This window comes from Myotis yumanensis, unplaced genomic scaffold (genome assembly GCF_028538775.1).
Source record: "Myotis yumanensis isolate MYYU_CA2020_CCGP unplaced genomic scaffold, mMyoYum1.0.hap1 SCAF_9, whole genome shotgun sequence".
Lineage (NCBI taxonomy): Eukaryota > Metazoa > Chordata > Mammalia > Chiroptera > Vespertilionidae > Myotis > Myotis yumanensis.
The window spans coordinates 38475525-38616738 of record NW_027223760.1 but is presented as its reverse complement, the minus strand read 5'-3'; the positions used below and the strand labels follow the sequence as shown (position 1 = coordinate 38616738).

At 49.5% G+C, this 141214-nt stretch overlaps 3 protein-coding genes, 1 long non-coding RNA gene and 3 other non-coding genes across 21 annotated transcripts; 4 read left to right on the top strand and 3 right to left on the bottom strand.

Annotated features, from left to right (window-relative positions):
* Positions 1–35491: 35491 nt before the first annotated feature.
* ZNF467 (zinc finger protein 467) lies at positions 35492–46204 on the top strand. 6 transcript variants are annotated; one of them, XM_070424136.1, is made up of 6 exons: positions 35492–35997; positions 37736–37810; positions 38067–38141; positions 38636–38758; positions 39566–39679; positions 42337–46202. In XM_070424136.1, the coding sequence occupies exons 3-6, from the start codon at positions 38108–38110 to the stop codon at positions 43821–43823; spliced, it is 1758 nt and encodes a 585-aa protein (XP_070280237.1). In that variant the 5' UTR covers positions 35492–35997; positions 37736–37810; positions 38067–38107; the 3' UTR covers positions 43824–46202. The 6 variants fall into 6 exon arrangements, with proteins under 6 accessions (XP_070280237.1, XP_070280238.1, XP_070280240.1 ...); XM_070424137.1 differs by lacking the exon at positions 37736–37810; XM_070424139.1 differs by lacking the exon at positions 39566–39679 and having other exon boundaries at positions 35496–35997; positions 42337–46171.
* A 2608-nt stretch (positions 46205–48812) lies between these two features.
* Positions 48813–66272, bottom strand: KRBA1 (KRAB-A domain containing 1). 6 transcript variants are annotated; one of them, XM_070424129.1, is made up of 17 exons: positions 64754–66272; positions 64202–64315; positions 63351–63488; positions 62529–62666; positions 61223–61354; positions 60837–61019; positions 59803–59958; positions 58930–59145; positions 58318–58494; positions 57498–57671; positions 56955–57107; positions 56068–56241; positions 55212–55436; positions 55027–55131; positions 53215–53319; positions 52550–52711; positions 48813–51032 (listed from the first exon to the last, which is right to left on the bottom strand). In XM_070424129.1, exons 1-17 carry the CDS (start codon positions 64920–64922, stop codon positions 50110–50112), a joined length of 3444 nt encoding a protein of 1147 aa, XP_070280230.1. In that variant the 5' UTR covers positions 64923–66272; the 3' UTR covers positions 48813–50109. The 6 variants fall into 6 exon arrangements, with proteins under 6 accessions (XP_070280230.1, XP_070280232.1, XP_070280233.1 ...); XM_070424131.1 differs by having other exon boundaries at positions 53215–53316; XM_070424132.1 differs by having other exon boundaries at positions 62529–62663.
* A 4191-nt stretch (positions 66273–70463) lies between these two features.
* LOC139016930 (uncharacterized) lies at positions 70464–101441 on the top strand. 2 transcript variants are annotated; one of them, XR_011472737.1, is made up of 6 exons: positions 70464–70762; positions 84885–84926; positions 85054–85153; positions 91935–92093; positions 99774–99852; positions 101200–101441. It is a non-coding gene; the product is annotated as an uncharacterized lncRNA (long non-coding RNA). The 2 variants fall into 2 exon arrangements; XR_011472738.1 differs by lacking the exon at positions 84885–84926 and having other exon boundaries at positions 70468–70762.
* On the top strand, positions 84768–84839 carry TRNAC-GCA (transfer RNA cysteine (anticodon GCA)). The gene has a single exon. It is a non-coding gene; the product is annotated as a tRNA-Cys (tRNA).
* Positions 101442–103173: 1732 nt separating the features above from the next.
* On the bottom strand, positions 103174–103245 carry TRNAC-GCA (transfer RNA cysteine (anticodon GCA)). Its single transcript has one exon. It is a non-coding gene; the product is annotated as a tRNA-Cys (tRNA).
* Positions 103246–104131: 886 nt separating this feature from the next.
* TRNAC-GCA (transfer RNA cysteine (anticodon GCA)) lies at positions 104132–104203 on the bottom strand. The gene has a single exon. It is a non-coding gene; the product is annotated as a tRNA-Cys (tRNA).
* A 9804-nt stretch (positions 104204–114007) lies between these two features.
* On the top strand, positions 114008–129784 carry ZNF746 (zinc finger protein 746). Of its 4 annotated transcripts, none has more exons than XM_070424128.1 (7): positions 114008–114141; positions 117077–117376; positions 117504–117585; positions 118526–118639; positions 124861–125052; positions 125554–125679; positions 127288–129784. In XM_070424128.1, exons 1-7 carry the CDS (start codon positions 114118–114120, stop codon positions 128340–128342), a joined length of 1893 nt encoding a protein of 630 aa, XP_070280229.1. In that variant the 5' UTR covers positions 114008–114117; the 3' UTR covers positions 128343–129784. The 4 variants fall into 4 exon arrangements, with proteins under 4 accessions (XP_070280229.1, XP_070280228.1, XP_070280227.1 ...); XM_070424127.1 differs by having other exon boundaries at positions 127285–129784; XM_070424126.1 differs by lacking the exon at positions 114008–114141 and adding an exon at positions 114615–114696.
* The last annotated feature ends 11430 nt before the right edge of the window (positions 129785–141214 follow it).

Sequence of the window (141214 nt, the reverse complement as noted above, 5' to 3'; positions counted from 1 at the left end):
AAAGTATTACAAATAGTAGTACATATGTCTCCTTTTTTTTTTCCCCCATTGCCGGGGGGAAGGAGACCCACTGGCTTTTAAAGCTAGATGTTTCGGGAGCGCATCTTTCAGATACAGGTCTTTAAAGTTAAGGTGTCTGATATAGGGTTCAAAGCTTTCATTCCCCAGGGAGAAGAAGCTCCAGGTTTTGAGTCCCCTCTTGAATGTGTGTTGCCATGCTGCAGGTGGGATTTATGGCAAGATTAGGTATCAGCCTCTCCTACCCTCGTCAATGTGCTTTTTGTTTGTTTGCCCAATGTGTAGGAGTTGGAAAGCTAGTTTTTAGTTAGTTTTTGTTTGTTTTGGAGAAAGTTGTTCCATATGTAGTTTTAGATCTAGTGTGTCTGTGGTAGAAGGTGAGTTCAGGGTGCTACCATTTAAAACCAGAACCAGAGCTGAATATCCTATATAATAAAGAGCTAATATGCTAATTAGACCGGACGTTGGAATGACTTTCCAGAATGATCAGTGGGCAGGGGGCAGGACCTCGGGGCCTTGAGGCAGCCGGGGGCTGTGAGGGCCACGCCCCTTGCATGAATTTCATGCATCGGGCCTCCAGTTTCTAAATAACATAGCAAACATAAATAACGCAGCAAGATAACACATTCAGCAAAAAATTATTTGCAGGAAAAAGTTTAGAATCAAGTGATCCAACTGTCCATTTAGTTGGGTACTCTACTCTGATCCCTGTTTCTACTTGCACGTCTATGAAAACTGCTACATGTGAGCTGGTGGCAGGGATGGAGTGGCATGGGAAAGGGGAGCGGGGGAAGGGAAATGACTACAGTAGTAGCCAATAGAGATAGAGTCTTCACAAACTTATAGGACCATTATCTACACTAATAAAAGAGAAACATGGTAATTAGCATACGACCGCTACCCTTCCCATTGGCTAATCAGCATATCCTTATGCAAATTAACTGTCAGCCAAGATGGTGGCCAGCAGCCATGCACTGAAGCGAACAGGGAGGTTTGCTTGCTCCAGTGATGGCGGACTCCAATGTTCCCCGCCTGCCGCTGCCAGCCTCTCAGCTGCAACTCTAAGCAACTATGTTGCCAATATAGAAGCTAAACAAAACCCCAGAAACATTGTATCAAATACAGAAGGAAAAACAAAAGCCAGAAACCAGCTTTCAGCAGCCGAGGCCTCAGAGCTAAAGCTGGCCCAGAATAGAAAAAAAGAAAAGAAAAAAAGGAGCAGTTGGGAGCTTCAGTCACCTGTCAGCCTGAAAAGGGCCCTCAGCCCCTCAGCCAGGCTGGCCAGGCACCCCAGTGGGGACCCCCACCCTGATCCAAGACACCCTTCAGGGCAAACCAGCCAGCCCCCACCCTTGCACCAGGCCTCTATCCTATATAGTAAAAGGGTAATATGCCTCCTGGCACCGGGATCAGCGGAGCAGCAAGGCTCCCGGCACCGGGATCAGGGTGACAGGGGGCAGTGCCCAAACCCCCTGATCGCCCTGCGGCTCTGTGAGTGACAGGGGGCGGGGCCACAACCTCCCTATCCACCCTGCTCTGTTCATGACAGGGGAAGGCGCCCCAACCCCCTGATCAGCCCTGCTCTGTGCTTGATAGGGAGGAGCTCCCCAATCCCCTGATCGCCCTGCGGCTCTGTGTTTGACAGGGTGCGGCGCCCCAACCCCCCTCCCCCACACGGGCCCTGCTCTGTGTGTGACAGGGTAGAGCCATAACCTCCCCATTGGCCCTGCCCTGAGTGTGACAGGGTGCAGCGCCCCAACCCCCTGATCCGCCCTGCTCTGTGTGTGACAGGGGCCGGTGCCCCAACTCCCCTATCGGCCCTACTTTGTGAGTGACAGGGGGGAGCTCCTCAACCCCCTGATGGGCCCTGCTCTGTGAGTGACAGGGGGCAGCGCCCCAATACCCTGATCAGCCCTGCTCTGTGCCTGATAGGGGGGAGCTCCCAAATCCCCTGATCGACCCTGCCTTGAGTGTAACAGGGGGCGGTGCCCCAACCCCCCAATCGGCCCTACCCTGAGCGTGACTGAGTGTGGCATCACAACCTCCCGATCCGCCCTGCTCTGTGCATGATGGGGTGGCGCCCCAACTCCCCAATCAGCCCTGCTCTGAGCCTGACCAGGGCCTGCACCTAGGGATTGGGCATGCCCTCTGCCACCCGGGAGCAGGCCTAAGCCAGCAGGTCGTTATCTCCCAAGGGGTCCCAGACTGCGAGAGGGCACAGGCCGGGCTGGGGGACCCCCCTCCCCCCCCCGAGTGCACAAATTTTTGTGCACCAGGCCTGTCGTTTTTAAATGATTAGTCATAAATCTCCAGGGGATCCTGTTACACTGCAGATTCTGATTCAGTGGGCATGCATGTTTAACAAGGCTACAGGTGACGCTGAGGCTGTTGGCTCAGCTGTAGCACAAGTAAAGAACTATTGTAAAATCTATGTTTTTCCTAGCTTTGTCACAGTTTCCCTTCATAAGTGTGTAGAATAGAGCATTTCTGAAATGTGTAGACATAAGCTTACTAGCACCTGAGAACAGTTGGCAAAGGGAAATAGGAGTAATACGTAAATAGTCCATGAATAGACAATAACAGCTGCTTATAGTAGCAATATTAAACACCATTTCTATAATCAAAAGTTAAAAAGAAAAAGCAAAATTATTTTTCTAATAACAAAAGTATTTACAGGCACGCCTCAGAGATATTGGGAGTTCAGTTCCAGGCCACTGCAATAAAGCGATAAAGCGAGTGCTACAATGAAAGAGAGTTGTAATCTTTTTTCTGGCAGAGGGGTCTTGCCTTCCATTTATTTTTTTTTTAAATGCAACATCTGTGAGGCTCAATAAAACAAGGTATTTCACAAATACTTAAAAATTCAGCTACCTTTGAGCCACAAAAGAAAAAAGCGGTGTTCATGTATGTATTTGATACAAATACAAAACACTCATTTTTAGTTTATTAGCTCAGATCACTCCAAATAACTCAGAAAAACCCATCATCAGTAATTTTGTTGTCATATGCAGAAAAATATAATGAATAATGTTTTTTTAGGTAGAGTTCAAAATCCACTTAACATGGTAGATAAGCCAGAAGAGGTGGGCATAATGAAAGCAGCCACAGTGTTGCAAACATATTAGACTTGAACTACAAAAAACTGAGTTGTCAGCTCAAACACACCAAAAATGAACTCCAGCTAAAAAGATATTGTGGAGCTCTGACCGTTGACAATATGTTAAAAGATTGACAGAATATTGCATCCATATAAATCCAAACACAAATCTCCTGAATGTTCAGAGTAAATTTTCTGAAAAAAAAAACCAACATTTCTTTTCCTGATATGATACTCACTCTACCTCTTTTTTTTTTCCTGAACATTAAAAACTATATAGATTGTTCTCTTTCTTCATGCACTTGTCAGCAACAATAAGCATTAATCCATTTTCACAAGCTATAGATCAGTGGTTCTCAACCTTCTGGCCCTTTAAATACAGTTCCTCATGTTGTGACCCAACCATAAAATTATTTTCGATGCTCCTTCATAACTGTAATGTTGCCTGTTATGAATCGTAATGTAAATATCTGATATGCAGGATGGTCTTAGGCGACCCCTGTGAAAGAGTCGTTCAACTGCCAAAGGGGTCGAGACCCACAGGTTGAGAACCGCTGCTATAGATTTTCAAGCTTAACTTATGAACAGCAATTAAAATTTTTGTGATAGTTAAACATAGTTTGAAATGAAAATGTGCCTCTCTACCAAATGGTAGAGTTTTCTATGGGATAAAACATACAAACTCATCCATGTACAGTTATAAGTATTCAAACATCTACCTTCCCTGAACACCATACTATTTCTTTAGAGCAAAACAAGGGGTGACATATTTAATACATTCCCTAACGTACTCCACTCTGACCTCAGTGCCTGTGCATGCCATTCTTTAAGGAGTTGTTTTTCCTACTGGATATTTTTAATATAATCCACTTATATTAGTGTATGGATTGTCTCTCCTCATATTTTATACAACTTAGAGAAAAGATGGTGAGGAAAGATAAACACTAGAATTTACAGGTATTTAGTTAAGTAATATTAAAGATACATCAGTCAAAATTTTTTCCCTCATACCTATGTACTGAGATGCACTTCTGTATGAACATTATAAAATCTGAGTCACTGACTGGATATACAGACCTTACTTGAAGTGGCTATGTATTTCCTCATCCAATTCTTTTTTTAACATATATTTTTATTGATTTCAGAGAGGAAGGGAGAGGAAGAGAGAGATAGAAACATCAATGATGAGGGAGAATCATCGATCCACTGCCTCCTGCATGCCCCCTACTGGGAATTGAGCCCACAACCCAGGCATGTGACCTGAGTGGGAATGGAACCATGACCTCCTCATAGGTCTATGCTCAACCACTGAGCTACGCCGGCTAGGCTCCTCCTCCAATTCTTTAGCACAGTGCCTACCTTACATAATTTAGATCATCTCTGTTCAAGAATTAAAGAAATTTCCTTTATATTTCTCTTAGGTCAACATGTCCACAAATATCCTAATGCAAAGAGAGTAAAGTTTTCTCTTAATCCTCAGAAGAGGATTTCTAGAATCTCATCTTACACTTCATTATCTCAAGGGGATATATTTTCCCCTTCTGGTTACTGTAAATGGAAAGATACTAAGTCAGTATGTTTTGAGTACCTTCAGATTTTTGAAGGATCCCTCTGAACTGGTGGTGTCTTGGTTGGGGTATTCATTATTTACCCTGGAAGCTCAAATTAAGACCAAGTAATTCTTAATTTTATTATTCAAACAAACCTGTTTCTACGGTCTGGATTGAACAACTGAGAGAGATCATGGGAGATGGCATAGATGTGGTGTGTTTAATTTTATAAACTCATTAAGTCGTGAGTTTATTTTTGAAAACGTTGAGTTTATTTGTCTATGTTTTAAGAGGCAGTTAAGAGTACATATATAATTGGAGATTAGAAGAATGATCTTGCCTAGGGGGAAAAAAAGGAAAGTACTTAAGATTTCTGATAAAGAATAGGTAGAGTAATAAGAGAAGATGATCTATAGAAGTATTTTTAGTATAACTAACATTTATGAAATGATCAGAGGAGTTTGGTGAGAAGAAGCCAGAGAGAAAGAAGAAAAATCAGGGAAATATGGCATTATAGAAGCCAAGAAAAAAGAAACTTTCTAGAAGGAATCGGTAAACAATCATTGGTTCATTTGTTCAGTAATTCACAAATGTTCATTAGTTTCCTACTTGGCATTAAGTGCAACTGTGGAAAGCCCACATATGGGCTCTGCACTAAGGGAGCTTACAATAAAGTAAAAAAATAAATGTAAATCAAACAATAACACATAAACATTTTTTGTAGATTTTAAGTTGGAAAGAGTAGAATTGTTATAGTGAGCTCTAACAGTCGGAAGCAGGTGAACTTCTGTGAATTCTGGGACCTCTGTCTCAAGAACTGACTCAGACTTAAGGTTTGAAGAATAAGGAACTCTTAAGGCATGCATTGCAGAGGGCAGTTCTGGCAATGAAACACCACACCACGGACCTGCTATCGGAGGGACAGGGCCACGTGCCCTGAGCACTAGGAATTATCCTGAAACTTTATTTTAGCAGGAGAATGACCTCAGCTTCCAGAAGTTTTTTAAAAAGTAAAACTAAATAATTACTTTTACTTTTAAGCTGCCAACCATGCCGTGGTCCTAGAGAGAGATGGGTATTTGAATCTGGAATATTTGTTTCAGGCTGAGAATAATTATGAGGACTATGCATTGTTTATTAATTTATGAAATATTTATTAATTCTTTTACATATGTGAGATACAAGGGAGAATGAGTGCCAAATTATTCTTTTTTTAATTGATTTTTATTTTTTTAATATTTTATTGATTTTTTTACAGAGAGGAAGGGAGAGGGATAGAGAGTTAGAAACATCGATGAGAGAGAAACATCGATCAGCTGCCTCCTGCACGCCCCCTACCGGGGATGTGCTTGCAACCCAGGTACATGCCCTTGACTGGAATTGAACCTGGGACCCTTCAGTCCGCAGGCCGACACTCTATCCACTGAGCCAAACCGGTCAGGGGTCAAATTATTCTTTAAAAAATTATCTTTAGCGTTATTATAATGATGATTTAAGAGGTAATTTATACATTCACTTATTTTAAGTATATAATTAAATGTTTGGTAAGTTTACCAAGTTGTCACCAATTTTATTATTCTTTGATAAAATTTTTATACATTAACCAATGAATTATCCCTCCCTTGGATGGCAAGGGATGATCTATGCTCCAGGGTGAACAGTGAATTGTTGTCCTTGCAAAGCCTGTAGGAGGGGCAGTGTTAAATTCTAGATGCTTCTTCCTAGGAACAAATCACACTTGGTAACCCTCAATTTGAAACTGAAAAGAAAAGGAAATCACAATTTTTAAAGTATATATATTTTATTGATTTTTTACAGAGAGGAAGGGAGAAGGATAGAGAGTTAGAAACATCCATGAGAGAGAAATATCCATCAGCTGCCTCTTGCACACCCCCTATTGGGGATGTGCCCACAACCAAGGTACATGCCCTTGACCAGAATCGAACCTGGGACCCTTCAGTCCACAGGCCTACGCTCTAGCCACTGAGCAAAACTGGTCAGGGCAGGAAACCACAATTTTTAAACAATGTCACATATTAATGAAAAATCATTTCCATATATTTTCTCTTCCTGTGTTGTTTTTCTTTTAGTAACTCCTTTAGGGCACACTTAACTCTGGTATCAATTTTCAAAAGAAACTGCTTACTCAGAAACTCAATCTGTATGGGTCTGGGTCTGAGCTTCTGAGTAAGCAGTGATTGTTTAATCCCTATCTAAGAAAAATAGTCACTGGGGGAAAAAATGAATTGTTCAATGTCCCACGGTGGACCTGTTGATGAGACAAACTTATGTTCTCTACAGCAACCAGGTCCCCTGTTCTGGGAACGTAGTTCAGAAAAACATTTTGCCACAGATCCATAGTGAATCACCTGATGAGTAATATGCCGTTGGAATCTGTGAATTTAATGAAGACTTCTCTTCATGGTGGGTTGGAATACAAGTGTCCAGATACTTACACTAATGTCTTATAGCAAAACAGTGTGGCTATTTCTTAGCAGTACTTCTTCTGATATTTACAAAAGAACGGAATTAAAAGAAAGGAATAAGCATGTCTTTGTGGTTTATATGTTTTTATAATAAAATTCTCTACTCTTTGTTTCAAAATCAGAGATGATTATGCTGCCCTGCCACGGGTATTGTTGGGGAGCACACTATATATATGAATAAAAATGTGAAATGATTGTTTCTTGAATATAATAGAAACCGATTAAACATTTGTGGACTCACTATAATGAATAATCTAACTCCAAGGGAAATACAAATGTTTTTTTTTTTGCTGATAAGTTATATATAACTGTGCTATTATAAGTGTACACTTGTATATCAATATTTTGTGTGTTAAAGTAGTCAAATTATCATTGGATAATTGCAACATATATCAGGCTTTTTTCTTTGGCATTTTGCATGGGGTCCTTTTTATTCTAAACTTCCTGATGCTAACTTTAAGCACAGTCATTTTCTCCAGTGTAAGGCTTTTACTATGTTAAAATGGAAACAATATCCATTGGTTTCATATTATAATGGCATTGGACCACTTTTTAATTTGCAGAAAAGAAAACTCGCAGCAATGTACATTGAAAAACAATTTTCAATCACTTTCAGAATGTGCTAAGTTTTGTTTCAATCTGACCAATTTAGAAAATATGAATGTCTTTTAAATAAAATAATCTCTTTGTTCTGCTTCTGTGTCTCATATATTAGTTTTTATCTGAAAGGTGTAGTAATAAGAGGGCCATCACTGTCCCTGTGAAGTAAATTGAGATTTTTTTATTTCCTTTTTTGGTCATGTGACTGTATTTCTTAACTAGTGTGACCAATGTGGTTTAAAATAAAAAAATATGCTATTACTAATGAAAAGTGTGTTGGCAGCTGTGTGCTGGTAATAGCCAAATGTCACAGAGCACTCATTTTCCTCTTGATTTGGTGATTGTGAAAAAGTTTTAATAAAGAAAATAATGGAATGGTTAATGTTACAACAAAGTAAAATTTTACTTTGATTTACTGAAAAGATACACAATAATAAGCAACCAATTCATTATTAGTCACAAAACATAGCAGTTAGGCATCAAATAATTTTTCTTCCACCTTTGGAAGCTAATCGAGATTTCAGGCACAATACAGGTTACTGGAAAAAAACACACCCACATTTTACAAAATTAATGGTAAATTAGATTTAAGCAACAGTTTCAAAATGGAAAAAAGAAAAAGAGTTTGAGAAGAGACTAGATATCATCATAACACTAAACAAACTGGAAGATGTTTCAAGAGCTTTGTTATTCACAAATTTGACTAAAATAGTGCATATTATGATTATCAAGAGATTATCATTTACTACTGAACTAAAAGCACAACATAAACTATGGTTCTTAACAGGATTTTAATTATATGTTTCATTAAAGTTATTGGTAATCCAAGTTTATTACGTCTGCAACATTTGAGTAGAAAAACACATGATGTAAGTGCGCCCCCCTGTGGCTACAGACTAGTTTGTAAGACTGTCAGAAAAGACCTACATGGAAAGAGAGCCTTAACTGGGTCTATTCTCTAGTGAGCACTTACTCCATCCCAGGCAGAGGGCTATCTCTCCTGTTTTTAAAGTTAATCAAAGGTAGAATATTCATAATTTCTCTTACAGTTCCTACAAATATTTTATTTTTAGTAGCCATATATGCTAATCAACATATCCAGCTCTGATCCTGAGGAGGTGTAACATAGTAAAAACACATAAATCAACACAAAGCACTTTTCCTCATATACATATTGTTAGATTAAAAGTCAAGCCTAAGTGATTCTCTGCAAATACCTTAAAATACATTTTGTGATTAAATAGGATAATGGGTCAAGGAAAATATTGTAGTAGGCAGATCCATGACCTGGAAAAGTAGTTTGTCCATTTATGTCATGTATGTAAAAAATTGATATCTACACTAATAAAAGACAAAGAAGCTAATTGACCGTACCTTCGCCATGCCCAAGCCACGCCCACCAGCCAATCAGAGCGACTATATGCAAATTAACCCAACCAAGATGGTGGCCAGCAGCCACGGAGCTGGAGCAAGCAGGAGGCTTGGTTGCCCGGGCGATAGAGGAAGCCAAGCTTCCCACCTGCCCTGAGCTGGCTGTGGCCTCTGCTCATAGCAACAAAGTTTCAATTATAGAAAACAAATAAATCCCAGATACCTGCTTCCAGCCAGCCTCCACTGGGAGCTTGGGTGGCTGGGGGCTGTGGCCAGCCTGCAAACAGCCATCAGCCCCTCACCCAGGATGGCCACACCCTCATGGGGTGAGGGTCCCCTATGGGGGGCTTGGCCAGCCTGCAAACAGCCATGCTTTGAGAATTGACTGTTAGTGCATCACAGCTGCCAGTTCCTTGGAAAACTGCCCTCCAAACAAGATTGAGTGCCATAGGGTACAAACTGCTCCCCCTTTGCTTCAAGTATGGACAAACGGGTTCAATTTATGCTCCCGAGAGTCCCCCTGCAGTTTCAAGGAAGTAACACTCCAGTTGAGATCCCATCCTTGCTCAGCCTTTTCCCTTTGTCCTTTTCTGTTTTTCTCACTCCTGTAGCCCAAAGATCACTTTGCAAATAAATCACATTCACTAAATCCCCATCCCAAGTTCTGTTTCAAAGGAACTTCCACCTAAGATACATAGGTGTCATGAAAACATCAAACTGGCTGTTAAATAAAATTGAAGAGATGGTATGAAGGAAGAGTGGGAAAATAATTGTATTAGTAAGATTTTTAAATGAAGCTACAACATTGGGCATAACCTACAACTTCAATTTGCCATTTATTTTCTATGCATTTGAGAGTCGTTTATTTTTAAAATGGAGACTATAATCTCACAATCCAGTGTACAGTTGCAATGTTTTATTTATATATTGGAAGAGTTGAGGGGAGGGAAGGTTATTTCCTAAACCTGTCTTTAACTCTTGAGTTTTTTTAACATAAATAAATAAGAAAAAGAAAGAAAGAAAAAAAACATGTTCTAAAACAAGTCTACAAACCTGTTGAGTTTTTTCCTTCCTTTTTCTTTTCCTTTTTCCCTCCCAGCACTGAAGTCTAGAACGAATTCATATTTTTAAATGTAAATGAGTCTCAAAAATAATACTCAAAACACTATTTTTGGAGGGCGGGGGCATTCCATGATTGTTTGTATTTAGATTCTCACCAAAGATGTTTATTGATTTTTTAGAGAAAGGAAGGAAGGGAGAGAGAGCGAGAGAAAGAAACATCTGATCTGTTGCCTCCTGCACGAGCTCTGATCGAGTATCAAACCCGCAACCAAGGCGCACGGGACAATGCTCCAACCAATAGAGCCACCTGGCCAGGGCTCTCGGTGCCTTTCTTTTTTTTTTTTTTTTTATTCACTTTATTATTTAAAACTACAGCAGGTCCTCAAATAATGTCATTTTGTTGAACATCATTGATGTTATAACGTTATAATGTCGATGAGATGCTGCAGGAACTTAAGTCTTGCTTATATCAATTAGCCTGTGGTCAAATCCGTTTCATTACAAGCGTTTCACTTAAAGTCACAAGATCTACCAATGACTTAAAGTGAGGAATGACTGTATTGGCACCAACATTTATTGATCACTTTCTATTTTCCATGTGTTTTCACATCTATTATTCTATTTAATCCCACAACCACCCACAGGAGCTACAGTATGTTTCTGTTTTACAGTGCTTATAGTTTCCAAAATTACTGAGGTTCTGCTGGGGTCCAATCCCAGCGGGTCCAGGGATCCCCAAAGGTGTGGACGGAGTTGGCGAAGAATGAATGACATGGAAACTGGTTTCAGTTCATCAGCATAGTGAGGTTCTCCCTCCAGGATCTCCAGCGAAGTTCTGGTTAGGAACTCCAACCAAGTTCTGGTGCCATGTTCTCTTGCTAGGTTCTCCAGCCAGGGTTCTCCAGATTCTCCAGCCAGGTTCAGTCACCAGGTTCTTTAGCCAGGTTCTATCCAGGTTCTTTTGCCATGTTCTGTCTAGGTTCTCCAGCCAAGTTCTGTGGCCAGGTTCTGTCCAGGATCTTTTGCCATGTTCTCTGGCTAGGTTCTGGTTAGGATCTGAGGAGGTTCTGTTGAGGATCTGATGAGGAACTGATGAGGATCTGATGAGGATCTGATGAGGAGCTGATGAGGAGCTGATGAGGTTCTGATGTTTATTGTCTTGTTACATCCGTATTTATACCAGCCGATTTTAATCCTGTCAATTTCTATTACAAAGGTTAAGGCGTTTCTTATCTCCATTCCAGGGAGTAAAGATTATGTAGCTTAACTACCCGCCTGGCACTTAATTAAGGGGTTGTATCTCCTCCCTAACCTCAGGAAAAAATCCCCACCTGGGAAAACAACCTTTCTTGGAGAGGTGACTTTGGTTAAAACACATAGCGCCAAGAAGGGGAGCAAACATATTAAGAACAGTATGCCATATATGCCAGGTCCCTTGAAACAGCGAGGATGGACCGGCTCCCGGCAAATTCCCCCTTTTTTATTTTTTAAATGATAGCGCATGTAAATCAGTGGCCACCTCTCGGATTGGGTTGTTTAAGACTCAGAAGACTGACAAGCAATGATAGCGAGCATAGCTATAAACATAGTGGATGAAGTGCACAAGGAGCCTTGTTCTTGTAGAAGGTTGCTGGCCTCTTCAGTCTAGGGATTTCAGCTGTCCTCAAGTCGGGGGTTTGGTTGTCCTTGTTGATCTGGCTAGCGGGCAGCATCATTGGCGACGGGCTTCCCGAAGCATCAGGGAGTTGAAGGGCTGCATCAAAGGGTCCATCGGGGCGGAGTCAGCTGTGTCCTCTGGGTTGGCCGATATGGATGATACCAGGAGGAGGAGGATGAGGAGGAGACGGAGGGTGGTGTGATATAAGGTCGGATTAGACGGTCTGGAATCCACACAGGTGGGTCTGCATCCTGTGGCAATATACAAGCATATCCTCTCCCCCAGGTTAAAAGTACATCAGGTCCCTTCCAGGCTCCTGTAAGTAAGTCTTTCCATTTGATGAAATAAGTGAGTTTCTGCTAAATGAGTTTCTTTTGCTGATTTACTCAGAGTCCTCGGACTTGGCTGAGAGAGTAGCTTCCACTTCTTGCTTTTCTACCATCTGTTGGGCCTCAGTTGTTAACTTCTTCAGCTGACCCCATGTTGTCGGTGCCTTTCTTTATTGGGATCCTGGCCCGTCTGCCTTGAGGGTCCCAATGAGCAGAGGAGGGTGCTGGGAATTGCATGGGGCCACAGCAGGAGGAGCAGCAGGGGGCTCCCTGGGGGGGGGGGGGAGCGGGGGGAGGTGCCCAGCAGGCTCCGGAGCCCCTCCCTGTCGAGGGTCACCAGGCCAAGCAGCAGGTGTGGGCCAGACTTTGGTGAAGACTCCCCCTGGCTCTGATCAGCTGTCTCCCCATGAGATCGACCATGTCCCTTGTGTCCCCTGGGCTTTGCTGGGTTCTGTGCTTGGGGTGAACATGCTCCATCTCAAGGTACTTGTGAATACTGGTTTAAACGCTTTAAAAGTGATGGTTTCTATGTTGGTCTTCAAACTTTTTCGGTTGACCTGGACATTCTTTGTCTTTCACATAGAAATCGTCACCATAAGCTTCCCAAAGTATACGATAACTTTCAATAGCACTTTTCTTCAAAATAAAGTAATGAATTAAAACTTCCCGCAAATGCTCTTTTTTTGGCATGAAATTTGACATTTTTAAGCGTAAAAATATCTATGATGTTAACACCTTCAGAAAACTTGACATATGAAGTTTTGAAGCTTGTTATCAATACAACAAAATAGCATACATATCAAATCGCATATATATCAACATATGTGTAACTCCATCTATTGAAAAAAATCCTTACTATTAACCGGTACACCCAGTAGGTGTTCGATAAATAACACAAGAGAACAGAGCATTCAATCAGACATGAATCCTAAAGACCTTCTAGGCCTATGACCATTTCACAAATGGAAAAACAGAGGCCCAGGAAGGCATGAACGTGACTGTCCCAAGCCACCTGCCTGTTGCTGGCAGAGCTGGGCCACCACCCCTGAGTTCAGCGCTCTCTCCTCAGTCAGCTGTACTGAAGACCCCTCAGGGTCTCCCTGTCTCTAGCCCCATACCCTTGGCTCTGTCTCTGCCCAGGCCCCGCCTGTCTTCCCAGTCCCCAAGGAGGTCAGGCAGGGAGGACGCTCACCAGCAGGAGCATCCCAGAGAGGCAGGCAGGGGAGGCCAGTAACAGCCAGCCAGGCAGCTCTGGTTAGTCCTTCCAGGGGCATTGAGCTCTGCACAGGAGGCAGGGCCCTGGGCACAGTCCAGCCACTGCTTGTCGCTGGGACACACACCAGGCATTGGGCCTGAGGACACAGAGATTGACAGCCCAGCCCAGACTCACTCATCTCTCCCCTGGGCTCCCAACCTGGGAGAGGTACTAGCTCCCGGTACAGCCGGGAAGGTCACAGGGCTGCACAGGAGCTCAGGGAGAGGGGTCCCTGGGGTGACAGGGAGGGGTTGACAGGGCCCTGGGTCAGGTGGGGATCAGAACTGAGGGCATGGGTGCAATGGAGAGGTGAGTCCCCAGGGCCCTCACCTGCACAGGGCTGCAGGCCACAGGTGGAGAAGTCCACAGGGCTGTTCGGGCCACTGCCTCGGATTCGGTTCCGGAAGCCACCACCACAGGGCACGGAGCACGGAGACCAGGGGCCCCACTCCCCACTGGGACCTGGAGTTGCCCCTGGTCACTGTGGGCCCTGCCCTCTGACACCCAGCCCACCTTCTCCTCCCACCTACACACCTGGGCACTTTCTCCCCTGGATCCCAGACACCCTAGATCCGTGGTCAGCAAACTGCGGCTCTCGAGCCACATGCGGCTCTTTGGCCCCTTGAGTGTGGCTCTTCTTAAGCCTTAGGAGTACCCTAATTAAGTTAATAACAATTTACCTACCTATATAGTTTAAGTTTAAAAAATTTGGCTCTCAAAAGAAATTTCAATCGTTGTACTATTGATATTTGGCTCTGTTGACTAATGAGTTTGCCGACCACTGCTATATCACCCCCTCCCTTCGCTCATCCATCCCTAGGGGACCTCACACCTTCTCTGGAGGCTCTGGGATTTGGCCTGAAGCAAGGCTGGCCTCCAGGGAGGTCCCCTCTCAGGGCTCCCTGGGGACATCTTTGTGGCATCTCTTAGGGAGGGCCCTTGGACCTCTCTTGGGGTGCACAGGGAGTTGGGGGATTTGACTGGAAGTGTTCTCATCTCCTCTCTGGAGGGTTCCTGGACCTCGGTCCCAGCACTTACCTTGACATGGCCACCGGCTACAGAATTCAGCCTCCATATGGGGGCCCTGGCATGCAGCACCCCCAAAGGCTACCAGGGGCACAGTGCCTGCCCGGAAACGCCGCCGGATCCCTACGTTGCAGCTGCAACTGCAGAGACTCCACGGGGTCCAGGGGCTCCAGCCACAGGCCACTGCCAGTGTTGGAGTGGGGGGAGGGGCACAGTAGGTGTGAAAGCAGATCAAGCCATCCCTGGACCCCCAATTCCCTGGGGAATCATTGAGGACCCCCAGAGTTGATCTCTGAATGGGGTCAGCATCCCCTCTGGTCCCTGAGGGCCCTGCAGGTACCTGGGCAGGGCTTGGAGGTGCATGCCATCTCGCCAGAGACACAGGTGCTGCAGAGAGAGGGCCCATCATGGCCACAGTCAGCCCCTGCCCCTGGAGCTCTGGGTACCTGCCCCAGGGGAGGCAGCTGGGCTACCATGTCCACCGCAGAGGACAGAACTGGGGGTCTGGGCAGTAGAGCGAGTTGCCCAAGTCCTACATGAATTTCACATGTGACCCAGGATTGTCACTAGGAGCATCAGCCCACCTTCTGTGAGCTCCCAGACGCCCTGGCACCAGGCAGCCCTTGATCTCGTGTTTTTATCAAGGAGTTACCTTTTCATGCTTTATATTCCATTTGTATTTATTAAACGGTGTTTAGAAATAACTTTGAGTGAATATCCAGGGACAGGTAGGAGCAATTTGGAGAGAGTAGGTCCTAACTTGAATCTCCTGGGGAGGAAAATGGTGTACTTTTCTCCAATAAATGTTTTAAAGCCCACTTGTCAAAGAAAAACAGTCTGAGAGAAAAAATCAAAAGGTAAAGGGGCAGAGGGAGGAATGATGAAGGAGAAAATTGAGAGAGGAGCCGGATGATTAAAAAAATAAATAAAAAGGAAAATGAAGAAAATGAAATGACATTGAAAGAAAGGAAAATGAGAAAAGAGGGAATGGGGTTAGCTTGCCCTCTGGTGGCAGGGCCTGGTATAAGCTTTGAATACTGGGTGTTTCTAGGTTTTGGATTAGAAATCAGTGGAAATTCAGGAAAGAGAAGCAAAAGTAATTCGAGGAATAGAAGCCCCTACCCAGGCTCTAGTCCAGTGAAGGCGAACTTATGACAAGTGTGTCAGAGGTGACACGCGAACTCATTTTTTTGGTTGGTTTTTCTTTGTTAAATGGCATTTAAATATATAAAATAAATATCAAAAATATAAATCTTTGTTTTACTATGGTTGCAAATATCAAAAAATTTCTATATGTGACACGGCACCAGAGTTAAGTTAGGGTTTTTCAAAATGCTCACACGCCGAGCTCAAAAGGTTCGCCATCACTGCTCTAGTCCCATCATAAATCGCTTCACTTATCTGAGCCTCAATCTTCCCATAAGTCAAATGGGCATGACAATTCCTTACAGACTCTCATTCACTCTGGCACCATGGAGGCATGCTGGACACACACTCCCACCCCCATCTCCAGTGCATGTGAACCCACACCTGCTCATCTCTGGAGCCTCCAAGCCCCTGTCCCTCCTCCGCCTCCTTCTGCCCTGACTCTGGTGGCTTACCAGTTGTTACAGGAGTTGATGTGAGCCACTGCTCCCTGTTCGTAGACACGCCCATGCATCTGGCAGTGGCACCGAGTGCAGGGTAGGCAGCTGGCGTTGTGCAGGAAGAGGCCAGGGGGGCAGGTGCAGCCAGGGGCACAGAAGCTGGTACATTCCCCCCCCTGGGCCCTGCGCTGGGCACAGCCGAGAGCACGGGCCCCCTGCTTGGCGACATTGCTCGGCTGAGCGGAACACCATGCCCCCTGGCACTGGGCTGGATGGGAAGACAGAGCTGGTCTCAGCAGGAGTGAAGGCAAGGGCTGGGGAGGGAAGGACGGAGGAGACCCTGCATGCAGGTGACTGGTGACGGCCTGTTGACAGGATGGAGAAGCCGGAGGAGGCCCCTCCCTCGGGCCACAGCTTGTACCTGGTCTCCAGTGGGTAGGAGCTGGAGGAGACACAGGAAATCCAGCAAAGTCTCTCTTAGCTCAAGAGAGGTGTGCGAAGGCGGGGCTAAGGAAAGGTCAAATCCCCAGGGACTCTCGGGAGAACAACTGGGAGGGGACCTGGCACCCGTGCACGGCTGTGTGTTGCAGGCCCTGGTCTGGCTGTGGGGTCCCTGGCACTCGGCGTCCCCGGAAGCCGAGCCAGCTGCCCAGCCAGAGCAGCTGCGCCCACGTGTCTGGATGCCTCCATCGCAGGGGGCTGAGCAGGTGGACCAGGGGGCCACAGACCCCAGGTCTTGGCACTGTCAGGAGGAGGCAAGTCCACATCAGGACAGGACAGAGACATGCAGGGGATGAAGCACAGGAGGGGCTGGAGCTGTGTGGTATGCAGGGTCTTCACCAAAGCTCCAGCCCCACAAACACACACACCTCCAAGGCTGCCCCAAACTCTGTTTCAGGCCAGGCCCATCCTGTTCATCTCACGCGGGGCTTCCTGGGGGGGGGGCTGAGGGGGGGAGGAGCTTTGGGACTGTCCCCTCCCAGGTTTGCTTACACCCTGCCCACAGGGTCATTCTTCTCCTTTGCTCCTCACCCACCCTGACACCCAGGCCACCCCGGGGGCAGGACATACAGGCCTGGGCACACAGGCCTGGGCACACAGGGCCAGAGAGGTGGGGCTGCTGGGGCTCCGGAAGGACCACTGAATGCTGTGGCCCCCGCAGGGCCCCAGGCACTCAGCCCAGGGGGACCAGGGCAACCAGCCACAGTTCACTGAGAAAGGACCAAGAGGCAGGGGCCGGAGCAGGGGTGGGTGCCTGGCTGGTGGGACCCCTCGGTCAGGGCCAAGGGTGAGACCTCACGGGCACAGTCGGGGTTGGGCCGGCAGCTCCGGGGCTGCCCGTCTTGGCAGATGCAGAGCTGGCCGTCAGCCTTGATGTGCTGCCCAGGCCAGTAGCAGGCACCATCCACCAGGCAGGGGCACTGCCAGGGCCACACACACGGCCCCTCACTGCCCAGCACTTGTCCTTTGGGGCACCAGCAGCCTACGAAAGGCCCAGTGTGAGGCACCCCTGCAGAGAGCTCAGCTCTGGGCATGCCCACCACGCCCAGAGCCTGGAGGCCCCTCACCTGGGCTGCTGCAGGGCCGGTCAGCAGGGCACACCGTCTGATCAGAAATGCCATCACAGGTCAGAGGGCAGGGGGCACAGGGCCAGAATACTAGCTCCCCAGAGCAGGTGGCATTGGGGCAGCCATCCTGAGGGCAGGGCCCTGAGAAAAACAAGAACCAGAGGTCAGGGAGGATGAGTGCTGGCAGCCCCTCCACGTTCCCCGCACCATTCCCTCCGCCCTTCCACTCACGGGTCTGGTTCCACTGGCGGGTGCTGTGAGGGCCCCCAGGCAGCATGACGCAGGCCTGGCCCCCATTCTGGGGTGGGTGTCGCTGCCGGGTCATGGTGCCCCTGCATGGCTCAGAGCACAGGGACCAGGGAGACCAAGAGGTCCACTCACCGTCCACTGTGAGGAGGGACCTACAGGCAGGGTACCATGAGGTCTGGGTAGGAGTTTAGTGGCCTTCCTCACCCAGTCCCTCTGGGCCCCACCAACTCCACTGCCCTCCCAGGTGCCCGGCTCTTCACCTGGGCAGGCAGCCGTGAAGCAGGCCTGAGTCTGGTGCTCGGGGCCGGGGCAGAGCTGCAGCACCAGGAGCCTGGGCGGGGAACAGTGGCGGCTTCGGCCCTGCACCCCAGGCCCACACGTGTGGCTGCAGGACCCCCATGGGCTCCAGGGTCCCCAGGCCCCACAACCCTGCTCTTCTGGGGAGAGCTCTGCCTCTCCTGCCATTTCACAATCAGGCTTCCCATCGCACACCTGGGGAAGGAACAGGTCAGGGCCCCTTTCTCGTTGGGTGGCACAATGGCTCTGCCCCCTGCACCACCACTCCCCACCCCTCACCAGCTGGAAACTGATGCAGAGGCCGTCCGGGCAGGAGTATTCCAGGCAGGGAACTCCTGTCCTGTTGGAGCCTCCCGGGACGGGCAGCCCCTCTGAAGGGAAGAGGAGATAAAACACAGTCAGGTAGGGAGAGAGAGCCACCTCCTAGCCCCACCCCCACCAGCCTTGGCCTCCATCAGGGAAACCAAGTTCTATGCCACAGGTCCCATTACAGAGCTGCTCAAGATGCAGGCACAGCTGGGGAGCAGGTCCCTGCATGGGGGCAGCTGGGTGGAGCCTGTGGGCACAGTAAGGGTACTGCTGTGCGCCAACCCCTCCCGTCCTCTCCCTGCAGAGGGGCTGTAGGGGGAGAGGGGTTGGAAAGAGGCAGAGCCAACCTGGGCCCCGCACCTGGCTCAGAGATGCTTCGGGGAGGGGCCCAGGAGGGGCAGCCAGGCCCAGGTGTGAACAGTAGCCTCCCCTACCCAGGGAAGACGCGGGACGTGAAGGGCTGACTTGCAGGGGCACAAAGGGAACCCCTAAGTCTGGTGGGGAGGAGCTGGGGGTAGCCCTCGAACAGGCCCACTCCCCATGCCCAGAAAGCACCCCCCTCCCTTTTATCATTTCTTGCCCAAATGTAGGCAAAGACAAAAGCCCTTTTCTTCTCTCCCGTGGGCCTGGGCGGAAGGGTAAGAATTCTCAAAGAGTTTCATGAAAAAGGCCAAAGGAGACTGATGCCCCAGACCTAAGTCACTCTCTAGCTGGCAGCCACCCCAGCCGCAGGGAGCGAGGGTCCACTGGGCTTGGGGGGGCGGGGGCGGTGGAAGAGATGGCGGGAGGGGCTGCGCAGGAGGACAGGGGCTCACCGCAGGCGTCTGGGCCCTCGTCCGAGCCGTCGGGGGAGAGGGGCACGCCGTCGCACAGCTGCGCGGGGGCCACGCCGCGTGGGCCGCGGGCACAGGCCACGTGGTGGCGCGCACAGGGCCCCCGCAGCCGCTCTCGTCGCTACCGTCCGCTCAGTCCTCCTCGGGGTCGCAGCGCCAGCCCCGCGGGGTGCACTCGCCGCTGCCGCACGGGAATTCCACGGGGCCGCCAGGGGGCGCTGCAGCGGGCACCGCGCTAGGCCCGGCGGATAGACAGCCGGCCTGGCCCTTCCTTCTCCACCACCCGCTCCGCTCCAGCTACAGGCCCGCCGGGTCCCTGACCTGAGCCCGGCCCTCGCCCCACCTCCGAAACCTCCCCGAGTCCATTCGCTTCCCCATTTTGCTGCCCTATTGGTTTTCCAAAAGCTGTCCCCCCTCCTCCAGGAATTTCCATTACCCTCCCCTCGGCCCAGAGGGGCCTTGAACGTCAGGAAATAAGGTTTGGACTCTTTCAGGCCCCTCAAACGCCTTCACTTCTTTCATTCTGGTGTCTTCAGGAGGCTGGGTCGGTGGTCTGTTCCTTCCAGTCCAGCACGTGCCCCAAATCCTCCCTCTGAGATGCCCTCCTGCCCCCCGACCCCCAGGCCTCCACACTCCAGCTTTCTCCCGGAGGAGACTCACCAGGCCTGGTGTTGGCCAGGGGAGCTGGTGCCGTCTCCCAGGAGCCAGCGGAGGGACTGGGCAAGGTGCCAGCAGGGGGCGTGGGCAGAGAGGGGAGGGGGCAGTGCCCAGGCCGCTCATCTGCTCCATCTGGGCAGTCCCAGATTCTGTCACACAGCTGGATGGCCCCCACGCAGGTGTCATCGATGCAGGACACCTCCCCAGGGATGGAGTTCACCTGCCCTGCAGCCAGGGAAAGGAGGAGCTGGCCCCAGGGCACTGCCCCTTGTTGTCACTGTGTGAGCCCACTCCCACACCCACAGGTGCCAACTTCCCAGTGGGACCCTGGATTGGGGAAGGAGGGAAGGCAGGCAGTTTGGGGCCCACAAGATAGGCCTTGTGGGCAGGGTGCCTGGTGGGCTGGAGACTGGGCCAGGACCACTCACCCAGACAGGACTCCTCAGCAGCAGCATCTGGACAGTCAGGGTGTCCATCACAGAGCAGGGCTGGGGGCAGGCAGCGCCCATCAGCACAGGCCAGAGGGTCCTGGGGGCATGGGCAGCCCTGCTCATCTGTCCCGTCTCCACAGTCGTCCTGTCCATCACAGAGCAGGGCCAGGGGCAGGCAGTGGCCGGAGCTGCAAGATATCTGCCCCTCCCTGCAGCCTGCAGTGGCACAGCCTGGTGTGGGGCAGGTAAGCAGGTTCGGGATGCCAACATAGGGTCCCAGAGAAGTCCCTCACCCCAGAAAGACCAGAACACATCTGCCTACAAGTCACCACTGCTGGTAATGGGAGCAGCAGCTTGGGAAGTTGTCCTAGGATACATACGAGGATCAACCTGTCATTCAGCCACTGCCACACACAGGCGAAGACACTTGCCCTCCTCATCTGAGCCATCACCACAGTCGTCCTGGTTGTCACAAAGCCACTCGTGGGATACACAGTGCCCACTCTCCTGGCACAGGGCCTCTCCCTCTGCACAGCCAGGCACAGGCTCCTCTCAGCAGGTACTGCCACCCCCACAAAGCCACCGACTTCCCTGGAACCTACTGAGCACATGATGTCCTGGGATCAGACGCAGCTCTGGGACAGCCCAGGGGTTACGGGGCTCCCCCAAGTCCCCCACTCACCAGTTCCCACAGGCCTTCTGCAACACCGTTCCTGGTGGGAAGAAGCTGCCCCTCCCCTCCCCCACTCACAGGGACAGAAAGCCAGCTCCACGCAGACGCCTCCTCAGGTCACAGAGGGCAGGGCTTGGAGCACAAGGCACAGCAGCCCTCACGCCAGCCCTGTCACCTGTGGCCTTGTGGCCCCTTCCCTGTCCCAGTGCTCCCTCCCCTCTCCCCATTCTGACCCTACCCACCATGCAGCAGAGTCCCCTCAGGGCAGAAGCAGCCCTCCACACAGGTGACAGCCTGGCAATGCCACCAGCTTCAGGACCATGGTCATGGCAGGTGGGGGGACACGTGGGGTCACAGGCCTCATACTCCTGGCCTCTTTCACATTGCAGAGCTGGGTGGAGAGCAGCGAGGCTTGGTCACCAAGGTGCAAGGGCATCAGGATGCAAAAGCAGCAGGCGAGCCGGCCCAAGGTGACGGCCCTGAAGGGCATGGGGCCATGGTGTAGACTCCTGCTGAGACCCTCCCAAGGCTGTTTACAACACACGGGTTTACAGAGCAGCAAACATAGCATGTTCGGCTGGGTCCGGTGGGACTGGGCACCAGGGACTGAGGGCAGGGCACACTCGCGGCAGAGCTCCTGGCTGTGCCAGCGCACGTGGAGCCGGTGTCGGGAGCGTTCGTCTGCGTAGTTGGCAATGGCCGAGCACAGACACTCACAGTCGCCTCCTGAATCACAGCTGTGGGAGGGGTCAGTCAGCCTCAGCAGCCGCTCTCCGCTCTCCACGGCCACACACCCCTCCCACTCGGTCCCCGGACCTGCCGCTCTCACCCGCAGGCATCCAGGCATCATAAACGCACCACCCGTAGTGCTGCTGTGGGGGTACCTCGGGCAAAGAGTGGCTGCAGCAGCACCCCGCAGCGGGAGCCCAGGCGGCCCGGTGCGCATTCACCTGCAGGTACAGCGCTGTGGACCAGATCCCTCCGCAGCGCCCAGCCTCCGTTTCCCCCAGGTTTCTGCAGCTGCACCCACTCCCTTTCCCGTCTCCCGCCCTTGCTCACGGTGCAGGGGTGTGGCAGGTCCCCTGGCTCAGGGCACAGAGGACTGAGGCGCCAGGAGTGGGCGGCCAGCTCAGCAGTGGGCTCCAAGGCTCCCTGGCGGCTCCGCAGGTCGTTGCTAGCATCGCCATCAAAGTCTCCACACAGCCCAGCCACACGGCCGGCCGCGGAACTGCGGGGACAGCAGGACCCGGGTGCCTGAAGAAAGGCAGCAGGGGGCCGACTGTGCAAAGAAATGCCCGCTGGCCTTCGTGGGGGCCCAGCGCAGGGATAAGACCAAGGACGCTATTGTTGGGGCCGCCTGACCACCTGCATGAGTACCGCCACCCAAAAGGAGGCGCTGCTTCACTCTCTTTTTGGTGGGGAGAAGTGGGAGCCTACTCCCCTAACTACACCCAGGTTGGGGGACAGGAAAATTCTCCAAATGGGCAGATCCAGCCAGGCTCCAGGTCAGACTGTGACACCCACCAGCCCCAGGGGACTCCGTGGCTGGAGGCTCAGATGTCAGCCCCGCTGTGCTGACCACCAGACTCCCTCCCACATGCGGGGTTATTTTGGTTTCCAGTTTCTCGGTAACAGTCATTTCTAAAACACCAACCACTTTGTTTGGGTGGTGGGTTGTTAGGAAATTTGGTGTTTTCTAAACGTTCCTTCGGTGAGGAGGTACTGATTTCATAAGTAACAGGAACACAACTCTGACCACTTGTAGGGAGGAGGAGTCTGGGGGGGGTTAGACCCCTGGGTAAGGCAGGGGAGGGTCAGAGGGTGAGGGATGGGGCCTGACCTCCATCCCAGAGCAGGGAGAGGCCCAGGCGGGTGGTGAGCAGCAGGAAGAGGCCAGCCCGGCCAAGGCTCAGCCCGGGGCCTGTGTAGACCTTGGGGGATGTTACACTCACCCCATTCACTGTCACTGCCCGGCCTTTGGATGAAGAGGGAGGCCATCAGCTCGGCCTTGGAGTATGGGGCCTCCCAGATCCCCATGGGGTCCTTTCCAGCCTCCCCTCCAACCTTCCTTTTACTTCTCCAGCTACGTGACCTTGGGCAGGCCATGAGCCCTCTCTGGGCCTTAATTTCTTAGAGCCTTCCAGAATGATGATTCCCAGCCAGCTGCACGGCACAGATACAAGCCGGGGAGACATGGAGAGCCCGGGCCTCAGCCATCCCTGTAGAGCTGTGAGGCCATCCAGCGTGCCCCTCCCTGGCAGTGCCACCCTTCAATGTCACAGTCACCTCTGAGCATGTGGACAACGGTGCTCTGCAGCCGCACGGTCAGTGCCTTGGTGCAGGTGAGGCCGCTGGCCTCGCAGGGCAGGTTCTGGGCCGAGACTGTGAACTGGCCACTGGCCTCTCGCACCAGCAGGTATTCGCAGGCCCCAGGGAAGGTGAGGGCTAGCCCATCGAATGTCATATAATGGGGGGCACCCGATGCCTGGCACCGTCCACCGCACCGCTGGCCCATGCAGTGCCACTGCCTGCCCTGACACACGCTGTGGGCAAGGGGAAGAGGGGAAACAGAGTCACGAGGACAGGGATGGGAACCTGACCAGGGGAGAAAACTGGTCAGGTTCCAAGCAACTCCAGAGAGACCCTCAGCTTGGGGATCCTGGAGGACTCCCATTGCCCAGGCAGTCTGATCCTCCCACCCCACCCATTGCTCCAGCCCCAAGCCAGGGGTCACAAGGTCAAAGGTTACAGGTCACAGGGCTGGGCATACCAATGTTGCAGCCCTCCTGGATGGTGGCATTGGGTGGATACCACCTGCCACCGTGGCGGCAGGGACAGAGCTCAGGAGGCACACAGCGCTTGTCCTGGGCAGAGACCAGGGACAAAGGGGCACCTTAGAGGACAACCCAATGCCCCGCCCACTCTTTCAGACAGCCGGGGGGCAGGGCAGCGCCCTATGCAGCTCCCCCCAAACTTACCAGCAACACGGTGCCTGGGGGACAGGCACAGTGCCCTGTGCTGCCTGGGGGGCAGGAGTGGTTGGCACTGGGGCTGTCACAGGTGAGGAGGCAGGCACCAGGGGCATAGACAAGCTCATGAGGACAGAATGCCCGCTGGGGGGTGCAGCGGCGATCACTGTAGTTCCAGAGGCCCCTGTCCTGGCACACACCTCGGACACAGAGGAAGGTAAGAGGCAGTCCAAGGCTGGCCTCATCTCCAGGGGTCTGGTCTGACCTGGGAGAGGCTCAGGAACCCAGGGGTCCCAAGCCCCTAATGTCTACTCCAGAGATCTGAGTGTCCTCCCCCAATACCCCAGTTGTTACAATCACAGGGATTGGGGCTGTTCCCAGTACCCAGCCATACTTGGGCTAAATATTGTCACCCCAGCTCCAATGGGGGCCATTCTCTGGGCTCTGGGGAGGGGCAGAGATAGTGAACCTCCCACTCCCAGCCCAGGTAGGAGGGGGATTTCACTGAAGCCTCACATTCACCCACCAAGCCCTGGCCCTGGCCCCGCCTCCATAGTTTGTAACTTGCTTTTACTTCTCCCTAACCCTTGGAAGAGCCTCTGGACCACACTCAACTGGAATCCAGAGGTCTGGGTTCTAGACCATCATGAACAAGCTGTGTGACTCTGCAAGCCGTTTAACCTATCTGAGCCTCAGTTTCCTCGCCTGCAAAATGGGAACAATTCTTCTACTTCCTACTTCCCTAGGTTATGTAGGAATTAAGGACAATTGAATAAGACCATGTACATTAAAGTGCTCCACTGGGTAACAGTTATCAGTGCTATGTCATCCCCACGGGCATGCCATGCTGAAACCCACCTGGCTACAAGCCCTTTTCTCTAAGTTCCATCTCCTCACCCCCAAGCCTTCACCCCCGACAAAGGTTGCTGCCCTCACCAGCGGCTGCAGTCCTTCATGTTGGCACTGCCAGGGGCATCACGACGGGCTTCAAGCTGGCAGGGGCACAAGCTGCGGGGCACACACAGGTCCTCAGGGTCCCACAGTAGCCCCAAGGGGCAGGTACAGCCAGCCACACAGCCGCCCAGCTCCCCACAGTCCTCTGGCTCCCCACATTTCTGACCGCACACTGGGGCACAATCCTGGTACTCCTGGCCCCCAGGACACAAGACAGCTGGGCACAGAGACACAAGAAGGTCAGGGGCATAGCCACTGCTGCTCTGCCCAACCCTCTGGACCCCACCACCACCTCCTATGCCTCTGAAAGAAGGTAAGCCAGCAATCTGCAAGGTCAGAGGTCCTCCTGAGACCCCACCCCTAACTCCCCTCAGAGTTCTTGGATCCCTTCTAGCTGGGAGGAGGAGACTGGAAATTGGGTGCTGGCTGAGCTGACTCACGGCAGAGGGTCTGGTTCCTCCAGGGCAGTGGTCGACAAACTGCAGCTCGCGAGCCACATGCGGCTCTTTGGCCCCTTGAGTGTGGCTCTTCCACAAAACACCACGTGCGGGGGCGCGCTTACAGTGCGATTGAAACTTCATGGTCCATGCGCAGAAATCAGTATTTTGTGGAAGAGCCACACTCAAGGGACCAAAGAGCCGCATGTGGCTCGCGAGCCGCAGTTTGCCAACCACTGCTCCAGGGAGATGGGGCATCCTCCTGGGCACAGTGGCGAGCATAGGCAGCAAGCACTGGGCACAGGCAGTCCCTGCCGGGGGCACAGCCACACACGGCTGCCAAGTAGCGCAGGTGAAAAGGCTCCCCATCCACCAGCCTGTGCACTCCTGGGGGGAAGAAGAGGAAATGGATCAGCTTCTCCCCCACAGATTCCCGTTCCCTCTTGTCCCCACTATCACCTCCCTGCGCTCAGAAGCCCTGTCACAGCAGGGCCTTCCCAATAGCCCAGGAGGAGGGCAGGGCGGGTATTGACCCCATCGTACAGGTGTGAACAGGAGGAGAGCCCCAACCAGCTACCTGGAAGACTGGGCCATGCAGGATGGCACAAGCTGCCTCTGCGAAAACGTGGCGCTCAGTGTGGGTGCTGCAGGGGGAAAGAGGGGTGCTGTCCTCTGAGGGACACCTTCCCTTGCCTGCCAGCTGGAACTTTCTAGCAAAGGCAGCAATGCTGGTCTCGTCACCAGCAGGTGTCAGGAAGTCATCCTGCTGGTTCCAGGTGAAGGTGCCGCATAGGCCCTGCACCTAGGTCACCCGAGTAGGCAGAAATGGTCAAACCCGGCCCACTGTGGCCTCGCCCAGCCACTCACCTGCCCCCTGGCACACCTGCTGGGCATGGTGGGGGTCCAGGGTGATGTAGACTGCAGGGTCAGACACTCCCCAGAGGATCTGGACTCCAGCAGCAGGAAGGTGGAGGAGGCTCGGGAGACACTGATGCCCTCAGGGCTGCTCCGGGGCAGGCCCACGTCCTGCCCATTGGCCAGGACAGCTCCTGGAACAAGGGGCCTGTGAGGGGGCTGCCACGCAGGGCTGGGCTGGGCTGATGAGGTTAAGGGGACAACATATGGCAGGATGGGGCTGTAAAAAGGGAAAGGACTGGGCAGGAGGTGGGAGGGCTGCCCACACTGAGTGAGGGGAACCCTGGGCGATCACCCATTCCCCCTGAGCACCCCCACGTGCACTGAGGACCACCCTCAGCACCTACTTTGCCTTTGAAGTCAGTTCATACATAGGAGGAGCAGATGCAGGGAAGGGAGATGGAGGGACTGTGGGCTCAGCATCCGAACTGGGAGGGACCTATCTGGCCTGGTGTCTGACTTCTCAGAACTTGCACTCCCCACCCCCAAGGATGGAGCAGAAGATGCCTTGGAAGTTTCCCAAAGGACTGTGTGTCTGCTTCGGAGATGGGGAGCTTAGGGGAAATGGAAGCAACGAGTTTGGTTTGGGGAATCTGAGGGGAGGTTTGCAATTCAGAAACCACAGGGCAGTGTGGACAGAAAGTGCTGGAATGAGCCAGAGTCTGCAGGGAGAGGAGCAGTAACAGGAGGCTGCTAGGGCCTGAGCCACAGTTCTGAGGGCTGTCAGGAGGGAAGGCCTAGTAGGTAGGTGCCCTGTGAGCCAAGGCTACCTGAGTCCCTGAGTTGGATGTGGGTGTCCCCCAGGGAGACAGAGATGGCGTGGAGGCAGCTCCCAGAGTCGCAGGCACCATGCTCCAGCACGATCAACAGCTACCCCTTGGCCAAGTCCTGGGGCAGACGGTGGGGAATGGGGGGAGGGGCGCACCTGAGAACAGGTGTCCTACAGACCACCTCCAGTTCACACCTGGAGGTAGATCCCACTAATGTGTGCTGACCACTTTCCAGCCAGCCAGACTCACATGTGCACTGGCTCCCTTCTTTACTCCCCCTCGGTATGTATGCTCATGTCTGTGTGTGTCTATGTGTATGCACCTGCTAAATCAATCTATATGCATATGCAGGAGCATATGTCATCTGTGCACACCTGTTTGTGCTTGTGTGTGTAAGAACACGCCTAGGCCTGAACCTGAGATGTCACTCAATTTTACTAGGGGACCAAGAAGGTCCCTTATTGGCCCTGGGACTATTTTGCACGAAGTAGCTTATGACAAACCCACCCTGTCCAATTTGTGAGAAAGGACTGCAAGCATGGATTCTGCTTGGTGCCCGTGGATGTGGTGGTGATGACAGCAGTACTTTCACAGGAACCTAAGGAGAAGTTGAGAACCCAAAGACTTCATAGTGTCTGCTGCAGCCACTCTCCCTCCAGAACCGGTTCTCCCTCAGCTTTTCCCTGGACAACTGTGTGTATTTTGTTCACTTACTTAGTAGTTTCTTGCAAGGGTGGGGAACCTTTTTTCTGCCCAGGGCCATTTGGTATTTACAACATCATTCTGGAGCCATACAAAATTATCAGTTTGAAAATTAGTCTGCTGCCCTAGCCGGTTTGGCTCAGTTGATAGAGCATCGGCCTGCGACTGAAGAGTCCCAGTTCGATTCCGGGCAAGGGCACATGCTCCAATTGCAGACTCCATCCCCAGTAGGAGGCGTACAGGAGGCAGCCGATCAATGATTCTCTCTCATCATTGATGTTTCTATCTCTCTCTCTCCCTCTCCTAGAAATGTTTTTTTTTAATTAACCTGCTATATTTGTTCAAACATTTAATTAACTCACCTCTAATGCCTTGGCAGGGCCAGACCAAATGATTTAGCGGGCCCTACACGGCCACAGCCCCACCCTTGCATGGTCATTTCTCCCTCACAGCAGCCCTGCGAAGGGGCCTGCTCTAGGAAGATTCGCCTCCCCCCGTCCCCCGCCCGCAGATAACACCTGCACCAGGATGGAGGAGAAGCCCTGCCCATCAAAGGTGTGGTAGTGCCCGTCCCTGCCCAGCGTGCACTCTGAAGGGCACAGAGCCCACGCAGAGCCACCGGCTGTCCTGGCACAAGCTGTGAGCACAAGGGGTGAGAGAGCGCCCTCTGGATCAGCCCGGGGGAGGGTTATGCTGAGCTGGAGACGACCTCCGGTCCCCAACACCAGGTGTCTCCCGCCCCTGGCACCCCCTCCTCCCATTAGGCTTAGAGTCAGCTGGTGGAGGTCACCTGCTAGGTCTTTAAGCAGGGCCACCACTTATGCCCTGAGAGGGCGCAGGCCACTTGTGAGAGGTCCCCAGAAGGAAAAGCAGGTTGAGGAGATAGCATATGGGAGGGACCAGAGTGGATGGGGCGGTCTCCAAGCCCAGCGAAAGGGCCAGCAACCCCTCGGACCCAGCACGGGTTGCACAGCTGGTGCACGGTGTCACCAGGGGCCTAGCGCTGGCGTCGGTAACAGCAGGGACACTGGGAGGCAGGCACAGAGGGCGCCGTCCCAGAAAAGGCCGGGCGGGCACTCCAGCCGCTCAAGCATTCTCCGCAAGACCCCTCCCAGCCCTCACCCACCGCGGAGCAGCTGGGTGGGCAGGCCGAGGCACAGTCGGGGTACAGTTGGTCTCGGGGCACAGGCGCTCTGCAGGCACAGGAGTAGGTGTGAGGCCCAGGAGCCCCCCTCCTCCCACCAGACACCGCTGGGCTGAGGAGCCTGGAGGCCATGCTGGGTGCCCAGCGGGTGCCAGAGCACTCAGAAGTAGGGGGCACACGACGGCCCTCCCTCAGTTCCCAATCCTGCAGGGCGGGGAGGCCTGGAGGCACAGGCAGGAACCCTACCACAGAAGCCGGGCTTCCTCCAGAGCACGTGGATGTGACGCTTGGCACAGTCCTGGGCATAGTTGGCCAAGGTGGCACACACAGCCTCCCGGCGGCCCTCTCTCCCACTGCCTGCTAGGGCCCCAGCACAGTAGGCAAAGAGGCAGGCCTCATGGTACTCATCAGAGGGAACTTCCGAGAAAGGACAGTCCCTCAGCCAACCAGCCGCCCCCTCCTCTTGCTGCTATCTCGCCCACCTGGTTTAGAGCCAAACAGATGAGGGCTATAGAGGACCTCACAGCTCATACATATGAGCAATATCATTCCCCAGAGGTAAAACCCAGGACAGAGAGTAGGAGGGCTTGACCAATGGGAGGACCAGATTCCCCATTTGGCACCTCCCTAGCATCCCCTCTTTTCAGACCCTCTGATGCCAGACACTATCTCCACCCCCACCTATACCTGGACATGGCATTCTCTGAATGGACCATCCAGCAGTTGGTGGCATACATCTTGGGTTTCAGCCCGTAACTGGCCAGCCTCCGTGCCCACCTCGGTGCCCCTCAGAGGCTCCTCGCAGCCCTGTGCTGCCTCCACTGCATCCAGACACCCAGCCTGGGGACAATCGGAGTCAGGACAGGGGGCAGGGATGAGGCACATTCAAAGGACACCAGGAAAATAGCCACTGCTTTTACAGCTGCTTCAAAACTCCACCGTCATGACACGCAACCCAGACACCATCCCGGTTATGACGGGGAGGGGCAGCAAAGTGGCAAGCCAGGGGTCGGTGCAGGGGAGCTGGCGTCACTGTCAACCCCAGGCAGGAGGTTTGATGACGAGCTGATTAACCAAAACTGGTTGGTAATCAGGTCAGTGAGTGTGTCCCCTGGGTGTAGGGAGCCAGGGCTGTGGACAGCACCTTACACTGAGCTCCTGTGGGACCCCGAGCCTGCCTTTTCTTCCCTGAGGATCTGGGAGAGGCCCAGGAACTGTCTCTTGCAGGAGACAGAACAGAGGCTTGAAGGTGTCAGAGAAGCTAGGCGTGGGTGGGCAGGTGGGGAGCAAGGGAGCCCAGGCTCCCTGAGGGCTGCATCTCACCTCTGAGTCAGGCAGCTTCCAGGAATTCCCAAAGGTGGCAGCTAATACAGCCAGCCCCCCTCCTGGCTCCAAGAAGTCATCTGGGGGAGGGAGGAAGCAGAGGTGCTGTCTGAGGCCTCAGGTATTCCCTTCCCTCCTACACCAGCCACAACACCACACCCACTTACCTTCACAACAGCCATTGTAGAGCCCACAGAGGCCTTGAGTCTGTCCCCGGAGCACATGGTCCACAGAAACGGAGATCGAACTGGACCTATCCAGCCGCACAACAACCCCCAGACCCCCTGACAGCACCAGCCAGTCCCCTTGCCACTGCAAGCTCAGCCCTGGGCAGGGAAAGTGGGGGTCACACTGCCCACCCCTCCCACCATCGCACTAGGGCTCAGACTGCCCAGGGAAGGGGAAATGAGGGATTCTCACCATTCTGGAGAGTTCTGCACTTAATATTCTTTAAAGAAGCCCCACTGGTTTCCCATCACAGCCCTCCTTGAGAAGTTCATGAATGCTGGCTTTGGTGCTAGTAGATGGGACAGTTTCTTACCAGAATTTTTGTCCTGGTTGTGGTCCATGGAGTGAGATGGGAGTGAGGTTGTGTGTGTGTGTGTGTGTGTGTGTGTGTGTCCCATCTCCTAGCACCAAAGCCTTCCTCACAACACTGGGAGGCAGGTGGGGGAAACTGAGGCTCAGAGAGGTTAAATGGTTAAGTAGAAGGACTCGCCCCAGGTCACCTTGTGAGGGAGCTGGTGGGGGTTGGTGGCAGGTGTGGGGGCGAGGACTAGGTCCATAACACCTGGCTCCTCAGCTGGCTCCCTCATTTCCAAATGCCTCCCAACAGCGGTGGGGGTCAGGGAGGCAGCAGCAAGCTCAGTCCCAGCTGCCCCTTCTGAGCCCCACCCTGGGTGTGGGCAGACTGTCCCTCACCGGAGAGCAGCTGAGACTCCCCATCAGGCACCAGCTGCCCATTCACAGAGACATTTCCACCCTGAATCAGCACTTCCTCTGGTCCCATCATCACCCGGACCTGGGAGGAGACCGGTCATGGGTGAGATGGTCAATGTCTCTCCTCCTCCCACACCCAGCTCCCTCCCTGTCTCCATCCCCATTTCCCTCCCTCGCCTGCTGACAGTGCCCAGGCTGGGGACAATGGCCCCTGGGCCTGATGTGGACAGCCCAAGTGGAGTCAGCAGCACCTGCCAGCAGGTAAGTGCAGTGGCCCAGGAAGTGGTAGTGGCGCTTGTCAAAGGTGCGGTAGTCGAAGCCCGACCAGGTGGCACAGGTGGCAGAGGAATGCTGGCTCCAGCTCCAGAGTTGGGCCACGGCCTCTGCCAGGGGCTGCAGCAGGGCTGGAGACTGGGTGCTGCCTGGGGGAGAGGCACCACCGTGAGCTTCTAAATGTGGGGGCGGAGGATGGAGGAAGCAGGTGGACAGTCACGGTCACTCTGGTGGGCAGGGGATGGAAGGTGACTCATCTGAGAGGACAGGGGAGTGGACTTGGGCCCTGTGGAAAGGCCCAGAGCTCAAGAACTCCACGTGGGAGTGCCTAGGGAGCGGATGACAGCTGGGACTGTGCTGTTGACAGGCTTGGGACCCACCTGGAAGCCGTTGGCTGGAGCAGCTGAGGCAGGCCTGGGAGCGTTCATCCCACCAGCTGGGTCCCCAAGGCTGGGCACAGCATTCCCCCAGGCTTCCTGCAGATGCATGAGCTGAGCCTGCCCAAGGCTGGCACTCCGTGTGGCAAAGCAGTCGCCCTTGGGGCTGGCTTCTGCAAGGGCTGTGGTAGATACAGGGAGAGAACGGGGTGGACCCAGTCAGTCTGGACCCAGCTTCCCTCCCCAAGCAGCCTGCCACCTCCATGACACTACAGATCCGGGCTAATCTCAGGTACTTACCCAGGGTGCGGTGGGTGCCTCCCCAGCCTGGGCAGCAGGCCCTCACTGTCCTGTTCCATGCAACAGGTCGTGTTTCCCAGGGCCTGGCTCCATGGAGCAGGCAGAAGGGAGGAGATGTGAGTGTCCAGCCCATCCCCCTCCCTGGGAATGGCCTGGATGGTCATTTAATCTAGTCACCTACTCTCTGAGTGAACTTATCAAGTGATTTCCCTTCTTGGTCTTCATTTCCCCATGAGATGACCTTGGGGAGGCCGCCTGGAGGGTAGACACAGGCAGGAGGCATCAAGCATCTCCATGGGCTGCTCTTAGTGGTGTCCACTCATCCACTACCCCCATCCCTCCTGCTCTGCCCTTTGAGAGCCCACCCAGACCTACTTCCCAAATGCCTGCTTCTCCAGATCACCACCAGTCCTCCCCCAGTTTCCGGATGTGGCCCCTTTGCTCTCTCCTGCGGGGCAGCCAGCCCAGACTCCGACCCTCACTCACTTGTAGATGGGACAGAGCCCTGCACGTCCACTCCCGGACAGGTCCAGCCGCCAGCCCAGGTGCCGGTGATGATAGAGGCTGGTGCAAGGCACCAGGTCCTCCTGACGTGGGGTCACTTCCTCCTCCACCAGAATGGTCTCCCTGTGCTCACCATCGTCTGCCCAAGGATGGGGAATGAGAGAGCAGCTGCCACTGTCCCTTGTCACCAAGAAGTTCATTACTGAAAGAGCTAACTCCCAGGGAAGTTAGTGAACTGAGGAGGAGGCTGAGGTTGGGAGGAGGTCTGGTTGCTCCAAAGGGTCCCAGTCATGGGGCAGGAGGAAAAGGAACTTAGTGGGAGGGTCCCTGGGGTGGGCGGCTTACCCGTTAGTAAGTGCCCATGCCATCCCAAAGAGGGGGGCAGGGAGCAGCGTGGTGCCTCCACAGGTCAACTTTGGGGGGACTTCAAGGCTTGGGCTTATGGGAGACAGTGTGCAGCAGGTGAGCTGAGGGGCCAGAACTGGCCTCCCCCACCACAGGGCAGTCTACTGCAGCCCAGCCTCAGTGTGTCCAGCCAGCTTCAGCGCACTGTGAGCTGGGAGGCTTTATCTCATCTCCATGCCCCCAGGCACCAGCTGCTTGGAACTGGATTGGACCTGCCTGCACATCTCACAATCCTCTCTCCCTGGAAACCGTCCCCTTCCTGCCCCTGTCTAGTGTGTGTGTGTGTGTGTGTGTGTGTGTGTGTAAGTAATTGGGGGGAGGGGGGATGCCTGTGTCCCAGGCCACAGTAAAACACTCTGAGCCTCTGATATTTCCACACTCTGAGGCCCTACCACAAATTAACATGAACTCTGGGCAAGCCACCCTCCCTCTCTAGGCCTTGATTTCCTTACCAGTAAAAACTCCAGGGGCCTCCCAGGGATGCTCAGGTGGGACTCAGGGGCTGCATGAATGGTATGAAATTGTGTGTAGGCACATTTTTCTGAGGACAGTTCCATACCTTTTATTAGATTCCCGGCGGGGGCGGAGGGGGGGGGGCACCATGGCCCCACAAAATGTTTACAGGACCAAATGATGGGTATGGTTTTCCAGCCCTAACATTCTGACTGCATGATTGTCTCCTGTTCCCTTTCCTGCCTCCTCCAGCCCCTCTCTCACCAGGAACTATGGAAGTGAGGGTCAGTAGGCAGGCAGAACCGGGAGCCGTTTCCAGGGAAGTTGGATGCTGTGGGGGCAGAGGAACGACCTGTGCCCTCCCCTCTGTGGTCCCCCTTCTTACTGGGGGTGATTATGTATGGCTGCTTGGATCCACTCTGGTTTCCTTCTGAGTCTCCTACGGTTCCGGAGGTCCAGAACCAGGAAGCCCTGGCCAGGGAATGAGAGCCTCAGGGAGGAGTGGGAAGTGCGGGGGGGGGGGGGGGGGGGGGGGGGACAGGAGACAGAGGGGCCCTGGGGGCAAGGCAGCTGGATGGAATAATCCCAGCTTCCGTCTGGTTGGGAGGGGCAGCAGCAGGTGTTCCAGGGGAATCCTGGTTGCATCCTGGTTACCAGCTCTGAGGACACCCAGGCTGGAATGTGGCCTCCACTCGCTAAACCTGATGTCCCTCACGCATCCCACATGGTCCCCCCAGCTGGGGAACCAGAGCCTCACTGGGCATTTCTTCTGGGCCCACCGCGGGTCCTGGGACCAACAGAGGGTGCTGTGAGTTCCTCAGGGAGCTCCCCAAAGGGGTCCTCGGAAAGGGCATGGACACTCTCCCAGCCCCAGTCTCACATACACACCCGACACTCTCTCCCGCACACCTCACGCTTCCACTGCAAGTCTCACAAGGAGACACACGGGTGCTGGCGTCCCACCCCAGCGCACGGTGCCACGTTCTGCTCCCAGGGCCTCGAGAAGCCCATCCAGGAGGTAGAAAAGCCTCTCACAGGTGATTCCTAGGAACACCATGCCCCCTCTCCAGGTACCACCTGTTCCATCCAGTGTCTCTCCTCCCGTCCTAAATGTCAGCAGATACGGATGGCACCCCTGCTGTGCGCCCCCTGGGATGAGGTATGCAAGGGCTCCTGGCTCTGCTCTCCAAGGGCCATCCACCTGGCCCCAGCTCTGGATTCAACCACGGCTGATAAGGCAGCACTTGGACTGGGAGAAACTGGAGTCACAGGCGCCCTTTCCCCTAAAGGGGGCAGGAGGGGGGAAGCTGGAACCCAGGGGAGATTGGAGGAAGAAATTAGGGAGAGGGGCCTGGAATAACCAGCCCACATTCCAGCTCAGGACAGGCTGTGGGGAGCTCACAGGTGCCCAGGTGGTAAAGCGGAAGAGAAACATCATAACCCCGGACAGGGACAGGGAGAAGCCGGACTGGAGGGCTGAGAGCCACCAGCCTGGAGAGCTTCCCCGGGCTGTCGGAGGACCCGCCCCTCCCCGGGCCCAGGGAACGCCTCCCCGCAGCCCCTCACCTGGACCCCGCCCTCAGGCTCCGCCCAGCTCCACGCAAGCCCCGCCCCTGGGCACCTCCCCTCCAGCCCTGCCTGCTTTCTAGCGACGGGACTCAAAGCCCCCACCCGATTTCTACTTCGAAGGGCCCATTCTGAGCAGACACAGTGCCAAGGGACCCGCTCCAGAAGCAGGTCTCGGGGCGCCGACCGCGGGCCGCAGGGCGTGGGTCGGGGTCGATCCCGGTGGGATCCAGGTTGAGAGCGGGCGGGGCTGGCGTTTCCAATACCGACCCCACCGACCCGCCGCTAAGGCTGGGTCCCGCCGCGGGAACGTGGGGTAGACACACTCCGGCGGGCACTCGCCATCAGAGACCGCAGCGCCCACCCTGACACTCCTCCCCGTCCCCCCGACTCCTCACCCACCCCGCCCCCGCCCCGAGCTCCACCTTTCCCCGGCTCCTCCCACGGCGCCCGCCCGCACCCTCCCCGGCAGCCCGAGCCCGTCCTCCCGGCCTCCTCTCCCTCCTCCACCTCCCTCCCCCCCTCCCTCCTCTCCCCCCCTCGCCCCTTCCCCGCTCCTCAGCTCCCAGTTCCCAGCACCTACTCCAGCCCTCGTCCCTCCAACCTTCACCTGCCCGCCTGCCCCTGCTGCGCGCCGCCCGCGACCTCCCTCCGGACACCCTGCCCCGGCCTCCCCCCCCCCCCCCCCGGTGGCCCCCCTCCCGTTCCCCTCGGCGGCCTCGCTCCCCTTCCCCTGCCGGGCGCGGTTCCTCCCCCCCCCCCCCCCCGCGTCTTTTCCTCTCCCCTCCCCTCGAAGTTTCAGGGCTGTCAGACTGTCAGTCCGCACCAGAGCTGCGGGCAGCGGACGCCATAGAGAGCAGAGCCGTCCGGGATCCCGGCAGCTGCGGGGAGACCCGGCCGACCGGCCGCCAGGTACGGGCCCTGGAGGCGCCCCACAGCCGGCGGCTCCGCCCGCCCCCCCCCCCCCCCACACACACACGGGCTCGGTCACAGCCCGCTCCCCGCAGGTGACAGCCCCCGGGGTGGGGGGCGCGCGGGGGGAGGGGGAGGGGGAGGGGGAGGGGAAGGAAAGGGCAGGGGAGGGGCGGGGCGGGAGGAGGAGGAGGGCCTGGGGAGGGAGGACCTGTCGGGGGAGTCAGGGTTGTGCAGAGAAGTGACCGGACCCTGGAGGGAAGGGCCGGGGCCGGAGAGGGGCGGGGCGGGGGGGGGGGGGGACTCAGGTGGGAAGGGGTGCAAGGCTCCGAGGGGAGGGAGTGGGGAGGATCCGGAGAGGGAGAGGGAGAGGGAGAGGGAGTGAGGGAGGGGGCGGGGAAGGAAAACCCGGCTCAGGGATCGGGTTGGAGGGGGGCGGGGGGGGGCAGAAGGGTGCTGACAGGTGAGCCGGGAGCGGGGAGAAGCGGGGACCTGGAGGGAGTCAGGGCGCAGAGGCTCGGGGAGCGAAGGGAGCGGGGAGGTGGGACGGGAGGGACCTGGTCGGGAGGCAAACTTGGGAGGGGGTGGAGAAGTCCTGGGGTGCAGAAATGGGGAGGGGAGACGGAGGTGTGTTGGAGGCAGCGGTGGGCAGGGCAGGGCCGAGCAGAAGGTCCGGAGCGAGTGGCCAGGGGGCCGCCGGGGGGGGGGGGGGGGGGGGGGGGGGAGAGACACGGGGTAAGCTTGGGGATTGGACCGGGAGGGGGAGGGGGAGGGGAAGGGGGAGGGGAAGAGCGGGTCTGGGGATGGGGACCGGGAGGGAGGGGAAGCGAGAGCTGCTGGGGAGGCGGAGGGGGAAGGGAGTCGGGGGCCTCGGAAAGGAAGGAGAGCTGCGGGAGGGAGGGAGGGAGGAGGGAGGAGCGGGTGTGGGGAGGGGGAGGGGGCTGGGGCGGCAGGAGGAGGGAGGGAACTGAGGTGAAGAGAGGAAAGGAGAAGGAAGGGAGACCAGAGTGGGGGAGGAGAGGGGGGAGGAGGGGCGAGCGGAGAGGGGGAGAACCGCGGGGAGGAGGGCAGTGCCGGGAGGAAGGAAAGAGGAGGGGTAGAGGAAGGGGGAGGGTGTGCACCGGGGAGGGGGATGGAGTCGGGGAGAGCCGGAGGGAAGGGACAGGCGGCCTGGGGAGGGGGAGGGGGAGGGGGAGGGGAGCGCTGCGGAGCGGAGTCGAGGGTCGCGGGGCGGAGGGCCGGGGAGGGGTTGGCCCGCGGGCTGTGTGCAGGGGGAGGAGCCGGAGGGGCGAGGCAGGGGGCGGAGCTGGGGAGCCAGCCAGATTCAGTGGGGAGAGCGGGCGGAAGGCGGAGGGAGCCAGAGAAGGGAGGGGAGAGGGATGGCTGCCAGAAAGATTTCGGGGGAGGGCAGTCTGCTGGGAGGGGGCAGGGCGCCCGCTGGCGGAGGAGCGAGGCTGGGGGCACTAGGGCGGGGTGGCCCTACTGGGGGCGGGGACCCCGAGGGGGAGGAGCGATGGTTTGAGATAGGGTTTGGGGAGAGGAAGCAAGAGCCATGTCCTGCCTTCAGCGAGGACCCTGTCGAGGGCCTCCCCCACCAGTTGTCCAATAGTGACACTCACCTCGGCCCCTCCGCTGGCTCCTGTTCCACCGGCGCCCGCAGTGACAGCTGGAGGGCGAGGGGGTGTGTCCTTGCTCCCCAGTCTGGTGTCCCACCCTCCACCCTCCACTCTCTCCCCAGAGAATCGACTTGCCCCTGCCACCCCTCCTCCCCCGGACAGGATCACTGAGGGGCTGGCTCTGAGAGACCCACCAGGTGAGGGGGTGCTGCTGACTTCTGTCTGGAGCTGACCGGAGCTTGCAGAAATGGCTTCAGATCTTCTCCTTGGGCCACCTGTAAAGATCTCTTTACCCTCTGAAATCCACCTCCCCTCTTTTCCCTCACCTGTACCTGGCTGGGACATCACTTTTGCAGCTCCTGGGGATAGGTGATGGGAGAGGTTGGGCAGGGCCAGCGCCCAGGTAGAAGCTGCCCTGAGAAGAAGTTGAGCAAGGATGTATTTTCTCCTTAGGGTGTGTGGCCGATCCCCAGAAGGAGCTGCCTGGGGTTGCCATGAGAGAGACCTTGGAGGCCCTCAGCTCCCTGGGTGAGCCAGCAGAACCTGGGAGGAACTTGGGGGGGGGGGGGGGCGGATTCAGAAGCCTGTTGGGCTTGTTGCTTCTCTACAATAAAGAAAGGAGAGCCATCCTCAGAGACCGCACCCCCAAGACTCCTGAGACCCCTGGAACCTTTAGGGCAGTATCCTTTTGGGTTTCTTCAGGGTGTTTGTGAATGCCTGCCCACACTGGAGGTTGTGCTAGCCTGTATGTGCACATGTGCACATGCGTACTCACAGAGCATCAGGATATTGAATTCACTTCCTTCACCTGTGCTTGACTCAACACAAAGGGGCTCAGGTTGACACCTGGCCAGACTGCTGGCAGCCTAGCTGTCCCTTGTCCCTGCTGACAGGGACCCTCCCTACCTGAGCAGGTTGGGAAAAGTCCCTTGGGTGGGCTGGGGGGAAGGGGAAGAGCCCCTGCCTTTGGTCACCTCTCTCTACTGGATGCTTACTTGGACCCATCCTTCTACCTGCAACAGGATTCTCTGTGGGACAGCCAGAGATGGCCCCCCAAAGTGAGCCTGGGGAAGGGTCCCATAATGCCCAGGAGCAGATGTGCCCTCCCAGGGAAGAGAGAGCGCTGGGCTCCTCTTCCTGTTCGGGTAAGTAAGTGGGGACCCTGGATGGAGGCTCAGGGGGGAATCGTCCTTCATCGTCCTTTCTTCATCAAATATGTATTGAGCACCTGCTTAATGCCAAGTGCCATTCTGGATATTTGGCATACCTCAGTGACCAAATAGACAAAGACCTCTACCTTCCAGGAGCTTACTCCTAGTGAGGGCAGGGAGTCCACCCAATGTAAAAACAAGTACACTTATAAACCCTGTTAGAAGAGGATGCGTGCTAGGAGGGGATAAAGCAGAGTGAGGAGAACTGAGACTGCTGTAGGTGGGTGGAGCAGAATAAGCCTAAATAGGGTGGTGAGAATAGGCCTCCTTGGGAAGCTAAAATTTGAGCAAGATTTGAAACAGGGAAGTGGCTAAACGGATACCAAGAGAAGATACCTAAGGAAGGGATGTGCCTGGCTTTTTGACATCACTATCTTCTCCCATGATTTGCCATGGAACAGCGTCCATCTGGTGGCAGGGAGGTCCCCAGGCCTCCTCCGAGGAGCCTCATGTAAGCTGAAGGGCAGGCCCTGTACTTGCACACACACATATTCCAGAAACTCCTCACAGTTGTGGTTTTAGCAACCATGAAGTGCCTAAGCAGCTGCCCTGCCTGAAGGAGCCTGAAGCTGCTCCAGGCCACTGAGAACTCAGCCCCTGAAGGTATGAGATGGGCTGGGTGTAGTCCTTGCCTATAGGGCTGGGACTGGGGTTTCAAACTCCCCTGCTTCCTAGCATCAGTGGGGCTCTCTGTCCATCTGTGATGTCTGCAGTGGCCTGAGGTAGCTTGTTCTCTGCCAGGGCACAAGGCCCCCAGACTGGAGGAAGATGCCCACCCTGAACAGGCTGAGGCTCCCTGCAAAGGAAGCCAGGCACACACACCACAGAAGGCTGAGCCTGTGGGCTCCTGCCCAGGTGAGTCTTCCCTCAGCAGTGGACAAGGTGGAGGGAACAGGGGCTCTGTAAGCTCCAGAGCTGCTATCTGATGTGGCAGCCACTCCAGGCCCTTCCAACACAAGACGAATCAGGCCCTGGCACCTTTCTGCTCGTAGAGCTTCAGCACCCAGAGGGAATTCTGCATCCCTAGACAACAGGAATCAGCGAGGCCGATCCAAGAGAAACACACCATCGTGTCAACGTACTCTAGAAGTCCTGACTTCCCCCATCTCTGCCCCAGTCTAAGTACAGACTTGTAGATGGCCTGAATTATAATTTCCATGAAAACATATGGTGCGTTGATTAACTTTTTCATTGTCTCTGCCCAGACATGCTCCCTCCCCCACATCACTGATCTCAGTGGTACCCAAATCTGTTGTTTGACTCATCTCCCCCATACCCAGGGCGATGGAACAGTTGATTCTCTCTCTACAATCCTGCCCATCACTTCCTTCCACTAGCACCAACCTTATCATCATTTGCCTGAGAGATGTCATTTATTCCACAAGGATTTATTTAATGTCTACTAGGTCTAGGCCTGTGGTCGGCAAACCGCGGCTCGAGAGCCACATGTGGCTCTTTGGCCCCTTGAGTGTGGCTCTTCCACAAAATACCACGTGCGGGCATGCACGTACAGTGCAATTGAAACTTTGTGGCCCATATGCAGAAGTCAGTATTTTGTGGAAGAGCCACACTCAAGGGGCCAAAGAGCTGCATGTGGCTCACGAGCCACGGTTTGCCGAGCCGCAGTTTGCCGACCAGACTCTAATCTAGGCTGTTAGGTGGAGTGGAAAGAGACAGGCTCTAAAGCGATGCAGACCTGTTTGAATCCTTGTTCCACATCCCCTAGCTGAGTAATCTTGGATTGGCTATCTCACCTCCAGGAGCCTGTTTGTTCATCTGTAAACAGGGTAATTTCATGTTTGTTGTGAAGGCTTGTGATAATGTATACACAGTACATCTATAATTGGCATTCAATAAATGGTGGCCATTTTCATTTTTATTAGACACATACACATTTTTATTAGATACATAGGAAATAGGACACAAGAAGTCGGCCCTCCAGAAGCTTAAACCTAGTTGACACTAATATGAGCTAGAATAAAGAATTAACATAACAATAAAGCCTTGTCACAATGAGTATTAACAGTAAGTGCTACAGGCACTGGATTTGTTGAAGATTTTGATTTGTGCTGCATTTTGAGAAAGGTGTAACCTTCAGCTCTCATGAGGGTGGGTGGAGGATGGGAAAACATTCTAGACTAAGAAAAGACTACAAGGCAGGAAAGTTGACACGTGACTGGAGTTAGAGCAGACCAGCCTGGCTAAAGTAAATGGCTTATGCCTGGGATAAAAAGAAAGTTGCACCTCAGGTGCAGCTAGAACTTACTTTATCCTGTTAATAGGGAGCTACTGCTGGTTGTTGAGTAGAAGAGTGGCACAATAAAAAAGAAAGCCAATATCACAACAGGATAACTAGTTGTTTGGAATTGATAGGCCAATAAAAGAGACTGGGAATAAATGCAGTTGTGACAGTCCATGTGTAATGTAACCAAGGCTCAGGCTATTACAGACTTTTAGAGCCAGACAGGAACTCAGATAATCTGGTTCAATGGTTCTCAAACAAGAATCACTTTGGGAGCTTTAAAGAGAACAGATTCATATGTTCTGCTCCCATAGATGCATTCTGTAAAAGTTCCCCCAAGAGATTACGATGTGGCACCAGGTTTAGGAACTATGAACTAGTCCAACCCTTATCCCTAAGCAAGCTAACAAACTTAGCTCAAAGAGGTAAGTTAACCAAGGTTGCATTGCTGGTTAATGGCAGAGGAGAACCCAAGTGGACGCTGAACCTTGGGCCTTCAGCTCCTTCCTGTCAGCTGGGCCATTCTATTTCCACCAGCGGCCAAGCTCCAGGAAAACCCACATCAGATCTGCTTCCCAAGAGGCCCTCCCTGCTTCTCCAGAGGTCAGCACCATTCAGTGGTTCCCTGTACACACACTCCTTTTTCCAAAGTGGGACTTCCCTCCTGGCTGTAGAAGCAAGAAGGAAGGGAGTTGGAGAGACAGCAGGACGGAATACAAAGCCCACTGTGGAAAGTCTGAGAGCAGGGGAAGCTCAAAGGTTCTGAGCCCAGCATCTGGGAGAAGGAAGCTGCAGTTCTCATTAAAGTAAGCGGGTAGGTCTGGAAAGAGGAGCTGTTTGGAGCTACAGCCAATTTTTAGGACTCGGAGGGGAGCTGCTCAACTGAAGTTGAGAGACTGTGGTTCCAGAAAGGAGCCTGCTAGACAGGAAGATCTGGGACGGCTGCCATGGGCATATGAACCCAGAGTGACGCCTGAGGTCTGAACCTTGAACAACATTCATGTTCAGAGGCAGGGAAAGTGCTCTGATCGGCGCTCCTATCCTCCTATCGACATGGGCAAGCCTGGGAGAAAGCCCCCTGTAGGAGGGGGCAGGGCGGTCACCAGGCGTCCTGTCTGCAGAGAAGGGGAGATATTCGGATTTGGTCATTCCCCAGTGGACAGAACAGAAGCCAGAATGCGGGACTCCAGGAAGTGGTGGTCTACTGGCAAATGAACGTTGCATAAATAAACGTGGGGCTTAATAGACTTGTCTTGTTTTGGCTTTTCAGGAGAGGAGTGGATGATTCGAAAAGTGAAGGTGGAGGAAGAGGATCAGGAGGCAGAAGACAGAGTCGAATGGCCCCAGCATCTGTCATTACTGCCCGGCCCCTTTCCCACACCTGACCTGGGGCCTCTGGCCGCCGCCTATAAGCTGGAGCCGGGGATCCCCGGGGCCCTGGGCGGGCTCTCGCTGGCCGGGTGGACTCCTGCCTCAGAGAAGCCCTATGGCTGCGCCGAGTGCGAGCGGCGGTTCAGGGACCAGCTGACCTTGCGGCTGCATCAGAGGCTGCACCGCGGCGAGGGCCCGTCCGCTTGTCCCGACTGCGGCCGCAGCTTCACGCAGCGCGCGCACATGCTGCTGCACCAGCGCAGCCACCGGGGCGAGCGGCCGTTCCCGTGCTCCGAGTGTGACAAGCGCTTCAGCAAGAAGGCCCACCTGACCCGCCACCTGCGCACGCACACGGGCGAGCGGCCCTACCCGTGCACCGAGTGCGGCAAGTGCTTCAGCCAGAAGATACACCTGGGCTCGCACCAGAAGACGCACACGGGCGAGCGGCCCTTCCCCTGCACCGAGTGCGAGAAGCGTTTTCGCAAAAAGACGCACTTGATCCGCCACCAGCGCATCCACACGGGCGAGAGGCCCTACCAGTGCGCGCAGTGCTCACGCAGCTTCACGCACAAGCAGCACTTGGCGCGGCACCAAAGGGTGCACGAGGCGGCCTGCCGCGCCCCGCTGTCTTCCGATGTGCCCGCCCCTCCGGGTTCTCCTGCCCAGACCCTGACCCCTTCCCCTCCGGGACCTAAGCCTTTCGTCTGCTCTGATTGCGGACTGAGCTTCGGCTGGAAGAAGAACCTCGCCACGCACCAGCGTCTGCACGGCAGCGAGGGGCGCCCCTTTGGATGTGACGAGTGCGCACTGGGCGGTGCCACCGAACCCTTGGCCTGCGGGGAACGCTGCACACAGGCGCCCCAGGGCGCTCCCGCCAGCGAGCGGTCCTTTTCCTGCCCAGACTGTGGACGCGGCTTTGCCCACGGGCAGCACCTAGCGCGGCATCGGAGGGTGCACACGGGCGAGCGACCCTTCGCCTGCGCGCAGTGTGGCCGTCGCTTCGGCTCGCGGCCAAATCTGGTCGCCCATTCTAGGGCCCATAGCGGCGCCAGGCCTTTCGCCTGTGCGCAGTGCGGCCGCCGCTTCAGCCGCAAGTCCCACTTGGGCCGCCACCAAGCGGTGCACACGGGCAGTCGGCCCCACGCCTGTACCGTCTGCGCCCGTAGCTTCAGCTCCAAAACCAACCTGGTCCGCCATCAAGCCATCCACACGGGCTCTCGCCCCTTCTCCTGTCCGCAGTGCGGCAAGAGCTTCAGCCGCAAGACTCACCTAGTGCGGCACCAGCGCATCCACGGCGAAGCGGCCCACCTGGCCTCCGACGCTGACCTCCCGGCCCCAGCCTGGCCCACTCCCACGGAGGTGGCAACGCCCCCACTCTTCTTCTGAGCCTCCTTCTTGTCCAGGCCCTTCCTTTGCCTTCTGTTGCTTCCTGGTTGGAGAGACCCAAGTCCAAGCGGGTGAGCACTGTGGCAGGATGGCCTAGGCCCTGATGGCTATTTTTCTTTCCTCTCCATCTTGCTGGGGAGACGTCCGGAAAGGATAGCCAGCTTTAACATTCTGCAACAAAGTGCTGAGTGAACCCTTGCTGGGAATAATTCCTGCCTGAGTCCTTGGAAGGCTCCCACCAAGAGAAGCCCTGGAAAGCTGAAGTTCCCTGGACCACCCCTGGCCAAGTCAGGAACCTCTACAGGGGGAGGGAAAGAATGGTTATCTGAGTGCTTATAGTGTCATTAAAATTTAAATCTGAAGTTTCTGGGGCTTTTAAATGAGCTGGGGGAGGGAACCCCTGACTAATCCACACACAGAGGACCTGGCTTTACCTACCCTGGGTGAGTTCCACTTACCCAGCTGCTGGTAATCGCTCTACCAAATCAACATATAATACAGCTAATTTCCAAACCACTCCCCTGCTCCCTGCCTCTAGCTCAGAAATTTGAAGAGGAAGAAACACTAGTATACAGTTCCCATGCCAGGTGTTGAAGGCTGGAACATGGGGAATACACAGAGAGGGGGCAGGTGCCCTTTGGCTGGGCTGTTCCCATGGAGACACAAGGCAACCCTGGCTTCTGGAGCTCTGGAACTTCTGCTGTCTGCAGCTCTCCCAAGGGGTTCTCAGAAAAGCAGCCCCAGCTTCCACCCTGCCTGGCACCATGAGGAAGGACATTAGTGGTGTATGAAATTTCTTTCCCATCACACGGATGCTTGAGCCAGACGTCTCTGTAGCTGTGCTTCCCCAGCCGAGGCAGCTGGGAGAGCTCGCTGCCTGTCAGTAAAGGGACGGGGAACAAGTTGAACCTGGAATGAGGAGTCCTGGGTTTGACCCCTCCTGTGCCTCTTGTAGACTTGGAGCAGCACATTCATTTTCCTGGGCCTCTGCTTTCTCATTACAATAAGATTATTGATGTTGACGAGGGGCAAGGGAGAAGGAAAGGGGGGTTTGAATGCAGTGAGTTCTAAGTTTCCTGGCCATGAGCAGGTGGTCACAGTAAATGTGACAGTGTGGCTATAAATAGGGGCCATTGCGTTGCCCCAGCAGCATTGTAAATACTTGGATAGTTCACATAAAAATCTGGACTTCCAGCTTCTCTCACGAAGTCAGAAGATCTGGCAGCTCATGACTGGGGCTGAGCAGAAATTGGCCTCATTCAACCAAGGGACACTGACCCCCAACTGGAGAGGGCTTGCACCCCCTCACCCGCCACTCCCTCCCCTGAGATCCCCACCTCCCTTTCTTTAGGGGTCTGTGGTCCCTATCCCTGTTCCACTCCTTACAGTGAACTTCTGATATCTGATGAAGGTGCATGGGCCCACCTGGGGCTCCCGGCACAGCAATGACACTCTGTATATCAATTTGGAATTAAATAAATACATGAGATGCTGCCAGTTATGGGTCGATGTAGAAGCTCTTTTTGGTAAGTAGAGAGAAAGGTTGAAGGGAAAAAGTGGGAAAGGCCCAAACATAAACTTTGTTCTACAGTTTTGCCAATAAGAATGGTTCTCAACACATTAGAATCTCCTGGAAACGTGAAAATATACCAATAGACATGTGCACTTTTCTGTATATTTGTTATATTTCAACAAAGACTTTATATATGTCCAGATTGGTAGATATAAAGATGGATGGATGGATGGATGGATATAGAAAGACAGACAGACAGATGACAGACATCAATGCTCTCTCCACTCGAGACCAATTGAATTAGAATCTGCATAAATGGGGCCCGAACCTGATTTTCAAAACTTTCCCCAAGTGATCCCAATGTGCACCCAGGGATGAGGACCATGGCTCTAGGGCAGGGGTGGGCAAACTTTTTGACTCGAGGGCCACAATGGGTTCTTAAACTGGACCGGAGGGCTGGAACAAAAGCATGGATGGAGTGTTTGTGTGAACTAATATAAATTCAAAGTAAACATCATTATATAAAAGGGTACGCTCTTTTTTTTTTTTTAAGTTTTATTCATTTCAAACGGGCCGTATCCGGCCCGCGGGCCGTAGTTTGCCCACGGCTGGGCTAGGGTCTTGTCCTTCATCACCTTAAAGCCCAGGTTCAGGTTACCACCAAGCCAGAAACATTTAAACATTTAAAATGGAGAGGATGGAGTCCGAGGACATGCTGGGCAGACACGGATGCTCCGGAATAAGAAAGAACACTTTTCTAACTTCCTGTAACGATGTCTGAGCAGCCTATTAGCCCCAGAGAAACAGGCACCGCGCTGAGCCCCAGATGTCAATGTGCACAGTTTCGATGAGAATCCAAGGGCTCTATGAACACTTGGGAAATTTCAGTAAATTTATTCAAACAGCCTCACTCACTCTCTGGTGTCTCAAATCCAAATAAATGCACCATTCATTCAGATATTCAGTTCCTGTTTATTGAACACCCCTCTGTCCCTGACCCAGTGTTTGGTGCACAGACACAATACGTATCTGCCCTCACTCAGAGCTTACAAGTGGTTGCAGGTAAGTAAATTTAAAAATAATCTACTTCTTTTCTGCCTCAGACTGCACACACCTACTTTGAGGGTGCAGCTTTCAGTGTCCTCTTGCTCTGCATGTTTAAGGGCCTCACTTTGCTCTGAAGCCAGTTACCCCAGTTCCAAGTGCAGTTCAACCCCCCTACTGGCTGTGTGACCTGGAGCAAGCTTATTCTCCTCTCTGTGCTTCGCTTTCCTCGTTTGTGAAATAAGAATTATAATAGTAGTATTAACATCTGCCTTAACTGTTATGAGAAGTAAGGAGTGAAGGAAACTATTAAACAGTGCTCAATAGTTTTCTCTATAGAAATATTTTCTGGTTTATTCCTAGATTCTTGAATATTTTTTGCTATAAGTGAAAATTTTTAATTAAAAAATTAATTGTAATAGATTATAGATTGCTTTCAGTTGTCTATGTGTATGGTCATATCACTTGTAATGACTCCTTTCCTCCTTCTTTTGGATTTTCATGCCTTCTCTTCCCTTGCCTTACTGTCCTAGCTAGAACATCCACGCTAATGCTGAATAATAGTGAGAGTGTATTTCCTCTCCTTGTTCCTGATCTGAAGAAACATTCATATGTCACCATTAAGTATCACGTTTACGCTATTTTTTTGGTAATCTCTATCAAATTAAGAAATTTCCTTTCATCCTAGCCGATTTGGCTCAGTAGATAGAGTGTTGGCCTGTGGACTGAAGGGTACTGGGTTTGATTCCGGTCAAGGGCATGTACCTCAGTTGCAGGCTCAGCCCCAGCCCTGGTGTGTTGGGACGCATGCAGGAGGCAACCAATCAATGTGTCTCTCTCACATTGATGTTTCTCTCCGTCTTTCCCCCTCCCTTCCAGTCTAAAAAACAATGGAAAGAATATCCTCATGTGAGGATTAACAAAAAAGAAATTCCCGTTCTAACCCTAGTTTAGAGTATTTATGGATGTTGGCTCTTATCAAGCCATCTTTCTGTGGCTATTGAGATGATCAGATGACTTTTCTCCTTTGTTATGGTGGTAGGTGACTACTAATGATTTTCAAATGTTAAAACCAGCCGTGAATCTCTAAGATAAACCCAACTTGGTCATGCTGTTTTATTTCTCTTTATAAATTCCCAGATTGTTTGAAAATACTTACTTAGCATTTTTGCTTCTTTGCACATTTTTGGAGGTTGGCCTCTGGTTGTCTTCTTGTACTGTCCTCCTCAACTTTTGGTTTCACACTTATATTAGTCTCATAAAATGAGTCAGGGTATTCAATATTTTTCTGTCCTCTGGAATAGTTTGTGTATTACTGAAATGATCTCCTCAAATACAAGGTAGAACTTATCAGTGAAGCTCTCTGGATCTGCAGTTTTCTTTATGGGAAGATATTCCATTCTATGCCATTTTTCTACTTCTTCTTGAATCTGTTTTAAGTTCTATTCTTCTGAGAGTTGTATAGTTCAATCAAATTTTTGGCAACGTTGCTTGATATATCTTTTCATTTTTATATGGTCTGTAGCAGTATCTACAATGATGGCACTTTCTTCATTCCTAAGATTGGTTATTTGTGACTTTTTACATTTGATCTTAGCCAAAAGGTGTGCCTACTTTTTTTTATTGATGAATTATACCATAAGCTGGTCAATTTCATTTTTTGTTAAAGAAACACTTTTTGGCTTTCTTGATTATATCTAATATATAATGCCATTTCACTCATTTTTGTTCTTATCTTTACATGCCCTCAACTTTTATCTGGATTTCCTTTGCTGTCGTGTTTTTACCTCCCTGTAAATCCTCAGCCTTTTCTTTTTCACATACTCATTTATATCCACACATTTCTCAGTACTGATTTAGTTTTATCCTCAAAGTTTGATATATGGTACTTTCTTATAGCTCAGTTCAAAATATTTCTTCATTGACACGTGGGTTACTAGGAACATAATTCTTATTTTTCCAACATATAAGAATTTCTCATTTTTTATTGGCTTCTAGCTTAGTATGGTCAAGAGAACATATTTAGTATAATACTGACAATTTGTTTAATCTTGCTCCAGGGCTTACTATATGGTCAATTTTTGTGGCTGTCCTGCATATACTTGAGAATATATATTCTGTAGCTTGTGGTCCAGTGTTCTATATATTCATCAACAGAGACAACTTTAATTGGCTTGTTCAAATTTTCTGTATCCATCCTAATTTGTTCTATCAACTTCTGGAAAAGGCATGCCAAAATCTTCCAAATATGACTGTAAATTTGGATGTTTTCCTTTTAGTTCTTTAAACACTGAGGCCAGCAGAGGGAAAATGGAATGTATAAAAACAAACGAAACCCACAACGTTGTCAATACAACAGAAGGCAGAAAAAAAGGGGGGAATCTCCAGAACAAGTGGGACAAACCTAAGGAGAAAATAATGGTACATTCAAATTCAAATGTTAGAGATTTTATTACATGTAAATGGATTCAGGGCTCCAATGAAGGAACAAAAGATTTTGTCAAGCTGGATTAAAAAATAAAATCCAACTATAGGAAGCCACAGCTAAAACACAAAGTTGAATCAAGTCTGGTCTGCCAATGAACCAAGCTCCTTCTGAAGGCAGCAATGACACAGTGTCACAGGCAGAAGATGGTGGCACCCCCACCCCCAACCCTTTGCAGCTTCTCTCCCACTGGACCCCTCTGGGCTAGCCTGGAGCCCTTGGGGATCCCACTCCACTCTGACAGGTTGAAGGAGGACCTTCCCTGCCTGCCTTACAGTGGCCTCATGCTGGCAAATGGCTGGTGGAGCAAGGATGGAGGGAAGCTCAAGCCCAGGTCAGCCAGGAGCCATCCTCCAGGCTACGTGCCAGGATGGTGACAGGCCAAGCTAGAGCCTTCTGTGCCCCCCACCTCCAGACCTCTGGAATTCCTGAGTTAAAAAAGGCCCCTCAGTTTCTCCCACCAAAGTGAATTTCCCCATAAAGTAGGTGAAAGTATTGAACACACTCCCAAAATCCTGAACTGCACACAGATTTTTCACCAAAGTAGATTCTAGAAGGCTTTCAGTGAACTGAAAGTTTCTGGTGTGGCAGTGGACCTGTGGGACAAATGTAATTGCAGATGATGAAGCATCTTACCATTCATTTTATTACTTATTTTCCACACTAAAAAAAAAAAAAGATTTGACCTTCCTGTAGGTTCTGATTGGACCTGGACCACCTAGACTGGTCTGGGTGCAAGTATTCTTGTCTGCTAAGCTCACTTGTCCCAGTACTGATACAAACCAGTCAGCCACGCCCTGGTGTGGACCCACCTAGCCCCTTTCTGTAGGCACCAAGGGCCTTTCCCTTAGCAATTAACTTTGTAATTTTAGAATCAAACTTAGACCAAGGAGTGACATTCTCCCCAAATGAAATCTCTGCCTATATTTAGCAGGAAAGTGAGAGCCACTGCTTTCCCAGCGCTGAGAGCAGGAAGGACAGGTATTAGGGAGAAGGGCTCTCCTAGCTTCTCTGCAGCCATTTGGAGCACCCCGGGCACACGTGCTGCGCACAGGTATGTACGCCACCATCTGGCTATGAGTTGTGGCAGTTATGATGGCAAAGACAGGTGGGAGCAACATCTGAATGAACCTGAGCCAAGGAGGACAGAGGCGTGGCTGAGGAATGCATCCCAAGCAGTGCCCCCCCAGAGCAAACACATGCTGGAATCTGGGGCAGTCAGGCCAAGAGAGATGTCTACCTCTTCACAGCCCAGAGATGGGGAAAGTTTGGTTTGAAAGATGTGCAGGGGCGGACTGGCCCCTGGGAGAGGCAGCCAGGGGCAGGGCATCCTCAGGGCGGAGCTGATGAAGGTGGTTAGAGGCCTCCCATCTCGGGTCCCTATGTTCTCTACCATCCCAGAGTTCCTCCTCAAAGCCGCTCTGGACTCCCACCAATAGGCTGTTTGGGTCCTTGGGCCAGTTTCGGGGCCCAGTTGGAGCAGCTGCTGCAGCTGGTGGCTCTGCATCTGCACTGGTGGCTGGAGAGGCCATCTGCGGGGGGAAGGCAGCAGGCACTGAAGGGGCAGGGGGAGTCTGGGGGCCCCCAATGTGTCTAAGCAGGGGATGCACAGTGAGCACAGCACGGCTGCATGCTGAGGGTGGTGGGTGCTGGGAAGGGCTGGAGCTGGTTCCAGAAGGTTCTGCCTGGGGGGCGCCTGGAGGCAGCTGAGGCACCAGGTGGCGTGTCCCCAGGGAGAGGCCTGAGGCCTCGCCAGCCCTGCAGCCTTCCGCCTGGCCATGCAGGATCTTTGGTTTTGGCCTGGTAGGGCCCTTCTGTCTCCAGTAGGGCAGGTGTCTTCGAGCAGGGCCATGAACCCAGTGAGGTCCCCGGGGGAGGGCCCACGGCCAGGAAGCCTGGCCCTTTGGCCCAGGGCCCCTAGGGCACCTCCCTAGCCGATGCACTTGGGTCCTCATGGTGGCCACTTCCTGAGACAGGCCTGCCAGGGCCGAGGCGAGCTGATCCAGCTTCTCTGAGAGGGTGGCGCTGAGGCTGTGGAGCTCCTGCTGCAGAGAACTTCCACAGGGACACGGTGGCCGTGGGGAGGCAGGTGGCAAAGCAGGAGGGACGGTAGCCATGGGGGGCGGTTCAGGCAGGCCTCTGGTAAGTGGCCTCCCTTCGGTCTTGGCTAAAATCAGAGCAGGAATGCAGGGTGAGAGTTCTCAGGCTATCAGGACCTCTCTCTCCCACTAGGTGTCCCCTGGATTAGTGTATTCAGCATCCTACCCCACTATGGCCTGGCTTTAGATGGGAAGGAAGTGACTCAGGCTTGAGAACATCAATGACAATGTTCATGACATTAACAGTGGCCACATCTGCAGGCTGATTCCCAAATCATGAACCGGATAAACCACAGATTGGGTCTCCATGGTAACTAAGATTTCTTAGGACACAGGGCTTTCTAGAAAAAGGATCAGTAGGTTCTTGTGCCATCTTTGGGACCAAATGGCCCCTGAGGGCACCTAACCATGCACTAGGGAGTCAGTGGGCAGGGCCTGGAGAAGCCTCAGCAGACAGCATGAGGCCAAGGCCACAGGCAGCATCTGGAAAAGGGCCCAGGTGCTTCTAGAGGGGTGACCAAGTGCTTCTAGAGGGGTGACCAAGGGTCTGCATCAGTACCCAGTGTGAATAGTCATAAGCAAACCACCAGGGATCCCCCAATCCCAACTTCTGTCTTTCATATTCAGAAGTTTTGGGGGTTTTTTTCACCCTAAGTTCTCTTAGAACTGGTCTCCACCTCAGGCAAACCTCACAAGAAGGCCCTGTTACCTGCTGTTCCCCAGACCCCTGGGCCCTAGCCTGGACCCTTCCTCTTATCAGCACCTCCAGGGCTTCAATCAGAGGAAAGAGTGAAGCTAGAGTGTCTGCAGGACCCCATCACCCCAGCAATGGAACCACCGGGTCACACTTCCAGTCTGGTGTGAGGACCCCCGTGCAAATCCTAGAAATCAGGAAACCCAGCCCATGTCTTAACGTGGTTAAGGAGGCACTTCCTCTGGGCCAGATGTGATGTGGAACCACATCTACTATCTTCAGGATGCCCATGGCCAGGTCACACAATGTGACTAGGCCTGTTTCCTCACCTATTCTCTAAAGTCCACTCAAACTCTGAACTTTGATTCTGGGTGTATCCATTCTGGTACATCTTGATTTCTGTTTTGCCTCCGAAAGGTATCTATGCTTTTATGAAAAAGCCAGCTATTTCTATAAGAAAACACTAAAATGAAATAAGCAACTTGAAGTGAGTTCAAGGTGCGACTCTTCCTACTTGTGACCCAAACAATCCTGGAAGAGTGTTAAAAAAAAACTTTCCCGCCCTGACTGGTTTGGCTCAGTGGATAGAGCGTCGGCCTGCAGACTGAAAGGTCCCAGTCAAGGGGATGTACCTTGGTTGTGGGCACATCCCCAGTAGAAGGGTGTGCAGGAGGCAGCTGATCGATGTTTCTCTCTCTATTCTTCTCCCTTCCTCTCTGTAAAAAATCAAGAAAATACATTTTTTTAAAAACCAAAACTTTCCCCCGTGACCCTGCAGGAAGGAGCTGAGCAGCGGGAAGGGGTTGGGTGGCTGTACAGATGCTGACCCATGCCCACCCCTCTGCCCAGGGCTCCTGACAACTTGAGGGGACGGGGAGGCCACCACTTCACCTGCAACACTTGGTCCTCTGTGTCCAGGCACCGGATCCCTGGATTCTTCACTAACCCTGAGCTTCCAGGACAGGGGCCGAGCGGGTGACCCAGGAGGCTGGCAGGGCCCCGGCCTGGGCCTTTTCTCTGGCTGAGGGGCAGGGCAGATACTCCCAGCTGCCCCTGCAGAAAGAGCACAAAACACTTAGGGTGTGCACATGTATCATTTTGACAGGGCCATTCTAACATGGGAATATTTGGACATGACCTAAAAAAAATATCAAGCTTTCAACTCTCAAATACTGATTAAATAAGATGCAAGACGGGCACACTTGGCCCACCAGGGAACCCAACTCTGGTCTAATGGCTTGCTGGGGCCTGTGTGACTGGGGTTGGGAACCAGACTGTCTGTGGTCCTCTGCTGCTTGGGCATGACACCTCTGGCTCCACCATTGGGTGGGGGCCGGGGAGAGCAGGTGAAGACGACCATAATCTGCAGGTCCCACCACCAGTGAGACTCTACCAGGGACATGCTGGGGACACTCTGTGCTCTTTTCCACCAGCCCCACTGGGCAGTGAGGAATGTGGGGACAGCCTGGGCTGCAGAAAGGCCAAAGATTTCCTGGGGCCATCAGCCTGAATTGGAAGGATTCAGCCCCCTCCCCAACCAATCATTCCACCCGTACCTCCTTGGGTGCTGCCCAGGGGGCTAGGCCGGCCTGGGGTCTCCAAGCACACTTCTGTCCGGGGAGCCTGGGACCTGCCTCCCGTCTTCTCCTCTGCTTTTCCTGCTGGTCAAACACGAGGTCAGGCTTGGACTGAGAAGCGTGGTGGTCTGGGGTAGCAGGCAGTGTTTCCAGCTTTCTTGGCAGGACAACCTCAAAGTTCTCCCAGGTGGAGCCTCACTTTTGACACTTTTATGTTTATTGCCAAATTTTAAAAAGGTTTATTATTTACATGTAATGTAAGACCCTGACATTAAGCTCTGGATTGCTGAGGCGTCCATTTCAGAAGATGTCCGTCTCACATAAACATACTGCAAGGGGTATGACAGCTCCTGGCCAACAACCAGGGAAGCAGCCGGGCTGCCCCACCCCCAGGAAGGTCCCTCTTTCAGAAAGCCTGGGTGACCTAGATAACTGGCCATCTGAGAGACCCTGCTTCTCCCTTCTTGCGTCCTGATTCCCACTCTCATGTTTCAAATTAGCCAATAAAGAGTGAACCTGCCAAACCCTAGATGCCCACCACGACGGTGACCAAAACAGAGCACCAGGCCCTCGTGCTCTTTCCTCTCTCTTGTGACCTGAGTGTATAAATCCTGCTCCTTAAAGTTCTCTGATGGTTTTGCTGAAATGCGTCCTATGATCTTAAGAAGCACAGGGTGGCCCAGCCAGAACACTGGCCCAAGTGGAGGAATTGGTGGGGTTTGTACTGAGAAATAAGGCTGGGGTGAGTGCCTCAGGCATTCCTAGAGAGAGTATCACTATCCACAGGCTGGGCCCACACAACAGCGTGTGTGTGTGTGTGTGTGTGTGTGTGTGTGTGTATATGTGTACACATTAAGTGTATATAATGCATATATAATATATATATATAACACTAGAGGCCCGGTGCACAAATTTGTGCACGGGGGTGGGGAGGAGGGACCACAGGAGGTTGGCAGCAGGCTCCAAGGAGGGAGCCAGCCCTCAGCCCCCCTGGGAAAGGGGCCGCCACCCACCCCCCAGTTCCTCATCCCAGCCCAGGGCCCAAAGGCCCTGGCAGGGTCGGGAGAGGAGGCAATAGTTGCTGGATGCCAACGCCTACCCTGCTCCGCCACCAGACGGTTCCTGGCCTCCTGCCTCCCCTCTCCTCCTTCCCTGGCTGCCACCACTGTGGGTGAATGGCCCCCAGGGAAGGGAGAGGATGGATGGGAGTGAGACAAACCCTTGTGTCGAGGGCTGACTTTCAACAGATCACAGCAACGGAGCTGCTCTGCTACGTACAAAACCCCAACCCAGAAGCAGGTGGTCCGGATGGTTTAGAACCAGGGGCCGATGCTGATGGGGGCCAGCCCGAGGTGGGGGCAGGGTGGGGGGGCATGGGCTACTGGCCTGCCACAGGAGGTTGGCTGTGGGAGTGCACTGACCACCAGGGGGCAGCTCCTGCATTGAGCATCTGGTGGTCAGTGTGCATCATAGCAACTGGTGGACCAGTTGTTCTGGTCATAATGGTTGCTTAGGCTTTTATATATAGAGAGAGATTATAACATATATATTAAGTTCATGGCTAGGTTTTCTAATCAAACATACTCGTTTAACCCTCCTGGAACCCTGAGTGCCTCAATAGCCCCACCTTCTCTCTCAGATACAGCTCATCTTACAGGGAAATCAAGCATGACAAAAGCAGAGAATTTTCTGGCAATAGTCAGACAAAGTGACAGGTGGGACTCAGAGAACCCAGCCTCTGGACTGTGGTCCTCATGGGGACGTGCCCCAGTCAGGAGACCCCAGGCTCACCTGTCCTGAGACCGAAGTGGTCCCTGGGCTCTGTTCTCCTTGGACCTTCACCAGGGCTTGGGGTCGGAGGGCCAGGTCTCTTGCTGCTGGGAAGAGGGTCCCTCTCTGCATCACAAAGCTGGTATCAGGGTGGGGGCCTCAGCCTGGGGCATAGCTTCCTGTCTCCCTCTCCCACACAAGCTTACCCTGCAGGAGTGGCTGCCAGAGCTCAGGCTCCAGCCTTGGGTCTTCCCCTTCTGAGCTGCTGAGGCTGGAGCTGGAGCTGGAGCCAGTGACGGTGCCGGGGCCAGGGCTGGGGCTCGGGCTGGGGCCGGGGAGGGCCAAGCATGTGAAGCGCAGGGGCCTCCCAGGCAAGATTCCCTTCAGAGAGTTCTCCAGGCAGTGAAGTGGGGAGGGCGTGGTGGCTGTCCCTGAGCAAATGACAGAAGAACCTCTGTCCATCAGCTTGACAGGTAGGAGGACCCTCGGCCTGAATGAACAGGCACACAGCCCAGTTACTGGCCCCAGACCAGCTCTGGTGGACCTGAACATCCTCTCTGCCATGACGGTGGAGAGAAGTGAAGCCAGAGCCTGGCTAGGCCCCCAACCCCTGTGGAAATCCAGCTGGGGAACTTTCTGGAAGACTCAAGTCACTGAAAGCCACTAGTAGTCGGTTCCAGCCAGGCCCTGGGTCCTCCTACTCCACTCCCTCAGGACCAGTGTCCAACAGCAGAGACTCAGTTAAGCCCATAGGAGGCCCCCAAAATCAGCTCTTGCCTGGTGGGAGTGTTAGAAATACCATATTTATTCAAACAAGTCAGAGCCTACCGGCACTTCGGCAGGTCAAGGACAGAATTCTGCTGCAAGTTAAACTAAGTGGCCACAGGAGCAGAGGGAGCCCCTGCACTCACTCACGTGCTCAGCTGGCACCTGGGGAATGAACGGGTGTATGACAGGGAGGGAACAGAGGAACAGAGAGGGAAGGGAAATCTGTTCCCTCATCAAAGACTCTGTTTGGAGCAAAAACATCCCAGGAAGTGCTGAGGGCAGATGTCAGCTCACCGTCCTGGAGCCACCTCCATGGTCCTGGCCTGGTGGCCACGTGGTCTTTGAGCCCTCGCTGGCAGCAGGCGGGGACACTGCTAGAGGTGAGTGCCTGCGGGCTGGCTGGCCGCAGGCTCCTGGTGGGCACGTCCCCCCTGAGATGGACTGGTTCACACACCTCTCTCCTCAGTCCTGTTTTAATGAGAGGCCCAAAGGCCTGTCAGCCCCAGGGCTCTGTGTTGGCACCAAGGAAAGAAGTTAGTGGACAGAAAACTCTGTCATCGTTGTATTCTTGGGCACACGTGTTCCAGGTATGGAACACACACCAGCCCTGCAGATGTTCCCAGGGGCGCCTAAATCCTCTGGGATCTCTTCAGACCCAGCTACCTGCACTCCTGGGAGCCCCACAGCCCAGTAACTATGCCAGACCCAAGCACATGGGGCCAGGACAGCCACAATCGAAAGATGCTCCTCCAAGGCCAAGGCCGGGCTCAGGCCTGAACTCAGTAGCAGAGAGCCCTGCCCCGACTGCACCCGCCATGCAGAGGCGGGCAGTGCTCTCTGGCTTTCTGGCCTCATACTAGCCTCTGCCCAGGTCGTTTCCAAAGAGTCTTTTCTTTTTTAAAAAATATTTTTATTGACTTCAGAAAGGAAGGGAGAGGGATAGAGAGATGGAAACATCAATGATGAGACTCATTGATCGGCTGCCTCCTGCATGCCCCCTACTGGGGATCAAGCCTGCAACCCAGGTATGTGCCTTTGACCGAGATCAAACCCAGGACCCTTCAGTCCTCAGGCTGTTGCTTAATTCACTGAGCCAGACTGGCTAGGGCCAGAGTGTCTTTTCATCTCAGGGTGAATGTGGCCCTTTTCCTACTCCTAGACCCCCGGTAACCATGCTTTACCTTCCTTGTCTGCCATCCAGTTCTTGGGCTCCACTCTCTGTGGTTCTCTGTCCCCTGCCGAGGACCAGGACCAGGCAGGCTGTGACCTGGGCACAGATATCTCTCTGAGACAATTCTCCAGGCCCTGGAGTGGGGCACTACGGACTGGAATTCCTATGAAAACCCAACATTTGTCGTGTCAGACAGTCAGAGCTCAGTCTCTGTGAACCCCAGGGACCTTGCCTGCACCGTGTCCAGGACAACTGGGCCCAGGGGAGGAGGCACAGAGCACTGGACCTCTCATGGCAGTGCAAGGTACCTGAACTCGAGACCTGGCCCCAAACATGTGTCAGTCCAGGCTCTGAGTGGCCCTGCTCAAGCTGGACCAACATGACTTGGCCGCCTATTTGGAAGTCAGGTCAGTGGGCTGTGATAAGGGCACCCCAGGTCTGCTGCCAGCATGGGCACGGGGACCTGACGAGGATATGTTGGACACCACAGTGGGCTGGGACGCCTCCCACCCTTTCCCAGGTTTGATCCCGAGCCTTAGGCTGGCCAGCTCACCTTTTTCAGGCCTACGTCCCTGGCTGCCCTCAGATATCTGGAAATCCAGGTCCCCATCAGTACTGCTGGATGAGGAGAAGCTGGTGGGGGTGCTGTGGGGACCTGGGACGAGGGCAGGGCCGTCTCTGACAAAGCCCTGCAGGCCCAGAGCCGGAAGAGGCCCCACAGTCAGTCCTGCAGGAAACAACACAGCTGGCATCATGGGAAAACCACTAAAGAAGAGGTCCCTGGGCCCTGAGCTGTGGGAAGACGCCCAGGAGCCCTGCCCCAAGGACCTTCCACTGGGGTCTCTCTTTGGTTAGGGAGCTCACAGCACTGATTCAAATACCACAGCATGTTAACCCACATGACCCCAGCCATTGGTCTCATGGGGCTAGAGCAGGGGTCCTCAAACTTTTTAAACAGGGGGTCAGTTCACTGTCCCTCAGACCGTTGGAGGGCCGGACTATAGTTTAAAAAAAAACTATGAACAAATTCCTATGCACACTGCACATATCTTATTTTGAAGTAAAAAAACGAAACAGGAACAAATACAATATTTGTATTTGCATGTGGCCCGTGGGCCGTAGTTTGAGGACCCCTGGGCTAGAGTAAGAGCTCTTAGAGAAGGCAGTGGGCAGAACAGTTTAACTGACTTTCACCCAATTCAGGAGCTGTGTGGGGGCAGGCATGAAAGAGACTGGGGGTGGGAGGGAGGGGAGAAGGGCTTGCACTTTATGAGACCTAGAGAGGAGGACCTAACAGTGTCCTCAGCAACCCCCCACCCCACCCTTGTGCTATGCAGGGACAAACGCCATCCCCAGGGCATGGCCAAGTCTACCTTGACTGTGTGATCCTCGGAGGTTCAGCTCAGGCCTCTGAGACCCGGGGTCTCCTGGATGGGAGCTCTGGAACCAAGAGGTGGCCGGCGGTGGCTGGGGAGGTAACGACCCACTCAGGGGAATGCCCTTCAGACAGGCCTCCAGGGCTTCCAGAGGTGAGCTCGAGGCACTGCTGGCTGGGACAGGGGAGATGGCCCTATCACCATCTCTGGCAGGTCCCCTGGCCTGGCCCCAGGCTGGCTGCCCCACCCACCTTCTGCTGGGGTGAGAAGTCCTGCACCAGGTATGGGAGCCTGCCAGGCAGGACACCCTCCTGCGGGGGACTTAGCTCTGCTCTGTTCATATGGGGGATGACACAGACTGTCCCCCAGGCTCTGGGGCAGGTGGTAGACCCACATGTATGAGCAGCCAGCTCCCTGACAGTCGGAAAATCTCTGCAAGTGAAGGTCCTTATAAGGGAGGGCTCCTGGGCAAGGCTGGATTAAGGAGGGAGTGGATTAAAAGAGGGCATTAATTGCTTGAGGACAGTGGGCTCGTCCCCTGTGGACGGGCATAACTTTATTGGGGGCTGAGAACCCCATCAGGACTCAAGCAAATGACCCAGGCCTCACCTTGCGCTGTGGGGCCCCATCTGAGTACTTGGTCCCCACTGGTGTCTCCGTCACCCCCGGGACTGCTGGTGGCAGAGGGTCTGTGGGTCCGCTTGCGGAGCTGACAGGATGCAGGCACTGGGGGGCTCTGGGCCCAGCCATCCTCCATCTTCACAGAGAGCACACGGCCAGCGCCAGCACCAGAGCAGGAAGGAAGAGTCTGGAGGGATCTGGGCCCTGCGGGAAGCCCTCCATGAGGCCCTCATGGGTTAGGACAGGGCTTCCAAGTCTCCCCTCTGAGGTAGTCACACTCAGTCACCAGCAGATGGGCCAACACACTTCCTGTCCTGCCACCAGCCTCCCCTCACCCCCCTGCTGTTCAGAGGGGCACCTCCAGAGTTTCCACAGAGGAGCCAGGTCAGTCCTCCCCAGGAAGCACCTATCAGGGTCTTTCCTCCAAGGCCAGCACACCTGTCTCAATTAGACTTTCTCAACGTCCTGAGAAGCTGCTGAGCACAGGAGAGCTGAGAGTGTGGAAATACTATCCCAGCCTACTAGGACATGATGAGAACCCCCACATCCAAATTATGCCCCAAATGTCTACTGGGCTGAGCTCTGTCTTCTGTTCTCAGTCTCCTTCCCCTACACCATCCCGTCCTTCCTTCTGGAATTCCTGGCTCCTACTCTAAGAGCTGATCTGGACTGATGAAGCACCTCCTGAGTGACCAGCTCCATTTACGGTGACTTGACAATCCCCAACATCTGGCCACTCCAACCAACACACAGAAATGTGGCCTGAGTGTCTCACTGTGGGGGGTCACCCACGGCCCTGCCTAGAGCAGAGGAAGGAATGGATGACGTCCAAGGCCCTCCCAGCACAGCCAGTGCCTTTACCTCCAGAATCCCTTTTCCAGGCCCCCGGATCCTCCTGCAGCCGTGGTTTCCCTGCTCCTGAAGGGCTGGGGTGCGAGTCCTGGGCCACTGGGATCTCCCTCAGACAGTTCAGCAGTCCCTGGAGGGGACAATCCCCAGATGCTGCCTCTGTTTTCACTACAGGAAAAAGCAACACATTTCCACCCTGAGCCCAGTGTCCTCAGTCTTTGTGAAAACAACAGGTAGACAATCCAGATAAGCAGGTAAAAGAGTTCAGGGCCAGAAATCTGGAGGTGTGGGTCATCTGTAACTCATTCGGTCTTGCACAGGCCACTGTCATCTTGGTGGCCAGTTTAAAATCTCTGTCTCCATACCTCCCAGAACTGGGCAGAGAAGAGAAGGGATGATAAAGGCAGAGCACACGGTGTGACTCTGAACACAAATGAAAGAGTGGGCTGATGGGTTGCTGCTTATAGACAGTTCTCTGGGCCCTGAACAGAACTTATATTGAGGAGACCAAGCCTTTTACACACACACACACACACACACACACACGCACGCACACACACACACACGCACACACGCACGCATGCACATGCACATTACTGTACTTAAGCCTCACACAGCCCTCTTAGGTGGAAACAATGACCCTCTTTTACAGATGGCGAAACTGAGGCTCAAGGCTTCAGGAGTCTTGAGTCTGCACAGTTAACAGATGTCAGACTCCAGGACAGGCATTCCTGGCCCCACCATACTGCCCTGATCCCCCAATTCCAAGGTAAGTGTCGAACTCACTCAGCACCTCCTCCTCTGACATCCCACAAACGGGCGGGTAAAGAACACAAAAGGATCCAGGGTCTGCTTTGAGTTTCCTTCTACCAGCTGCCTACATGCTATTCTAAGAAAGCCACCTGGCTCCAGAAATATGACCCTGATGATATGCAGCAGCCAAGTCGAGAATGATCCTTCAGGAAAACACTCGACTTAAAGGAAAATAGCTCTAGAAAGCCAATTCGAGTTTTAACCTTGGCCTGAGACAGGTCCATAGGACTCACCTCCCCAGGGTGGGCTCCCAGGTCCCAGCTCCACCCGGGTTAGCCGTGACATGCCCAGGCCTGGGACAGGAGGCGGTAAGCTCGAGGATGCCTCAGGGTGCTGGGGCCCAGGGACAAGAATTTCCTTCAGGCAGTTGATGAGACCTTGCAAGGGGCTGCTCCCAGGAGAGGTTCCTGTGGGACCTGAAAGATCGGCCAAGGTTAGTGCAGCCCTGATGGTGGCAGCTGTGAGATGACAGGGCATCTGAGATCCCCCACCTGTGAGAATGGGAGGGCCCCTGCTCTGTTGGGTTGCCTGGAGGCTGAGATGGGAGAGAACATGCCTCCATTTCCCTGTCCCACTCAGCTCCAGGATAGACCCACTCTCAGGAAAGCCAGCCTCTCACCTGCTCCTGAAGTCCCTCTCTGCTGTTTTCTGTGGCTCTTCCTTCTGCTGGGGCTACAGGTGAGAGGATTGCACTTCCCATCTGGGGCTCCAGGGCCTTCCTTCTCTGTAGGCTCCTGTGTGTCTGCAGTTTCTGTAACAAGAGAGACAGGAAGGCCATTCCAGCCCTGGCTCCTGACCCCAGGGAATTGCCCAGATCTGGTGCCCACAGAGGAAGAGGCCTCTCCAGCCCCAAATTCCCAGGGGGCAACCTGAACTAGTCGTAGAGCCAGCTCCTGTAAGGCTTGTCCCCGAGGTCTTGCCTGGGGAAGACCTCTGCTTCCTCCTGGTATAATTGTAAATACCAAGACTGTTCACTCCAAGTGCCTGGGACCCTCCCCCAACTCCAGCCTCTGACTTCGGCTCAGCAAGTGACACCAGCAATCTCAACATACAGGCCCTCATTCTGCACTCATGTTTGTCAAATGTGGAGTCTTGGAAACCCCAGAGAAAATCTACCAGGCGACACTTGAAGCCACAGGCCCAATGGGGTATGTTTTCCAGGAGTGCCAATTTTATTCCATATTAATTTAAAATATTTTTAATAAAACAGATATTCAGACAAATGCAAAATTTGCAAAAATTTTTAAAAATAAAGTGAGATCCCCCAGAGAAATTCTGATGACTACCCTTGCCCTCTTCTGCTCTTAGGGTTGCCTTAATGAGAAGGTCTGAGAATCAGATCAGGTGTGCACAGGTATGTTACCTGCTGATAGGCTTGTATGTCAGCAGCGGCCCCACTTATGTGCATGAGCAGCGTGAGCACACAGTACTCCATGAGCAGGGCTGGGTGACGGGCCACCGGGCACTGAGCATCACACCTCCTCTTTGGTTCACAGACAGAGGCTGAGCACTTGTCCTGCTCTGCAGGGAGCTTGTCCCCATTTAGCAACAAGGGAAACCAAGACTTAGATGAAGCTGGACCAACATGTTTTGGCCGCCAAGTCTTAGAGAAATGAATAGGGCAGTGATGGCGAACCTTTTGAGCTCGGCGTGTCAGCATTTTGAAAAACCCTAACTTAACTCTGGCGCCGTGTCACATATAGAAATTTTTTGGTATTTGCAACCATAGTAAAACAAAGACTTATATTTTTGATATTCATCTTATATATTTAAATGCCATTTAACAAAGAAAAGTCAACCAAAAAAATGAGTTCTCGTGTCACCTCTGACACGCGTGTCATAGGTTCGCCATCACTAGAATAGGGCATGGGGTCCGGTTCTCCTGAATCCAGAGTTGGAACCTGCCCCCACTGGGTCACACTCACTGATGGGGAGGGGGCTTCCCTGCCTCCTGGCTCCGGGTGAACTGCTGGACGATGAGCTACCGCTGGGCTGGTGGACGGGCGTGTCTGGAAGGCAGTTGAGCAGGCCTTGGAGAGGGCAAGTTGCCACCGTCACAGCTGCTGTCGGGAGGAGGGAGAGGACTCTGGAAGCTGAGATTGATGCCCAGCAGGTAAAGTGCTCCATTCTGGCCCTTCCTTGCCATATTCCACTAACAGGACATCAGTAAGCTCTGCCTTGTCACTCCTGAGCTCTAAAATCTCTAAAACGTCCACTCACAGTCAGTCTTGTTCTGATTAGATCCCTCCCACCCCCACTTTCTATTTCTGTTACTATCAACAGAGTGGACTCAAAGGAACCCTATAGGCTCGGGCTGATGGGTACAGACCCCCTGAGGAGGTGAGGCCTGAGCTGAGAAGGGCCAGTGAGAAGGAGAGACTGATGAGGTGAGAAGAGCACAGGCTGGGAGGGGGACCTTTGTCCCCACTGGCCATTCAAACAAGGCCCAGCTTAGCCTTCCTCACCTTAGAACAGGGACTGGCTTCACCTGTCACGCAGGGCACAATGTGACATGGCCACAGGATGTGGATGAAGCCACGTGGAAACCACTGTGAGAAAACTCAGAGGCTGCTGTTCCATCAGCTATCCATGTCTGAGGCAGGCACGCTGCCAGGGCGTTCATGAAAGGGAAAGACTCCACCTAGGGTCTGGCAGCAGCTAGGCAGGCACACAGCACACACATGGCACTGCTCACAGCTTAAACTTCACCTTGTGGAGTGCAAAGGCTGCCCTGCTGTCCGACTTACCTTCGGGGTTCGCCTGTTCCCCATCCAGGCCGGCTCTCCCGCTCTCAGGGCCGATTTCCCCAAACAGGAACCCCGGAATCTCCTTCACCAGCTGCACCAGGGCGGTGAGGTGCAGGCTGTGCTGGGGTGCTCCTCCTGCTGGAGAGGCCACAGTGAATCCCCACTCCCTACGTCAGCTCAGCACTCACACTTCTGTATGCGTTTCGTGTGGTCCCGCAACCACATAAGGAGCGGCAAAGGAGAGACCGATGGCTGAGATAAAGAGGACCAGGGCTCAGGCCTGGGGACCTGCCCACGGGCACAGCCAGGACTGGGAGCTGGGACCCCGGGTAACTGGTCTCTTCTATATGCTGTCTTCATTACCTGTTACTCTTCTGAGGGGAACACCAAAGCTTGCATCCCCATCCCCTCTCACCATTGGAGCCCTCTGTCTTTCCTGGCACTGCCCCCCCTAAATCTCCCGGCCTTGCCCAGGCTGGGTCTCTGGTTGCCAGCCCTGTGGCAGCACCTTCGGGAACTTTAGGTGGGCTCTGCATGGGTGGTGGCAGGAAGGGGGCCCACAGAGGTCATGCACTCCAAAGGTGACCCCAAGTTTTCTCTGAGCAGGTCACTCACTGGGCAAGTGTATCAAGCTCCCAGCCCAGAGGGATGAGAGGTGAAAGGTCAAGGTGGGGTTAGGGTCAAGAGCTTGGTGGGGTGGAGAGGACTGATGTCACAGTGTCTCATGGGAAGTGGAGCTGGGAGCTAAGGACCACACGGTGGGAGGGAAAAGAGCGAGTCCACTCGGGTCCAGGCTGCCCAGGGGGACCAGGATACCCAAAGGGGCCTGGCCGTCTACCAAGATTACTCACCTACGGCACCTCCCTTAGGAGGCTCCTGTTCCTCGCCAGCTTTGCTCCTGCTCATGGCTCCTCCAGGCTCCCCAGGAGACAGGAAGGCAGAGAGGGGGAGCAGGTCAGCTGTCCCTGAGAAAGAAGAGGGACAGTTCCCCTGGAATGGAAGCTTGCCTCCGCCCCCTAAGCCCAAGCATGCAGGCGGCCCTGCTGCCCGTACATCCATGCATCTGTTGACCCATGTGTTCATGTGACCACCAAACCCCAGGAACCAAAGAGTGTTAGGACCCACGAAACCACCTTGCTCGGTGTTTTGCCAGCTTTTTAGCACCCCCATCAAAGCAGACCCGAACCCTAGTGGAGTCCACAGAAGCAACAATGGCGTAAAACATCAGTGAGGCCCCCCCAGCTCAGCTGAGGCTCTCAGAACACCACCTCCAGCAGTGTTTCTTTTGTAAAGGAAGATTAAGGTCTCGGCCAGGGGTGCTGGATCTAGCCCCGCTTCCACTTTCAGCTCAGGCTCTTGCTACACCTCCCCAGAAAGGCCCCAGGGCACGGCCAGCTCCTTACCCAGGGAGACCAGTGCCTGGTAGTTCTCCTGCATCACATCCCTGTAGAGCTCCCTCTGCCTCTCCCCGAGGAGCTGCCACTCCTCCTCAGAGAACCGCACAGCCAGGTCCTGGAAGGCGATGGGCACCTGCGGGCACAATCTCGGGGGAGTGGGCTGGTTCCATCCCATCAAGGTCAGGTGCACACAAAGGAGTGGGGAGCAGCAAGCGTGTGGTGGGCCTCTGACACACGGGAGCAGGCAAAGGAGCAACAGCAATCAGATGGGAGTCGACTGTGTCCCCAAAAAGCTATGCTGTGAATGTGGCCTTATTTGGGAAAAGGGTCATTACAGATGTAATTAGTTAAAATAAGGTCATACTGGAGTAAGTTAGGACCTTAACCCAGTATGACTGGCATCCTTATAAGAAGAGAGACACAAGAGAAGGCCATGTGACGACAGAGGCAGAGACTGGACTGATGCGACCACAAGCCAAGGAAAGCCCAGGGCCACCAGAAGCTGGGCAACTGAACCCTAAAAAGCAAAACCACGGATAAGGGGAAACTACTATATATTAAAGCGGACCAGTAGTTTTATTGCTAGCTTTACCCAGTGGCCAAATAAGTTTCTATTGAATGAGTACAAAAAAACATATATAAATGTTAAAGGCACGCTTTAAAATTAAATATCCATTGCAGTTTGAAGTTATTTATTACATGTTCTTAAAAGCTAATATCTTTTTAAAGTATGATACTTTGCAAAACGATGTGTAATATGAAGTGAGAATTCTCCTGATCCGTCCGCAATGTGTTAAGGAACTGGCCTAGTCTGATTTATCTATCTGTCCTCTGTGAGTTTGGTTAGTAAAAGTCAATTCCCTGAGAACCATAACCTAGGGGTGTAATGATCAACATCAGGCTCTGCCCCCACAAAACAAGAGTTCCACCCAGACACACCATCCGGAGGCCAGTAAGAAGAATCAAATCAGGACGGCCTTGGATGCTCATTTCTTCTCCAACTTCTGGTAGCTCTACACAGAGCTGACTCGGCAGGTCCGAGTTAGATCCAGGGAAGAACATGTTGATAGTATGGACATACCGAGTTATGGAGGGTCCACCTTTCTAACAAGGCCACTCCCGGGACCAGGGATATTGGCTGACCCCTGCCTGGACTCCTCTCTAGGTAACTCATGCCATGCTGTGAACAGCGACCAGCCTGGACACCTCCTATCTGATGAACAGAGCTGGGGATTGTGGGGATGTATGACTTCCCCGACAAACCCAATTCCATGTACCAGGTGCCCCAGCCACCCAGCCAGCCTCTCTGTTCCATCGGCCTCTCTCCTCTGCCCTCTCTAACTTTAACACCCACACACTAAAGGCACCTGCTGGCTGCTGAGTAACACATGTCACACAGAGGCTCTGTTCTCAAGGGGCTCACAGATCAGCGGAGGCATGATCCTTACTTGTTTTGGAGCATTTCAGATCTCCTGCTTGATACAAAACAGCCTTATGCTGGTGACACACTTATCCTGTGTGAGGGGCAGAGGTTCCAAAGTGAGGAGGAGTGAAGCAGCATGCAGAGTGGATAGACAGCCTCAGGCCTAGGGCTCAGGCCTTTGGACTGAAATTTTGGTGTCCCTTCCCTGTGCTTGACTGTGACTACATCCTATATAGTAAAAGCGTAGCATGCAAATTGTCCCCTCCGACCAGGAGTTCAACCAGGGAGTGGGGCTAGCCGGGGAAAGGGAGGGAGGCCCCAGGTGCAGTGGCAGGAGGCCCCGGCCAGCAGTGGTGGTAGTGGTGGTGGTGGTGGCTGGCAGCCCCTAGGGCAGTGATGGTGAACCTTTTGAGCTCGGCGTGTCAGCATTTTGAAAAACCCTAACTTAACTCTGGTGCCGTGTCACATATAGAAATTTTTTGATATTTGCAACCATAGTAAAACAAAAACATATTTTTAATATTTATTTTATATATTTAAATGCCATTTAACAAAGAAAAATCAACTCAAAAAATGAGTGCGTGTGTCACCTCTGACACTCGTGTCATAGGTTCACCATCACTGCCCTAGGGACCTTACCAGTGCACGAATTTCATGCACTGGGCCTCTAGTCCAATAATAATAAGATCCGTAAACCTTAAGAAACTAAGCATCCAGCATCCAATTTTTTAAATTACTATTACTCAGTAAAGTCTGTAGGGATAGACATGGGGGTATCTGTATCAGACAGTCCCATTCCCAGTAACCTCGTAATAAAAGCTGAACATTGAAACAGATTTGTTCAAGTTGGTGATGGGGAAAGGGTACAAGTCCTGACCACAACAAATGCTCCTGTGCCACGGCTAAATGGCATGGCCCAGCTGGTGCGGGGAACGGGGCATAAGGAGCCAGCAGAGCCAAACAGTAGTTCTGCCAGAGAGCTAGTTCAAGCCAGCAGACAGCATCTGTTTAGTAAACCAGGTGGAAAATACTCTGTATCCTCAGCTTCTCCCATCAGAAGCTCTTACAACATAACAACTGACAAAACAAAAGGGCTTTGAGGTTCAAAGGATGTGCTTCACAGTTTCCTTTTAATCGGGGCTGATTTCCCAACTCATCCTAGATCTACTAAATCATGATTTAGTGCTTTCAGGGTTCAGAAATCAACATTTTCAGATTCCCTAGGGGATTCTGACATGTAGTCCAGTCACTGGATGGAACCTGCCTGGTCCCCTGAATATGAAACTCTCCTGGTAAATAGGCCCCTCGGCCCCACCCTTCTCCCCAGGCACCAGCTGTCCAAGGTAGCACCTTTGTGAACTAGAAATCACAGACAACTGCTGTGGACCTTTAAGGAGCAGTGAACATTTCATGCCAATTTCCACCCAAAACTGGGTGGCTCATCAATTTCTACTTCAGTGCCTTCAGTAAAGGGTGCCTATCACACTCCCAACACCTGGTCCTACTGCTGGCCTGATCTGGCAGTTAAGAAGTTCTGGATATAAGAAGGGAATGGCAAGAAATATTCAAAGTGCTGAATACCAAGAACCTACAACCAAGATTACTTTATCCAGCAAAGCTATCATTCAGAATTGAAGGTCAGATAAAGAGCTTCACAGATAAGGAAAAGCTAAAGGAGTTCATCACCACTAAACCAGTATTACACGAAATACTGAAAGGTATCCTTTAAGAAGAGGAAGAAGAAAAAGGTAAAGATACAAATTGTGAACAACAAACATGCATCTATCAACAAGTGAATCTAAGAATCAAGTGAATAAATAATCTGATGTACAGAATGAACTGGTGATTATAATGAATCAGGGACATAGAAAGGGAATGGACTGACTATTCTTGGGGGGGAAAGGGGAATGGGAGATTCGGGAAGAGACTGGACAAAAATCGTGAACCTATGGATGAGGACAGTGGGTGGGGAGTGAGGGCAGAGGGTGGGGTGGGAACTGGAAGGAGGGAGTTATGGGGGGGGGGGAGAGGAACAAATGTAATCTGAACAATAAAAATTTAATTAAAAAAAAAAAAAAGAAGTTCTGGATATAGACAGGGTAGAGCATGGGGGTTAGGGCTTGACCTCAGGAACCCGGCTGCTGGCATTCCAATCCCTGCTTTGCTTCATATTAGCTATGCCACCTCGCCAAGTTCATCTATAAGACTGGGATCATAACAACCTACGTTGTAGGGATGCTGTGAAGACTAACTGGATTGATACAGGAAAAGTGCCCAGAACAAATGCTGGAACGTTCAAGTGCTATGAGTAGTGTTACTGCAGCCAAATCCACCTGCATAACACCCACCTGCAGGTCACAACCTGCCATCTCCAGCTACACAGAATGAACGGACTCTTCCACATACTCCAATGCCTGTTTATCTCCCGGCTAATATGCCCAGCTCTTCTAGACACCTGGAAGACATGGGTCCCAGGCCTTTCACCACCCAGCCTCAAAACAAACTCTTCTATGACTAAGTTCTTACAAAATAGGAATGAAACTGACTGTGGCCAGGGTAGGCAGTCCCATCAGTGGCTTCCCCCTGCCCAAAAATGCAGAGGAAGAGTGAGGAGTGTGTGTGTGTGTGTGTGTGTGTGTGTGTGTGTAGGGAGTGAGCAAGAATGAGTGTGAAAATGTGCAGGCCACAAATACTCAACTTCAGGAGAGGGAAACCCACCTCTGGCTTACAATCTGGACCCACCACCCTCCTCGGGTCCTACATCATCCCCTTTGTGGCTCTCAGACCTCCACCCTCCCTCAGCCAATGGGAGAAAAGCTTTTCTGGCTGACCCAGGGTTGCTGTAACTAAGCAGCCTATGGCTCACTGCCGCCATGCTGGTCCTCCTGAAACACTCCCTCCATGGTGTTACTAGCCCAGCATGAAAACTGCAGGGTTAATACCCATCGGACTCATCCATCTCTCACTGTCCTTCTCAGCCTGACCCATTCTCCCAGCATGCCTCAGGCTAGGGCTCCCAGATCCCACCCTGCACCCTGCTGCCCCTCCCCTGTAGGCTGGGCTCACAGGTTGGGGATTGGCACTGGACAGGAAGACAGGAGGCCCACCCTGTTCCTCTCCATCTGATTGTGCCCTGTTCCTCCCCAAGGCCACCCCTGGCCGCCATCTCCATGAAGCTACACGGTGTAAGCACACACACATCCCAGAACATCAGATCTGAAAGAGCAGTGGTCCAACCCCTCATTTTATAGAAGAGGGAAACTCTGGAATGAGGAGGCCCCAGAATGGGGCCAGGGGGCATATCTGAGCAAGAGTGCTACTAACCAGACAGCCAGAACTGGCGAGAGAGGCTGCCCCTGCTCCCACACGTCCAACAGGCCTGGCTGATCCTTCCTACCAAGAGCCAGTGGGGCATCGATGACGCTGAGGTCCTGACACAGTGACTGCTCTGCCTGGACACAGCCTGCTCCAGACCCAATCCCACCCCACGCCAACAATGGAGTCTGCAGTTGCTTGAGACTGGCCCAGGCTCATGAGCCATCCCAATTACAGAACTAGCTCCAAGAGGCCCCTAAGAACGTGTGGCGACTCCCCACCGGGATCACGTTTTCCAAGTTCCTGCACACACTCGTCCGAACTGTACCGGGGCTCTCCTGGAGCGGCGCTCCACACCGTACCCAGAGGATAAACCCTGGGAGTGGTGGGCAGGGACCTAGTTTCAGGTCTCCCCCGCCCCACCCCAGGGCAGATGGGGGGCAGGGAGAGGTGTGTGTCCAACATCTTACCAAGAATAAAAGTATCAGATGTATTCATCCCCCTGAGGCCTTCATGCCTACCGCTCCCAAGATAACGTAATTCATTAAAACTAGCCAGGCGAGGGAGAGCGATGGTTAAAGCAAAGGGCCGACTTTGCAAAGGGGGAGAGAAGCCCTGTACACTGAAGGCGGGCGCGGGTTGGGGTGGCCCGAGGAGGGATACGGCGCACACAACCTGCGCACCGGGCCCGCGCGGCCCGATCCCCAAGTTGGAGGGTCCCGGGCTCTCCCCACGCCCCCGGGGGCCGCGCCCTGCCCCGCCATCCGACCCGCTCAGGCGTGCGTCGGTCCGTCCGTCCGTCCTCCCCGCGGGGTCCCCGCGCGCCTTACCTGGTGCGCCATCCCGGCCGCAGCCTCCGCTCCAGCTTCCGGCCGCGGTGCCCGGCGCCCGCTCCCCCGCCCGCAGGTTGCGGCGCGACTCTCTGCGACACGGGCGGCCGCGGTCCAGGGGTCGGCGCGGGAGAAGGCGGGACGCGAGAGGGCGCGCCCGGCCGGTCCCAAGCCTCGCCTCCCGGGAGGGGTGGTCCCGCTTCCGCCCGGAGACCCCGGCCTCGGCGCTTGCGGGGCGCAGGCGCGAACTACACTTCCCAGAGGGCGCCGCGGCCCGGGCGGCCTGGTTGAACCCCTCACCGCCGCACCCCGGACCCCGCGAAGCTGCCAGGACCCGCCTGGTGGCCAGTTTATGGTGGGCTTGCCCGCGTGTACGCATCCGTCCGTCCGTCCGTCCATCCATCCATTCTTGCATCCAACATTTACTGAGCGCATCCTCTGTGCCAGGTGAGGACGCTCGGATGAAACGTGACCCGCCTCTCCCAGTCTCTTACACCGACCTTGGCCGAGGCCCCCCGGGGCGGCGTGGCGGGGGGTGTGGAGGGGAGAGCGGGTCCAAGAATAAAAGCATCAGATGGAGAGGGGCCGGTGGCGCAGGCTGCGGTCGTAGGTGCGCGGGAGTGGCTGCCAGGCCTTGGCGCATCCTCACCCGTCGCCCCGCTCCCTCGCTCACCACAGCATTGGCCGCGCGTCATTGCATCTCGGGTGACTGTTTTCTGCATCGAATTGAGTGAGGGAGATGGATTGGAGACAGTGGTGTGCTTGAGCTGGCTTGCACCAGAGAGTCACTTGGGAGCATATCTTCCCAACTCCATGTTCAGTGACTTTCTGGTTTGTAGCTTAAACTTGGCCGTGGTGGGATTATTTACACCGTGAAATTGGGAAAGATTAAGTATCAGCAATGCCCGTTCCCCAAGAGCTGGTTGTTAAACATTTACCAGCACACCACTGATTTGGGGAAATGAAAACATGTAGAAATGGCGATAAAATAGCAATTTCACAAGCAGTTTTTAAAACAACAACAACTTCATTTTAACCTTGGGGGGAAAAAATATAGAAAAAGTGAACCTGCCCTAGCCAGTTTGGCTTAGTGGATAGAGCGCAGCCTGCAGACAGAAGAGTCCCGGTTCTGTTCCAGTCAAGGGCATGTACCTCGGTTGCAGGCTCCTCCCCAGCCCCGGCCCTGGTCAGGGCTCCTGCAGGACAACCAATCCACATCGATATTTCTCTCTGTCTTTCCCTCTTTCTTCCACGCTTTCTTAAAAAATCAATGGAAAAATATCCTCGGGTGAGGATTAAAAACAGAAGAAAAAGTGAACCTAAACTAAGTCTATGAAGAACAAGAACTGTGATAAGTGAAATAAAAAGTCAGAGTTGGAGCAGCCCATCATTCTTGGACTGTGGTGTTCAGTGACAGGGTTTTAAGTTACCCCTGACTTTTTTCCAGATTTGAGAGGGCTCAGTATCCTAAGGCTGGACTAGGATAGCAGGTTCCATCAGCTCTAATGAGCAAGAGTGAGAGCTAGGAGGGGGTATCTGAATTTGAACCAGGGACCTCTTGGTCTGCAGTCAAATACTCCACACTTGAGCTACAGACATACACCTAAGTAATACCTTTTGCCTATGTAGTCATGCCCAATACTCCTATAAAATGTTGCCACCACTGTTCATTCAGGTTGGGCCTCCTGAAAGCTACCAAGCCTGCCTCACTGCAATTTATCTTCCTGATGCAAAGCAAGCACCAGGTTCCCTTTGCTATAGCCACCTGCCTGCCCTTTCTGGAAAAGCACTGACAATTATAGCTGGAGGGGCCTGTCTCAGATTTCCTGTACTCAGGAATCATCTTGGGAACTTGTCAAACATGATCTGGCGTTAGGAACAAGCTCTGTATGGAGGGTCAGGAAACCCCACTTGGAGAAACACCTGTCATGGGTCTATATCTGCTTCCTTTTTCGCCACCTGCTGGAAGACTCCAGTACTGAAATACCCAAGTAGGGGATAGGCTGAGAATTCTAGCACCAGTCTCAGGACTAGCCAGAGTTGGTGGGGAGAGCCAGGATTGAAACCAAGGACCGCAGTCAACTGCTCATACTCTGAACTCCGCTGTAGACGAGTGGTCCTTAATTTTATCTGCATCAGAACCCTAACATTCATCTGGAGGGCTTCCTAAAACAAAGATGACAGTCCCACCCTAAAAGTTTCTGATGAACAAGTTTTCAGGTAATGCTGATGTTGCTGGTCCAGGGCCATACTTTAAGAGCCACTGCTCTAGACCGTCACCCACCTGGGACCAGACGCTCTCACACTGCAGCCACACTGAGGGTGCCTGTTCACCAGTGTTTCTTCTGCATGCCCCACATTCCCAAAGGTTTCCATGGCTTTACCCATCCACACTCCAGATCTCCTCCCCCTATCATCCTTTCTTTCTTAAAGAAAAGCCCTTCCATTCTCACTCCCGCCCCACTCAGGGTGGTCATCAGGCCTCCTTCAAGCTCTCTCTGTCTGCAGCCTCTCCCTCTCCATAGAGACCTGCTAAGGCAGATCCATCTACTGGATGATGAATTCTGGGTGAATTTACTGACATGCAGAGTGCAGATCAGCCCTTGGCATATGTGTGCACAGATCTTTATTCTGTTCATCACTGCCAAGTTCTGCCAAGGGAGAAGACACATTCCATTTCATTAACTCGTACTTCGTGAGCCATGTAGATGTGAGAAGGGAATGTCGGGGTTGGCTCAGCCTCCCTCAGCTGTATGCAGCAGGGTGGGCAGTGCCACAGCAGAGCCTGCTCCTGCTGAACGCTAATCCACATGCTGCTTCAGTTGGAGGAGAAATATGTTTCTTAATCACTGTGGAAGGAAATAGCAAAAATTGTCATTGATAAATGGCAGCCACTAAATATACATTGCTTTAGTATCCTGGCCAAAGAAATGGGGAGCAAATACATAATTCTGCATTTCCACACTGACGTGTATTGGCTGTTAGGAGTGTTTGTATGAGTTCTGGAAATGAAAGAGAAGATAAAGCATTTCTTCCATGACACTGGGAGGCAGGGCTCAAGTGAAATATCTCAGGTGTACACGTCTCTCACCATTGAGAGACAACTGTTACCACAGTTAAAATAACATATTTTACTTTTTATCCCAATGGAGACAAGACAATCTAAATGTTGTTTGTGCCTCTTGTGTTAAGAAATCCTTCCCTGAGAGTATAAAGATTCACATTTTTAATTCAAATTGTTTTTAAGTTTTCATATTAAGGTCTTTAATTCACCTGGAATCCACCATTCTGTTTGGCGAGGGTTCAAAAATGTTTTTCAATATGGAAACCAGTTATTTCAGTACCATATGTTGAATAATTTGGTACTTTCCCCACTAGTTTGTGACTCCATTTTCAATATATATAGGGGGACCATATATTTACCATCCAGGAAACTTTTGAGGGTGAAAGGAAATGCTATTTCTATTTATGCTGGGACCACAAGCATAAACTGAGCACTTAATGTCCCCCGGCAGGAGAAAATAGATATGTCCCAGCTCAACAGAGAGCAGATTCACCCTTCCTCAGCCTCGGTTCTTCTGGGCCCCTCAACAGACCAGATGACGCCCACCCACATTGGTGAAGTCCATCTTCTTTTTTTAAAAAATTTATTGATTTTTTACAGAGAGGAAGGGAGAGAGATAGAGAGTTAGAAACATCGATGAGAGAGATACATTGATCAGCTGCCTCCTGCACACTCCCCACCGGGGTTGTGTCAGCAACCAAGGTACATACCCTTGACCGGAATCGAACCTGGGACCCTTCAGTCCACCCGAGCTCTATCCACTGAGCCAAACCGGTCAGGGCAAGTCCATCTTCTTTATGCTAATCTCTTCCCGAAACACCCTCACAGACACACTTGGAAGTTATGTTTTACCAGCTCTCTGGGCATCCCTTCTTCCATTCAAGTCGACACATAAAATTAATCATCACAGTTTCCCTTTTCATATACCAAGTTCCCACATATGCATGAGCCACATGTCCTGTTCCATTCATTTGTCTATCTATTCCTACGCTCACTAGTTTGATTACATTTACTTTGTAAGTCTTGCCACGTGGCAGAACATGTCCGACCTTGTTTTCATACCTTAAATTGTCACCGCTGGTCTTAAACCTCTGTTTTTTCAAGTTCTAGTAGAGTCCTTTTCAATCTTTGCTGAAATTACAGTGAACCACATGGTTGAATTGAAGAGGATTGGCATCTTATAATATTGAGTGCCCCACCCATGACTGGAATCATCTCCATTAATTCAGGTTTCCTTTATAGCCTTCAGCAAAATTATTTTATAATTTTGTCAATGAAGAACTTATGTTACTTTATTTCTAGTTACCTTATGATTTTTGTTTTTGTTATTAAGAGGATTTTTACCCTAATTCATCATCTAGCTGGTTACTGCTGGTTTATGAGGAATGATACTCATTTTTGTATTTTGATTTTGCATTGAGCAATATAGCTGAACTATCTTGGTTCTAATGATTTTTCTCTACTTTTAGTGTTGGCAATCATAGTATCTACTAATAAGGACAGTTTGTCTCTTTTCAATCCTTTCTTTTCATTTTCTTGTTTTCTTATAGAGGCTAGGACCCTCCGTACAATATTGAATAGTAAGGGTGATGATAGGCCTCCATGTTTATGAATCTAACAGGACTGCGTCTCGTGTATTGTATTTGCTGGAGGTTAATGGGGGGTTCTATTCATCAAGTTAAGGAAATTTATTTCTATTCGTAACTTGCTATGAGGTTGTTGTTTTTTTAAATCATGATTCGTTATTGAACTTTATCAACTTTCTCCTTACCTATTGAGTTGATGTGCTTAGTCTCCTGTCATATACAGGGTGGGGGGAAAGTAGGTTTACAGTTGTGAATATTTGAAACAGTTTGTTCTTGTATTATTATTTTTTAATTACTGTATTGTTTTCCATACAAACTATTGCATCCCCTAATAACAAGGTGTTATTTTATAGGCTGGACAAGCAGCCAGTAACATGGTAGCAGGTTGATTATCTTGGAAACATGATGGAGGGAGCAACGATTGGTTCTCACTGGAATAAGTACTTATTTAGAATTTAGATTATAGTTTTAGAGTGAAATATGTTCCCTGCATAACAAAGTAATGAGATAAGTAAACTGCACAGGAATGAGAAAAGGCCTCCCCTTTTGCCTTGATCTTCCATTGTGTAGCTCAGTGCCCTCTGTGGTCTCCCTAATGTGAATATCACTGGTCTTGGATGCCATGTAACATACCCCTGAGATTACTGTCCTTCCTCTAAATCCTTGGTGTCCTTAGGGCCTGGTGCCTTTCAGGAAGGACTGGTGTGTGTCCTCACCATGTGAATGAAGGTCTGCGGAGAGAAATGGGCACGTGGACTCCCCTGCTGCGGGGCGGAGGGAAAGAGGGACCTCTGCCCACAGACCATGGGCTGGTGGTCGGGGGCTGTGGGCCTCACCCTAGTTCCTGGGTTGTTTTCCCAGGATTCAGGGGTCTCTGCTACTCTAGTGCTGTCTCCCCTGGGTTCAGCCAAGACCCTAGGAGATGGCCCCAGCAGGGACTAGGCCAGGGAGAGGAGGCAGGAGTGCAGAGTGAAAGATGTGAAGAAGCCAGAAGGGAGGATAAGGAAGGGGTGAAGCAAGGAGGGGGCGGGGTGGCAGTGAGGCTGGAAGGATGGGGCAGAGCTGAGGGAGGAGGGAAGGAAGGCAGGATCTGGGGACTCAGGTTCTCAAACCTGGTGCTGCCCTACAGGAGCTAGAGTGAAAACATGTCTGTGAGAAAAGGGAAGGGTCTCTGGGGAATGGAAAGGTGAGCTCATGGCCAGAGAGGGATCTCCAGTCAGTCTGTGATGGGTCCTCCAGTTTCATCAGCCAACCAGGAATGAATAGAACTTACTGTACACTATGGAATGTTTGGGTTACACAGGTGAAGTAAGGTAAGGAGGAGTTTTTACTATGCAAGGGGGTGTAGCTCAGGGGTAGAGCATTTGACTGCAGATCAACAGGTCCCCGGTTCAAATCTGGGTGCCCCCTGGTGGCAACTTGCTTTATTGCCAAATACAGATAAATGACCTTGATACCACATTCTACTAAATAGCAATGTCTTTAGTGGGTTTTGTATGCTCTGCACCCCTTTGCTCTGGGCTGGGCCATATGTATCAGTCTGGGGCACTCAGGAGACAGAAACCATATTTAAACGGGGAAAGTTTAATATAAATAATTATTGTGCTATAAAAGGAGAGTAATTACAAAGGTTCAAAGAAAACTCTAAAGGTACCTCTGAAGTGAGGGCCCCAAGCAAGAACAAACTTAGAAGGGTGACCCTTCCCCAAAGCTAGGATTCAGACCTCATCAGGGAAGCTGCTGGTTGTCCCGGCCAGATCTGTTTACAGTTGTCAGGCAAGAGGAAGCAGCCTTCAGGGACACAAGTGAGCCACTTGGAAGTGTGAGGACTGGAGTGTGCAGTGTCCACACCTGGAGGGCATGGGAGGCAGATCTTGGCCGAGGCAAGCCCAGGCTGCCACGTGGGTGCATAGAGGGAGTTGGGGTGGGGAGCATGGAGGTGGTCAGCAGTCCAGTGGAGCTGCCAGGCCACAAAGGGGCTTCCTTCTCTGGGTGTGTGCCTGGGGCAGGACACCACCATGTGTCCTCACACGCCTGCACCACTGACCAAGCACACAGCAGGAGCCAGGGAGGATGGCAAGAACGTGCTACTAGAACTGGGAGAGAAGCCCCCTCTTTTGTGCAACATCTCTCCAGCGTCCTCTACTGACAACTGTGCTCTCTTAAAGGAGAAATACTGAAAGAATCAGTCTATTAGAGCCAAAATGGAAGGGTGAGCTTAGAGAGGAGAGTCAATACATTGATAACTGGCACACCGTGTGACTTTTTTTGGCCAATAGGATGTTAGCAGATGTGATGCAACCAGGGGCTTGAGATCTACTTGCAGAGTTGGGTTTGCTCTGCATACTTCCACCATTACTATGAGATGTGCATACCCTGTATGCTGCTCTCCTTCAGCCGGGGCCTCAGCGTGGAACATGGCTCAACCCTGAGCCCAGCTCCCCAAGAGGAACCAAGGCCAGTTAGACCTGCAGCTTGTAGCTGACCCACCCAGGCAAGCCCAACCTAGATCAGCTGATTCCCATTCAACCTGCAAACCCACGGGCATGAGAATAAATGCTTATTGTTGTGTGTCATCACTTTTGGGGGTGGCTTATTATGCAATGTTATTGTGAATAAGACTAACAAATACTGAAATTGATAGGTAGAAGGGGCTCCTGAAGTGACAAAATATTAAAATACATGTAATGGCTTCATGATGAAGCAGTGGATGGCAAGGAAGCTGTTAGTCTTCAGGGAAAATAGCAAGGACAGGAAAAACAGCCTCAAGATAACCTAGAAAGCAGCAAAGATATTATAGAGTTGGGAATAAGCTATTTCAAGGCAAAATGTTGAATGCACGAGCTATTTGTCACAGGCTGTTTTTGACAAGGTGCTACAAAAAAAATCTGAGTTCAGAAGAGAACTTAGTGGTTTGTAATTAGAATTTAGAAGCAATATACATAGCTCAGAAATGGAGTAGTTGGAAAAATGAGACCATTCTCTTCAAAAACAAAGGTGAGGCCATTGTTGTATCACTTTAGGAAAAAGCCAAAATCCAGAGCCTTCCTGTAAGACATAGTCTAAGACCAAATCAAGCTTTAATGCACTCATAGCTTTAATGCATTTTATTAAGAGCACAAAAAGCATTAAGGTGGTGCCAAGTATATCCTCTCAGTTGGACAAAAGTGTTCCTAGAAAGATTAGGGCTGTGGTCTTACAGAACTGTGATGTGTCCAAGTAATTATGCATGAGCTGGAGGGAGAGCATATGTCAAAAAGAATTGTGATCATGGCCTTTGATACATGGAGTAAAATACATAAGAAACCCACACATTTCTTGAGAAAGCTTTATTGACAAAACATCAACAGCTCGGGGCTAAAAGATACTGAGGCTGGGAAGTAAAAAGAACTCTGGCCAGGTGGGAAACAAGTTGAGAAGACTGCTCAGTCAACAAAAAGGACATGTTTTCCAATAATCTCTTCAGAAATTACAAAGGAAGATGATGGAAAAGTAAGACCCCTGAGAGGATGGAGCCAAGAATCACGTGGAACAATGGACTGGGAGCCAAGGCCTTAGCGAGGAACATTCCCTCCTCCTGGAATGCTTGTTGTGTACCACTGACTGTTGGGGTGTTTTTTTATGTAACGTTCTTGTGAAAGGCTGTTGTTCTTGTTGAAAGGCTGGCATCTAGAAGGAGGCTCGGGCTGTAGCCAAAGGTAAAGAAGGCATGGCAGTTTCATTTGCATACCCAATTTCTATAACTGAATGCGCTTCCCCTTTTCTCCAATGTAAATGTTGATTGCAGTAAGTCTGCTCCTGTACCCTCTTTCCTTGTTTTGAGGTTCCCCAATTGTGTAAGCATTGGCGACGGCTCTGCTGGCAGCCGCAGAAGCCAAAATAGAAGGTTATTTTCTTCCTCTATCCCACTGGCACTTCTGGACAAACAGGTGCCCCCAACTCAGACTACACGCAGAGACGGGGTTGGCAGCACTGTGGGGTTGTGGTGTCCCTAGCCAGTGTACGTTGTCCAAGAGCCTGGTGGGCTGGGTTCCTTTGGATCGATCACCCCTGCTTTGTGACCCCCATCTCCAACCTTTCCTTCCGTGCCATGAGCTCCCTGACCCGCAGACGACTGTCTCATCTTTCTCAGTAGACAGAACCACTTCCTGTGTCTGCGACAATGTACCTGGGCTTCTGCAACTGGAGTGGGTTGCAGGCAAAAGACCTGAAAGGAGAGGGAGTGGGTGTGGGGTTGGTTTTCTGTCCTATTTGGAACGGAAGAAAGTGGAAACCCAGCTGATTCTTCAGGGCTGAGAATCTGGGAACTCAAGGCGCTCAGTCATAAAATGGCTGAGTCATCGATCACATAGATGACACTGCCCATGTGGGTTGGAGGCAGTTTATTCATCTGATAGGCCCTTAATGGATGTTTACGGCTAGCCTCCATTCTGACTGGTGAATGTCTGTGCTATAGCAGTCATTAAATATTTTGAGCATCACTCCTTCTTAGCATAAAGTTCCCACTGAAAGATAACTTTCCAGGGCCAGCTACTGTTACAGAACAGGACGAAAGGCTGAGCCCAGTCTGACAGCATTGGGAAGCTCAAAGACATACAATGGAAAGCTCAAGTGTCTGTCTACACGCTCTTCTGACACAAATGGAAATGGGCAGACTTCCCTATGACTACTGAATGGCGGACTGTCGGAAAACAAAGGCAGAATTGTCAAATTGTGATCCTAGTTGGGTTCACAGTCCCCCATCTCTTATATGGATTGCCACTCCAGTGACAGCCACTCCAGTGAGTTTCAGAGGATGTCAGGACACCTCCTCAAACTCCAGAGACAAGTTGCTACATCTTGCCCTCACCTTAACCTTTATTGGAGGTTTTTCCTGTTACCCAGGTAATGGTGTGAGGGATGATAAAATACTTAGATGCAAAGTGTCTCTCTAAACCCTAGCTGGTTTTGCTCAGTGGATAGAGCATGGGCCTGCAGACTGAAGGGTCCCGCCTTCCGGTCAAGGGCACATGCCTGGGTTGTGGCTTGATCCCCAGTAGGGGGCATGCAGGCACCCAAACAATCATCCTCTTTCATCATTGATGTTTCTATCTCTCTCTCCCTCTCCCTTCCTCTCTGAAATAAATAAAAAAAAATATTTTTAAAAAACACAGGGAATGCTAAAACCGGTTTGGCTCGATGGATAGAGCGTCGGCCTGCGGACTGAAGGGTGCCGGGTTCGGTTCCGGTCAAGGGCATGTACCTGGGTTGCAGGAGGCAGCTAATGGATGTTTCTCTCTCATCAATGTTTCTAACTCCCTATCTCTCTCCCTTGCCCTCTGTAAAAAATTAATAAAATATATTAAAAAAAAAAAAAAAACACAGGGAAAAAATAGTCTCCCTGAGTAGTCAGGTAGAAGATGGGGGTGGTTTCTAGTTGCCAACTTCTACCTATATGTTTATATGTTTTTATATTTGTAGTAATCCCCAAAGCTCTTTTGTAATGTTTAGCTCATTAAACATTACACACTTAGACATCTCTCACTTGAATGTCTGTGATGGCCTACCCTTTCTGCTTTTTATCCAATAACTTGAGATTTGTAATAAGAAAAACATCCTTGATACTGAGTTCAAAGGGATATTGGGCAGATGCAAAGGATGAAGATCAGGAAAACACTGAAATCCTGAAGTCCCCATTCTCTCAGACATCCAGTTGTGACAATAGCTATTTCTATATTGTAAACACAGCAACCATTCCTATACATTTCTTGATGCAAGTGTCTCAGTAATAACCGATGTTGTACATATGGGAGGGTTTGGGGTTTTTTTGGTTTGGCTTCTCAATATCCATATCCCCCTCACAATAACATCCCAGTTTTCTCTGGCTACCATCTGTTAGGACCGGAACCTAAGACCTTTCGTAACTATGAGGTGGGCCCGCCCAGACACTCGTGGCTCATGCAGATGTTCTCTTCTTGGAGTTTAAGCCACGAACAAGAGACAGCACCAGAATGGCTAGTGCTGACCGTGCAGATGCAGGTCCTGACCACGCTGGCCTCCTGGTGACATTGCTGTGGCAGTCTCTGAGGCGGACTTCAGAATCTCTGAGGCTTACTTGGTCCCGTCTTTCCCAAGCCGTGTGCTCTGCTGCCTAGCAATTCTGTGATATGTTTTCAATCAATTCTTTTCTTAAATCAAGCAGAGTATTTTTCAGCACTTTGCAAAAATCCCCACCCACTGATACAGCCGTCTTCACCCTCTTTCTAGTAACTGGACGAACAACATGATGACACACTTGGAATGTCCAGTGGAGTAGGGACAGAAGCTTTGTAAGCAAATCTATCTGGTTCTGTGGAAATGCGAAGACTTCCCAAAACAATAAAACCATTGGAGTCACCAAAATGAGGTCAGAGACCCTGAATCAGCATGTCTCTGCCTATGAGACCACCAGCCTGGATTCAGGGTTCTCCCTGCAAAGCACTGGGAAGAAGGCAGGTGCGATGCCAGCAGTCGAGACCTGTCTCCACTGACCCATTTCAATTCTTGTTGGAATTAGTTTATTTTCAGATAAAAGCACCTCTTGTGTAAGTGGCATAGGCAATTTGAATTGTTTATTTTTTTATTTTAGCAAAACTAAATTGGAGAAAAGCAAATAGGTCATTTCAGGGGTAATATATGTTTACAAAATGCAAATAATTTTCTTACAAAAATGAAAGGATTCTTCCTGTTGTATTATGTCTTTAACATTAAAAAGCCTTGATTACTTTTTTATGCAAGTAAAAATAAACTTTTAGGACACCTTTCCTAGTGGCTACATAGTATTCTCCCAAACAGCTGTTACTACAATTTATTTAGCCAACCCTCCTTTTTTGGACATCTATGCAGTTTTTAATTTCCACCCTTGCAGACAACTTGCAAAGGGTCTTGTTAAAGATGCATCTCTATTTTTCATCTGATTTTGCTTTTAGTATAAGTTCCTGGACATGGAATTTTTACACATACATATTTTAAGCCTTTACTTGCCAAATGTCTCTCCGGAAAAGGTACATGGATGTGCATTCCACCAGCAATGTCTGAAATTTATATTCATATATATATATATATATATATATATAATTTATGTTTATATATATGTATGTATATATATATACACATATATATAATTTAGTACTTTTGAATAAATACTTATAGATACCTACAAATGGATCATCAGCTCAAAAATAGAACACCCCTACCCCCAGGATCCCTTTGTGTCCCCCTTAGTTTAAAAAAGTCTTTTTAGCCAGTTTGGCTTGGTGGATAGAGCGTCAGCCTGTGGACCAAAGGGTCCCAGGTTTGATTCTGGTCAAGGGCACATGCCTGGGTTGTGGGCTTGGTCCAATGTGCAGGAGGCAGCCAATCAATGATTCCCTGTCATCATTGATGTTTCTGTCTCTCTCTTCCTCTCCCTTCCTCTCTGAAGTAAATAAAAATATATATTTAAAAAGAATTTTTTAATCCTCAACCAAGTAGTGAGAATATTTTTTTCCATTGATCCTGGTTTTTATGAAAATAACATATACATATATACAAAATCAATTAGGTCATGTTTGCTGGTTCTGTTATTCAAATTCTCCACATTCTTACTGATATTTTATTTGCCTGTTTTATTAGCTATTGAAAAAGTTGTGTTAAAACCTCCCACTATGGTTGAGAATTTGTCTATTTCTTCTTTTAGCTCTGTTCATTTTTGTTTTATGTATTTGACACTATATTATTGGGTGCATTTAGATTTAGAATTGCAATATATTCCTGATGGATTGACTTCTTTATCATTTTAAAATATTCCTTTTATCTGTAGGAATGCTTACTGACTTAAATCTATTTTTCATATTAATATTGTTAAACCAGCCTTTTTGTTTAGTATTTGCATAATATATCTTTATTTATACTTCCACTCTCCACTTTTCTGTGTCCCCATATTTAAGGTGACAATCACATATGTAGCTAATAGTTTTTTCTCATTCAGTCTGAAAATCTTATATTTTAATTGGAGTTTTTTTGTGTGTCCTTTTTTTTAAATATGTCTTTATTGATTTCAGAGAGGAAGGGAGAGGGAGAGAGAGACATAAACATCAATGATGACAGAGAATCACTGATTGGCTGCTCCCCTGCACGTCTCCCACTGGGGATCGAGCCCACAACCCAGGCATGTGCCCCCGACCAGAATCAAACCTGGGACCCTTCAGTCCACATGCCGATGCTCTATCCACTGAGCCAAACCAGCCAAGGCTTAATTGCAATTTTTAATAAATTTGTATTTAAAGTAATTGCTGCTGTAAACAATTCTAGTTGGGCTATTATTTTCTTTTAGCACTATAAAAATACTTTTCCATTGTGACCTGGATACCATCACTTCTATTGATAAATCAGCTGTCAATTGTAGAATTCAATTTTTTTTTCACATGTTGCTTTTTAGACTCTCTTTCTCTCTCTTTAAAGCAAGATCAGTTAGTCAGTCAGTTCCCATTAGTTTACTAGAAATTAAGAGAAATTACAATACACATTGGATACTTGGGTGGGACAACACAGGTGAAATGGATCTAATCAGGAAAGTAAACAGTTAGGAGATATCTGTGGACAGGGGTGGAGTATTTGACTGCATATCCAGTAGTCCCTGATTCAAGTGTCACCTGTTGGCACTCCCTTTTGTTCTAACCACATGTTGACTCTGTCCTGTGTCTATGCTGCAGTGACCATAAATCTCTCTCATTGTCACTTCGTCACTTTTCCATGCATGGCATACTTCCATCTGGTATATGGAAGGACTTCCTAACAGAATAAGGGGGAAGAAGAGGAGAAATCAAGAGGCTCTCAGTGTGTTTAGCACAAAAAGGCTCTTGAGAATAAACATTGTTGTGACTTTGTCATTAATCAGGTACCTTTTTTTGGGGGGTGATTTTAATTTCTGACTTTTTTTTTCAGATCTATACAAGTAAGGGCACAAATTAAATCAATAGCTCCAAAACTGTACCTGAGTCAGAATCATTGGGAGCTTGTTAGAAGCACACATTGTCCCATGTCCCAAGCGCCCTCACCCACCTGGATGTCCATCATGTTGCTCCTGGGCTCGTATTTGGACTGGAATTTCTCAGGCTGCATCATAACCAACTTCTCTGGGGAGACTTTCAAGAACTTTGCAATTTCGGTGCTGAAAGTGTGATGGATTTTGTAATCTTCTCTCGGGTTGTTAGCTGAGAAATGAGCAGAATGATAAATACACAATTTATTAAATTGCTTAAATGATTTAACTCATGACCCACATCAACCAAAGCAAATGCCCAGAAAATAGTGTAATGACCACCGTGAGTTCTGTGTGGATAGCACCTTGAGCTTAAACGTTGGATTTTTAAACTTGGTACAGGCCCAATACCTTAAAACCTGTATCTCAGAATTTGTATGTTCACAGAAAAACTCAGAGCTATTCTGTCAGGCCCTGCAGCAGACTGCCATCTCCAATGCTGGGAAGCACATTGATTCCAGACAGACAGCCTGTTATGAGGTGACAGTGAGCATCGCTCACTGCTGTGTGCCCATGGTGAGTTTACACACACAGCACTTTCAGGGGGTTCAACCTTCCCTTGAGATGGTGGGAGGCCTGTTAGTAGACTGGAGCCCTAAATGTGGTTCTTTTATTATATAAATCTTGTCAAACTCCCAAGATAAAACCCCAGTTTGCAGAGTATATGATGACATAGTACTAGCAAGAACACATCTCAAGGTGGTGACAGTCAGGGTGTGGCTTTATGGGTTTAGAGTACTTATTAGGCTTAGGCAAGCAGGTGGGGGTATAGCTCAGTGGTAGAGCATTTGACTGCAGATCAAGAGGTCCCCGGTTCAAGTCCGGGTGCCCCCTGACCAGGTTTATTTTTACCCCCTGAACACAATGTTCTCCTTTCAGCTTTTCCTGCCACACTGATTAGGCCTGCAAGGAGAGAAGAAGGTCAGTACTTTATCAGAAAGCCTCCCCTGACAAACCCAGTTTCTCCCTACATAAATTCAGTTTATCCAAGGTTGAGTCTGTTCTGCTAGTTTTGTGATGAACATATTATTCTTTTTTCTTTGCCCAGCATCTGAACCCTCTGAACTCCAATTCAGGAATTTACAATTGTCTCGATCTTGGTGGAAGACAAGAGTCCTGTCTCTGGCTGAAGAAAACTAACATGCCAGGTAATTCCTCCCTTGAATGTTAGGAAAATCAATCTCTCTCTCTCTCTCTCTCTCTCTCTCTCTCTCTGTAATCTGGCTTTATTGGACCCCCCCAAAAATGAAAATGTACGTAGCTTGAAGGATGCTAATCTAGGAGCCCATATCATACAGTAGAAAAACTTGAGTGAATTTTTGCCGAAAGTTCTCTAGGGATCAATTGAGTTCCCATGAAATCCTAGAAGTGGTTACAGAGCTGGATGGCTGAGCCAAGCAGTTTAAAGAAAGCAACTAATTAATAGCTCAAGTGTCACTCTATATGGGCAGGGAACCCAGGACTTTCTCTGACTGGACCGAGATAATCTCTTATCTCCTGTCACAGAACACCTGAAATAGCTGAAATTAAAAGTAAAGGCTGACCCGTGGGTTGCCAAACTAATGTCTGTGGAGCCTACAGCTTTCACCAGTCTCCTTGCTGAAACAGGTCTGTGATTAAGAAAGAGTGGGACTTCACAAATCGTAATGTGGATTTATGAGGGCATTTGGGAAACTCAAATTATCCCTACACCAAAACTCAAAATAACCTGCACCAGCCTCCTCTTCCTGTCTGAAAGCTGAATGGCTCAGACTGAGGGGTTTCCACTGCAAGAGATCAGTTGCCCCACTCCCCATTGTCTCTCCATCTAGAGCAGTGGTTCTCAACCTTCTGGCCCTTTAAATATAGTTCCTCATGTTGTGACCCAACCATAAAATTATTTTTGTTGCTACTTCATAACTGTAATGTTGCTACTGTTATGAATCGTAATGTAAATATCTGATATGCAGGATGGTCTTAGGCGGCCCCTGTGAAAGGGTCGTTCGACCGCCAAAGGGGTCGCGACCCACAGGTTGAGAACTGCTGATCTAGAGCAACAGAAAGATCTCAGCTGATCCTGGGTACCAGTTGCTGAGAGGTGAAGACTCACACACCCAAATAATTTCAAACTGGCTAATTTATATCAAGGAAATCTTGAACACATGTTGATGTGGATTCTTGAAGTATTTTATGAAGTAGGAAGAGTATAATTTTAAGTCTGAATTTATTTTTATGAGTGTACCCAATTAACATTCTAATTAAAATACCACATCTACAGCAACTGGGATAAACCTGTTTGCTCAGTTGTGGACTTGAACCAGGATTCACAGTTGGCCAATTCTAAATGCATTTTACATAACAATACCAAGGAATTGTTAGCACTACTTGGTAGAGAGAATCCATAGCCCTAGCTGGAGAGGATTTATCAAGTGTGACTTACCCATCCACTCAACAATGACTCCCTTCACTAAGGTTTTGAAAAATGCATGAGTGTGTGGAGCTTCTGCATCTTTGAAAAGCATTTTAGTAGCTGTTCTCCATAGACAGGAATGCTAGCCCGAGCCATTATAGCATAAAGGATTCCCTGATTTCAGTGGGGACAGGAAAATCCTAGGATGTCAGAGTTCAAATTGCAAGTCTGGAGATTACTTTATGTGGTCAGGGCCACATAGATCTTCGCTGTGGTTGATTGTCCATGAGGTCCTTGGGACTGAGAATGGCAAGGCCACCCCTGTCATAACTGATTTGCAGATCTGAGCTAACACAATAGACAGCACAATAGAGATTCCTGACCTCTTATCCAGTTCCCAGATCTGAATCAGTTCAGAGGCCCGCATCCCTTGAAAGGGAAGTCTAAGTAAGCTTCAGAAAAGGACCTACCAAAATGTCAACCATGGCTGTGGATCTTCCCCCTCGGTTTCCCCAAAGGGTCTTTCAGCCATTTACCTAGAAACTCTGGGGAAAGGCAAATGCCCACATATTTTAAGGCACATTGGTGATTGACTGCCTCTTTAAACTTTTAGAGGGCCAGTATTTTGGGGAACAACAGAATATCCCAGAAAAAACTACATCTTGCACTTTGCCCTCTTTAGCCACTACCACCGTCAGAGCTGACAGCCTCCCTACTATCAGCCTAACTCCTGGAGAATCCTATCAAAATCAGGGGCCAGGCCATGAGCAGAGGGAGGACGACCAGACAGATGAGAGGGGAAGCCTAGCTCCATCTAGTGGAGCCCAGGAGGAGGCTGTGGGGAAAGACAGGGTCCTGAAGAGGATTAGAGTAGATGCAACTGGGAAGGAGGGAGCTTTCATGCCAGCTACAAGCCATGGTTTAATGAGCCGGTGCCTTTAGCCAGGAATTTGAAGAAGCTGAAGGATAGTAGGGAGAAAGGCTTTGGGGTGCCCCAAGGAGGAGTCTCTGGACAAAGAGAGGTGAGTTCTTGGTCAAAAGAGGGTCATTTAGCAGTGAGATCAGTCAGCCTGATCTCTGGAGATGAGACCAGGCAGTGTTTCTCAAACCTGATTAGGCATTCAGATTATTTAAGAAGTTGTTAAATGTTCAGATTCCCCAGGGATCTTGATATAATGTTTGATAGGCCCAGCCTTCTTTTAATCCTTCATAACTTCCAAAGGTTGTGACAGCCAAAATTTATGGGCACCACAATTCAGAATGATTCTAAAGACACTTCCAGCTCTGTTAAACCATTGCTAGCTTTGAAATAATCTGTGGTGAGAGTATTTACACCATGGAAATTGGCAAACACTATAAATCAATCTACTGATTGTTTACTCTGTCCCCTAGAGATCCAATTTACCATTGCTTCACTCAGTAAGTCAATAGGCATAGATGACTGCCAGGGTGTAGAGGTGGGACCTAGGGAAAAATGGAGCAGGGTAGTAGGAGAGGTAATTTACAGTGGCACCATCTGTCAAGAAGCATACCAAACAAGAAACACTTCTTAGTATTGAAGTTGTGGATTTTGTTCAGGAGGCAAAAAGTGCTCATTAGACTAGATTCATTTTTCTTACTTGGGGAAGCAGGTCACACCATCCCAGGTTCAGATCCACGCTCTGAGTGTTGGGACTCGAGCTTCCTCTCCCATGCTGAGTTCCTTGATAATGAACCTGTGCACAGTTCAGATCTATAGGAAGGCTTCTTTGCTCCCCTACAGCCCTGTTCAAGTAGACTGTGGGGGACATTTGTGTTTTCTTTTTCTTTTTTTGACTGCCTGAACCTTATTTATATGTTTTGGCAATCTGCAATTACATGAACATAATTTATTAAAAGTCATTCCCTCATCTCTTACTACATAAACCAAAATACCAGATAGTTCATCTCCCATTGTTTGGCAGTGAGGGCTTGGACACATGCCCTAAGCTTAGCCACTCCGAGTTTGTACATCAAGAGAGAGAAATCCAGAAGCAGGAGTTAGACTCCCTTCTGGCACTGGCTCCAGTGGAAGACACTTCCTCACAGACTGGGGCTCTGTGTGACCTTGGCTGAACTCTGGCTGCTCAGTTCCCCTTGGATCTGGCCCCATTTCTAAGCTTCTTTCTCCAGCCTTCTCTTCAGTAATAGGTTTGCCTTACCTGTTTCAGGGAGCCAAAGTTAGTTCCTGTTTTAAACCCAAATTTCCTAACTGGAACATAAATTGGGATTAGAAGTGGGTTTCAGGCAACAGGATACGCATGAAAATGGTATTGATGGTATTGATTATCCAGGCTAGTTAAGGCTAGAGTTAGAGGAAATCTCTAACTGGTTCCTTAGGTCTGGGCATCTGGCACAACAGCTAAGTAAATTATTGCTGATTGTCATCTGCAATGCAGTGCCCACAAGGCAGGGCTTCCAGATACCCATTTGCTTGTTGTCATTGCATTGGAAGTGTCATGGAATTGATGCGCATTTCTATATCCTTTCTCAGAAGCAGACAGTAATGCCGACTGGTGCCTAAGGCAGCAGAGAGCCTAGGGACACCGTGCAAAGCTCAATAAGAAGAACTAAAACCTCCAGCAGCCATATGACTTAGCAGACAACCAAGGGCAGTGTTTGATTCTGCAAGACTGTTGAATTAGAGTCAATTTAATTCACAGCTTCCCTGTGTGAAAATTTAGGGTTCTGATGCAGAAAGAGTGAGTCCCCCAAGACTCGTCATGGGCATTCACAAGATTTGTAGAACCCAAACTATACCTAAGCACAAAATCTTTGGAACCTCCTTTTGTCCACTAATAAAGCCCCTCCTCCACTCACCCCACCCCTCTTTTTATTTTGATCTGTAACTTCAGGAAATCCCACCATGCCCTGGGGAGCCAATTACAAAGTCACACCTTGCAAGGAAGGCTCATACACAAAAATAACCTGTAAGACTGCTGATTTACAACAGCACAAATCGGGGGATTGTGTGTGGAAATGAATTCTTGACCAGGGAAAGGAAGATACAGTGTTAAACTTGGCTGAATTCTGGACCCACTGTCTGTTAGGTCTGATCAAATAATTGAATCTATACCCCTCCCCTGGGAACTGGCTTTTCAGGTCATTTCACTATGGACATTCCCTTTGCTGAGACCACATTTCACTTGCGGTGACCACATTCCATTTGTTGTGCCCAGATTACAAGATTCCCAAGAAACCACATCAGGGAGCCAATTCGATGTAAAAGCATAAGAATCTGTATTTCAAGTTAACTTGAGCTCTCCATCCACCAGACTCACCGACACATCGGCTAGCCAAGTGGCCAAGAGAGAGCAAACCCCTCCCCGAGATCGGTTATATAGGGGGGGGGGGGTTGGAGTAAGGGAGGAGAAAGGACTGTGCTTTGCCGATTGGCCAGGCACAAGTCGATGTCCCGTTCCTGGGTGTGGCTAGCAGAGTCTTAGACTTCCGTGAAGAAGCTCCTTGCCCAACACGTGGCCAAGGTAAGATGGAGGACGTAGCCCTTACCCTGGGGGAAGGTGGAGGGCGTAGCCTTCGCCCTTTCACCATTATCTCCCCTCCGGGAATATACAAAGAAGTCTCCGCTCAGAAAAAAGCCCACCAAAAGTCCTTTAAAAGCCGCTGACTCCCATCACTGGGTGCCGGGGCCATCCAGTCTCAGCCACCTGGTGTGCCGATCATCGAATAAATTTGTATTCCCTCACCATTCTGGCCTCACCATTCTGGCCTCGTGCGTTCCTCCTTCAGCGACCTAACACTGTCCTACCTGGAATATCTGGGGATTACTTTGATTGTTTGCTCAAGTTGTTGATTAAAAGTAGAAATCAAACTTGTTCAAAGGTAGATAAAATTGAGATGCCACAAAGTCTTGGAGACTAAATCTAAAGACTGAGAGATTGGAAGGATGGAATTTATTTATTATGTGTGACATGCGTACTGCCCCCCCCCCCCCCACGTTCCCACTCCATATCTTCAACCAACACAATGATTAGAAGACAACCCAATCAATACAACTGTAACTGGACAACCAAGGGGTCTGTGCTGCCTGTCACTACTTGAGCCAATTAAGCAGAGACAGGGTTGAATCTTACATGAGCGTTTATTCCAATAATGTCAGCAGTGTGAGAGAGCAGCAGGTCATCCACAAAAATCTGCTTTGCACCCCTGCATAAGCCAGCTGCTTATATTGGGTAGAGGACAAAGATTACTTGGGGAAGTAGGCAAAAGGAATATGAATGGGTATGCAAAATGAGCAGTTTACAGGTAAATACAGGCTGGAGGTTTGCAAAAGCCAGGGATATACAAAGGGCCTTTGGTTTCTGCAACAAGGTTGTTAAGCTTTCCATGATAACAGGCAGCTCCCGGATGTAGAGGATGGGCCGCATTTCCAGGTGAGCTCCCAGGTCTCACGTACAACTTCCAACCAGGTTAGAATGTGCCTTCTTTAATCAAAACAAAACAATCACAATTAACAGAGCATGTTAATATTTCTTATAATTATAGCTGATCCCCAATATTCTATTTCTGCCCTAGCACAACCTTTAGAAATACATTATTTACTGAAGCTTGAGCATCTTTGAAAACCATTTCAATCCTATCTATGTCTTTGTAGACTGGAAATGTTGAAAGATGCTGTCATGGATATGTGTTTTCTAATTTGAATTGAAGATGGAAGATTCTTAGTGGCAGAGGCTAAAGGTTTCCCTTGATCACCTCATGCTAGGCGGAAGTGACTGCAGATCCAGAGAGTTGATCCCAGGTTCTGTCCCTATGGAGTTCTTAGTGCCTACATAGAATGCACTGCAGAGTATTGTTCCATTTTACACATCACTTTGCAATGACCAACCATGTGCATACATCTTTGCACATCCATAAAAATAAAGCAAATACAGCCCTAGCTGGTTTGGCTCAGTAGATAGAATGTTGGCTCTCAGACTGAAGAGTCCCAGGTTCCATTCTAGTCAAGGGCACATACCTCAGGCTAGATCCCCAGCCGGGCGTGCGTAGGAGGCAACCAATCGATGTCTCTCTCCACATCAATGTTTCTCCCTTCCACTCTCTCTAAAAAAATCAATGAAAAAATATTCTCCAGTGAGGATTAACAACAAGACAAATACACATTTATGTACAGTGGAACCTCGTTTCTCGAACTTAATTCGTTCCAGAAGGCTGTTTGAAAACGGAATCATTTTTCCCATTAGAAATAATATAAATTGAATTAATCTGTTCCAGACCCCCCAAATGATTCCCTGTTTCAACCTTTCTTATATACAGTACATATCTACTGCACTGTTTAATCTATAAACCATCCCCTTTCACGGCCTCCGAAATGCTCTCACAGGCTAACTGCTTTTCCCACAGCCATTCAACAACAGTTTTTCTACTTGTCCAATTGCCTGTGATTGCTGTTTTGTGAGCATTTGAACACCCTTAGCAACATTAGCATTCTTAATGGCCTCTTTATGTTTTAAAATTGTTCTAATCACCATCAACAAAAGCATTCTCTCTTTCGTTTGTAGCCTGCAAGATGCTTTTTGTCATGCAGAGACTGAAGTATCAGCATGAAAGTGTAGTTAGGTCAAAAACTGAAGTTTTGGTCCACAACCAAGAAATTTTCCTTTGTGAACAACTTGATCGAGAACCGAATTGTTCGAGATGGAAGACGTTCGAGAAACAAGGTTTGACTGTATTTTGATTGCCTGGTAGCTGGACACTCATAGCAGCAAGAAGTTAGATCCCAGCCGAGGGCTGTGTATTTTTAAGTTTGGAAAAATAACAACCAAACTGTTAACAGCAGTGATTTACTCGTGAGATTAATTTTTATTTTCTTCCTGGTGCTTATTTTTAAATTTTCCTATATATTTTCAGTCAACAAGTATTTGTTGAAAATCTATAATGCATTCAACAGCAGGCAAGACACTGATGTGAGTTTTTTTAAAGCAATATTTTCTTTCCTCCTCCTTTTTACCTCACTGAATTTATCTGTGTAATAAGAATAATTGAATCCCAATCCTAGCAGGTCTTTGCCCTGGTCCTCCATGCCCACTGAGTGGCTGTGATTGTGAGGTGCGGTGCAGAGAGAGTACTGGGGAGATTTTAGAACAAATGGGAAAGAAGCATTGGGGCTCTCCCAGTGAGGTGTCTTTCACCCTAGTGCAGGGGTGGGGAACCTTTTTTCTGCCAAGGACCATTTGGATATTTATAACATCATTCTTAGGCCATACAAAATTATCAACTTAAAAATTAGCCTGCTATATTTCGTCAAACATTTAATTAACTCACTCCTAATGCCGTGGCAGGGCCAGACCAAATGATTTCTCGGGCCTTATATGGCCCGGGACTGGACGTTTCCCACCCCTGGTGCATCAGCTAGCGATAGAGGAGGGGAATGTGCTGGGCAGGGCAGAGGAGACTGGGCACTCAGATGAGGGGTCAGTGGAGAAGGGGGAGGAAGCTTATGGCCAGGACATGGGGCTGACCCACTGGGTTACTGGGAAATCCCTCCCAGGGGAGGCCACAGTCGTGAAATGGTGTCAATTAGGAAACAGGTGGAAGTGGACTTGTGGCTCAGGGGAAGAACCTCTGACTGCAGGTGGGGAGGCCTGTGTGTCAGACTCCCACACCCAGTGAACTTATCTCATTTAATAGTGATAAACGATTTTTGGACTGGAACACCCGGTGTTCCCTGGGCAGGATGGCTTTTCCCGGACTTTTTGTCCATCGGAGTTGAAGAATGAAACCAGGAATGAGAGATGGTTTGGTAAAGGTAGAAATTTATTGAAGAACAAGTACAGACTCCCACATTGGGAGAGGGAAAGAATCTCACAGCACAGACTCTCATGTGGGGAGGGAGAGAGAGTCCCCTCAAGTCCCTTTTTCCATGGTTCTCCACAGGCTGCAGATCTGTGTGCCTTGATATCCCCTCTGATTGGTCACTATCCCCTTCTAATTTGGTCACTATAGCAACTCCTGAGCTCAAAGGTTTAACCTCACATGGGACATGTGAGGCTCTCCTCCCCTCCTTCCTTATTGTTTCCCTATTCCCTCTGGGCTTTCATCCTCCTTCCCTTTATTCTGTAAATGTGTACCTTTTGCTACTCCCAGCTCCCTTGTCTTATGGAAATATAACTTCTGCCACTCCCTTGTCTTATGGAAATGTACCCTTTTGCAACTCCATAGCCCTGTGTTTTTTCCATGGACCCCTTAATTTTTAAAATTTCCTAAACTTGCCTATTTCACCCCCACCCCGCAATTCCTATTTTACCCATTTAGTAGCACATGTGGAGTGGAAGCCTTTGGGGTCATTTCCTGGGAAGGTCTATCTCCTCTGGCCAAGTGAGGGTGTAGCTGTGGGAACGGGAGGCAGCCTAAGGCAAAGGGCCAGGTCATGCCTGCTGGAGGGTGCGGCAGGAGGGAGGTTAGTGGAAAGAGCCCAAGAGCAGTCCTATGGGTTCTGGCCCCAACCCTGTCCTTAATCAGGTGTGTGTGCTTAGGCATGTCTCTCATTATGGCCTCTTTTCAAGCCTGTAACGTGGGGCACCACACTAATTGGCAGTTCCCAATTCTGACTGTCCATTGCAATCCTCCAAAGAGCTTGTTAACAATAGAGTCCCGTGGCCCCCCTCCCACCTGTCTGATTCAGGAGGTTGACCAGGGCTGACCAGGGCTGTGATGGGCAACCCAGTTGGGTTCATCCGGAGGCCTTCTGTGGATACAGCGTTTACACTGATGTCCTTGGCCGTGGCTGGCTGGCTGCAGAGGATTGTGCAGAAACGGGGTTGGCACGCACCTTCGTCCTGGGTGGAGCCAGCCTCATGCTCTAACCAGACAGAAGGGAGCAGCTGAGTGTCTGAAGCCGGATATAGTTACAGAGTCAGAGTCTTTATGAGAAAACAATGAGAGGAGCTTTTAAGGACAGATACTCCTTACCTGTCCTTGAGGACCAGGACCTACAAGGGGCAACATAGAGGAAAACGAGCAGGAAGAGGGAGAAGACACTCTCTGGAGGGAGATTGAAGGGATAGGGCATCTTCTGGGGAACGCTGGGCAACGGGCGTAAAAGGGGAGTTAAGAGGAAAGGTGAAGGAGAAAGGGACAGTCCCTCCGTGAAGGGGGTTGCAGGACCTGAAGTAACACAAGAGGTCATTTTGGCTGTAGCCGGTTGCTCAGTGGTTACTGCGTTGGCTCTCAGACTGAAGGGTCTGGGGTTTGATTCCCGTCAAGGGCATGTACCTTGGTTGCTGGCTCAATCCCCAGCCCCAGTTGGGGTGTCTTGTTGGAGGCAACCAATCGATGTGTCTCTCTTACATCGATGTTTCTCTCTCTGTCTCTCTCCCTGTCCCTTCTACTGTCTCTAAAAATCAATGGAAAAAATATCCTCAGGTGAGAATTAACAACAACAAAAAAGGTCATTTTCAATATCAGAAGGTGTCAATTGGGGAAGGGGAGACAGGGATAGGAAAGGGGCAAGCCACCAGGTTCTAATCCAGTGATGGCGAACCTATGACACGCGTGTCAGAGATGACACGGGAACTCATTTTTTTGGTTTATTTTTCTTTGTTAAATGGCATTTAAATATATAAAATAAATATCAAAAATATAAATCTTTGTTTTACTATGGTTGCAAAGATCAAAAAATTTCTATATGTAACACGGCACCAGAGTTAAGTTAGGGTTTTTCAAAATGCTGACATGCCGAGCTCAAAAGGTTTGCCATCACTGTATCTAATCCAAAGTTCCAAGTGTTCATGAAATTGGAATTACAAAAGCAACCTCTTTAGAGGAAAAAAGTACAGCCCAAGTGCCCATCAGTAGATGAGTAGATAGAAAAGCTGGGATACATTTACACAATGGAATGCTATGCAGCTGTAAAAAAGAAGCATCTCTTACCCTTTGAGACAGCATGGAGGGACCTGAGAGTATTATGCTAAGCAAAGTAAGCCAGTCAGAGAAAGACAAGTATCACATGATCTCACATGTATGTGGAATCTAATGAACAAAATAAACTGATGAATAAAATAGATTCACAGACATGGAAACATAGAACAGACTGACGAATCCCAGAGGAAAGAGGGGAGGGGTGGGTGGGAAAAAATTAACCAAAGAACTTATATGCATATATGCATAACCCAGGGACACAGATAATAGTGTGAGGGGAGGTAGGTGAGGAGTAGATGGTGTTAAAGTGTGTGGGGGGGGGGGGGGGGGCGGGGGGGAGACATCTATAATGTTTTTTTCAGGCACTTATGCCATATGCTGATAAAAGAACTTAGAGGATACAGAATATTTACAACCCAGGGGTTATACAAATATTTATTTGCAGATTTGTTGGGCATGTACCTTCAGGAAGGCTACACTTGCCTGTGCTCTGACTTCAACAGCTATTTCTCTGCTGTGCTTTCCTGACATTCAATATAAAAAAATGTAAGACTTTCTTGCTGTCAAATAGTTTTATTGTAAGAACCTGTTTTTAGCCTATATATATATATACACTAGAGGCCCAGTGCACAAAAATTGGTGCACTTGGGGGGGGGGGGTCCCTCAGCCCGGCCTATGCCCTCTCATAGTCTGGGACCCCTCAGAGGATGTCCACCTGCTGGCTTAGGCCCGCTCCCTGGGGGATCAGGCCCAAGCTGGCAGTCAGACATCCCTCTGGCAGCCCAGCAGCCCTTGGGGGATGTCCACTTACCAGCAGGGAGCAGACCTAAGCTGCAGTCAGAGATCCTTAGTGCTGCTGAGGAGGCGGGAGAGGCTCCCGCCACCACTGCTGTGCTGGCAGCCATCAGCCTGGCTTGTGGCTGAGCAGAGCACACTGACCACCAGGGGACAGCTCCTGCATTGAGCATCTGCCCCATGGTGGTCAGTGTGTGTCATAGTGACCAGTCATTCCCAGTCGTTCTGCTGTTAGGGTCAATTTGCATATTACCCTTTTATTATATAGGATAGAGGCCTGTTGCATGGGTGGGGGCCAGCTGGTTTGCCCTGAAGGGTGTCCCGGATCAGGGTGGGGGTCCCGCTGGGGTGCCTGGCCAGCCTGGATGAGGGGATGATGGCTGTTTGCAGGTGGTCACACCCCCTTCAGGGTGGGGGTCCCCACTGGGGTGCCTGGCCAGCCTGGGTGAGGGGCTGAGGGCCGTTTTCAGGCTGGCCAAGCCCCCCGGCGACAGAAGCTCCCAGCCTCTCCTTTTTTTTCTCTTTTTCTTTTATTCTGGGATTTATTTACCTTCTATAATTGAAACTTTGTAGCCTCGAGTAGAGCTCAGAGCTGGCCACGGCAGGCGGGAAGCTTGGCTTCCTCCATCACAGGGGCAACCCAAACCTCCTGCTTGCTCCAGCTCCGTGGCTGCTGGCTGCAATCTTGGTTGGGTTAATTTGCATATAGTTGCTCTGATTGGCTGGTGGGTGTGGCTTAAGGCACAGCAAAGGTACGGTCAATTTGCATACTTGTCTTTTATTAGTGTATATATATATATTCATATATATGAAAGCCTAATATGCAAATTGTCACCTGGGGAGTTTGACCAGGAGTTCAATTGCTTGCTATGATGTGTGCTGACCACCAGGGGCGACACGTAATGAAGGAAGGCCCCAGATGGCAGCTGGAAGGCCCCAATCAGCCCTGATCGCCGGCCAGGCCTAGAGACCCTACCCGTGCACAAATTTCATGCACCAGGCCTCTAGTCTAAAATATAAACCTATGTGTTTTTTTCTATAAACCTGAAGGATCATGCAATGTACTTTAGGTAGTTGTAAGAGAGGTCATAAAAGATTACTATAAGGGATGCTATGAACTGTACTTCTGAATTACATGCTCTCTCTCTGAACCCACAGCTGATTCTGAGGTTATCTACCAGCTGTTTGTTCCCCACACCATAGAAAGCCGACACTTTCTTCAGTTTTGAGATGGTTGATAAAAGTCACTGGTTCCTTCTGCAGAAGTTTGCTTTTAAAGCTCGAATAAGACATAACGTTGTCTTTAATAGTTACATAGCCTAAAGTTACACAGGTTGATATTTCATCTGCAAACTCTCTCAGCCCCACAAGGGCTTTCTCCCTGAGCCACAGATCCTGGCGGTTTGGCAGGGAAATGGACCAATTCCTGCCTATCCCAGGGAGAATGCCTGGACTGAGAAGGGGAAAATTAAGAAAACTTAGACATGTTGAAATGGCAACTGTTTGTGGAAGATGCTGTTAAGGTCAAGTTACAAATGATGTGCACATAGGATGAATGAGAAGAGATCCAGAACACAAGATGCTGGGCAGACAGAGTGCGAAGAGGTAACATGGGTCTGAGAAGGCTTCCAGGAAGCTCTAACACTGGTTCTCAACTTAGCTATAGACCAGGAGCCCTGGGAGCATTTACCATCCCTGGGCTCCACCCCAGACATTCGGAATTAATTGGTCTGGGGTGGGGTCTGGGAAATGGCGCTTTTATGAACTCTCTGGTGATTCTAATTTATATTTGGAGTTCAGAAACACTATCACATTAAATTTCATCATTTGCTGGTTCCAGAAAAAAAAAATCTTTACACTGATGTCTTGTAAGGAAGATGAAATTGAAATACAGCACTATTTCAAAGATCAAAATTAGGAATAAATAGGGGGCACCCAGATTTGAACTGGGGACCTCTTGATCTGCAGTCAAATGCTCTACCCCTGAGCTATACCCCCTTCTGCTATAGTATGTCTTAATTAATACTTTTATTCTCTATAGCCACGCCCAGATTACCTCTAAATTTATGAGTTGCCACTGTAGGATGAACCTCTCTTGGGAGCTTTCAGACCCGCTTCAGTGAAAACTCATCAACCTGCTGTACAAGATTCAGGCTCTCTCCTCAAAGGCCCACAGCCTGTGTCCTGGGCTACAGTCCCTGGGTGTGAGCAGCAACCTGGGGAAGCACTGACATTGGCTGTTAGAATAGCCTTCAAGTCAAACGCCTGTTTGCTTGGTGGGTACCTGAAAAACAGAAACTCCACCTGATTGAGGTGTCTGTCCAAAACCATTTAATGAGGCTGACATTCCATTCCGGTTACTTTCTACTGAACTACACTTCCACTTCTTCAGTTAATATAGAGAATGATCCACTCCAAGAAATACAAAGTATGTAGCTGAATAGATTTAGGAATCCCTAAAAGTGTTAACAGTCCTATATTAAGATAGTTATTTGATTTACTCATACTTTTGTTTATGGTTTAAAAATCTATGTTAAGCTGAGACCGGTTTGGCTCAGTGGATAGAGCGTCGGCCTGCGGACTGGGGGGTCCCAGGTTCGATTCCGGTCAAGGGCATGTACCTGGGTTGCGGGCACATCCCCAGTGGCAGCTGGTCGATGTTTCTCTCTCATCGATGTTTCTAGCTCTCTATCTCTCTCCCTTCCTCTCTGTAAAAAAATCAATAAAATATATTTTTAAAAATAAATAAATAAATAAATAAAAAATAAAAATCTATGTTAAGCCCAGCTGGTGTGGCTCAGTGGTTGAGGGTTGACCTATGAACGAGGAGACCACAATTTGATTCCAGGTCAGGGCACATGCCCAGGTTGCAAGCTCCATCCCCAGTAGGGGGCATGCAGGAAGGAGCTGATAAATGATTCTCTCTCATCATTGATGTTTCTATCTCTCTCTCTCCCTCTCCCTTCCTCTCTGAAATCAATATAAAAAATACTTTTTAAAAAAATTTATGTTAATAAGTGAGATTGGACTATTGTTTTCTCTTCTTTTACTGTCTTTGGTATTTTTCATATCAAATTTAATTAATCTCATGAGTTGGGAAAGGTACCACTTGTTTTTTATTCTCCAGAAGTGTTCACATAAGATATAAAAATAATAATTTACATTATTTCTTAAGTGTTTGGTATAACATATGTTGAAACGATCTGTGCCTGGAATAGTGTTTCTTTTTAATGGTAAAATTTTTCATTATGAATTCATTTTCTTCAGTTGTTAAAGGATAATTCATGATTTTGATTTCTTCTTGTATCAATTTTGGTAAATCTAAGCCAGAGGATGGGGACATCTCTACTAGTGTAAGTGTAAAGTCAGATTTATTAGAGAGAAATTATAAGCAACACATTAGGATGTCTATAATTACCCAAATTTTCTCTATCCCAAGAAAACATGTTCTTGGGCTGGAGACAATTGGATACACCCTCCTGAGTATTCCAGAAGACATTCTTCCTCTAGCACAGCATATATTTATGGGGAAGTTTGGAGGAACTACATAACAGTGGAAGCTTTTTGGTAAAGGAAATGACTTCACTGGAAGACAGGAGAGTGTGGAGCTTTGCCATTAATTGCATAGGAAATTGGCATACTAGGACCAGTATCAACTATAATCTTGTATTTTTCCCTTGAACCAGTTTAGTCCTGCTAAAGCAACTAGAGGAGGAAGAGAGAACCAGGAACCATCTAGCAGACAAAGAATTCCTCTCTATTCAGGTAAGTTACATTTTTCTAGGAAATTTTCAATGCCATCTCAGTATTATATTAAATTGGCACAAAGTCACTCATAACATTATCTTATGATCTTTTTAACAGCTTTGGAAATTGTAATACTATGTCCTTTTCAATTCCTTATATTGGTTATTAGTGTTTTTTCTCTTCACTTTGTCAGTCTTGTCTGGGTTATTTTCATTATTTGTTTCAAAGAACAATTTTTGCTTTATTGACCCTATCTAATATATTTGTTTTTGATTTCATCAATTTATGCTTTCATTAATTAATCTTTATTATTTGCTTCCTTATTTCTTTGGGTTTATTTTACTGTCCAGTTCATGCCTTTTGGGGATAGATGCTTAGTTAGTTAATTTTTGCCTTTTCTCTTCATAATATTGTAGATACAGTAAGGCTATAAATTGCCCTCTGAGTACTGCTGTAGTTGCAACTGAACAGTTTCAATATCTAGTGTTTTCATCATGATTTAAATAAAAAAAATATTTTATAATTCCTATTTTAATTGCAATTACTGCTTTGCTCCATCCATTATTTAGAAGTATAATTTTTAATTTCCACACATATGGGAGCTTTCTAGTTATTTGTTGGATTTTGTAATTTTTTCAATGTTATTGATTCCTAGCTTAATTTTATTTTAGTCAGAAAGCATAGTCTTTGTGATTTAAACACTTTGGAATTTGTTAAGACTTGCTTTATGTTCAGTATGCAGTCAATTCTGTCAGTGTACCATGTGTACTTAGGAAAAAAAGGCAAGTCCTGCAATTGCTGAGTGTAAGGGTCTTTACACATTAATTAGGTCAAATTTGTTAATATATTCTATATCCTTCTGATATTATGTATGCTTGTTCTATCAATTCACAGGAGAGGGATTTTGAAATATCTCACATGATTGTGGGTATACCCCCTTCTCTTTTTTAATCCTGTTCATTTATATTTAATATGTTTTGAGTGTATCAAATTTAGAATTGCTATACCTTCATGTGAATTGAACTTTTTATCACTATAAAATGACTTTCTTAAAATCCCTTTTCACCTCAAAACTATTTTGTCTGGTACTAATATAGCACACTATGTATTATTGTCATTAGTGTATTTTTTCTGTCCTTTTATTTTTAATATCTCTATCCTTATGTTTTATATGTGTCTCCTGTGAACAACATATAGTTGAGTTAATGTTTTTTAATCCATGACATTCTTTGTCTTTTTACTGTGGCATTTTTTATACATTTATACTTAATATTAATACTGATAGTATTTTGGTTTAAACTTCCTACCTTCTTTGTCCTGCAAGTTCTAGTTTCTTTTTCTTTCCTTTATTGTCTCCTTTTGAAGACTCTAGGAAAAGACCCTCAGAACTGAGGCCTGAGCTCCCTGCACCCTGGCTACAACTGGTAAAACCCACAAGTATATATTGAGCTAATGGATTCCTCTGCAGAGGGGATTACCCAAAAGATGGTTAGTGTGTGGCTGACAGAAAGTGGAACCAGGACGTACACAAGGGAACCAGTAACCTTGTCTACTCCTGAGAGTAACCTGGACTCTTTGGGTTGGGCTTTGCATAGAATAAAAAAATAAGGAGCTAAAAACATGAGCACATTTCCTGTGTTGACCTGGGTGGGGACAAGTGCATCTGGGGGAGAGCAATGCTCTCAGTGCCCACCAGAGGTGGACTTCAGAGAGGTGCAGAACCAGACCACAGCTCCAGTCAAACTACACTCCTCTCCATCACAGACCATCCGATCCCTTTGTCTGGATTGCAGCCTCATCAATGACTTCCTCACCCACTTCTGCCCCCTCACAAGACATTACCTCTGCTTAACAGAGAATGGAAGCAGCTAGACCTCAGCTCCTTGACACCTGTCTTCAGCTGTCCTTACTCTTTTTGCTTCCATCTCAGAGAAAAAACATTCCCCTCCCACTTCCAAAGGGAAGCACTCAGTCTATACTCCTGACCCATAACTGAATTCAGTTATTTCTCAATCCTGTTCCTTCCCCAGCCAAAAGCACACTAAAGTCTCATCCTAAATTATAATAGGTTTTCCACTTTCCCCTTAGCCAATGCTGTATTTAACTTTGGACAAAAGTAATCATTATCTAACTCTACTTTCTCACAGTATTCCTCATCTGATCCATCTTTATCAGCTACCAAGTCTTATCATTTTATCCTAAAATTTTCTCTGGAATTCCTTTTCTCCTCTGCATTGGGTTCCTTACTCTGTGTGCATCATTGGGCAAATTCTTTAACTCTATAAGCTCTCGTTTCTTTATTTTAAGTAGGGACAAGTTTCTTTTGACAAATATGACAGCTTAAGATAAATTGCCCAGCACAGTACTAGCACATAGTAAGTGCTCAAAAATATAATGCTAGTTCCTTATCCTTGTCTTTTTGGCAAATTCCATTCCCTGTAATGTCTCCTGAGTGATGTTCCCAAATAAAGGAACTGACCTTGTTGCTTCTTTGCAGTGTGCAGGGCTCCTGTTGACCACAGAACAAAGTCGGAATTCTAGCATATTCCTCACAGACTCTCTCTGATCTAATCATGTGCCTCCAACATTACGTCACAGGCATGCTCCTGCTATGGGTGGGAGACAGGCTCTTCCATGGGAATTCGAGAAAAGCATTTCAAGGATCCACACACGGGAGATGGTGATATGGCAATGTGGTTTATTGGTGATGGCTGCCCCTGAGCTTCCAACGTCCCATTTCCCTCTGTCCCGCCCTGGGAAAAGTCTAACCATGTCTTCAGCATGGCTGAAATAAAAATCAGCGAACAGAATTTCTGCTTTATAGCCCTCAGAAGCCTATGTGGTCTGTGGGCCCTGGTGGTGCGGGTCCTGAGAAAGAGAGAGATTCATCTAAAATTATGTAGTCTCAGGCTTGGGATAAACCAGAAGTGTTTAAAAATAGCCAATCAGCTTCCCAATCTTTTGCAGGCTTCTGATGGTGTTCACACCCTGATGAATGATCCCTTTCCCAGGTTATGCAGAAACTGAGGCACAATGAGATTGAGCAATTTATCCAAGGTGACACACTCTAACACCCCAGTGGGCATCGGGGCACCTCTAACACTTAGAATCAAAACCTGGTGTTCCTGGGAACTCTGCAGTGCTCCAATTGCTGCTAGGGGTATGCAGGGAACAACTTTTCTTAACATCTAGTGAGTCCATCAGTATGACTGGGCTGTAGCTCTCCTGAAGTCCCCGGCCTCCTTCAAGACTTCACCTCCAAGTTGTGCCTGTCTAGGAACGAAGGATGGAAGGTGAGCTGCGAAGGAAGCTGGAAAGACTATTTAAAAATTACACATAAGGGGGCACCTGGATTTGAACCAGGGACCTCTTGATCTGCAGTCAAATGCTCTACCCCTGAGCTATACCCCCTCAGATATTAATGTAGCCTAATTGATGCCTTTCATCTGAGTGGTAACACTGGGCTCTGCAAAATTAAGTACTGCTCCCTTCCAGGACTGACTTTATGAAGCTGCCAGACCAGCTCATAATAAGACACCTTCCCTCAGTTCTGCAGCTTCTAAGCCTCAGTTCCTGGGTGGGGTCATCAGAGAGGAAAAAATGAGAGAAGCTGCCTGTAGAAACCCCAAAGCATTTCCCATTGCTTTTTTTTGTTTTAGCCCAAGAGCAGCCCAACCATCTCCAAAACTACCCACCTATCTGGACTCCCAGTCCTTCACCTGTCTTCCACCAGGGAAGACAGAAATGGACTCTAATTCAGACAGTGTCACGGAGCTCTAATACTTGGCTGTGGAGGAGCAACACTGCAGAATCTAGGTTTCCCTTGTTGGAGTTGCTAAGCCGGCCTTTTGGCCATTGAGGCTGAAGCAAGTGTATGGGTGAGTTCTGGTGTGGAGAAACCAGCTCCCCAGAGGGCAATGTCAACCCTACGAGAAGAACCTGGATGCTATGATTTGTCTCTATAGGTCTGACCACCACTCCACTGTGCCAAGCTGTTTCAGTGGGAAGGTGAGATAACAATTTAGGTTGCCCATTTACTGTTTGTTCCTACAAAAGCTGCTGTATCTGCAGCTCTCTTCTGCTGCCCTGGAAAAGCCCAGCAAAATTCTGCAGGAGAGTCCCTGCCTTCTCTTTGAGGACCCAAAAGAGTTGGACAAATGAGATATATAAAGAGGGGGAAACACCGGATATCAGAAAGCAGTTGTGCAAGGGCTAATTTCAGAAAGGATCATAATTGGCATGGCTGAAAGGAAACGGGAATATGAGCAACAGCTATGAATAGGAAAACCAAAGGAGTAGGGGGCACCCGGATTTGAACCGGGGACCTCTTGATCTGCAGTCAAATGCTCTACCCCTGAGCTATACCCCCTTACCTATTATGCATCTGTAATTAAATACCTTTTCACCTGTGTTGCAACACCCACATCTATGCACTGACATTTCTATTAATTCTTGGAAAGTTCTGGAGATGTGAAAATTTTGCCTTACAGCAAAATTAGCCAGTATCTTTTAGCCCCCAGAAAACTTCTCTGCTTACAATCTTTCAATCTCATCTTTCTTAGTACCACTTTAAAGGCACCTGTTTGGAAATTCGTTGCTAAGAGATGAACCATCCTTCCTTCCGCTCTTGGTAAACTCGGTCTACTTTAAACTTGCCTGCAGCACGCTCTCCCTGCCCCTCTCTCCTCCCCTACACCACAGGTGGGATTGGGAGTTTTGTGGCCCATCTCCTTCTTTGCTCTTTTTTCTTCTCACTACATCTACTTCTTGGCTTTTGACAGTGTCTTCAATGAATCCAGGAAGCCCCAGCAAATTATTATTATTTTTATTATTATTTGATCCTTACCCAAGGATATGTTTTATTAATTTTAGAGGGAGAGAAATATCAATGTGAGAAAGAAACATCAATCAGTTGCCTCCTGCACATGGCCCAACCAGGACTGAACCCGCAACCTAGGTATGTGCCCTGACAGGGAACTGACCCCGCAACCTTTTTGGTGAATGGGGACGACACTCCAACCAACTGAGCCATCCGGTCAGGGCCCAGACAAATTATTTGAGTAATTTGGCCTAAGAGGCCACAACCCCCATCCTGGAGCCCAGGAAGCTACCCAGCTGTCCCAAGAGACCTCATACCAGAAGGTCAGCACTGCTGAAGCAGCAGGGGCTGTGGAGGATCCAAGACCAGAGATGTCTCTGCTAGACGAACGCTGGTCTGAGGCGCAGCAGTGCAGACCTAGAAAGTGAACAAGCCCTTGCCAACTGGCAGGAACATGGGAGGCATCAGTGAAATGAAAAGGCCACATAGACCCCAAAGGGTAGAGAAAAGATACCCGCCCAAAGGGGCACAGGAGGCCTACGTCCTACCAACCCTGTCCCTCAGTGGTTCCAGTGCAGCCACCAGGTACTTGGCTGAGGACCTACGGAAGTGGTAGCTAAGCAGAGTGGTAGTTTTCTATCAGCTTTTCCACCAGCCCCTTCATGGTCCCACACCAGTGCTGAGATGGAGATTCCCAGATTCCCCTGTGTCTCTGACTTCAGCACCTTGCCATGCTTGGGGAAGACTCCTCAGTGACTGTTCTCTGGACTCTTACTTCTCCCAGCTCATCCCACAATTGTGCAAGGTCTTATTTCTGTTGATAATTCCCTTTATTCAATAACACTTGGTGAGAGGCTGCTCTGACTGACACATCTCACTGGGTCCATTTAATTTTTCATTCGTGTATGAAATATACAAAAATTTACAATCTTAAGTGTTCAGCCTTGTGAATACTAGAAAATAAAACACCTGTGTAACCCCACATTCAGATCAAGAAATGGAACATTACTCAGAGGTGGATGGGAAATGAGATAAGCGATGGAGTTGAGAATGTCTCTTCTTTGTGCGTACACATTTCTATAGCCTCAACCTTTGAATCATTGTAATGTTTTACATTTCCAAAAATAAAGCAACAAGTAGGAGGAGGTAAACATAAAAATAAATACAAACAAAAACCCTAACATTGATAATATGACCACAAAGAAGAAAACACAGTGATGTACATTCTAAGGGGAAAAAGAGAGATTGTGTTACAATGAGAGATGGAACTTGAGTTAATAAGTTGTTTTGGTATAACTTACAAAAACTATTTTTGTGCAAATGAGTACATATATTGATATTTTGGGGAACCAGGATTCTGACTGAGTCCGGAAATGTCAATAAGGGATGGAGAAAGGCAAGGGAAAACTGGAGTTAGACTGGAATTGTAAGTAGCTGTATGAATACACACACACACACACACACACACAGTTCCTAATTCTGTCCTCTGAAAGGGGCTAGAAGTAACAACTCAGTTGCAGTGAGCACTCCTAATGTCTGTATTGTGGTTACTAAATGCCATTAAAAGGAACCAAGAACTCTTAGAGAAATGGCTGATTCCAGGGCTGGGCAAGAAACCTAAAAGATTAACAATGAAACATCCTGCGCCAGAAAGTTAAAAAGTGCTCAAGATCTGGTGGGGACATGCCAACTGAACACTGAGCCAGCCTGGAGACGCTCACCACTCGCTAACTTTGGGACAATTTGAGCATCAAAACAAATAAAGGTAAGACTGTGTTATGTAACTCATTAAATTAAAGAATTCATGAATCCATATTAAGTATTATTTTTTAGGTGGAGGAAGGGAAGCTCTTCTTTACAAGTAAACTAACAAATGTAAAAGGAATGATAAAAGTATAAAATCATCATTTTATGACCATTGTAAAAATTTATTTAGGGAAGAATCATTCATGGATGCTAAATTTGTTCAGTGAAAATTGGTGGGGAACAAGATATAGAAAAATCTGTCAAACACTTTATTATTTTTTTAAACACACTTTAATTGAATAATCAAATCCAACTTCAATAGTAGAACAAATTGACATCATTGCCTTTTGATGGAATGCACTGAGAAGGACATAATATCACCTATGTAGTCATTTTGCTAGAATATTGAATTTTAACAAGGAAACAGGCAAACTGTTTTCTCCAAAAGTAACCACTGTCGGAACTTTTAACACATTTGTTGACCTATTTTGGATTCTCCCAATGTTATGTTTGTGAGATCCAGTCATAGCCATGCTGTCCTATGTATGTTGACTGCACGCACATTCTGCAAAACAACTAGCTCTGACCTTTCAAGAATGTCAATTTCATGAAAGAAACCAGAGGACTAGAGAACTATTCTAGACTAAAGTGATCTAAAAACACATGACTACCACATACAATACATGAGCCTTGATTGGGTCTTGTATTGGAAATAAAAGACAATTATCAATGATTTTGGGACAATGAAGACATACAGGATGGGGGAAAAGTAGGTTTACAGTTGTATGTGAAACAATTCATTCTTTTATTATTTGTGAATTGTATTATTTTCCATACAAACAGCTGTAAACTTACTTTTCCCCACTTTATATAGAATATAAGTTGCATAATAGATTGGCGATTTTCAACTAGTCTACCACAAGAATTTTTGAAACATTCACTACCTCGCCCTAACTGGTTTGGCTCAGTGGATAGAGCGTCGGCCTGCGGACTGAAGGGTCCCAAGTTCAATTCCAGTCAAGGGCATGTACCTTGGTTGCGGGCACATCCCCAGTAGGGGGTGTGCAGGAGGCAGCTGATCGATGTTTCTCTCTCATCAATGTTTCTAACTCTCTATCCTTCTCCCTTCCTCTCTGTAAAAGAATCGATAAAATATATTTTTAAAAAAAAACATTCAATACCTGACTGATTTAGAACTAACCTCTTGTTCCTTAGATCAGCAGTTCTCAATCTGTGGGTTGAGACCCCTTTGGGGGTCGAACGACCCTTTCACAGGGGTTGCCTAAGACCATCAGAAAACACATATTTAATTACATATTGTTTTTGTGATTAATCACTATGCTTTATTTTTTTTTAAATATATTTTATTGATTTTTTACAGAGAGGAAGGGAGAGAGATAGATAGTTAGAAACATCGATGAGAGAGAAACATCGATCAGCTGTCTCCTGCACATCTCCTACTGGGGATGTGCCCGCAACCCAGGTACATGCCCTTGATCGGAATCAAACCCGGGACCTTTCAGTCTGCAGGCCGACGCTCTATCCACCGAGCCAAACCGGTTTCGGCACTATGCTTTAATTATGCTCAATTTGTAACAATGAAAATACATCCTGCATGTCAGATATTTACATTACGATTCATAACAGTAGCAAAATTACAATTATGAAGTAGCAACGAAAATAATTTTATGGTTGGGGGTCACCACAATATGAGGAACTGTATTAAAGGGTCATGGCATTAGGAAGGTTGAGAACCACTGCCTTAGATCATCAAATAAAAAAAAATGACAACAGCCAACACAGCAATAACAGTCCCATAAATACATAGGTCATATAATAGAGTTGTATCTTATTGGTGTTGCCACATAATAAAGTTGCATCTGGTTCGTTAATCCTTGATACTGGACATCCTTATATACAAGTATAGGCACCTGATTTTTTTAAAAAAGTCACTTTGGCCCAGCCAGTGTTTCTCAATGGCTGAGCATCGACCCTTGAACCAGGAGCTCACAGTTCGATTCCTAGTCAGGACACCTGCTCAGGGTTTCAGGCTCGATTCCCAGTGTGGGGTATACAGGAGGCAGCCAATCAATGATTCTCTCTCAGCATAGATGTTTCTATCTCTTCCTCTCCCTCTCTCGGAAATCAATAAAAAAAATTGCAAAAATATTTTAATAGGTATCATTTTGATTGATTTACAATAATAATAATAATAAAAATAGTAATTGCCTACCCTTTTTGCTCCAAAGTGAGCCACACTAGCCAGGCAAAACAACTATTAACCTATTTTTTAATCAGATCATTAAAAAATATATTTTGTGTGTGCTGCAGAATTTTAGTAGTTTATGTGTGTCATGAAATGAAAAAACTTGAAAATTGCTGTAATAGATGATCGAATTGCATCCCTGGTAAACTTCCTGAGTGTGTTGTGATTATGCAGGGGAACATATTTGTTATTAGAAAATACTTGTTGAAATATTTAGGGGTTCCAGGATATCTTCAACTAACTTTCTAATGGATAAGAAAGTTCCTGGCCTTTTGAATGCCCATAACAATTTTAGAATCAGTGTGTAATTATCTACATAAAAATTATGTGGTTGAGGTTACTCTGAAATCTATAGATAAAGGTGGAATGGGAACTGCTAATGTTACTATATTTAGTGTCTCATTCTATTAACTTAGTATATCCCACCATTTTTGAAGTCTTTAATTTTTCTCCGTGATTTTTACAGTTTTCTGTGGAGAGATATTGTACATATTTGGTTATTATTTTTATTCTTTAGTAGTTGATGTCTTATTTCTTAATTTTAATTTTTAAAAATTTATTGATTTTAGAGAGAGAAGAAGGTAAAGAGAGTAAAGAAACATCAGTTTGTTGTTCCACCCATTTATGCATTCATTGGTTGATTCTTTTTTTTTTTATTCTTTTTTAAAAAAAATATTATAATAAGTATTACAAAGGGTATTACATATGTTCATTGGTTGATTCTTGCATGTCCCCTAACCTGGGATTGAACTTGCAACCTTGGTGCATCAGACGACACTCCAACCAACTGAATAAATGACTTTACATGCTTGTTTTCCTAGGTCAGTTGTAATTTCAGATATTCTCTTTTATTCAGATGAATCTACAAATTGTCCCAGATTTTTCTCTATTTGAGGTCCAAATTACATCTCTCAGATTATCTCTTAGCATCAACAGGCCACATAAAACCTTTATTATTCAAAAACCCTGGGTTGTTTTTTTTGTATTTAGAAAATATGATCACCTTGATTATACACTCTTCATGACTATCACCAGGCTGAGGATTTGGAAGGTTGGCAGAATGGACTTGTTGACCAATTTCTACTGAGTTTTGTCCGTAGCCAAGCTAGAAGGAACTTGGTGTCCCTATAAAATATGCAATTTCATCTAACTAGCCTTTGATGTGACTGGCTTCCCTCCTTCCCCTCAAAAGCCATAGGCATTATTGTATTCATCACAAGTTCATCAAAAGTTGATGACTCAAGAGTCAGCCTTATAAAACAAAAGCGCTTGTAAATATGAGTCAGAGTCTGAGTAATAACCTTGCTTCTATTATCTATATATATAAAAGCCTAAGCAACCGAATGATCGGTCACTATGACACACACTGCTGGAGTGCCGCTCATCTGACTAACCTGTCCTGGCGGCCTGATGGCAGACACTCACTCCCTCAGTAATCCTGCAGGTCCGATCTCCAGAAAACAGGCCAGACACTGATGGACCAGTGCCACCGACACGATCCTGACAGCGCTGCCAGCCTCCTGGAAGTCGGCCTCAGGCACCAAAACTGCTTCCCTTCCCTAGATGCTCCGCAAGGAATAAACAATATAAAAGCGGCCGCCAGGTGGCTCCCAACAACCAGTGCGAAGGATGGATCCAGATTCCGGGCTGGCAAGGGTGTCCCACCACCCACCTGGAAGGCTGATCACGTCCAGGCACCCCCCCACCCCCTCACCACCCCCCCCCCCCCCCCCCCGCTCAGGACCCCACCTGTGCACGAATTCGTGCACCGGGCCTCTAGTAATTAATAATGTCATTGCTGGGTGAGCCATGTCCTGCACATTAAGTGTTCCTGAATGTACATGATGAGAAACATAATTTTTGTAACTAAGATACTATTTTCAAAAGCTCCTGAAAACTTAGTTATGGGCAAATTCAATAACTTTTGTTATTGAATTTAAAAAAACAAATCTAAACACAAATTCTGATGTTTGTTTCATATGTCTGGATTTTCCCACATTTGGAGTTTGCTGGAAATAAGACCCACCTATGAATCTGTACTCCTCATCTGTACTTAACAAGGTGACCTCACTTAGAGCCCTGGAGAGCCCAGGCCCAGAGTGGAACATGGGGTTCATGCTCACCAGCTTGTTCCCCAGGCTCCTCTGGGTGAGCTGCAGCCCTCCATGACCACACACCTTAGATTTTTCTAGGAGGGTGAAGGAGGTGGTGGTGGCAGTAGTAACAAACCAAAGGGGAGTGATGAATTCTTGGGACCACAGTTGATCATACCACATATCACAATTAATTAAGATTTGTACTAAGTAATTTATGCTCTGTAATCCTACCCTGTATCCGGCACCATAAGGAGAGAAGAGAAATAAGATATAACCTCTGTTCTCAAGAAACTTTTAATCTACTAGAGACCCGGTGCATGAAATTCGTGCATGGGTGGGGTCCCTAAGCCTAGCCGGTGATCAGGGCCGATCAGGTTCCCTGCCTCCCCCTCTCCTCCTTCTCTTGCCACCCATGTCTGTCGCCACCTACCCCTGGTTCCCGGTCCCAGCCCTGGGCCTGGCCCCAATTGGGCAATTGGGACCTGCTGGCCAGGGGAGGGCCAGGGGGAGGAACCCTGGAGGTTGGCTGCCGGCCCTGAGGCGGGAGCCGGCCCTCGGCTCCCCCTGGGAAAGGGGCCTCGTCTGCCACCACCACCCCCGGTTCCCCATTCCAGCCTGGGGGCCCGGCCCCTATCGGGCAATTGAGGCCTGCAGGCCAGAAGGAGGGGCCAGGAGGTTGGCCCGCAGGCCCCATCGGTGATCAGGGCATGCAAGCTTGGTGCAGCTCCTGCATTGAGCGTGTGCCCCCTAGTGGTCAGTGCACATCATAGCGACCGGTTGTTCCAGTCGTTCTGGTCATTTTGTTGTTCTGCTGTAATGATCACTTAGGCTTTTATATATATAGATGAGATGAGTTAGGACGCTATTTCATGTGTTAACATTTTTCTCTAAATGCCAACTGAATGGTACCAATATTGAAAGTTATGAGCTTGGCCAAGGCAGAGTTGGCTGCAAGCTTGATTGGAGTGGAAAGGCTCGGTGGGAGTTAGGGGATGAGCTGGTCTGGGAAAGACAGCCAAGTGGGGGGTGGACTCCAGGTTTATAAGAGGAGGGGAAAGGTTATGAGGAAAGGCATGGGAGTGGAAATTCTCATGCCTGCTTATGACACAGACTGGGCAAAAAATTGGAAAGGGTGGGAAGACCATGGAGGTCTTAAATATCAGTCCAAAGGGGTGGGGTTTGTCTTTGTTCTTTTTGTGAACAGAGGCTGGGAGGCCATCTACCAGGGGTGCTTTGCAATGGATCCTTGCCTTAGGGGGAAGGTTGGGGGAGTCATTCTTTCCCAAACCTGGCTGTGTACCAGAGCCTCACCCCCACCCTAATCCCTATTAGAAGCTTGTTAAAAATACCTTTTTTTAAGCAAGTTTTCCCCACAGTACTCAGGACCCCTCCCTATTTTGATTCAATCGAGCTGGGATGGGATCCAGAAATCCATGTCCTTCATGAGCTCACCCCAGAGACTCTGATGGAGCTAACCTGAGAATCTGCTAGGACAAGTCATTTCTACCCCAAAATGGCCCTGGCATAAAGCAAAAGTTGAATTTTAAAAAAATCATATCCCTGAAAACTAGCTCTTCTTTCTGATCACTTCATTTCTATCACAAGTGCACACTCCCAGCCCTTCAGACTCAGTACTTTAGTATTATCCTGGAATATTTTTCACGTAAACAACACAGGCAGCTGATTACCACGTCTCATTTCATATTCTTGACAGCGCCCTCAGATCTGCCCGTTCCTTTCTGTTCCCACTCGGGCTACATTTAGTCTAGACCTTTTCTCACCTCAAGCTTAGACTGCTGGAGTAGTCTCCTGATTAATCTCTTATCCCTCCGGCACGTCGCCTTCCCTGTCTCTGTCAGCACCATGAGTGGCAATCCCTGGGAGCTGAGGGCAAAGGAAAACAGAACAGCCAGGCCAATATCAGTGAGGAACACACACACACACACACACACACACACACACACACACACAACAGACCTCCCAAAATAGTTTGAATTAAGAGTCTCCCCCACCATCACTCCTGAAGAGGCTGCACTTTTATACACAACGAACGCATCCAGGGTGACCCCTTTGCCTTGGTCTGCCCAGGCGGACGAGAGAAAACAAGGGCATGCTGAGACCTCGCTGCTGCCCCCAGCCCCACAGAAGTCTGGAGCACGTGGTGCAGGTTCCTCTGCAGGAAGGAGCCACCCGAAAGGGAAGCGGAAAGGAAATGCATCCTGTGGCCACAGGGGGGCCCCCTTCAAAGGCTCCTTCCGTCCCCCACTCAGGTTCACTTTAGGTTTTTTTCCAATTTATTTTTCTCTCACCTTCTTGTTTAAAAATACTATTATTACCACAAACTTCTATAAAATATTATTATTACAAAATTTTTAAATTTGAAAAAGTTAGAAAATGTGTAAAAATGGCCTGAGGTCTCACTGTTATAAAGAAGACTCCTTAGAGACTACATGCTTCCAAACTGGTCATTTTATACACATACACTCATTTAAAAAAAATAAAAATAGGACCATTCTGGACCGGCATCTCTTATTTTATTTCTTCTTGGACCGGCGTCTCTTAAAATATCAGGAACATCTTCCCATACCAAGTTCTTTACCAACATAATTTTAAATGGTGATACTGTGTCCCACTGGTCATTCCATTAAAAATGTGTTTATGGGTAATAAACACGGTAGGGTGGCTGCCTACCGGGGTTTACCGAACCACGTTCCTATTGTTGGGGGAATTTTTTCCGTAAATAAGCAACGACGCCGTAAGAAGCCCAACGCGCCCGGCAGGACCCCAAGCGGCAGGTGCGACGTCGCGGCTCCCCCGGGGGCGCAGGGGGCCGGGGGCAGCCGCGCGGGTCCCCGGAGGGGGGCGATCCTCTCGGTCACCGGGTCCCTGGGGACTCGGGGTCCGAAGCCCGACGCGCCCCCGAGACGCGGCCGGCGGCAGGTGGGGCGCGGGGTCCCGCGGTGACTCAGCGCGCGCGCGCGCGGCCGTTTCCGGGGGGGCGGGTGTCGGGGGTCCGCGGGGCGGGGCGGGGTGCGGCGCGGCGGGGCGGGGCGGGGCGGGCGCCTGCCGTTCGGCGCTCGGGCTGCAGGTGGGGCTGTGCGGCCGCGCTGCCTCCAGGAAGCCTCACGGGCCTGCGCCGGCTCCCAGGATGCAGTGTGGACCGGCCGGGCGCTGACGGCGGCGGCGCGTCTGCGGACGGAGCGGCGCGGGCCGGCCAGCGAGGAGCGCGCGCCGCGGACGGGGACGGCGGGCCGGGCGGGCGGGCAGGCGGCGCCTGCGGAGAGGCCGGAGCCGGCCTGCGTCGGGCCGCGCGGCGGCGGCGACTTCCTCCGGGCCGGGCCGGACAGCGCAGGGCCATGGCCGAGGCGGCCGCGGCTCCGGTAAGGGCGGCCCGCGCGCGCGGACTCGGGGCCGGGCCCAGCACACGGCGCCGCAGGCCCCGGGGAGGGGCTCCGGGGGCCGGGCCGGGCCGCCGGGCCTGGGGCTGCGGCGAGCGGGGCGCGGGGTCCGCCGGGGCCTACGGCGCCCGCCGGCTGAGCCCCCCATTCCGAGATGAGCCCGAGCGGGGTGGAACCGGCCGTCCCCGCCCCGGAGGCCGTCCCTGCCCCGGAGGCCGCCCCGCGCCGGTTCCGGAGCCCTCCGCGGCTTCCTGCCCCGGCCCCACCCGCGGGCCCCTGTATCTGGGTGCCCCCCCCCCCTCCCCGCATCTCCTTTCTCTGCCCACCGCCCTGCCCGGCGTGCCCTGCCCCCGTAGCTCCCCCCAGCGGCCCGGTGGCACCTGGGAGGTGTCCGAAGCGGCTTGGATTCCGCATTCACCCCGTGCCGAGTGCCCGGCTCGCTGGGGTCCGGGCGGAAGACAGCTGCCCCCGTGCGTAGAAACAGGCGCCGCACCAGCCCGGTTAGGCATGCTTCTGTCCGCACAGCAAGCCTGCAGGGTAGGTGCTCGCTCGCTCTGTCGTACGAAAGGAAAACCTGAGGCCTAGAGAAGTTAACTTGCCCAGGATCGCACCGCTAGGGAGGGCGTGCAAAGACAAGGTCGCTCTGTGTTCAGGAGCACGCTGCATGGGGCGCAGCAGGCAGGGGCACGGGCAGGAATAGTGCAGAACAGGTGAGTGTTCCCTGCACTGAGGTAGACATGCTTGCGAGGCGGGGGAAGCAGAGGGCACGGGCTGCCCTTGCAGTCCGCACCCCTCCCGGCCTGAGCCTCTGTGATTTGAGCTGGGCTCGCAGGGAAGGCTAGGATTTCAGGCGGGGAGGACGGCTCCCGGCGCGGGGAGAGGCGGCAGTGCTAGCCGGTTCAAGGAACGGAGAGGTGTCCTTGCACCTGAAAAAGAGGGCTTTGGTCGGGAGGCTGCAGGAGAGAGGAGGCTGAGGGAGCGTTGGAAGGGGTTCCAACGCCTGGACTTCCACCACATGGGTGAGGAGCTGTTGAAGAATCTGGGGCTCTCTTACCATCAGCTCCTCAAGCACAGAGGTTTCGGCTTCCCTGGCAGGAGTCGGGACAGCCCCGTATTGTCCAGCCACCGTTTAATAAGGAGCTGGGCTTGAGCAGAAAGAGTCGCCACCTCCCACCAGGTAGTGTGAAAGCCTTACACAGGGCCTGGTTAAAGTGGTAAGAAAAACGGGACGGGGGAGGCCTTATTGTTTACAAAGTAGGCGTTTACTCAGGCCCTTTCTGCAATGCAAAGATGGTCATGATGGCCGACAGGTGTGCTTGGAGGCTGGGGTGAGTAGGACCTCAGTGGATGGGGAGCTTCTGGAGCAAACTCTTGGAGGCTGGGATCATGATGGGGACAGGCGGGGGGTGGGGGGGGGGGTGGCGGAGGTGCTAGCCCAGTGCAGGCCCTGCAGCCCCTGGAAGGCAGGAGTGCCACACACATCCAGCTTTCTGCCTGTCCAGTTCCTCCTCTGAGGCCCAGCCAGAGCTCTTTCTTCTTCAGGTCAGAGGTCATCTGGTCCAGCCTCCCTGCAAACAGCCAGATCCTCTGGCCCCTGCTCAAACTCTCCTGTCACTGTTTTCTGAGGAGTCCACCCATGTTCTAGTGCTCAGTGACTTTCCCTACGTGCATCCACACTGGTTCCTAATAGTCACTTCTTTATTTTGCAAATAGTCACTTACCATTTCTTTAGGAGTCATTTCCAGAATGTTGTAAGGTACTGTGGGTCCTCAGGCAACAGGCACGCCAGGAAAAGGCATGAATAGTGAGGACCGCCCCCCTCCACACACACACACTCTGACATGTGGGTGAGTCAGGTGGTCCAGCCCCCACCCAAAGCAAAATCTGCCCTTTCCTCATCGTCCCCAACTGCCAGTCATTCAAGCCACTGTGGGAACTTTCCAGAGACAGGAAAGTCAGCTGCATGGAGAGGCTCCACGTCTGTGGGATGTTGCTGCACATGCCAAAGTGAAACCTAATGGCGTTGTCTTACCTTCCCCTCCAATCTGTAAGGTGTGTCACAGCCTGGAGCAGCTACAAGAATGTCTGAGACACACACAGAAAAGAATGTCTAAGACCATAATTCTCCTCTTGGGAGGAGCAGTAGGAATAGTGACAGAAAAAGTCAGACTCTCGAGGGGCCCCCGGGACTCTTGTTATAGCAAAAAGCCTAACTTGGCTGGTGGAGATTTGCAATAATGGTGATTTTTAATTTGGGGAGGGGGGGAGGTGGTAACTGGGTAGGGAACCAAATCAGATTGTCCTGTGGGGAGAGGAATTAACCACTAGGTTTTTATGTTTATTAAAAAGAGACACAAGCTGCTTTTTAAAAAGCAGTTGAGCAGCACTCTTGTTTGTGCCGTTTCAGTGAAGCAGCTGGGTTGTTTTTTTGCTAGGTCATCATCAGTAGAGGTTCTTGTGTGATTATGATGGGAAGTGCTGGCTGGCCTCTAGTAAACCTGCAGTTTACCATTTCTCCACTAAAACACCCAGTAGTGCTCAGTCATCATTTGTTTAGCAGAATTGCACTGGGCGCCTGCCGCAGGCCATGCGCCATGCTGTTAAAAGGGCCTATGCAGCCTTCAGAGGTCATACAGGAGGGTGCAGGAGATAACGATAGGGCAGTGAATGCCACCATAGGGGTCTGCATGGCGTGCTGCAGAGGCCTGGAGGCACGGCAGCCCCCAGACTTGGGTGATGTGTAAGACACCCAGAGGAGGTGATCGTTAGACTGAAACCTGGCATGTGGCCCAGGGCATCCCCACTTTTCACATGTGGGTTCCCACCCCTATTCCAGCTCCCCCACACCTAAGACAGCTGGGCTCACAGAACATGACTGGTGGAATGGTCAATGCTGGTCTCTCTTTGTTTCTGGAAGATTTCTCCCTGGACAATGGCAGCTACCATTCAGGCAATGGAGAGGAAGATCGAATCGCAGGCTGCCCGCTTGCTCTCCCTAGAAGGTCGAACAGGGATGGCTGAGAAGAAGCTGGCCGACTGTGAGAAGACGACCTTGGAGTTCGGGAACCAACTGGAGGGCAAGTGGGCCGTGCTGGGGACCCTGCTGCAGGAGTACGGGCTGCTGCAGAGGCGGCTGGAGAACATGGAGAACCTGCTGAGGAACAGGAACTTCTGGGTCCTGCGGCTGCCCCCAGGCAGCAAGGGAGAGGCCCCCAAGGTAAGCTGGGCACCTGGGGTGGGACAGCCCAAGGGGCTGTGCCTGTAAACGTGGATGGCATGCGTGACACCTGAGGTTCCACATGCCCATGACTTTTGATGACATGGCTGTCTATTTCTCCGAGCAGGAGTGGGGCAAGCTGGACGAATGGCAAAAGGAGCTGTACAAGCACGTGAGGAGGGGCAACTATGAGACACTGGTCTCCCTGGGTAAGGCCTGATAGTCATTTCTCTGTTCAGTGTTATTAGGGGAGTCCTCAGATCTCTCTTTTCATGCTGGTGGGTTTTATCACAAGGATATATAAATTACTGAAAACTTTGACCATGCAAAGAGTTATCTCTTCATCCTAAAGATGAGTGCTGGGTGACTGAGTTGTAAGGTCCCTTCCACCTGGCGAAATTCACAAGATACCAGACCGAGGTGGGTTGGCCCCTCACCTAACCAGGGGTGGAGCAAGGCTGTTTCCATTCCCCTGCTGAGGCTTAGAGAAGGCGCCTACCACTGACTCCAGGAGCTAATCCACCCACATTTGAGAAAGGCCTTCTCTTTTAGCTTTCTCTTACTGAGAGATGTGGCCTTGACTGTGACGCTCCTCTGGGTCAGTGGAGAATGTGAGCAGACCATGCTTCTTGCAGCCGGTGCTGTCTTCATGCTCGAGACTTTGCTCCCCCAGACCCGAGGCTCTTGCCACTCTCCTCATGTGATACCCCAGAAGGGCTGGGCTCTTTCTTCCTGGGCTTCCTTCCTCTCGGGTGTTTCTGTGACCCCAGACCTGGAGGCAGTGAGCATCCTTAGTGAGGATGGAGCAGGTGAAGGTGTGATGTTCTATTTCAGTTTGCAGAAATGTATCGCTTCTTAATGTGGAGACTATACCAGAGTTTCTTCACCTTGGCACTGTGGCATTTGGGGCCAGATGATTCTGTGTGGTGGGGTAACAGCATCCTGACCTCACAAGGTGTACCTCTCCTCCAGCCCTCAGGCCTGACAACCAAAAATGTCTCCCTGGGGATAGAATTGCTTGTGGTTGAGAACACTGCTCTGTGTCAATCAGGAAATTTAGTGTCTTGGCCATTCTGGGTTTCCCAGGCTGCTATCCCCAGCTCTGAATGGAACCACATGGCAAAAGCTAACCTTTATGTCTTTCCTCAGACTACGCCATCTCCAAGCCCGAGGTCCTCTCCCAGACTGAGCCAGGAAAGGAGCCGTGTGGCTGGCGCCGCACAGCCCCCAAGGTTCCAGATGTTCCTGTGGACCCGAGTCCAGGTGAGGAGCTGGGCGGGGGCCAGGGAGACACTGGGCAATCTGATGGAAACAGGAGTAAAGGGCCAGAGAGGGCATGGCCTTCTAAGTTTTGTTTTGTAGTTGAGCTGTGACCTATACCCTATTCAGCTAACTCGGGAATACGTCCGAGCATGGAAACAGATGGCAAACCCAGACTTTTAGGAAAGAAACAGAACCAGTAGCACTGAATTAGTGAAAGTGAAGGAAGGACATTGATAGGGAAGGTAGGCGTCTATTAAAGACAACATTGAGTTCATGAAGAGTCAGCCTCTCCTCCATCCAAGAACCACATCTCATTGAAATTCATTAGTTGTCTCAGACCATTAACCCATTAGCCACATATTAACCACACTTTTGCTATGATTTAGAACCAGGTTGATTTAAGGAGAATCTGAATACCAGGTATCGCTGTCTCAGATTTTCCTGGAGCCAGTCAGCACCTTTGAAAGTTAAGGAAAGGACGGGTGGATGTGTGAGTCAAGCCACATGACTGAAGAAAGCCTGGCGGGGCTGTGGGGTAAATGACAGTCTGTCCCTTGACCAGGGAGACCCGCCTCCTCCTCGTCTGTCCCCCCATGCCTGGGCTTCCCTTTCTTCCCTTCACCTGTGTTACTAAAGCGTCTTACTGTGTGTAATTTGTGGTGACTGAAATGTGTCTGCTGTGTTTGCCGTTTCATCGCGACTACACTTTCACTTTTCCAAGGGCTGATGGTGTACAGAACCAGCCACACCGTCAGACCCGAGGTCAGACACTGTTTAGGTGCCTAGGACAGCCTGAAAGCTAAAGGACAGCATGACAAAGAGGGTTATGACACAGGATCTTGCAGTTTCTTAGTCTGGGTGGGAGGTTCACAGTGGGATTGTTTTATTACATTTATAACATGAATGGTTTCTATACCATTATTAATAAGAGTGAAAGGGGACCTGGAAATAGGGCGGCTGCTGGTAAGACCCCCACATGCCCTGCCTGCACATCGAGAATTGTGTATGGCCTTAAACCCCACCCGCCCCTGTCCAAGACCGGACCCCACTCACTCATCCCCTCTGGGCTTGGTGCAGCCCCTGTCAGACCTCCTCTCCAACTTTTCTCCAGCTCTAACTGCCGTGCTTTGTGGAACTCAGGTCTCAGCAGGACCTCCAACCCTCAGGCTCTCCTGGGCGTCCCTGCCCCACCATCCTTGCTCAGATGAGACCTGGGTCCCTGGGGGCCCGGTGTCCTCTGCAGCTTCCCCTTTCCCACATCCCCCCCCGGCCTGGCAGGGGCTGCTCTGTGCCAGGCTCCCCCTCCCTCGAATTACATGCTTTCTGTCTCTCCACCGCCTTCTGCAGACCTCCCTCACTTATCTCTGCTCCTGCCATCGCTCTTGGCGATGGCAGTCCCACGAGGGTGGTCCTTTGAGCACCTTGGCCTCTCTGTTCCTTAGCTCCCCACTCCCTCTCTGCCACCCACTCCGTGGTCATTCCCCTGACTGTTGGCGACAGCAGTGTACCTCTCCCATCGCCTCGATCTCAGCACGCCCTCCCTGTCCTCCAGCTCCCGAGAGCCTTTGGGCCTGCTGCCTTTGCCCACCCGGCCACATTTCCCTCCTCACCAGCCTGGGTTCCGGGACCATCATCATTGTTCCCTTGCACACACCCTCAGCTCCCTCGCCCCTTTTATTCCTTGTTGTCCTCTAGCAAAACCATAATCCTGGTTTAACCTGTCTGCCATTCTGCACCAGCTCCCCAGCAGCTGCATGTGGCTGGAGAAAGCCCCACGTGCTCGCCATTTCTCACCTGGGATTCAGAGCGCAGTCAGCGTGTCTCCTCAGTCCATTCATTCAGTAGTCCAGAGGTTGACCAGCTGTGACCCACAAGCCAAATCGCCACCTTCTGTTTAGAATAGTTTTTATATGAAAATACATTATTTAATTGAAAAACAAAGCAAAACACACTTACAGTCCTTACTATCCCATCTGCCAGCATCTGTGCCCAGTTCTCTATGACAGACTGACAACCCTGTGGTCAGAGACCCTCCTCCACTGGGCACTCATTCCCATCCAGGCCACCTTCTCAAGGACTGTGGCTCAGCACTTCTTACCTGTCTCCCTCATCCCCGCCAGCATCTACCCCTGCTCATTCCCCGAAGCCTCTGCCCCACACTCCCTGCTGCCTCCACCCTGTCTTCCCACTATCCAGCCCCTTCGCCTACTCCTGTCAAGGCCACCGGGACCTCCATGGTGCTAACAGTCCATCACCCTACCTGCCCTGTTGGTGACATTTGCCATTATTGATCCCTCACTTCCTAGATGCACTTTGCCTGACAGAACATCCTGCCCCCCCTGGTGATTCCCCCCAACTCACTCACCACTTTTCCTTTGCTGTGTCCTGTTGCTCTTTCTGACCTAACCGTCTTTCTTGCTGTTCCCCCAGCGCTCTAGGTACTGATCTCCGAGACTTTGCACCTGCTGTGTCCTCTGCCGGGACGGCTCTTCATATGTTTTCCTGCTCAATTCATTCCCTCCTCCTGGTCTCTGCTTAAATGTGACTTTCCCTAATCACCCTACTTACAGGTGCAGCCCACTCCCCGCCTGGGAGTTCCAGCCTCCCTTTCCTGCTTTGTTCCATGACAGATACCATCATCTATTGTTACATTTTATATCTATAGATTATTAAGTGTATTTCATATTTATTTATGGATTTATGTAGTGTCTCTCCCCCCCCCCCCCCCCCATTAGAATATAAACTTCAAGAAGATAAGAACTTTGATCTGTTTTGCTCATATAATCATCTGGGCATCTAGAATACTGCCTGGCACAGAGTAGGAATTCAGTAAATACATGTTGACTGTATGCTATGTTTCATAATTTAAAGTGTGTGTGTAAAAAAACATTTCTGATACAATTTAAATTCCTTTTTAGATCTCAGTCTTATTTGTCCCTGGGTAAATATCATATCTTTTCCACCCACATTTTAAAACGTCTATTATGTACATATGTAGGCGTAAATAATCTATAATATATGTTTTTCTGTGTTTTGGAAAATTAAGTAAATATCATATATTTATCACTCAATATTCTGTATTTCAGATTTATCCCTCTTGATGCATATAGATGTTCAGCATTTTTACAGAAGCTTCATATTCCAAAAGCAACTGTATTACAGTTTATCCTCTGTCCCTCCATTGAGCTCTCTCTGATTTCTCTCTTATATGCGGTGTTGCAGTGAACATTCTAGATCTAGAACATGCCTTTTTATGTCCACAAGCTGATGTCTCCATAGGGACTAGACCGAGGGGTGGAACCCTGCATCACAGGGCGTGCTGGTCTGCACCTCTGCTGGGCTCCTGGGCTCCCGCGGGCACACGAGCTTGCACTACTGCCCAGCACTTAGGAAGGACCTGTTTTCTTAAATCTGTGCCCACTTTTCAGAGTTAGATTTTTGTCAGTTGGATGCGGTTGAAATCATACCTTGTTTTAATTTGCATTTGAAATTGAGCATCCTTTTCATAGGTTTATTTGGTTTCTTCTCCAGGGAAATGTCTTTCTGTTTTTCTACTGTTGTTTTCTTTTTCTTACTGATTCAGAACTTCTTTATATATATATATATATATATATATACACATACACACACACCCACACATATATATATATATATATACACATATATATATATATATATATATATTTTTTTTTTTTTTATTGATTTTTTACAGAGAGGAAGGGAGAGAGATAGTTAGAAACATCGATGAGAAAGAAACATCGATCAGCCGCCTCCTGCACATCTCCCGCTGGGGACATGCCCGCAACCCAGGTACATGCCCTTGACCGGAATCGAACCTGGGACCCTTCAGTCCGCAGGCCGACGCTCTATCCACTGAGCCAAACCAGTTTCGGCAGAACTTCTTTCTGTAGGTTCTCCACATGAACCCTTTCTTTGCCTTGCAGATACTTTCTCCCAGTCTGTGGCAGGTCTTTTCACTGTATAGTTCGCACGTAGAAGTTTTCATTTGGGGTAGAGTCAGCATATCAGTCTTTTCCTTTATGATCCCTGCTTTTCTGTTTTAAGAGACCCTTCCCTGCCCTAGCCAGTTTGGCTCAGTGGATAGAGCGTTGGCCTGCGGACTGAAGGGTTCTGGGTTTAATTCCAGTCAAGGGCACACGCCCAGGTTGTGGGCTCGATCCCCAGTGTGGGGTGTGCCGGAGGTAGCCTATCAATGATTCTCTCATCATTGATGTTTCTATCACTCTCCCCCTCTCCCTTCCTCTCTGAAATGAGTAAAAATATATATTTTTTAAAAGATACCCTTCCCTGCCTCTCCCCAGCTCAGAAAGACAGCCTTCATTATTTCTTATTAAACTTTTAAAGTTTTGTTTTTTCACATTTAAGTCTTTAATCCATCTAGAATTAATATTTGTGTAGATTGCAAGGGAACATTTTAAAAATTTCCCCCACAAGGACATCTGATTTTCCCACAAAGTTTGCTGAACATTGTCTTTTCTGTGATGATTTGTGATACCAGTTCCATGGGGAGCCAGGTTTCCATGTGGGCAGATGCAGTTTCTGGGCTCTGTCTGATGTTTCTTGGTCTCTGCCATCTCTGCTCCCACACGGACTGTTGGAGCTTCCTAGGAAGCCAGATTCTAGGAGACCAAGCCTTTCCTACTCCTTTTCATGGCTATTCTTGGACCTTTGTTCTATATGAGTTTCAGAAGCTTTATGGCAAGTTCTCAGAAAATCCTATTGAAATTTTTATAGGAATTGCACTTTATAATTTTGTTTCTGGAGAATTACCCTCATTCCAATGCTGAGTCTCTCTATCCATAGAAAGACTTATCTCCTGAAGGCTTCTATGTGCTTGAACAAGTTTTTACAGTTTTCTTCTGAGAGTTATTATTTGTATTCTGAATGGGATTTTTATTTATTTTTTATTTTTTTAAATTTATTTTATTGATTTTTTGCAGAGAGGAAGGGAGAGGGATAGAGAGTTAGAAACATCGATCAGCTGCCTCCTGCACACCCCCTACTGGGGATGTGCCCGCAACCAAGGTACATGCCCTTGACCGGAATCGAACCTGGGGCCCTTGCGTCCGCAGGCCGATGCTCTAGTCTATCCACTGAGCCAAACCAGTCAGGGCAGGGGATTTTTACTTTTTAACCCTCACCCAAGGATATGTTCTATTGATTTTAGAGAGGGAGGAAGGAAGGGAGAGAGAGAAACATGGATCATTTGCCTCTTGTACGTGCCCCAACCAGGGACTGAACCTGCAACCCAGGCATGTGCCCTGATCAGGAATTGAATTCACAACCTGTCAGTGCACAGGACAATGCTCCAAACAGCTGAGTCACACTGATCAAGCTATGTTCTGAATGGGATTTTTAAGTCAATAATATGTTTTAAGTAGTTATTACAGGTGAACAGCCATGCTCTGTGTTTAATAAAGGAGAGATTTTGCTCAACTCTCTTTTTAGATATAATGATCTGTCTATTTAGAATCTCTTAGGTTATATTGGATCAGCTGTGTTTTTTTTAAATATATTCACTGTGTATTTTATATAACAAACAAAATCACATACTGAACAAATTCAGATAAAGATTAGAGCAAGACAGTAAAACCCCATAATACCCTGCATAAGAAATAGATCACCACCAGACCCTGCCAAGAACCCATTGTCCCTCTCTGGTTCCAGGCCCCTCCCTTCCTCTTACAGACACACACACACACACACACACACACACACACACACAATTCAGAACAAACATGATAGGTCTCTTGCTTTTCTTTACATTTTTATTTCTTATGTGTATATTTCTGAATAACACTTAATTTTGCCTGATTTTGAACTATATAGGAATACGGTCATATATATTCTTTAACTTGCTTTTCTCCTTTGACATGTTTTTGAGAGTCATCCGTGTTTATGTGGTACAGCTGTAGTTCATTCACTGTCACAACTTTTACCACATTATCCCTTTCTATTTTGTGGATGTAACTCAATGCATTTATTCCTTCTGCTGTTGATGGTTGTTTGTATTGTTTCTAACTCTTTTGCTTTTAAGAAAAATGCTGTTGTGAAAATTCTTATGCATATGTAAAAGTTTCTCTAGGTATAGACCTAGGAGTGGAAGTGACCCTTGAGAGGTCCATTTCCTTGCCTGGCTGTGTGTCCACCTCAGGGCCAGGGAGCCCTGAGGCTGTGCTTACACACTCTCCCTTTCTTAGGCTCGGGAGCCCCAGTTCCTGCCCCTGACCTCTTAATGCAGATCAAGCAGGAGGGCGAGCTCCAGCTCCAGGAACAGCAGGCTCTGGGGGTAGAAGCGTGGGCAGCTGGACAGCCAGATATCGGGGAGGAGCCATGGGGCCTCAGCCAGCTGGATTCCGGAGCAGGAGATGTCTCTACAGATGCTGCTTCTGGTGAGTGGCTCAAACTGGGAGCAGATACCAGGAACGAGAGGCAGAGCCCAGGGTAGGCCTTGGGGTAAGGAGTTCCTGGGAGCCACATTATGGGAACTATGGGCTTTCAAACATCTGGCCTGACTAGCTTAGAAGTTTCTTCACTTTAAGACAGGACCTGCACTAAAGGACACCTTGGGCACCTCTGGGTTTGGTGAAGCTCTTGCCCTGGTATTTCTCTGCCTCATTCCATCAGCTGCACTTTTCTTGTCCCCAGCATTGGGCATTTAAGGCACCGTTGCCTGATATTAGGGAGGGGCGATATGAAATAAGTCAGTGACCCCTGAGCCTCCTGGTGCCTCCAAGAGGGGAGCAAAGGAAACCTGGTTCAGGAGCAGTGGGGGGTTCTGCTCATGCAGCATGCCCGGGGTGGGTCTCAGCGTCTCTTCTTTCTATCCTGTGGGGTTTTTTTTCCTGCTGCTTCTGTTCTCTAACCCACAGGCTCTGATCTCTTCATTGCAGGCGTCCACTCCAACTTCTCAACCACTATCCCACCTACTTCCTGGCAGGCAGACCTCCCTCCCCACCACCCCTCCTCCGCATGTTCAGACGGGACCCTGAAGCTCAACACGGCGGCCTCCACAGAAGGTACAGGTGGCAGAGAGAGGGTAGGAAAGACTCACAGCTGCCCTGCAGGCTGCCTAGGCCCCGGCTGCCTCCTCATTGATGAGCTGCCCTGCCCTGTCAGCCAGCAGGTATTAGGTATCTGGGATGTTAGAACTCAAAGGTCTGTCTTTCATCTCTGTCCAGATTCTTAGGCTTGGACAGCCTTCCTTGAGCATGTCCATATTTCCAGCCGTTCTTTCTCATGTTAACCAGTCAGTGCTCATAAGCCAGTCCCTTGAGAGAATGCACCTCCTGCCCAGGCTCAGAACCTGCCTCCTCTTCCTCTCTGGCAAAGAAAAAACCAACCAAGCCAGAAGCGCTTCTTAGGTATCAGCACTACCAAAGACAAGTGTCCAACGGCCAGAATTGGGAAAAAAACTTCCAAATTTATGTATTATTTTTGTATTTATTTCTATTTTGTAGGCCTGTTATCTGTTACTTTATATTTTAGCACTCCAAAAATGTGCTAAAAGCCTAGATCCTTGATACAAAATTTCAGGAAATGAAATTCAAATACATTTACATAATCACATTTTTACTGTTTACTAATATTTTTATTATTAGCTAGCTGGCCATATTTATTGGATGCTTGCTGCATGCCAAATCGCATGCAAGGTGTCTTCAGACATGTTATCTGGTAACCCTCATACAGCCCTATGACCAGGGTTCACAGATGTGCTGTTGGTTAAGAAATTACCCTGCAGCCCTGGCCAGGTGGCACAGTTGGTTGGAGCATCATCTGATACACCACCAATATTTTTAAAAAAGGTTGTGGGTTCGATTTCCAATACGGGTACATACCTAGGTTGTGGGTTCGATCCTTAGTCGGGGCAGGTACGGAGGGCAACGGGTCAATGTTTCTTTCTCACCTTGATGTTTCTCTCTCTCTGTAAATCAATACAAACATATCCTTAGGTGAAGATTTTTAAAAATCATCCTGCAGCCCACAGCTGGTCTGTGGGAAGCCGCAGAGCCACCTCACATGATCCCCAACCCGGTGCCTTTTCCCCTCCGGTATATTGCCACCAGCGGTCAGAGTTCCTTCCTCAAGATAAATTCTTTTTTTTTTTTTTTTTTAAATATATTTTATTGATTTTTTACAGAGAGGAAGGGAGAGGGATAGAGAGTTAGAAACATCGATGAGAGAGAAACATTGATCAGCTGCCTCCTGCACACTCCCCGCTGGGGATGTGCCCGCAACCAAGGTACATGCCCTTGACCGGAATCGAACCTGGGACCCTTGAGTCCGCAGGCCGACCCTCTATCCACTGAGCCAAACCGGTTAGGGCAAGATAAATTCTTGATTTGCCTTAACAGCCAAAGTAGAAATGGAATCCCGTAAGCAGGTGCGATGGTGGTTTTACTTGCAATGAAGGTACTAGTACAGGGATGTCCTCACCTGGGGTTTGAAGCAGCCTCATGACCATCTGGGGGCACTCTGCTGAGCTGGATCCTGTGGCTTGGAAACCAGGGCTCCGTGTGCTGGTAGGGGCAGAGGAGCTACTGAATCTCCAGATGAAAGTATCAGAGGATTGCTCTAAGCCCAGGAGGGGACAGAATGATATCTGGTCTTTCTGTCTTTCTCAGCAGATGTAAAAATTGTGATAAAAACTGAAGTCCAGGAAGAGGAGGTGGTGGCCACACCAGTGCACCCTACTGACCTAGAGGCCCACGGGACCCTATTTGGACCAGGCCAAGCCACAAGGTTTTTCCCTAGTCCTGTCCAGGAAGGCGCCTGGGAGAGCCAGGGCAGCTCCTTCCCCAGCCAGGACCCTGTGCTCGGGCTCAGAGAGCCCGCCCGGCCTGAACGGGACCTGGGAGACCCCAGCCCTGCCGTGGCCCAGGACGAGACCCCACCAGGGGACTGGCTCCTTGGGGGAGTCCGGTGGGGCTGGAATTTCAGGTGTAAACCCCCTGTGGGTCTGAACCCGAGGACTGGGCCTGAGGGGCTGCCCTACTCCTCCCCTGACAACGGAGAGGCTGTGCTGGACCCAGGCCAGGCCCCGAGATCCTTCAGTGACCCCTGTAAATACCCTGGCCGGACCAAAGGCTTTGGCCACAAGCCTGGCCTGAAGAAGCACCCTGCCGCGTCTCCCGGGGGACGGCCCTTCACCTGCGCCACGTGTGGGAAGAGCTTCCAGCTACAGGTGAGCCTGAGCGCCCACCAGCGCAGCTGCGGCCAGCTGCCCGATGGGGCGGCTGGGGCGGCAGGGGCTGCACGCGATGGAAGCGCCCTGCGGTGCGGGGAGTGCGGGCGCTGCTTCACGCGGCCAGCCCACCTGATCCGGCACCGCATGCTGCACACGGGAGAGCGGCCCTTCCCCTGCACGGAGTGCGAGAAGCGCTTCACTGAGCGCTCCAAGCTCATCGACCACTACCGAACCCACACGGGTGTGCGGCCCTTCACCTGCACCGTCTGCGGCAAGAGCTTCATCCGCAAGGACCACCTCCGTAAGCACCAGCGCAACCACACGGCGGGGGCCAAGGGCCCGGCCCGGGGCCAGCCGCTGCCTCCCCTCCCAGCCGCTCCCCCGGACCCCTTCAAGAGCCCTGCCTCCAAAGGACCCTTAGCCTCCACAGACCTTGTGACTGACTGGACTTGTGGCCTGAGTGTCCTGGGACCCACCGAGGGCGGGGACCTGTGAGGCACCCCAGGATGGCCAGAGTTGTCTCAGCCTTCTGACCCTTGAGGGCCATGAGTGTAAAAAGTCCCGTTTCCAGATGTCCTCGGGGTGGCGGCCAGCGCAGAGGCAGGAGTGGAGACTGGGAGACCAAACCCCCAAGTTGCTGAACTGATCACTGGAAGAAGAGAAACTGTCAAACAAATACAGCTTCCACCTCTGAACAAAGTAGAACTCTCTGTGAAACAGCACCATAGAATTTTAAGTAACTTAATTACAAAACTCTTTTGTAATTCTTGAAGAAGCTGAAAAATAGTCGTACCAGTTTAAACTTTCTAGCATATTTTTGGTTTCCGGAGCGTGTTTATGTGGGCTATGTCCTTACCAAGTCTGACGTGAAGGTCAGCGGGGCTGGGGACACAGTGAGGAGGGACACGGACCAGACCTCCCCTGGCCCCAGTTACTCCTAGGGAAGAGATGGTCTTAGCAAAAGGTCCTGGGGAATTGAGACCCTGCTCTGCCCAGGCCTGGGCTGGGCTCCAAGCCTCCTGGGACCTGAGACCAGCTGGGTGCTGTGGAACTGCAGCCTCATCTCAGCAGGGAGAAGGACTCATCCCCAGAGCAGCCAGCTTGCCTCTCCACCTGATAAGGCCCCCAACAGTACTGGTCCGACTGTGTGTTTCCCTGTTAGGGGCCACTGGCCATCCCTATCAGACTCCTGGGCTGACAACCCACCTGGAGCTGCTTTTCCACTCTAGCAAAATGCTTCTGTGTCCTTTGTGTAGTGTTTTTTCATTGTCAAAATTCTTTCACATCATATCTCATTTGTTACTGTGACTTTGTGAAACACGCAAGGCAAGTCTTTTTAGAGATGAGAAATAAATTAACTCAAAGGGGATATATCCCACTAAGCCTTGCACCGTGGGGGGCCAGCGGGGGGGGCGGGCAGCAGTTGGGAAAAGCCTCAGGTTAGACATGGCTTATCCTCCAGAAGTTCAGTTTGGGGAAGGAAAACTGTTTTTGCCCTCTCAGAAGATTTGTCCCACATGTGCATGAGCAAAATCGTCAAGCCTCAGGCTTTAGCTGAGCCTCGGGCCCCCACGGTGTGTGCACACCCAGCGAGGTCTGAGAGGCTGGGTGTGGATGATGCTCTGCTGACACCCTAACGGTGGAATTGGACATCGGCCCAGGTTTCTTAATTCTACCACAGTGCTGTCCCCAAGTAATCATTCCTGTTTTTTTGAAGCCGCCTCTGGATCCCTTATCCCCCACAGAGGAGAGACCAGGGCTGCTATTCACTCAGCTCCCCCATGTGTACTTTTGTTAGGCAATAGACTAGTTAAGAAAATTGTTTCTCTGTACTGTATATTTTGTACCTGTTTACACCTCTAATTGATATAACTGATATTTTGAAAAACACATGAAGAGGAAATGCCCTGTTAAAATAAAACCTAACCAGCACTGAGGTGGTTTGGTGGGTTTCATTCTTAGACCTGCGTCTCTGGTGCTGATGCCTCTAAACATGGCCCCCCAAGGCTGTGTGGTCAGCTCCCCAGGCACTTGGTCACCTTGGACCCAGGGAAGTGACAGTGCCTAAGAGCTATGAATGGAAGATTCTGGAGACGTTTGGAGGGGTTTATGTAATTTAGTCCTAGGTAATTTGATATGACGCATATGAGGACAGGAAGGTCAGGAGAAAAACTGCAGAACATCAAAGCAAAGCTGATGCCGGATGTTTTCTCTTTGCATCTTCTGGCTCAGCCAAGGCGAGGAAAGGATGGGCAATGCCTGTAGTTGTGTCTTGGAGTCAAGTCTGCCCCATGGCATTAGACCCAGGCTGACATCCAGAGGTAACAGTTGTTATCTCATGTTTTCATCTCTACCACCAGCCCCCTTCCAAGTTCTCATGCCTTCTCTCCCTCTCGCCCATGTTCTCTGCATGCAGGAAACTTTTCATGCAGAACCCCCAACCATTTAGTGGTTCACTGGATGGATGACTTGGAAGCATCTGGCTCGGCTGCACTCTTCAAGACAATATGGGAGGAGAGGGTTTAGATGAGGGAGGGTGCGGAGTTGAGTTTCAGACATCCAAAAGGGGGTTCCCAATCGGTAGTTAGGGAGACCACCAGTGGCGGGGACCCAACACTGTTTCCACACTCCTGGAACTCTCACTCTGAACCCATTGCTCTGAAGCATTCTGTTTAGGCCATAGCACAGTGATCCCTTCCTATGTTAATCTTATGTTGCTGCTGTGACAAATTAACACAGACTTTGTGGCTAAAGCCAACACAGATTTACCCGACAGTTCTGGAGGTCAGAGGCCAAAATGAATCTCATGGAGTTAAAATCAAGATGTCAGCTGGGCTGCTTCCTCTGAGAGTCCTGAGGAGAATCTGTCTCCTTACCCCTTTCAATTTGCAAAGGCGCTTGCATTTTAGCACAGGCAGGACAACTCTTTCATCTCACCCTCTAGGTGAACTGAATTGCCTGCCCTTCCCTGAGCGCCATGTTGTTCCATGTGTCTACACTGTTTAGTGTTGTCCCTGCTGCATACAGTGTCGCCCTTCCCCTCACCCCCAGCCATCTGGTATCTTTCTTACCCTCAGGTCTTGGCTTAGTGTACCCCAGCTGTGCCCAGGACACTATGGACCCTTGCTCAGACTCCTGTTAGCTTGTTAGACTTTCCCTGACTTTGTATATAACATCTTCCTGGAAATGTGTATAAAGGTGTATGTATAAAATGAGACAACAGACTCACAGACACAGGAAGGCTTTATTCCCTGGCAGCTATAAAAAGAAGTTCCTGATTTGGTATAATTGTCAAACTCCTTTAAACCCTGAGTATTGTACAATGTATACATGATTCCTTAAAAATATTAAAAGCATAATTTAGACAATAAATATATGCAATTTCTGTCTTTAAAAAAATTTGGTCAAAAGTAAAAAATGGGTGTTCTCCCACCAGGGAGCACACCCATGCCATTCCCTTCCCCCTATCCTCCCTCCCCTTGGCACGTGTCCCCTAACCTCTAAGGCAGCGGTCACCAACCTTTCAGACCTCACAGACCACTGGTTGGCGACCGCTGCTCTAAGGGACCTTATGAGACTTGCAACCAGGGGAGCAATGGGCAGCAGCAGCTCATCCCAAGCTAATCCTCTGAACCTGTCTCCAAGTTCCCCTTTCCCCCCTTTTCTCTGACTTCCCAGTGAGCTAAGGCAGCCCAGCGTAGGCTCTCCTGTTACTTCTTCTATGCCCTTCCATGGTTCACTGCCCTAGTATGTTTTTGCTGTGGTCAATAAATTCTTGCTTTTCTACAAAAAAGTCAAAAAAAGTGCATATCATGGATTGTATATCCTGAACACACTCCTGATATAAACATCTAGAAATTCCAAATGGGATATAACATAATATTAAATATAAATAGAAAATAGAAAGTAATACATGAAAATCCAAGTGTGCCAGAAATGACAAAACTAAACACCCACGGTAAGCATTCGAGGAGATGCTGTACCTACCTGCTGTGGGGTAAGGAGTTGGAACTGACACCTACAAATAAAGTCCCTTGAAGGCTTTGTCTTCAGAAAATACATAGTTTAGTAAAAATGCATCCCAATACCAAAAGATGTATCCTTAGGAAGTAGATGTTGAGACAAAAGTACAAGAGGTTTATTGGGGAGCTAGAAACCCAGTGCACAAAATTGGTGTACAGGTAGGGTCCCTAGGTCGGGCCGGTGATCAGGGCCGATATGTGGGTTGACCGGCGGGTGGGTCATTCAGGGGGCCCCCGCTGACACCCACCTTGGTGGTGGCCTGGCATCGCCCACTCATTGGCCCTGACAGGAGGGCAGCTCCTGCATTGAGCATCTGCCCCCTGGTGGTCAGTGCGCATCATAGTGATCGGTCATTCCACCATTCGGTTGATTTGCATATTAGGGTTTTATAATATACTAGGGGCCCGGTGCACAAAAATTTGTGCACTCGGAGGGGGGGTCCCCCAGCCTGGCCTGTGCCCTCTCACAGTCTGGGACTCCTCGGGAGATAACGACCTGCTGGCTTAGGCCTGCTCCCGGGTGGCAAAGGGCAGGCCCAATCCCTAAGTGCAGCCCCTGGTCAGGCTCAGAGCAGGGCCGATTGGGGAGTTGGGGCGCCGCCCCGTCATGCACAGAGCAGGGCGGATCGGGAGGTTGCAATGCCACCCTCAGTCACGCTCAGGGTAGACTGATTGGGGGGTTGGGGCACCGCCCCCTGTTTTACTCAAGGCAGGGTCAATGGGGAGGTTGCGGCGCCACCCCCTGTCACTCACAGAGCAGGGTCCATCAGGGGGTTGGGGCGCTGCTCCCTGTCACTCACAGAGTACGGCCGATAGGGGAGCTGGGGCACCGCCCCCTGTCACACACAGAGCAGGGCCAATGGGGAGGTTATGGCTCTACCCCGTTACACACAGAGCAAGGCCCGTGGAGGGGGGTTGGGGCGCCACCCTCTATTACCCACAGAGCAGGGCCGATCAGGGGGTTGGGACACTGCCACTGTCACACTCAGGGCAGGGCCGATGGAGAGGTTATGGCTCTACCCTGTCACACACAGAGCAGGGCCGATCAGGGGTTGGTGCGCTGCACCCTGTCACACACAGAGCTGCAGGGCAATCGGGGGATTGGGGAGCTCCCCCCCTATCAGGCACAGAGCAGGGCTGATCAGGGGGTTTGGGCACTGCCCCCTGTCACGCTGATCCCGGTGCCGGGAGGCATATTACCCTGTTACTATATAGGATAGTGGCCTGGTGTACGGGTGGGGGCCGGCTGGTTTGCCCTGAAGGGTGTCCTGGATCAGGGTGGGGGTCCCCACTGGGGTGCCTGGCCAGGCTGGCTGAGGGGCTGAGGGCTGTTTTCCCGCTGGCAGTTGACTAAAAGCTCCCAACCGCTCCTTGTTTTCTTTTTTTTTTTTTATTCTGGGCCAGCTTTAGCTCTGAGGCCTCTCTGCTGAAAACATGGATACAATGTTGCGGTCCGGGGCTGACTGAAAGCCAGTTTTGTTTAACTTCTTATTTGCAACATAGTAATAGTTGCTTAGAGTTGCAGTTGAGAGGCGGGGACGTTGGAGTCTGCAGTCACTGGAGGAAGCAAGCCTCCCTGCTCCCTTCAGTGCATGGCTGCCGGCCGCCATCTTGGCTGACAGTTAATTTGCATAAGGATACGCTGATTAGCCAATGGGAAGGGTAGCGGTCGTACGCCAATTACCATGTTTCTCTTTTATTAGTGTAGATGGAAAATGACTATGAAAGGTAAAAGGAAGAAGCGGGGTTTTGCATGAAAAGTCTCAGAACAGGATATAGATCCAACATCTGTGAAAGGAAAGGAGAGGAAGCAGGTTCAGGCAGCAGGAACAGAACATGAGCAGCTCTGACAAAGTTTTAACCAACTGAACACAGGGTTCTAGAGCAAATATTGCCTGGTAGAGGAGTCTTGTGCTGGACAGAAATGACCAGGCCCTATGAACATACCCACTGAGGGCTGGGGCTGCCCAAGAAAACTGTGGCCTTACCTTAAAAGCCAAGGCATTTCTCTGGTTGGGATGGCTCAGCAGCCAATCAATGTTTCTCACATCGATGATGTTTCTCTCTCACCTTCTCTCTAAAAAATCAATGAAATCCCTAACCGGTTTGGCTCAGTGGATAGAGCTTCGGCCTGCAGACTCAAGGGTCCCAGGTTCGATACTGGTCAAGGGCATGTACCTTGGTTGCGAGCACATCCCCAGTAGGGAGTGTGAAGGAGGCAGCTGATCGATGTTTCTTTCTCATCAATGTTTCTAACCCTCTATCCCTCTCCCTTCCTCTCTGTAAAAAATCAATAAAATATATTTTAAAAATAAATAAATAAATAATCAATGAAAATATTTTTTTAAAAAGCCAAAGCATTTCCTGAAGGAAATAATAACTGGAACAGTCAGCTGAATCACTCCTTGCAGCTGAATGATGGGTTCTTGAATAGAGATCTGAGTGGCATAACTCCATAGCTGGGCTCTGGGTGATGGTAGTAGATGGGGCAGTATCTTTCTTGAAAATCTAAAACCACAGCTATTGCCTCATGGAGTTTGGGATTCAAATTTACATCCCACAGGGCTGATAAATTGACATAAGAACTGGAATTGGGCCAATGCTAGCACTTGAGGTTTCTGGCTGAAGAGAACTCAGGAACAGGAGGAACTACCCCACAATCCAGACCACAAAACTGGCTCAATATAAGCTCACAATTAAAATGTTAAACCCACAAGGAAACAGTCCACCATTAGTGAGAACACAACAAACAGCAGGATCAAAAAACCAGGGAGTTGAGTCTGGCCTGCGTGGCTCAGTGGTTGAGCATCAACCTATGAATCAGGTCACAGTTCAATTCCAAGGTTGCTGGCTCCATCCCCAGTCGGGGGCATGAAAAAGGCAGCTGATCAATGATTCTTTTTCATCATTGATGTTTCTGTCTCTCCCTTCTCTGAAAATCAATAAAAATGTTTAAAAAAAAAAACAAATGGAAAAAGTTGAATTTATATAAATATAATCCAAAATAGAACATAAACGTGATTAGTTTCATAAGGTATAAAACTAACAGGGCAGAAAGTGGAAGAAGCATGGAAAGGCATTGTAAATACAAATCACCAAACCTTAAGAAAAATCAAGTTACTATTATAAAGAAAAATTTGAAAACAGAATTTCTAAAAATAAAACACATAGTCAATGAAATTTTAAAAAACTCAATAGGTTGGATAAACAGCAGACCTAGACACAGCTGAAAAGAATTAGTCAAATGAAAGATAGATGATGAAAGTACACACAGAATGAAAGACACAGAGAGAAAAAATGATGGATGGAAACATACATTAAGAGCACAGCCTATGCCGAAACTGGTTTGGCTCAGTGGATAGAGCGTCGGCCTGCGGACTGAAAGGTCCCAGGTTCGATTCCGGTCAAGGGCATGTACCTGGGTTGCGGGCACATCCCCAGTAGGAGATGTGCAGGAGGCAGCTGATGGATGTTTCTCTCTCATCGATGTTTCTAACTTTCTATCTCTCTCCCTTCCTCTCTGTAAAAAATCAATAAAATATATTTAAAAAAAAAAAAAAAGAGCACAGCCTACAAACATCTACCATATATCTCATCAGATTTTCTCATCTACACTGCTGGTGGAAATGAAAATGGCAGCCACTTTAGAATTCTGGCAGTTCCTCTAATGATTAAACATAGAATGGTCATACAATCCAGCAATCCTATACATCTGCACAATGGAATACTACTCTGCTACAAAAAAGAAGGAACTTTTACTATTTGCAACAGCATGGATGGAACTTGAGAGCATTATGCTAAGTGAAATTAGCCAGTTGGAGAAAGATAAATATCACATGATCTCACTCATATGTGGGATATAATGACCAACATAATTTGATGAACAAAAATAGATCCAGAGACAAATGGCAGGGGAGGTAGGGAGGGTTAGAGAGCAACCAAAGGACTTGTATGCATATATATTAGCATATCCAATGAACACGGACACTGGGGCAGTGGGGGCTTGCCTGGGGGCGGGAATGGCTGTGGGGGGGGGGGGTGTCAATCAGGGAAAAAGGAGATATGTGTAAAACTTTAGACAATAAAAAAAAGAACTGATCACATTTACACGGAAAAAATAAATAAGAGCCTAATATGCTAAGTGTCCAATTGTCGAGTTGGCCATTCAACCAATCAAAGCATAATATGCTAATGATATACTAAGGCCGCTCAACCACTCACTATGATGTGCACTGACCACCAGGGGGCAAACGTTCTGACCGGTAAGTTAGCCTGCTGATGGGGTCTGGCCAATAGGGACTGAGAGAGACAGGCTGCCATTTGTCTCTGGATCTATTTTTGTTCATCAAATTATGTTGGTCATTATATCCCACATATGAGTGAGATCATGTGATATTTATCTCCTGCAGTCCCTCCCCGGATGGTCAACCTCCCATGTCCTTCCCAGGCCTGATTGTGCACTGGTGGGGTCCTTTGGCCTGGCCTGCGCCCTCTTGCAATCTGGGCTGAGGGACCAACCCCCCGAGTGCATGGATTTTGTGCACTGGGCCTCTAGTTTCACTATGAAAGATTTGAAAGCAGGTATGCAAATAAATATAAGTGCATGACTGTTCGTAGCAGTACTAGTCACAATAAACAAAAGGTGGAGACAACCAAATGTCCACCAACTAACAAATGGGTAAATAAAATGTGGTGTAGCCATATGATGGAATGTTATCTGACCATAAAAAATGATGGAACAACTAATACATGCTACAACATGGATGGACCTAGAAACTATTATGCTAAATGAAAGAAGCTAGTCACAAAAGACCACATGATATATGACTCCATTCATACTAATGTCCACACATTTATAGAAAGTATATTAGTGGTTGCATAGGGCTGGTGGTGGAGGAGAATATTAGAAGTAGGGATAACTAAAACATATAGGGGTGGTTTTTTTGAGATAATAAGTGTTCTAAAATGGACTGTGCTAATGGTTGCACATATCAGTGAATAAAAACCATTGAATTGTACATTTTTTTAATATATATATTTTATTGATTTTTCACAGAGAGGAAAGGAGAGGGATAGAGAGTTAGACACATTGATGAGAGAGAAACATCGACCAGCTGCTTCCTGCACACCCCCTACTGGGGATGTGCCCGCAACCAAGGTACATGCCCTTGACCAGAATCAAACCTGTGACCCTTCAGTCCGCAGGCTGACGCTCTATCCACTGAGCCAAACCGGTTAGGGCGAATTGTACATTTTAAATGGATGACTTGTATGTGTGTGAATTATATCTAATTAAAACTTTTATTAAAAAGAAAAGAAAGAATAGCTGACAATATTCAAGAATTGATAAAAGACATAACAATAAAATCCTCAAATTCAAGAGAAAAAGACTGACATCAAAGGAAAAGATATTAACCCTGGACGGGTGGCTCAGTCGGTTGGAATGTTGTCCTGTGGTTTGATTCTGGTCAGGGCACATGCCTGGATTGCAGGTTTGATTCCCCATCAGGGCACATGCAGGAGAGAGCTGGTGGATGTTTTTCTCTCACATCGGTGTTTCTTTCTCTCTCCCTTCCTCTCTCTAAAAGAATTAATAATCAATGAAAACGTGTCCTCAGATGAGGATTAAAAAAAAAAAACTTTTTAAAAAAGTAAAAGCTATTAGATTGACAATAGACTTCTATGATAAAAAATAGAAGTCAGAAGACAGTAGACTAACACCTACAAAGTGGTGAGGGAAAATAATTCAACCTCAATTTTATACCCTGATCAATTATCATATACCTGCAAAACCAAATACAGACATTTTTCAGAAAAGAAAAATTGAGAATGTACCATTCACTGAAAAACTACTGAGGACTAGCCTTTGAGTAGAAGAAAGAACGTAAGGGGCCTCGTTAGCAAAAAAATTTAGTGAACATGGGTAAATCTTTAACATGTGTTGACTTTATAAGACAATAAAAACAAATTTGGGTGGACACAACAAAATGGAACTAAAATACTAAACAACAATAACATGTAAGAAGGATGGAGCATGATGTCAATGAAAGCATCTTATGGACCTTGTGATTTCAAGGGATGGGCAGATATATCAATTCCATTTAAACTTTATAACTCAAATACGTTTAAAATGTTCATCATAGACTGTGGTCAGCTGACCAAGAGACATGAAACTGGCCAAGTTGCCTTGGCTGGTGTGGCTCAGTTGGTTGAGTGTCGCCCCATGCACCAAAAGGTGGCAGGTTCAATTCCAGGTCAGGGTACATGCCAGGGTTTTAGGCTTGATACCCAGTAGGGGGTGTGCAGGAGGCAGCTGATCGATGTTTTGCTCTCACATTGATGTTTCTCTTTCCCTCTCCCTCTTCTTTTCTCTATCTTTAAAATAAAATCAATAATAAAAAAATTGTTTTAAAAAAATAAAATGTTCATCATAGCACTGAGCTTGTGTGGCTCAGTGGTTGAGCATCAACCTATGAAACAGGAGGTCACAATTCAATTCCAGGTTGTGGCACATGCCTGGGCTGCAGGCTCAAATCCCAGTGTGGGGCATGCAGGAGGCAGCCGATCAATGATTCTCCTCTCATCATTGATGTTTCTCTCTCTCTCTCCCTCTCCAAAATCAATAAAAATATATTTTAAAAATAAAAATAAACTATATTAAAAATAAATAAATAAAATGTTCATCATAGCTGCTACAGGAACAGAAGCAGAATAACTCCCATCAGAGGGAGAAAAGGTGAATAAAAAAAAACTCGATTAATCTAATAGAAGCAGGAAAACAGGGAAAGAAGCAAAATAAAATAGAAAAAAATCCAAACATATCTATATTCACCATAAATGGGAAGAAAATAAGCTCTCCAGGAAAAAACAAGTGGTTAGCCCTAGCTGGTTTGGCTCAGTGGATAGAGCATCAGCCTGTGGACTGAAGGGTCCCAGGTTTGATTCTGGCCAAGGGCATATGCTTGGGTTGTGGGCTTGATCCCCAGTGTGGGGCGTGCAGGAGGCAGCTGATCAGTGATTCTCTCTCATCGATGTTTCTATTTCTCTATCCTCCCTTCCTCTCTGAAATCAATAAAAATATATTTTTTAAAAAATGGTCAGATTATAAAACTGACAAATCCAGCTCTATGCTTTGAAGTTTTAGTGAGGAACATTAGGTTATGATGATGGTTGCACAACTCTACTCTGAACACACTAAAACCACTGAATTGTACACTTTAAATGGATGGCTTATGCTACTTGAATTATATCTCAGTAAAGATGTAATTTAATAAAAGCCAAAAAAATGTCTAGATTAAAGACCTGTGAAAAAGGGAAACTGGACAGGTTGTATAATAAAATGTTGAGGACTATCCTTAAGGCACTGGAGGAGGGAAGAAAATAAACAAAAAGAGACAGAAAAAATAAAAATAAAAACCTAAAAAGAAAAGTACTAGATTTGATTGTATTTAAATATAAATTTCGGGGCAACACCTACCATGAAAAATCTTGAGATAGTTGGGAGAAGATTTTTGGTCATGTGTATAATCAACAGCGCATTATGCAGATTGCAACACTAAGAAACATCAAACGTCAGCTAACACCAGCACAAGGGTGGAGAATAACCTGTTGTTGTAAGGTTAATGCACAACAGGTGAGGTGGTAGAATGTGTGTGAAGTATGCTGTTAAAAATTAAAGATGTATACTGTAAAACTTAGGGCAATCATTAAAAATTAGATATAGCCCTGACCAGTTTGGCTCAGTGGATAGAGCCTGCGGACTCAAGGGTCCCAGGTTCGATTCTGGTCAAGGGCATGTACCTTGGTTGCAGGCACATCCCTAGTGGGGAGTGTGCAGGAGGCAGCTGATCAATGTTTCTCTCTCATTGATGTTTCTGGCTCTCTATCCCTCTCCCTTCCTCTCTGTAAAAAATCAATAAAATATATTTTAAAAAAAAATAAATAAAAATTAGATATAATAAGTGAATGGCAAAAAATAGAATTATTTTAAAAATAATTTAAGCCCTGGCCAGTGTGGCTCATTTGGTCAGGTGTCGTATCATGCACAGAAAGAATATTAGTTGTATTCTCAATCAGGGCACATGCCCGTGTTTCCGCCTTAACCCCCGGTCAGGGGCATGCAGGAGGCAGCTGATGGATGTTTCGCTCTCACATCAATGTTTCTCTCTCTCCCTCTCCCTTCCTCCCTCTCTAAAAATCAATTTAAAAAATCTTTTAAAAAACTAAATAAATTAATTAAAAATGGAACTTCCATTTGACCCAGTAATCCCATTCCTAGGAATATATCCCAAGAAAGCAGAAACACCCATCAGAAAGGAGATATGCACCCCTATGTTCATAGCAGCACAATTTACCATAGCTAAGATTTGGAAACAGCCTGAGTGCCCATCAACAGATAAGAGGATTGAAAAACTGTGGTACATCTATACGATGTAAAAAAGAAGGAACTCTTACCATTTGCAACATCATGGATGGGCCTGGAGAACATTATGCTAAGTGAAATAAGCCAGTCAGAGAAAGATAAATATCACATGATCTCACTCATTTGTGGAATATAATGAACAACATAAACTGATGAGCCAAAATAGAGCCAAAAGAAAAAAAATATCTTAGGCTATAATAGAAGTAATCCTGTTATTTGCAAATTTTTAATATTTTCTACAATTTTTGTGATATTATACTATGTTAGTACAATTTTGGTAATATTATATTTACAATCTTTTTTCTTGAAATATTAATTTTTAGTGCATGTAATATATTTTAAATAGTTTTTCTTGAAATATTAATGTTTATTGCATGTAACATTATTATACTTAAAATCATTTTTCGCCGAAACCGGTTTGGCTCAGTGGATAGAGCGTCAGCCTGCGGACTGAGAGGTCCCGGGTTCGATTCCGGTCAAGGGCATGTACCTGGGTTGCGGGCACATCCCCAGTGGGGGATGTGCAAGAGGCAGCTGATCGATGTTTCTCTCTCATCGATGTTTCTAACTCTCTCTATCTCTCTCCCTTCCTCTTTGTGAAAAATCAATAAAATATATTTAAAAAAAAATAAATAAATAAAATCATTTTTCTTGAAATATTGTTTATTGCATGTAAAAACAAAATACATATGGAAAAAAAACTAAATAAATTACAAATAGAACTTCCATTTGACCCAATAATCACACTCCTACAAATCTATCCCAAGAAAGCAGAAACACCAATCAGAAAGGATATATGCACCCCTATGTTCATAGCAGCACAATTTACAATAGTTAAGATTTGGAAACAGCCTAAGTGCCCATCAGCAGATGAGTGGATTAAAAAACTGTAGCACATCTACACAATGGAATACTATGCTGCT

What these genes read in the sequence shown, in the direction of transcription:
- KRBA1 (XM_070424129.1), bottom strand. Translation starts at nt 64,922, where the DNA reads ATGGGATGGAACCAGCCCACTCCCCCGAGATTGTGCCCGCAGGTGCCC. An exon ending in CTGGAAAAGGGATTCTGGAG is followed by an intron (nt 59,146 to 59,802) that starts GTAAAGGCACTG and finishes GGCTTCCCGCAG; the next exon opens with GGCCCAGATCCCTCCAGACT. An exon ending in CCACTTCGGTCTCAGGACAG is followed by an intron (nt 53,320 to 55,026) that starts GTGAGCCTGGGG and finishes GTGTTTGACCAG; the next exon opens with CAGGAAAAGCAGAGGAGAAG.
- ZNF746 (XM_070424125.1), top strand. Translation starts at nt 114,667, where the DNA reads ATGCTTCTGTCCGCACAGCAAGCCTGCAGG. An exon ending in TCCTGTGGACCCGAGTCCAG is followed by an intron (nt 118,640 to 124,860) that starts GTGAGGAGCTGG and finishes TCCCTTTCTTAG; the next exon opens with GCTCGGGAGCCCCAGTTCCT. An exon ending in CTCTACAGATGCTGCTTCTG is followed by an intron (nt 125,053 to 125,553) that starts GTGAGTGGCTCA and finishes TCTTCATTGCAG; the next exon opens with GCGTCCACTCCAACTTCTCA.
- ZNF467 (XM_070424137.1), top strand. Translation starts at nt 38,108, where the DNA reads ATGAGAGAGACCTTGGAGGCCCTCAGCTCCCTGG. An exon ending in GGGCTCCTCTTCCTGTTCGG is followed by an intron (nt 38,759 to 39,565) that starts GTAAGTAAGTGG and finishes GTTCTCTGCCAG; the next exon opens with GGCACAAGGCCCCCAGACTG. An exon ending in GCCTGTGGGCTCCTGCCCAG is followed by an intron (nt 39,680 to 42,336) that starts GTGAGTCTTCCC and finishes TTGGCTTTTCAG; the next exon opens with GAGAGGAGTGGATGATTCGA.